The 144,179-nt window shown below is 41.5% G+C and overlaps 2 protein-coding genes and 1 non-coding gene across 4 annotated transcripts; 2 read left to right on the forward strand and 1 right to left on the reverse strand.

The window, feature by feature from the left end:
- The first annotated feature begins 985 nt into the window (after positions 1 to 985).
- On the forward strand, positions 986 to 43,117 carry VAPA (VAMP associated protein A). Of its 2 annotated transcripts, XM_048840252.2 has the most exons (7): positions 986 to 1,297; positions 23,101 to 23,253; positions 31,172 to 31,275; positions 34,823 to 34,903; positions 36,671 to 36,910; positions 38,216 to 38,392; positions 39,774 to 43,117. In XM_048840252.2, exons 1-7 carry the CDS (start codon positions 1,222 to 1,224, stop codon positions 39,930 to 39,932), a joined length of 990 nt encoding a protein of 329 aa, XP_048696209.1. In that variant the 5' UTR covers positions 986 to 1,221; the 3' UTR covers positions 39,933 to 43,117. The 2 variants fall into 2 exon arrangements, with proteins under 2 accessions (XP_048696209.1, XP_048696208.1); XM_048840251.2 differs by lacking the exon at positions 36,671 to 36,910 and having other exon boundaries at positions 994 to 1,297.
- Positions 43,118 to 56,008: 12,891 nt separating this feature from the next.
- TRNAK-UUU (transfer RNA lysine (anticodon UUU)) lies at positions 56,009 to 56,081 on the forward strand. The gene has a single exon. It is a non-coding gene; the product is annotated as a tRNA-Lys (tRNA).
- Positions 56,082 to 58,426: 2,345 nt separating this feature from the next.
- On the reverse strand, positions 58,427 to 98,192 carry APCDD1 (APC down-regulated 1). The gene is made up of 5 exons (XM_048840250.2): positions 97,513 to 98,192; positions 83,048 to 83,231; positions 78,980 to 79,511; positions 63,341 to 63,662; positions 58,427 to 61,640 (listed from the first exon to the last, which is right to left on the reverse strand). The coding sequence occupies exons 1-5, from the start codon at positions 97,835 to 97,837 to the stop codon at positions 61,189 to 61,191; spliced, it is 1,815 nt and encodes a 604-aa protein (XP_048696207.1). The 5' UTR covers positions 97,838 to 98,192; the 3' UTR covers positions 58,427 to 61,188.
- Positions 98,193 to 144,179: the final 45,987 nt, after the last annotated feature.

The raw sequence follows: 144,179 nt of genomic DNA on the forward strand, positions 1-144,179 counted from the left end.
TTTGGGAAGTATTTTGGGGGGAAAGACGCGTCCAAACAGCTCTTCCCCAGTAACCAGTATTAGTTTGGTGGTGGTAGCGGCCAGTCCAAGGACAACGGGGGGAATATTTTGTACCTTGGGGAAGTTTTGACCTAAGCTGGTAAAGATAAGCTTAGGAGGTTTTTTCATGCAGGTCTCCACATGTGTACCCTAGAGTTCAGAGTGGGGGAGGAACCTTGACATGGCACTTTAGAGACTAACAAATTTTTTTGAGCATTTGTTCGTCTCTAAGGTGCCACAAGTACTCCTGTTCTTTTAGCTGAGCTTCAGTCCATTTGAAAATTTGATACCATCAGCTCAGGACTAAACAAAGACTGTGAATGGCTAGCCAACTACAAAGCAATTTCTCCTCCCTTGGTGTTCACACCTCAGCTGCTAGAAGAGGGCTTCACCCTCCCTGATGGAACTAAGCTCGTTATCCCTAGTCTGATTCTTGCTTGCATATTTATACCTGCCTCTAGAAATTTCCACTACATGCATCCGACGAAGTGGATATTCACCCCTGAAAGCTTACGCTCCAGTACATCTGTTAGTGTGTAAGGTGCCACAGGCCTCTACCCTCCCCTTGTGCACTGCTGTGGCCCTTGAAGACTACTATTCCTAGCATGCAATGCTCCCACCGCTTGCAGAGTATTGCATGCTGGGATCTGTAGTCTTCAGGCTGAACTTTGGCCACGTCGACCACCACTTCCTCCGCCGCTATACATTGCGCATGCGCTCTTTTTTCCTTCCCCTCGAACCACTTCCCGTCTGCCTCTTCTAGCTCACGCGCCCCCTGCTGCTTCAGCAGGGGCAGCGCGTGACTGCTGGGCCGCGAAGCCAAGTCCAGCGAGCTGTCAACTGAGGGGGAGCGGAAGGAGAAGAGAGAGGGGAGGAAGCGCGCATGCGCCTGTTGGGTTCTGCCACTGCCGTCGCCGCCCTCGTGCCCGCGGCGAGGTTGGCGTTGGATCGCATTGCGCGCGGCCGCCGCGGGGGGGTTGAGTCAATTCTTAGAGGAAAAGGGGGGAGAGGAGCACGCGCGGGCGTGCCCACGCAGGGGGAACGAGGCGGCGGCCGCTCGGTCCGGACCCCAGCCGAGTTCGGCGAGTCCTGCTCCCCCTCCCCGGCGTGAGCGAGCGGCGCCTCTGCCCGGCTCCTCCTCCCCTCCCCCCGCGGCAGCCCGCGAGCGAGCGAGCGAGCGAGATGGCGGCCGCTGGGACTCTGGCTAAGCACGAGCAGATCCTGGTGCTCGATCCGCCCACCGACCTCAAATTCAAAGGTACGAGGGGTGGGGGCCGAGTCGCCCGGGGCCGACAGGCTGCGGGGTGGCGTGGTGGTGGGGGAGCCGGGCCCGGTCCGCCCCTTCCCCGGGGAGCGACTTCCCCGGGGTCGCGGCGGCAAGGCCCCGTCCCGGTCTCCGTGCGGAGCGGGGAGCCAGAGCCGGTGACCGGGACACGGCGCCGCCGCCGCCGCCGCCATCTTGAGATCCCGCAGGGAATCGTGTGTCTCGGGCCCGGCTCCGACCCAGGCCGCTCCCGGGCAGAGGCGGGCAGGTGCCGCAGCAGCCGCCCCGCGTTGTATGCCTCGCCCCCCCGTGCCTGGAGCGGGGCCTCTCCGCCCGCAGCCTGGGAGCGTCTGCGCCGCAGCCAGGCCCTTAAACCTCCCCAGACTGCCCAGCCGAGGGGACGGGGCAGCCCGGCCTCCATCGCCTGGGAGCTGGCCAGGGACGTGCCGCATCTCTGCCCTGCCCGCTTTCGGGGCGGGTCTCTGGGGATCGGCGGGAGTGACTGCGGGGGCTCAGAGCGGGGATTGCTCCCTCCCCAAACCCTGTGTGGCGCGTCTTCCCCGGGGAGCGGGTAGGAGAGGCCCCGGGGCGGATGGTGCATGTGTGAGGAGAGACGCTCCCCCTTCCCCGGGGTGTCCTCAGCTCTGTTTGTTCCTTGTCTCCTAGTCTCGGTCTGCTTGCGGCTGGGTTAAGTCCAGCTGTTATCAAGGGTTTGTAGCGGGGAGGGAGTGGTGCTATTTTGCACCATTATCTGCTGGTATAACTAGGGGATCTGCAACGGCATGCTCCTTTCCCAGGTGGAGTTTGTCCCCTTTGGGAGGGCAGATGACACGATGCCGGCGTATTTCGGAGCAGTTTTAGGTTAATCCTTTGGAGTGTCTCAGTAGGCAGTTCATTAACTTTTGGTAATGAAGAAAAGGAATGTGAGAATTGCAAGCGCTTCTGTGTGTCAGATATTTATTTGTGGGGAGCTAGCTATGTAGTCTTACTAAGACTGGCTTAAAACCGTTCCCTTACAATAGGCTCTGATTGATTACACTGTTCTCTGATAAACCCCAGCTTGAACAGTGAGGGGGGTTCTGAACAGAGACACACATTCAATTGCTAGGAAGACAGACCCCTTGGAAGGTGAGGACCAAAAGAAAGTTGTGCAATGGTGATCATAATTATGTGGTAATTTTTAGTGCCCACAGATTGGCAATGGGCATTAAGTGAACAATTTATTAAAGCTTTTATTCTGAAACAAAACTGTTACTGTTAATTTTGAGAAAATATAAATAAATCTATTTGCATAAACATAAATTCCTTAATTCTTCAAATAGTATCAGCAGTTCTTGTACTTCTTAGCTAATCCTTTAATCTTTCTTTGTATTTAACTTTTTAGTTTAACAGTGTTAATTCTTCAAGTTCTTTTTCTATTTATAGTATTTTGGGGAGCAGAGCAGTCTATTCTTGCGTTCTTTGGGAAATTTTAGAATCATTTTGGTGGCTTATTTGTAGAACCCTTTAAATGGGCAAGTAGAATAAACTGATGTGATCTTGTCTTACAGAGGACAACTATGTTCCTGAAAAATAGCTTTAGGTAGCCCATGTTTTATCAACAGGGCATAAAGCTTGCTTATTACAGAAAACAGATTTACCACAAACTATAATTTTCATATCAGATTTGAATTATTATCTACCCATTTAGTCAATTAAAATTAAACCTACAGGAATACGCTCACTAATTTTTTTGGTAGAACTTTTAAAATTGCGTATTCTCCGATAACACCCAAAATTAGAGGGTTTTTTTTCTGTTGTACATTGTTAAAATGCTTCCAGGTTTTATGAAGTCTCTCACAGGGTTAGCAGGCCCCAGAATTCTACGTGCTCTTTGAGAATGGCTGCACTGTATTATACATTTCAATACCCTGTTGTCTCCCAAGAAGAGTAGAAAGAGGGTACACACATGCATACTAAACCAAAGCTAGTATGTATAATTGCAAGCATATCAACCTAGAACGTCTCTCTTAGCCAAAAATAAGCAATGTTTACTGGGTATAAACAGAACTGTTGAGATGTAAGAAATGCTGTCCTTGAATCATCATTGGTTTGCAAAGTCTATAGGAAGGATATGAATAAGCAAACAAATAGTCACAGTGTGTACCTTCAGAATGGGAGACATACAAATTGTTTTAAGTGTAAACTTAAACTTTATTTAGACAAGTACAGGTGTTGGGAAGGCTTTTGTGGAAGGGAATTTTTAAGTAGAACATGAAGCAAAATGGGGCCTTTGATGACTATATAGAAGGACCAGACCTATTGGTCAGACACAGCAGGTCAGTTCACTTACTATACATGCCATCCCAGTATGTACCCTTTTATGTTAAAATACGTCAGAACAATGTTCAGTTAACCACCATGCTTAACAGCAAGGTACAATAAAACACTGTTTCTCCAATGAAATAACTTAGAAAGTTGTGGGGGAGGGGGAGGTGTGTGTGAAAGAGATTGTAAGTAATATATTCTCCTTTTATTCAACTTAGACAAGCTGATAATAGGTAGTGTACCTTAAAGGAGGTTCTGTTTCAAATCCAATATGGCAAATTGTCTTGTGTTGGTAAAAAGAATAGTGTTTTACTGTGATTGTCACTGATTTGCTGAAGTTCTTTTGATGGGGCAGAAAAGAAAGTGGTTGACTCATATAGCATTCCTATAATCAAACATTTGATGTGCACACTAGACATCCAGATAGGGATTTTTAGAGTCCAGAACAAAAACAGGCTATTTTTTTGCTCCCAAAGGATTTACTTTCTGACATTTGTGATAGTCGAATGAGGGTATGATATGTGTTAACATGCTTTGGTGTAAGCAGCATGTTGCATTCAAAAATAAGCAAGTACTAGTCTTGTCAGGAAGCTCTGAGCAGCCTCCAGTAAAATGTTCCTGGTTTTTGCTTTCTTTACAGATGAGAAAGATGGTCAGCATCTTTGCTAACTGACTTAATTACTCAGAACCTTAATCAACAATTGCTGCATAAGGTCTGAATGAGAAGGTGTTACCATTTGGAGTTCATATAGGTTTAAGAAAATATCTGATGGTGGCTGATGAAATATGAAATATTTCCACTCCCGCCCTCACAATGAATGGAAGACTAGCATCCAGTATTTGTAGCCCCTAGATCTTTCAGTCTTAATAGCCTCTTGCTTGCTGAGGCAAAACCAGTTTTCTGTTCTGATATAATGGGCAATAGTTGATCCTATGATATTGTGGCAGTCATCAGATTTACTCATTACATGGTTGTTCTCATAAGTAACTCTTAAAACATGTGATGAAAGTAAGTATAATTATAACTTTTTTTTAACAAATGGAGAAACTGAGGCACAGAGTTGAAGTGATTTCCTGAATGAGCCACTGGCAATGCTGAGAATGGAACCCAGGTCTCTTGCCTCTTAGATGCTTTATCCACTGAACCATACTACCTTCCTAAATCAGAGTATTCTTCCATCTCTCAGCCTAAAACATTTTGTCTATAACTTGAGATCTAAAGTTATAGCTATAGTGGCTTGATTTGATTGAATGATTTGAAAATATATTATTTGCTTAAAATTGACTAGTTTGGAAAATGGAACAACTTCACTGTATAGTATAAGGCTCTTTCAAATCAACCATGCAGATACTGATACATTTAGTAATCTTTGGGTGTTCTGATGTTCTCCACAAGTTGAAGCTGCAGTTTTAATCTATCATCAATCTCTTGACTCTAAACAGATTTCTGTCCTGTTTAAAAGTCAGGTACCGTATATACTTGTTCATAAGCCAAATTTTTTAGTAAAAAAGGGAAGCACCAGAGAAGGGGGTTGGCTTATGAACTGGTATAGAGAGGGAGAGATGGGACACAGCCCCTCCCTCCCAACAGAGGGGGCAAGGAGAGGCAGCACAGTCAGCAGAGCCAGAAGGGAGGAGGCGGGACCAGAGTCTCTCCTCTTCTGGCCACACTGCTCTCCCCCCAGTCTCCGAAGGAAGGGCAGCTCCGGGGCTGGCAGGCTGCAGCTGTGCCGCTCAGCCCTGCCCCACAGAGCATGCTATATTGGAGCAGCTCCAGCCAGGTCAGAGACATCCTCTCCTGGCCCTCCCCAGATAAGGTGGGAAGGGATGGGATGCAGAGAGTGTGGGGGTCCCGGGCTAGGGGTGGGGTCATGTGGTGGGTGGTCACAGGGGTTACTTCCCTGATTCCCAGCTCCCTCCCCACCCCAAAAAAAACAATTTCTCCACCAGTTGCTGTCCCAGCCCATCAGGGTAAGCAACTGGTGCGCAGGGACACTTGTTTACTTAGGTTTACCTCCCTGCCTGTGGATGCATGAGGTAAACAAACCATCTCGACCCATCAGCAGCTTATCCTGATGGCCCGGGAGCCAGAGTTTGCTGACCCCTGTATTATAGGGTTGGCTTATGAATGGGTCATAAAATTTTTCCATTTTTACGTATCCGTCTTGGGGGAAGGGGGGGTCGGCTTATAAACGAACCGGCTTATGATAGAGTATATACGGTAGTTTGTTATTGACACTTGAAGCTTTTCAGTTAAAGGTCTGATTGTCATGGGATCTCAGCATGGTCTTCATTAAATTGATAAAGGCTCTTTTTTAACCTTTAAAAGGTATGTATGATTGTGAGAGTTTAATTGGGGTTACTTTCTGCGTGTCAGTCCTTTTTTTTTTCTTATCTAAGAGCTGCTCCAGCCTTTAAAAATATAATTAAGTCAATAATAAATAAGGTATGTGTTTTGCATACACTACCTAAATTTCTTCAAAATATTGTGTCAGAGTTCATCATTAACAAGTACATTTCCCAGACTTGAAGAAGAGCTCAGTGTAAGCTCTAAAGCTTGTCTGTCTCACAATAGAAGTTGGTCCAGTAAAAGATATTACCTAACCCACTTTGTCTCTCTTAATATCCTGGGAGTAACTTGGCTACAACACTACATTAACAAGTCACTCATTTTGCTAGTATTTAATAACCATGCTCCTGGCCATCCTGGTAAAATGTTGCTTCTTGTTCCAAGTCTTTCTAGTAACTATGGAATATTAGACACATTTAATTTGGAGTAGTTTGTAAGTATTTATATCACCAAATATTTTCTCACTCCCTTTAAAGTTTAAAAAAATCCTTTTGTTACTAACATCTCAAATTATTAAAAATGAAAAAAAACTAAAATTCAGATTTTATAATGAAGATTTTTTGCTTTTTCCTCAATTTGGACAATGAAAATAGATTAGTCACCTTCATTTTCTGGCTCTCTTACACTAGCATAATACTTCTCTATTCATTACAAACATAGCAGAGGAGTATTTAAATGTAGTCTCTTCAGTGGAATTTAAAAAAAAGGTATGAACATTTCTATTTACTAAGCCTGAATTTTGGGAGTAATTGACTTAATCCTTTAAAGGATTATCAGCCAGTATCTTATTTAGGGTGCATATTTCAAATAACTTATTGGCATCACATAGGAATATTTTAAGATTTAAAAAAATGCTTTCTTTTAAGTAGGGCTTATTCTTGATTGAGGTTCTTCATTGAAGATCTTGTTACAGGAATGTGAAATCCAGTTGTGTTTCTATTGAAAAGGTCACTTCTTGAAAGTGTAAACAAAGTATCATTACAGATATGAGCAAGAGTACAGTGGTGGTGTTTTTCCATTTTGTTCCTGATTTTGTCATGTTTTGGGCTAGAATAAAAACATAAATAAATAGACTGAAATAACTCAGTTACCAATAATGATCACTATAGCAGATCAGATTTCATTTCTCATTATCAATCTGATTTGTAATCTAAACTCATTAGAAGAGTGTAAAATTGCCTCCTGTTAGAACCAGTATTCATGCAGATTAACGTGTTCAGGCTACATAAAATATTGCAGGGAAACACTTTCTAGTTATATGTCAAGTATAGATGTCCTTCTGGGATTTCTCATGATTATTAAAAGCATATCAAATAAGTATTGGAGTTCAGTAGTATGCTTTGTAATCACTGCCTTGCTATTGGTAATGTTGAAAGCTACGGGATATGCATTACTGCAAATCGAGAAGGTTGAATTTAAGAGTAAAAATAGCTCACTGTTAAATCCATCCCCCTGCTTTCAAGATCTGTTGCCAAAATTGGCCCAGGCTATGCCTTTTTGTGTAGGGAGGATTTGAACTCCTTAAATGTAATCTGCCTGCTTTATTTGAGTGTGCCTGCATTGGGTGGTCTTTTGGTACTGCCCAAAGTGCCAACAGGATTGTGGTAGATTAGTATTGAGTTGTGTTGTCTCAGACTTCACTGTGAAGTAAATGTTCCTGAATAAAAATAACAGAAAATAAAGTCATACTAGTTACATTTAAAAAAATTGAAATATTACATTGCACAGGGAAAATTTGATGAAAATGGTTATGTGCACAATTGTGATTTTACTATTTATAAAATGACTAACTCTTTTATACTTAATGTGTCTGTATGCTAAGTGTTAGTAGTGTGTACTGAGATATATCATTCTGTCTTAAGTTGAATATCTAAGATTCAGTGAATAGTCATTGATTTTTAAGGCCAAAAGTGTGTGACCTCATTCACAGCACAGGCTATAGAATTTAACCAAGTGATTATTGGCCAAAAATAACTTTTAGTAAGATGGACAGACACCCTTTCCTTAACCTGTTCATTATATAATTTTAACATTAGTTTAATAAAATCATATAATTTTTTGTAGTGGCAATGGAATGTAAGATAAAGTAACAATGATATGTATAGATGTGTTAAGAAAAAATAAAATGCAACATTTAAAAAACTTTGACCAATCAGTATTTACGGGCAAGTGTTGAGACCATTGTCATCTCATAATCTCACAGTTAGGACAGAACTCAAAACTGAGTAATAGACGGGTTATTTTGCTTTGCCAAGTTAGGAGTACTGTAGGTGTATTTGATACTGACTGCTGTTAGATTTATTAAAGCTGAAAATAGTGTGACAAGTTATGTTGGTAATAGTGGCATGTCTTGCTATTTATTCAGATAGAAAATTTTATCAATAAATACTTAGAGTATTTGTTGTCAAAGGGCTACCTTCTTCTTTAATTGGAGTTAACAGGAGTTTTGTTGCTCAGTTTATCCCACATCCAGGCGCTGGAGAAATACCAGCTATACATGATCCTAGATCTCTCTCAAGTGCGGCTAATTGTAGTTTGAGAATGAAACTGACAGATCTTTTTTATTGTTTAAGGCCACTATGAAAAACAGAACCTTGAAACGTAGTTCAAAGATAGCACTTTGGTGGGAATCCTAGTTCCTCAGCCAAAGGGGTTGTATATAGTGCATTGGATGTTTCAATACAGCACTGTCCTCTAATGGTTCATTGCTGAATGAGGTGGTTCATATCCTTATAAACTTCTGGCCAGTTTAGTCATTTGATTGATAGCTGTCTTGTAAACTATGCAATCACTAGCCATTTAAAGGATTGCAATATACTTCTCTTGCCAGTTGCAAAATCAAGTTGAAAGAAAAGACCGAGGAGAGCTTAGTTCATACGAAACTAGTAAGGAAAATTAAGAAATATATGAACCGTTAAGGGACTAATTATAGATTGGTATTAACTTTCTCCACCCATACTGGAAGTTCTCAAATGAGACAACTGTGATCTTAATGTAAACCAAACACAGACATATTAATTTGATAGACAAAATCAACCGCAAGTTTGACCAGTAATACGAGTTGTAGCATTCTGCACAATTCTTACTAAAAATAGGAAAGTAGAATCACAAGTATGGTATATTGTAGTTAAGAAATTCCACTTTATTGTTTTTTTGTTTTTTCCTTTAAGTCATAAAACTTAATTTCTGATATAACAAAGATGCAATTTATTCTTGGGGTGCGCGTATTTATAACAATCTTGATTATAACATATTTGATTATAATGTACTTGAGCATTGATTTCTGAGGGGAGAAGAGCTTTCAGTGAAGCTTTCTTGTGCTTTTTAGCTCAAAAGTTAAAGTTTTGATAAAATTTTGTTTTGTAAAATTTGTTTTGGCAATGTTTAGTAGTTTTGAATAATGGGATGTGGGCTTTGGGGGAGGGAGTCCTTCACTTTTGACTTTATTATGCTTTAAATCATTTAATTTAGAAATGAAACTACCAGCATATGATATTCAAGTTGAATACAGTTGGCAGTGAGGTTTGAAGAAATCTTCTGTTTATGCAGCTGTCGTGGCAAAAAAAGCATATTAGGTACTTGAGTGAATTTTTAAAAAGATAAAGAATAACCCAGAAAATATATGTTGGCATAACTGAGTATAATACTTGCTTAGAGTAACGTCTAGTTTGACACTTAAGAGACCAAAAAGGTCTGGAGAAGGTGGCCTGAAGTATGGTGATAGTTAAATATGCCTAGAGATCATAATAAACTAGGGTTTTAACTTTGAAAGAAGTTAGAAAAGATTGTCTGCAATTTTTAAAATTCTAGATTGTATTTCTACATTGTCTTGTAATACAAAGTGTATGTGGGGGGCTCTCAGTAAACTTAGAACAAAACAGAAATACAACGCACATAGCCTATGGAGTTGAATTCATTGCTACAAGAGGTTACAGTCAAATACCGGAGCTAAGTTTAGAAAATAATTAGATAATTATTATTGATTTTTGATGTTGTTCATGCTAACATAGGGGTGATAATTTTTATTGAAAATGGAGGTTCTTTTGTCTTTGCAGTTTTCATGATATCTAGCATATGCCATTTCACTTCCTTGTAGTAACTTTGGTTAGGGTTTTTGGGTGTGGAGATGTGTGTAATACATAAAAATTAAGATACCCAATTTTGAAATAAACTGTGGTACTATTGTGCAGTATAGTCCTGATTTTTCCAAAATCCTGTTATCTGAACCTCTGCATTATTCGAATCCCTTCCTACTCCCTCATGCTGAGAAGGGATTTGCATAACAGAGCAGAGACCCCCCGGCTGCAGGGTACAGTTACCAACTTTCATGCAGTAAATAAGCACCCCTACTTTCACAATAAGCCAAAAATCAAGCTAATCCCATTTCAAAATAAGGCCAAAACAAGCCAATCCCTAAGAACCCCAATAGTCTATGTGACTAGATCCCACGGCGTGCAGTCTGGGACTGTGGTGGGCCTGCTGTGCAGCCCTGACTCCTCCTCCCCCCCCCCCCTTTGCCCCTGCTCGCTGGGAGCCGATTTAAAAAAAAAAAAAAAAAGAAGCTACAAGCTAAAAAATAGCCAACAAGCAACTCAAGCCAATTAAGCCAAAAACAAGCCCAATTTCTGCCTTTTTTTTTTTTGCGGGTTTGGCATGTCTGCTGCAGGGGAGCCTATCTTACTGTGGAGGTGCCGGGAAGGCTGCGGTCCTGATGGGGCAGAGCAGAGTCTGGGCTGAGGGTCTCTGCTCTGCCCTGCCAGGACCTCAGTCTCCCTCCTTCAGCTTGTGCCTGCAATAATGGAGAGTGAGTGAGCAGAGCCGTGATGGTGGGAACTGTAGAGGGCTTCCTATGCTGCTGCTCCTTATTGATTATCCAAACTTCCTATTATCTGAATAAAATCCTGAGTCCCTCCTGGTAGTCGGATAATTGGGAGTATGCTGTATTAGTTTTACTTGATGGAACGTGATTTGAGGTTACTGAGATAAATGTTTTATAGTTCTAAATGAGATGGAGTAGGTTACCAACAAGAATACTATTTTTTTTTTTTAAAGCAGATGATCTAGTAATTTCCTGAGTAACTTAAAGCCAGGTCCCATCAGTGCCCTTAAAACTAACTGTTGAAGACATGAGTATCAGTCTGTTTCTGTACACTTCTAATTAATCTTTGCACCTCTGGGTGAAAACTCATAATGTGTTTGGTTTTTTTGCCCATGAACCTGCAGTGAGATATTTGTACATCTAGAGAGCTTGTATGTCAATGGCCTATTGGATAGAGCACTCAACTGGGAGTCAGGAGACCTGGGTTTTATTCCCAGCTCTTTCACTCTCCTGCCTGGTGACCATGGGCACATCACTTCACCTCCCTGTTTCCCCACTGTAAAATGGGGACAATTATACTGACCTTCTTTGATATCTACTGATTCAACATGCTGTGTAAGGGCTAGGTATTATTATTTAGACCTGCATTTAGAAAATGTAATATATGACACTGAAACCTGTTGAGGTTGGACTTTGTGCTTTGTATCAGGCAGAGGAGGTTGAAGAGCAGCAACAAAAAATGAAACTAATTTGATTTAAAAAAAAACAAAGCAGCAAACTTTCATGGGCTGCTTGCTATTACGGGATGAGAAGAGCAAAAAATACCTCCCTTCCAAAGTCCCCAATAACATAAATGCATACACTTGTCTTTGTTCACAGCAGGAGCAGAATTATGAAACTTGAAAAAAGTTGCTTTCCCTCTGTTGCTGGAACTTTACGCACAAGGGAAGCAGTGGTGACCAGGAAAGTGATTTTTGAGTTTTTGCATTAGGTTCAGTACTTTGAATGTCCCTTGTTTTGAGAGTGGTCTCTTTGATAACAAGTTCTTGTAGCATGCTGGTCCCTGGAATAAGTGTCTTGAGGAAGCTGATTTTGATTAGGCTTTTTGCAGAGAGACTGAGTACCGTATATACTCGTTCATAAACCAAATATTTTTGGTAAAAAAGTGACTCAGAGTGGCTTATAAAAGGGTCTACACCAAAATTTGGAATTATTGAATTGAATATCTAATACATTGTTATTTTGTTTACCTGGAGCGTCTGCAAGCATGGAGCTCCTCAGCACCCTGTGACTGCGGTTGCAGCTCCCATTGGCTGGGAATGGCGAACCGCGGTCACAGGGAGCTGAGGGGTCCATGCCTGCAGACTCTCCAGGTAAACAAAACGTCCCGACCCTCCAGCGGCTTATCCTGACAGGCTGGGAGTCAGAGTTTGCCGATGCATTTATTGATGTCAATATTGCAGCCTTTTAAAGTTGCAAAGGCTTTGTTTAGTGGGCTAGATTGGCTTGAAAGGAATACTTAAAAGAGCAGTGCAGATCTGCATGACACAATTTGACCCATGCATTTCACAAAATGCTATACCTTATAAGCCAGTCAGAAAAATAGAATGAATGATAGTACTATGGCGCTGGTGTCAGTCCGCTACTGTGTAATTTGATCTCTTCATGCATTTCTACCTATGGACCTCATAAGTCTTGAGCCAATATGAAAATATAATGTGCAGAATTGATGGAATATCTATTAAAATTGAAATAGCATGTTATCCCCACAGATATGCCAATCTACAGGGCTGCTTTGAAATAAACAAAGAACAATAATAATTTGACGGTGATAAAGCAGGTGACATTCCTATATAAAGTCCTACAAAATCTATAACTACAATAATAATCAATTTTCATACTGGTATTTAAAATGAACAATGGTGAAATAAAAAGAAAAAGGTGTGCTTTTGGGTACAAAATGGGTACATTGTCACTAGAACTGGAATTTGTCTGCCTACTCTGCAAATGTCAAAAGAAGACAAATGCAAGTCAGTAAAGCCATCAGTGTTTGTCGCATCAGCGAGTTGGTGTACTCGCTTCGTGAACTGTCATAGTCTCTGTCATCATTAGCGAACAAAGATAGCGCAAAAGCTGCTGAGAGATCTGGAAGAAAAATTTGAATGTTTCCGAAGTTTATTACAAAATATCAAAAGGAATATGCATTTGAACTGTCACAAATAGGAAATATGGACGAAACACCGATGACATTCGATCTCCTGAGCAACAGAACGGTAATCGCTGTTGGTGAGTTATAATTGAAACCACTGATCATGAAAAAATCCATTTTATGGTGGTTTTATCATGTTTGGCAAATGGATCAAAGCTCCCTCCTGTTGTTTTTAAAAGAAAAACTTTGCCTAAAAACATGACATTTTCTACTGGTGTCATCATACATGCATACAAAAAGGATGGATGGATGAAAGTGGGACTATTGAATGTCTGGGAAAAGTGTGGAATAAGAGACCAGGAGCACGTTTCAAGAAACCTGCTATGCTCGTTTGGGACGTGTTCAGGGCACAGAAGATGGATGAGGTGAAAAATGAGGCTAAAAATATGAAAACTACTTTGTCTGTAATACCTGGAGGCTTAACTTTTCAGTTCTACAACCGCTTGATGACTGCCTGAACAAACCCTTTAAAGGTAGGCTACGCAAAATGTGGTCTGAATGGATGTGCTCAGGCATGGTGAAGTTGAAAAAAGGCAGGAATCTTATGAAGCCCGAAATCAGTTTGGTCACCCAGTGGATCAAGGATGCGTGGGTGTCCATTCCCTTGGAAATGATAGAAAAATCATTTAGGAAATGCTGTCTCAGCAATGCACTTGACGGGTCAGAAGATGACACAACAGAGACTGATGATGAGAAGGAATCTGAGTCTGAAGATGGCACTGCCGACATCTACAATGACCATGCAGGTGCAGCTGTGACTGAAGCCGAGTTTAATGAACTGTTTGGTGAATCAGAGACTGATTCAGACTTTGAAGGATTTTAAGACTTTTTAAAGTCTCATATTGTTCTAAGTTACTTGTTTTAAATATCCATTTACTGATTTTAAATATTGACTGTAATTTTGAAGGCAAATACATATTTGTTCAATTGTTAGAACAGGTTTTTCATTAGATTACATTAAAATAATTCTAGCAAAACTTTTGAGTGTTTGTTGTGATGCCAGTTTTTAAAATATAGCAGTTGGAAAACCTTGGCTCCCAGTCTGTCAGGGTAAGCCGCTGGCAGTTTGGTAAGTTTTGTTTACTTGGAGCGTTCACAGGCACAGAGCCCCTCAGCTCCCAGTGGCTGTGGTTTGCCGTTCCCAGCCAACGGGAGCTGTGGGAAGTGCCACCACTTCCCGCAGCTCCCATTGGCTGGGAATGACAAACCGCAGCCACTGGGAGCTGAGGGGCTCCGTGCCTGTGAACGCTCCAAGTAAACAAAACTTACCCTAATGGGCCAGGAGCCAGTTTGCCAACCCCTGAAATATAGGGTCGGCTTATGAAAGGTCATACAGTTTTTTTTGCTATTTTTACCTATCCATCTTGGGGGGTCGGCTTATAAACGAACGAGCTAATGAACGAGTATATACAGTAGTTTGGCACCAGGGCCATAATAGTTGGTAGTCTGAGATTAAAATGAATTTTTGATTCCTTATATATCATTTTAAGAATTGCTTTCCTGTTGCAGCAGAGGCTAAAAAGATGTATGAAAACTAGCCTGGAAGCTTCATTTTTTGTGAAGGCACCTATGCCTTATGGTACTGCTTATTGGACATGTTGAATAAACTTGAAACCTTCACTGTGCTTCAGCCCCACCAATGCTGGCTGTTTTGGTAGTATATCAGGTGAAAACCTATCTTTCATTCTCGGTGGTTTATCCAGTTTTGCTGTACTAGTCTGGCATTCTTTGTGTGGTTTCTAGAAAAAGAGTTCTTGTGAGTATCTCTACTTAGTTCATCCATTATTTGGTTTATTTAGATTAGGCAACATGTTGCAGTTCCTGCAGTAAAGGATCATGCCATAGCCAGTACGCTACTGAAATATAATGGTTGATCACCTATACTTAGCAGCCCTGACACATGGCCTTGGACATCGCTTGTTTTATTAAACATTCACATTTAGCTCTTGGAAGAGGAGAATATTTTATCAGTGTAAAGTTTTGAAAGACTTATTTTCTCTGTCCCACTGTATCCCTGGGAAGAATAAGAGTTGTTCAAAATTTTAAAATTTTCTAATTGATATGAAGTCATAATATTCAGTAGGAATAACATTGCCATTAAGTGAAAGTAGGATGTGAGTTTGGAATTAACAAAGAGAGATGTGGACCTTTAATATAAATAATTGAAAATGAGCCTCAAAGAAAACTTGTCACTCTGCTAAATGGATGTGTGAGGAATATCTTTCAATAAAAAAGAACCAGGAAGGTACAGCAATTGAATATAAATCAGGCTTACTGTCTTGTGCTTTTAAATTCTAAAGCTAACTTAAATTAAGACTTAAGTAGTTCTGGCAAAAAGTTACTTATTTTCTCATCAGGTATTGGTTTGTTTGGCTTATAATCACCCTCCCAAATTACAAATTTGAATTTTAATTTCAATTTTAACGCACCATAATATTGTATTTACACAATAAAGTGTAACTGTTGATTGTGAGTACCGAAGCACTTCATTAGAGTTGTGCTGAAGTGTAAGCATGCATAGTTATAGTAATATAAATATTTCATATCAGCTGGGATAAAGTAGTTTTCCCCCATGATGTTTCAAATTACCATCAGCTATACAGCGTTGTTTGAGTACGTATGATCTTTTGTGTATTAAGTGGTTAATGTTGTACTCATTGGATTCATCATGCCACTGACACCATCAACTGAGTGTCAGGTTTTGGACCAACATGAGGTTATAAACTAGGATTCTTTGAGTGGGAGTTTATTGCTCTGTCTGGTTTGAAACTGCTAGGCTTCTTCCCGGCTAAGAAGCTGGCAAAAAGTATCTCTTTAAAGATTTTTTTCCCCACAGTGAGGTCTGTCAGTACCGCCTTCAGGCATGCCTGGCAAACTGCACTGATGTTGCTTCTCAGTGTTCTCCCTCTGTCAGAGGTAGACAGAATCTCTCTACAGGTTAAAAATAGAGCTCTTCCCACTCCTAAGGGAAAATCTTTGGCAGATCCACTAGCAATCTGCATGATGACTGACGGCCTGTCAGGATGGAGAGCTAGATGGAATCTTATATACCACATGGCAAGTGGTGTACTCTTCTGAAGTCCTAGTCTAGAATCAACCTTCCGGAATTGTGAGCATGCAAGTGTCAGCTTGTTTTCAAAGGTGCTCTGAGTCACACATTTATGAGGAGAATGATATAACTACTACCATAGTTTAGCTCATGTCCAAAAAGAACAAACAACAAAAGATTATATTGCAGATCTTGAAATACCTGGATTTGTGACTCAGAGATATCGATAGGCTGAATGGCTCAGTCATAATGAGCTGGAAGTGGGAGAATCAGAGTTAAACCAGCAAGTCTTCAGTCAGATTATATAGAGTTGGTTCCTTCCGCAAGAGACTCATGTTGCAATCCAGTTCATAGGGAAGATAACCAAATTCTGCAAATATTTTCGCTTAGAGACTGCAGTGGATGCACTACCACTTCCCTTATCTGATCTGCAGTGATCCCTTTTTACTGTTACCCTTTGCATCCAGATGGTCAGAGGGTCATCTTGGCTTGAGTTTTGGTTGGTAATCCTGATTTCCTCTTCTGGCCCGCATGCCCTTGCCTTCCCAGATAGTGTGTCCTCCATGAGTTAGTACTAATCTCTTGAGATCTCATCTACCACACGCCTTTGACCTACCCAAACCTGCAGTGTATGAAGCTTGCCTTGTGGAAACTGAAACACCATGCCTCCTAGAGCAAGCTGTGAAATACTGTCAAGTTGCTTGATTTCCTTGTTAGATCCAGAAAATTTTCTACTTTTGGCCATCCATAGTCTTTCAGGAGGAAGACAAATCTCTGGAGATCGTCCATGAAGGGCACATCTCTTTAAATTGTTTACAGAAGAATCTGAGTTCCAGGTTCTTGAAAGTGCAAGTCTAAGCAGCAAATAGTAGGTATCACATTCTTTGCTGTGTCATCAAGCTGTGCTTTGCTGTGTTATGTAAGGCCCTACTTAACTTGTGATATTGCAGAAATTGTGGATTCCCCAATATTAGGTTTTCACTGCAGTTTTGACAGTGGGAGTCCCGCCATTCATGCAGGTGACAGTAGGAACCCTGGCTGCCCTGTGGCGGAGAGCAGTAGTCCCTGCTCTCAGCCCTGGGCCCCCTCTCACATCCCCAGGTGGCCAACAGGAAAAAATCATGGAAAAGTAATTATGGACTTTATTACCACAAAATTGTTTAATGCTATCTCTATTCTCAATGTGATCTGTTATTTTACTTTCACTCCTGGGGGAATTCTGTGGCACTGTATGTGCGTGTGTGTGTGCATATTTCATGTGCTACATATATTTTTAATTTTTTGTGTGCAGAAAATAGCTTCTGCTGAAAAGTTGCTGCAATTCCGCATTTTGCCTGAGGTGCTGTGATGGTAGAACACAGCAGCTGCTTCTAGTCAGTCCCAGGTAAAGTAGGGAAGAGAGAGAGCCTGCCTTCTTCACAGTGCCTATTGGGCCAGGTCAGGAGACAGGCGATATGGGGAGACAGACAGCATGGCGCTGCTGGGCGGTGTGGGGGGTCAGACGGGCTCATAAGGGCTAGTGGGGGAGGACAGAGACTGGGGCATGGGTTGAATGGGAGTGGAGGTGTAGGGCCATGGGCAGAGGGGATTGGTCGAGGGAGGTTCAGGGCCACATGGGGACGGGGTGCAGGGACACATGGAGATGAGGGGAACGGGATAGCTGAGGGACACTTGGGGATTGGGTGGTGCAGGGACATATGGGGATGGGTGAGGGGGTGTAGGGCCACATGGGGATGTGGTTGGCTGAGTGGGGGCACAGAGACACATGGGGACAAGGGAGGAGGGTTCACGGACACATGGGATGGGGGGAGTGGGTGTCTGAGTGGGGGTGCAGGGACACATGGGGACAGGAGCAGACATGCCTGACTGAATGGGAGAGACTAGGGGTCAGCTAGGGTCTGCATTGGGGACGCTCCCTAACAATCCCTACCTGCCCTCCCAAAAAAAAACAACCTGTTTCCCACCTATACCCAGCAGCCCTCCACGTTCACACCCACTTCCCAGCAAGTATTTACCTCCCCATCAGCTCTTCCGTTACCCCTGACTCCCTCAAGCCTTTGCATTGCTTCTGAGGGGTGCGGGAAATATGGTTCTGTACTGTAGGTTAAATGAATTATTACTCAGTTCTGTAACAATGTGCCTAGTAAGGAATCTATTTGTCAAAAACATTTCCTGAATCTTTTTTGTTGTCTGTATTGTTAGACATATTTGCTGACAGGTATTTTGAAATAAATTACCAAAATAATTGAAACTGGTATGATTATATTGTGTTACGTTGAGAAATAAAATGTGCAGAATTTTGCAAAATTTTTAATTTTTTGGTGCAGAATTCCCCCAGGAGTATACTATGTCCTTTATGGTTAATGGCTATTTTATGCAATATTACCTGCCTAGGCATAGTGAAACATATTATGGGGAAAATTACGCAGGTGCATAGTTTCCTGAGGTGTAATTGTTAATGCGTTTTTTTTATAAGTGAGACATCTTCTAATTCATCTTTTGTTTTTCCTCCTGTTGACACTGCTATTGGACATCACATTTTAATGGGTCTGCAAACTTTCCCTGTGAACAATAGGAAAATCTCTTACCTGAAAATTTCTTTTAGTCTAGTAGGAAAGTCTACAGATATAATTTACTCAGGACTAGGATTGTTTTGAGGGAGAATTAAACTGTTGTGCTCATCACCATTTTCTGTGTGTTCACAAATACATATATGTTCCAGAAGTTTGGGTGGAATTTGAAGTTGTTCTGAAATAGCAAGTGTTTATATGATTTCTCCTTTTAATAGCTTCTGAATTAAACTTTAATGAACATAACTCTTTGGAAGTATCTTTAGCTGGCTGGGTCTTCAGCTAAGTTGCCTCTAAGCTGCATGGCCGTGTGGCAGGCTGTAAAGGGCTGCGCAGGCACGCAACCACAAGGGCCTGGAGAGGACAAAAGTAGGGGGTTTGTGGGGAGGGGAGCAAGTTGGCCCTGGCTCTGCTGCTGGCGGGTAGAGGTGCCTCTCCTCCAGAGCTACTGCTGACGGGGAGAGGGCCTGGGGGGAGTCTTCTGGCCCCAGCCCCAGGACAGCCTACACGCCAAACCCCTCATCCCCAGTCCCACTCCAGAGCCTGCACCCCCCTGCAGTCCAAGCCCAATCCTCTGCTCTAGACCTGAGCCCTCTCCTGCACCCCAAGTCCCTCATCCCTGGCCCCACCCCAGAGCCCTCACCCCAACCGTCTGCCCCAGCCGAGTCCCCTCCCACACTCCGAACCTCTCGGCCCCACTCCTGCCACACATGACCTCCATATTGGTGCACGTAACAAAATTCATTCTGCACATGGATATAAAAAATAAGAGGGAACATTAGTCTTCGGGGTGTTGCCTCTCCCAGCCTGCCTTGATTGATCACTCTGGTTTCTGCCTCCTAAGAGTTGTAAGCATTAGAGAGACTAGGGTGACCAGATGTCCCGATTTTGTAGGGGCAGTCCCAATATTTGGGTTTTTTTCTTATATAGGTGCCTATTACCCTCCACCCCCATCCCGATTTTTCACACTTTCTATTTGGTCACCCTAGGAGAGATCAATTTTAATGGTTCTGCAGACTTTTGCTGCCAAAAAGATTTTCCTCCTGTCCTGTTCCTCTTTTCACCAGAATAGAGTGGAACCAGGTCTGCACTAGAAACTTTTGCTGATGTAGTTTTGTGGTTTAGGGGTGTACATTTTATTGTGGGGTGTTATTTCAACACTGGCAAATCCCCTAGTGTAGCTGCAGTTTGTGCTGGCAAATGTACTTTATGCCTATGTAGCTTATTTTACGCGCCAAACCAGGATAAGCGCTTTTTTGTTTGCAGGTTGGATTGACTTAAATCAAAGTGGTTTTAATCACCTAGCAGGAAACCTTGATTTGAATAATCAATTTTAATCGTGTTTTGCATTTGTAATTTTTATTATTTTCCTAAAGAAAAATTGATTCTCATTAGTTGATAACCATTAGAACGTATTGATTTGAAACTAAATATAGCCTTTACACTAAATTTGGTGCTCCTTTTTGCTAGTCAGGATGATACACTGTATGCACATTTACTTCATCAGAATATAACAACTTATATTCATTCAGATTCTTAACTTTTACTTTTTTATTATGTTTAGAAAATGGTGAATGATACATTTCGTATTTATTAGATTAATTTTTTACTTGTTTTGTGTCAAGCTCTGGATGGAAATTCAAATTCAATTAAAATTCACAATTTTTTATTAAATAAAACGACTTTAAAAGTGCTGGATACACAAGAAAAAAGTTATCAAAATGTTTTACATTTAATATTGGCTTATTAAACGATGTATTATCTATAGTTAGTGAATTGAACTGATTGTTTCTGGTCATAGCGTCTTGCAAGGTTTTAGAACTAGAAGATCTAGTTTTTACTAGTCTTCACGCTGGAAGAAAAAAACAAACTTTCCTGCTTTTTCAACTCCCAGTTGGTTTCTTAACTTTGAATGAACTGGTGATTAAACTGAACTAGTTGAATAAATTGAAATGAAGAAAATACTCTCTTTGACCCTGCAGAAGAGGCTACTGGTGTCAAAAGCCGGTTTAGGACTTCAGCAAACTTTGATTCCAGTTGCTTAGTAAATGGCTTCCAACAGTTCAGTGGTTTGATTTGCTTTAAAACTTGGCAGGAAACATTTATTGCTTAATAGTAAAGTTTGTAATTAATTTTAAATGATTTAAATAGATTATAATTTTAGGACTTATGTAGCTTGTCAATTTCAAATTTATTTTTAAGTGGGTCTGTTTTTAAAAAATAAACTTGTATTTAGTTTAAAAAAAATAAAATGTATTTATATTTTTAAAAAAATCATCAATTTTTATTCACCCTGTTTCTGCTATAACCTGCATCTGTGCTAGGATGATATGCTCTTATAACTGTATCCGTATACCTTTTCTAGTAGAGATATTTAGAACTAAGTCTGACCAAAACTTCTCCGCACACCTGTGATAAGTATGCTACAGCCAGAATGGGAAGATCAGGGCAGTCCTGGTCCTACCACTACGCACAGACCTCTTTAACCACCCAAGAGTGCACTTGTCATCATCGATGCACCTGTTGTGGGCCCACTTTCCCTGCCCAGATTTCTCTGTGATGTCAATGTGGTATGAAGAATGATCTTCAGCTGATGACAGAAACCAGTCTCATATAACTGACCCGACCACATGTTTACCTGGCTTTGGTTTGCCAAGCTACTCATGGGCCCTTCTGAATCAATTTTGAACGAGCCAGGGACAATGTGCTGCCAGCCTTCATGCTTGGGGCTGGCCAGCAGGAGGATCCCAGGTGCAGCTGTGGACAAAGACAGAGAATGTCTCACATGACTGACTGCCGTCTTACCAGTTTGGTGGTGGCCTGAGGGTTCTGCCCTTCGCTGATGAAGCTGCTGCAAATTGGCTTTGCAAGCTCTGCATCCAATAAGATGAAATGTAGACATGGTTGAATTGGAAGCCTCTATCCATTCCTCCCTCTCCTGACCCTTGTCGTCAGCCGGTTATCAACTCCTCTCCAGTCACTCCTGTGTAGGGTGGTGCTGATTATTCCCTCTGAACCAAGGGTTCAGATTGAGGGTTCACAGGATCATAGCAATGAAGGACGTGCCATACTGATAGTTTAGTGGGCCATCTAGCCCAGTGTCCTGTCCAGTCGTGGCTAATACCAGTTGCTTCATCTAGAGGTGCTGGGAGATTCCTGTTACAGAATAACCTACCCATTGGGGAAAGTTTCGTCCCTGATCTCAGGGCTGGGTTATATCCTGAAATTTGAGGGGTTATAGCCTTTTACTTTTCGTCTTATGTAATAAAAATGTTGTTCTTTTTGTGTGTGACCGTTTGTTTTAACTATGGTCAGTTACAAAAACTAAAATGGAAGTTGCTTTAATTTCAGCATTTTCACAGTAAATTGCAGTAGGATTTTTAAAATACCATTAAAGAGCCCCAGAGTAGTTTTGATAGCTAAAAACTCTGCATGTGAAATTTGGTAAAGAGCAAATTTCATATACATAAAACCTTTTCAATAAAACTATAAGCAGGCATCCTCCCATTCAGTGCTTTTGCTATCTTGCTTTCCCACAGCTTGGCGCCAGTTAACCTCATTTGTGCTTGGAAAATTACAGCTTCCTCTCCTCTCCTCTCTTCATGCCATTACTACTAGGTGCCATTTGAGGATGGTCTTTGCTTGAAGAGAAGGAGCTTATATTGCTAACACTGAAACTACCTCTTTGCTTGGCCACCTAGTCTAGTCACTTCCCTCATCTAGAACTGTAGGGTTTTTTTTTTTTTTTGGCAAACATAGTGTTAATCTAGAGCTGTGTGGATAAGCATGGAAATTGAATTCTCTTGTCCACATGATAGGTACAGTGTGGGCAACAGCAATTTAAACATTTCTATCTTCTCTGCCAGTTTTTTTTTTCTGCCTGCATCTGGAAAGACCACTTGAGAGTTAAAGGATTAGTGTCTCTGCCCATTTTGTCCTTGGCAACTCTATCGACTGTCAACCAGCGAGCAATTAATGCATCACAGTATCACAGAATTTTACCTATTATGACTTAAACATTTTACTACTCAAGTGTAACAAAGCTATAGAGAGGTTTCTTAAACGTAAATACACATTGCTTCTGTTCCTAAGGAAAAATACTGCCATAGTTACTTTAACACTTTGACTATCATATGGTATTTCAAGGAAATTGTGGGAAAATAGTAAGTTTGCTGAAAATGTTTTCTTTTCTGTATTAGCTGTACTATTTTTAAATAATTTGAATCCAAACTATGACTAGTTTGTACTACAGAGATGTGCACTGACGAGTGTGTGTGTATATAGGTGTATATTGTCTTCATGTAACAGAGTACATGTGGGGTCTGGACATTTAACAGAAAGAGTATGTACCTTGTTGCGTGCTTTGTAATTGTTAATGTTCTTAGAAGATAGTTTTTGCTATCAGAAATTATATTTAAGAGTATTCAGGACTGCATAAGCAAGTGTTTTTCTTAAAAACATACCTTTTTTTTAAAAAAAAAACAAAAAAACAGGTCCCTTTACAGATGTAGTCACTACAAATCTTAAGCTACGAAACCCATCAGATAGAAAAGTATGTTTCAAAGTGAAGACCACAGCACCTCGTCGATACTGTGTGCGGCCAAACAGTGGAATTATTGACCCAGGATCATCTGTAACTGTTTCAGGTAAAAAGAAGTTTGTTGTGCAGCTTTATAGTTCTGATTCTCTTGTTCCAAGATACTACATGAAACACTTTGCCACCTATCCCTTACAGAAACTATTGCATAACATCATTAACTATGTTTTTTTTAAAGGGTTGTTGATAATGAATTGTTAGTACAGTCTCTTCAGTATCGTTAAGCTTGCAGGTGCCACCACAATAACTCGTACACCAGAAGTTAATATATGAAAATCCTGGATACTGAAATATTTAGCTGTCTGTTACAAACTACTGTAAATACTCATTCTTATTCATAAGCTGAATTTTTTAGTGAAAAAGGGAAGCATCAGAGAAGGGGGTTGGCTTACGAACGGGTACAGAGAGTGGGAGAGGCGGGACACAGCCCCCTTCCCCCCCCCCCCCCCCCACACACAGAGGGGGCAAGGAGAGGCAGCAAAGCCAGAAGGGAAGAGGTGGGGCCAGAGTCTCTCCTCTTCTGGCCACGCTGCTCTCTCCCCAACCTCTGAAGCAGCTGCAGCTCCGGGGCTGGCAGGCTGCGACCGTGCCACCTGGCCTGCCAGAGCATCTCCGGCTGGGTCAGAGACATCCTCCTGGCCCTCCCCAGGTAAGGTGGGAAGGGATGAGATGGGGAGGGTGTGGGAGTCCTGGGCTAGGTGTGGGGCGGGGAGGGGTCACACGTAGAGGGGTCATGTGGGGAGGTCCTAGATTAGGAATGGGGTCATATGGGGGGTGGTCACAGGGGTTACTCCCCTGAACCCTAGTTTCCCTCCCCCCCCAAAAAAAATTTCCCCACCAGTTGCTGTCCTGGCCCGTCAGGGTAAGCCGCTGGAGGGCTGGGACATTTTGTTTACTTAGGTTTACCTCCGTGCCTGTGGACGCTTGAGGTAAACAAATGGTCTTGGCCCGCCAGCAGCTTATCCTGATGGGCTGGGATCCAAAGTTTGCCAACCCCTGAATTATAGGGTTGGCCTATGAATGGGTCATAAACATTTGCTATTTTTACTTATTCATCTTGAGGGGGTCGGCTTCTAAACGAACCAGCTTATGATGGAGTATATACGGTACTATGTTTCTGACTTATTTTGGGCAAGTTAACACATTCAAATGACCCTTTCTGTATAGGTGGGTGTGACATGGAAAAAAAAAAAATGTAGATCAAGATCAGATTATGCAGTAAGAAAGGAAATGGAAAGGTGGGATAGTGTGGGAAAGAGATGATGGGGGAGACTGATTTACAATCTGTTATCATCACCCATGATGAGTGTACGGAAGCAAGAGGGGAAGGTGGAAAGGGTCAGAGAAAAATTAATGATGCCCTTGCCCAAGAGAGGCATATTTTTGTTTGTTATGCGCCCTCAGCTTGTAGTGGGACATCACTTTATGGCTGTGAGGTAATTACACTGTATTTGATATCTGACATAGTTAATGGCGCTTTAAAAATTAGGTGAAAACTTAGTTGATTGGATCATATTCCATATTTAAAATGATTTAGTGGACCATATAATCAGCTCAATCACAGCATCACAAATCCACTGTGCAGTAACTATCTTTTCCAAGTTATTTAGGTAGCCTAATGCTTTCCATTTATAAAAGGTTCGTAGTCTTTTCAAACAAGCTCTGACATGTCCATAGTTTTCAGCAGGCCTTTGAAATTCAGCAGAGGGAGAGCCCTGGGGCCAGACAGTGCCTTTTCTTTCTCCCATGAAAATTGGTTTGGGTTGGCTCGGACAGTTGTTTTTTTTTCTTGTTGTTTGAAAAATTACCATTGCCTTTCTGCTACTTGTGTTGTCAGCAAAATTTTGGCAGCCTCCCAAAATAACTGGACGTGTGTATTTTGATCTAAGACTGGGTCCATGTTACCGCCATAGTAGCAGCACACTGTACTGAGAATACTGGGAGCAGGCTGCCTCTCCAGGATCTGGGGAAAGGGGTGGACTCTCCCACGAGTGAGCAAATGGCTCTGGTAGCTCATCCCACTGCCCTGTGGGAAGGACCGCATGGGGAAGGAACTTCCTCATCTCCCATGAGGGAAGGGAGGAAGAGCCAGGTTGGCTCCTGACCACTTCCATGGACCCACCATATGGGTCCAGCTTATCATTCTTTTCCCCCTCTCCTAGACTGACTTGGTTATTTGGAAGGGGTAGGGAAGTAATCCCTTGCTAGGTGGTGTTCTAGGCTTGGGCAGAGCCATTCAGGCTCCTGTCTTGCCCTCCTTGGGGCTTCCAGAATCTGGGCTGGCCTTACCATGAGGCAAACTGAGGCAACTGCCTCAGTGCCAGACTGGGGGAGGGGGGGGCAGTGTGTAGAGTGTAGATTTGTAATGGACCCAGATTTGCAGTGGACCCAGAGTGTAGATTTGTAATGTAAAATTGTCTGCTGCTGGTGTATATGTATTCTCTCTGCTCTAGATGCACAGAGATGGTGGAGTGCTGTGCTGGAGGAAGGAGGGCACAAGAGCTATAACAGGCAGGCAGGAGAAAAGGTGAGAGGGAATAACAGAAAGCAGCAGGAGCTGCAGGGAGAGAGAGGAGGAGGAGCCTCTTGTGTACCTCTCTAGCACTCCCAGGAGCCTGGACTGATTAACACGAGCTTCTCAGGGAGCTTCCTGTTTCCTGCTGCTTCCCTGAACCCACATGAGGAGACCAGGCAGACAGCTGAAGTAGTAGGAGCCAGTTAGTCCCTTAAGACGCTGATATCTTCCTTCACTCAGCCCCTGCTACCAGCCTGCTTATTTGTCCCCTTCAGCTGAGTGTTGAGAGTCACTATAGCTGGCACAGAACAGCAGTCATGAGTGAAAGAAGAAAACGCCCCTCTGGGGCAGCATTCAGAAAAAGAAAGAAAGCAAAGGAAACTTTTCTATCTAAGCAGGAAGGAGCTCTCCTGAGATACAGACACAAATATTCACGGTGAGCCTTCCGGCCCCAGTGAGGATGTGAGTGGTGAGGAGATGCCTGATCTTCCAGTTAGAGTGCAGGTGACCTGGCAGCTACTGCAGCATCCATATCTCCATCTCAAATTGATGTAACCGTGCACATTCCTGAAGAAAAGTGTAGATCAGAGAAGAGTGTGGTGGAGGTGCAAGAAACAGCTGCTGCCGAGATAAGTCTAGGTGATCCAGGACTGTGGACCCACTTGAGCGGTAGCCTGAGGGACTTCCTTGTACTGCATGGGCCACAGCAAGTGAAAAACTCCATGTTCCCCAAAGACAATGAAAATAGAAGTTTCCATCCAACACATTACTGGTGTGAAATCCCCTATGGTGACACAGTGGAGAGGCCATGGCTTATTACTCAAAAACCCAGAATGCTGCATACTGTTTTTGTTGCAAACTGTTCCAGTCTAACCTTCCAGCCACATTGGGTTCTACAGGAACAAAGGACTGGAAAAATTTGGCTAGAAATCTGGCATGCCATGAGAAGGCAGCAAATCACCAGAGAGCATTCCATAGGTGGAAACAGCTTGAGATGAGACTAAGGTTAAAGGCCACCATAGATGATCAGCTTCAAGAGAAGATTGCATCAGAGTCTCTTTACTGGCAAAACGTTCTGAAAAGGCTCATTGCCATGGTGAGAATGTTTACTACCCAAAACCTAGCACTGCGTGGCAGTTCAGATCAGCTGTATGTGCCAAACAATGGAAACTTCCTTAAAATTGTGGAGCTGATGGTTGAGTTTGATGCTGTACTCCAGGAGCATCTAAGAAGAGTCACCACCCAAGAAATGTACACGCACCCCTACCTTGGAAAAACAATTCAAAATGAGATCATACAATTACTGGCAACAAAAGTCAAACAGAAGATTGTGGCAGATCTGAAGTCAGCAAGATGTTACTCTGTTCTTACTGCACACCTGACACCAGCCATATGGAGCAAATGACTTTAATGGTGCCTTTTGTTACAACAACAGAATCTAGTGAAAATGTTCCTGCAGTAGTGACTGTCAGAGAGCATTTTCTAGAATTATTGACATTGATGATACAACAGGAGCTGGTATGACAAATGTGCTTCTTAAAAAGCTGGAAGATACGGGAATTGCGATAGCTGAACTGAGAGGGTCAGGGTTACTATAATGGTGCCAACATGAGAGGAAAGAACAGAGGAGTGCAGACACGGATCCGAGAGTTAAACCCTCAAGTTTTTTTTTTTTGTCCCATGCAGTTCTCATTCATTGAACTTGGTGGTCAGTGATACAGCATCAGCTTCTAGTGAGGCTGCTGAATTTTTTAATGTAATTCAAAGCATCTGTGTATTTTTCTCTATGTCAACTCATCAATGGCAAATTTTGAAGCAACATCTGGGAACATCCTCTCTGACACTGAAACCACTGAATGCCACATGATGGGAAAGTTGAGTGGAGGCGATAAAGCCTATCAAACACCAGATTGGGAAGATAGATGATGCCATAGTTGCCATTATGGAGGGTAATGCTATGACAGGAACTGTTTGTGGGAGAACAGTGGCAGAGGGAAATGGAATCACCAGAAACATACATAACTTCAAATTTCTGTGTGGCTTAGTGTTGTGGCATGATATACTGTTTGAAATAAATGTTGTAAGCTAGAGACTCCAAGGTGTTAACCTTGAAATATCTGGAGCAATGGAACAACTGGACAAAGCAAAGTCATACCTACAGTCTTACCGGTCAGATCAGGGATTTCAAAACGTTCTGAAGAGTTCACAGAAGCTGGCAGAGGAACTTCACACTGAAGCTATTTTCCCACCCATTCAAGAATACAAGAGTCACCGAAGAAGACGACCTTTTGATTACGAGGCACGGGATAATCCCATAAGAGATCCCAAACAACAATTCAATGTTGAATTCTTTAATCAGGTGCTAGATTGTGCAATACAGTCAGTTGAAGAACGTTTCGTGCAGCTCAAGGAACACACGAGTATATTTGGGATGTTGTATGATATTCCAAAACGCCTCACTATACCTGAAGAAGACCTACACCAGGGCACTAGAGACAGTGTTGACACATGATGACATGGGCGATATTGATGCGAGTGATTTAGGTGGATGAACTGAAAGCCCTTTCAAGATACATTTCAGCAGGATCAACTCCAAAGGCTGTTCTGGAATATATGTGCACAAATAAGGTGACCACCCTCTTTCCAAATGCTTTTGTTGCTCTGCGCATACTTCTAACACTTGTTATAACAGTTGCCAGTGGACAATGCAGCTTCTCCAACTGAAGTTAATAAAAACACATCTATGCTCCACAATGACACTATCTCATAGAGCATGAGCTGGCCCAGGCTGTGGACCTTCAGCAGGAAGCAGTTCAAATCTTTGCAACCAAGAAGGCATGGAAAGCACCACTTTGATTATTCAAACAGATAAAAATGCCAGTGTTTACTACGCAGAGAAGAAAAGTTACATTTATTGTTCAGGCATTTGAAAGTTAAGTGTTACTTAAAATTTTTGAACAAGGCATTTTAAGTTGTTAGTTCTCCTTTACTGGGGTAGGTAGCAGAGCAGTACCATGAGAGGAGTAGAAAAGGAAGGAAGGCAGAATTGAGACCTTCCAAAGTTTTGGCCCAAGCGAGGGGGCATGGGGGCGTCATTTTAGCTCCCCGCCTCCGGTGCCAAAATGTTGTGGGCTGGCCCTGTCCACAGTGTAGCAGGGAAGCTGCCAATGGAACAACTAGAGCAGCTATTTTTCTTCCTCCTTGTGGTGTGGCAGGAGCCAGTGGCGGAGCTTCTGAGAAACAGCAACAGGGATGTGGGGAGCAGATGCTCAAAGCACTCCTGATTCACGTTGCTAATTATGTTGGTGCTGCTTGAGAAGTGGCTGAAGGAGAATGGGGAGGCTGATTCAAACAGTGCTGTTTAAAAGTTGCTGAGTACAGTTCATGGGGCAAATTTTTAATTTATAGTCAAATACAAATTTTCTTCTTAACAGTTGTCCTTGAAGAGAAGAAGTTGGGCTGCTGTTATGCAAGAGGTAGCTCACAGCCCATAGAGTTTCTTCAGTGATTCCTACGTCTAGACCAACAATTTATGGTTGAGCTAGAGCATTTCACTGAGACACACCTTGAGTAAAAGACTCCCTAGGTACATCTGCTTTGCCCAAAAAAAGACAAAAACCCAAGACCCCGGGTCAGGAGTCTGAGAGCCCGGGTCAATTGACTGGGGTCATACTACAAGACTAAAAAATAGTTCCAGCCTGAGTGGGAACATCTACCCTGCTATTTTTAGTTCCATATGGTGAACCCAAGTCAGTTGACTCAGGCTCTGAAACTCACTGCTGTGGTTTTGCAGTTTAGACGTATCCGCTAAGAGTAATGGAGAACTTGTCTTATTTCCAGCAGAACTGTGCTAACTTCACCTTTCAGCCATTTTATCTCATTATGCTGTTGTCCTCTAGTATCAGATATCTTTTCCTTGGGCAGTCAGTTTATAGATTTGTCATCAAGATTCCACTTGACCTTTTCTTTAGTAAATTAGGTTGAGCTCCTTTAGAGTCTCATAGTAAGGTGTCTTTTCCAGGCACAAATCATCCTTCTAATTCTCCTCTGAACCTCTCCAATTTTTCAACATCCTTTTTGAAGTGTAAACACCAGTACTGGACATAGTATTCCAGCAGTTGTTTCACCAAATGCCAAACACAGAGGTAATATCACACTTTACTCCTGCTTGATTCCCCCAGTTAATACAGTCAGGTATTTTAATAGCCCTCTTTGCCACAGAATCACACTGGATGGTTGTGTACAGTTGGTTATATACAATGACCCACAAGTCCTTTACGGAGTTGCTGCTTTCCAGAATCTAGTTCCCTATTCTGTAAGTATGGCTTGTGTTCTTTGTCCCTAGATGTATTGTCTAGGATTTGGCTATATTAAAAGGCAGATCTCACACCATGTTGCCAAATGTGTTAAAGCTTGAAAGAGAGCCTTGCACCCAACTCTGTCAGAAATTTTTATTTAAATAGGATTAAAATCCCCAAATATTTTAAACCGTCTGAACAAAAATTTCTTTACTTCTTGGTTGCTCTAATTTCAGTCGCTTATCATTATTCTAGTCCTATTAGGTTCTCAGTCATCCATAGAAAAACAGGGTGGTGAAAACTTTATATTTCTTTATGTAGAAACAAGAAATCTCATCACCATTTTTTGGGTGATAGGAAGGTGGGAAACAATCATTCAGACTTTGTGAGCCAAAGATTTCTATTTTAAAAAGTTACCCCCACTTACAAGACATTGGTGACATAGCCAATGCCAGAGAGTGTCTGCATAGTGTGGATCCTCTTTTTACATAATATATTTTTAAATCAGCATTTTGATTCTAGGTATGGAATATGGTTGAACTTATGGGTAACCAGCATCAAAGGAGAATGGGCCAGTACCTGCTTGTCTGCCATTGTACTGTCCTCTCCAGAGAGGAAGAGGCAAGCTGGCCCAGCTAGCACCCATCTTCAGAAAACTCTTTGGAGTAGATACTGATTGTAACTACCATCATGTATATTTGGGGTCTGTTGTCTTTACATTCACTTAAATCACAATATGTGTTTCTGACTATACAGACGGCAAATTATGATCCCTTAGTTTGTATTGCAGAGGAATTAAAAATGGATTGAAGGAAATTAAACTTTTTTGTTCTTTATCTTAAATATTTTCTGGTACTGGTAGAAATTAAAAAATATTCTGCCTGTTTTTAGTGTTGGATCAAAACAGTTTATTATAAATATGGGCTTTAAGTGTTGTAAATTCTAGGATTTATATAGTTGTAAGACTTGTTTCCAGTTGACAGCTGTTGCTACAGTGTATTCCTCCCCACCCCACTTCCAACACTTCATTTGCGTTGTGGCTTTGTTAATGGCCAGTCAAGTGAGAACTGAATTAAAGCTAAAATCATTTAATGCAAGCATATTAATCATCAGTTGAAGAACCATGAATAATCTTATATTTCGTTTTTGTACAGTAATGTTACAGCCTTTTGACTATGACCCAAATGAGAAAAGTAAACACAAGTTTATGGTACAGACAATCTTTGCACCACCAAGTACTTCAGATATGGAGGCAGTGGTAAGTAAACATATTAACATGAATATGCTGCCTGCTTAAAATTCAGTTTCTGCTGTAATAGATAAACATGTTATGTTCAAATATAAGTAATTCTTACTCTGGAACAAAACTCAGACATGTTCTGAAGAACTCTCTGACTACTGTGAATAAATGATCCAAGGTTTTGAATCATAAATGCATAATCATGTCATTAGTGCTTGTGACTTGCTTAATGAGTTTTGTTTGAAAGTTATTTATGGGGGCTTGGTGAATAGCAGGCAAATTGAATGTGAATGACATGCAGATGAATTAGTTTTGGGTATTACAGCATGGACCTACTGATCCTTGCAGTCAGTTAACAGACAGTAAACAGGGTTAGTGTGAAGGACTTCAAAGAAAGTGTGAGGTGGCAAGTTCTAACATGAGAATGGCATTACTGGATGTAAAAGAAGTTCAGCTGGGACAGTCTAATGGGAATCAAAATAGTCTAGTGGAGAAGATAAAGCCGCCTTCTATAGGAAGACTATGAAGGCAAAAATATGTACAGACTACAAACTCGCTTTCTATTCTTGTAGAACTAAACACATACCTGAGGTTGAGCTGACATACATGATTGGTGGGATATGTACCCTTTAGTCTTTGAAGTACAGGTATTTTCTGGAAAGCAGTGCCCTTACATGACTCCAGGCACTGTCTTCTAGGAAGAAAAGCCACCATGACAGATCCAGGAAGTGGTGGATGGTCCATATTTCTGGAGATATTTGTTCCATTACTGTTAATTCTGAAGGCTCTTCTAACCTCAAGGCCTCAATGTCTCCTTCAGGAGACAGAGAGTCCCCAAGCCCCAGTGATCTGGTAACCATGTGCCTTCAGATTCAGAGGATGAGTCTGAGGCTCTTGCCACTGGTGCTGGTTCCAAGAACTTCCTTGGTCAGCCCTGGTGCACTCCAAGATGATCATCTGGGTAACTCAGAGTACAGAAAAGGGCAAAGGCCAGAAACCAGGTTTCATAAAAAATTAAATTCACTAGGGCTCAGCAGGCTTGTACTGTATCTCCTTTTCATCAGAAACTGAAGAGTTCAGTATGGCATCTTTTCATCAGAAGTAGTCATAATCCACCAGATTTTGTTAAAGCTTCTGGAGAGTTTAGCCAGAATCTGCCTCAGTGGAGCTTCCTGCCTGTTTTTTGTCCCAGCACCATGCTCTGTTGCATCCTGGTTGCATGGATTATTGGCATTATCCAGGAAGGATATAAAAATCCACTTCAGAAACATTATTTTAAATTATCACCCTTGAAAATATAGTAACTCTCAATATCCCTCTGCTCTAAAGCTGCAGAAAATTAATCATTTTGGTTGTAAAATGCTGTACAGCCAAGTTTAAATGCCTCTGGGAAAAAAAGAGGGGGAAGGGATTTTATGGAATATGGCTTATTCAAACTGATTCTGTTTATCTGTAATGCTTTCATCTCTTAAGAACATTTCAGAAGCCCTCTTAGTGCAAGGCAAATCACAAACCTCAGATCTGTTTCCACCTCCATGGAATTAATTACATGCACATACCAAGTACTGTTGCTCAGTTTGGACTCTAGCAGAAGTCAGTATTTGGAATAGCCTAGGGGTGCATGGAGTTTTACAGACATTTAATGTTACAGAACTCTGTCACTCTTTAGGAGCTTTTCAAGATACCTGTTTGTCTTCCCTTTAGCTTTTTTTTGGACAAATTGATTAAAACTTGCACAGTTTTTAATAATATATATGTATTTTAAAGAGTACCTCTCTTATCCACATCACCATTAAATTACCATTTTCAAAGTGTTCACTTTGATTATTAAAAATTGTATGTTGTCTTCATTTTTTCTTTAGGCATCCCTTGAGCATAGTTATCTGTAATGGCTATTTTTTGAAGATGAACACCTCAACAGATTCTTCAACCAATTTCATTTCAACAGAATTGAGTGATTTGTAACTGCTTAATGTTTTACTGTTTTGAATATTGTTCCCTTGGGAATAATTTGATCTCCAATTCAGAGGGAATTGACTTGGCGTATTGGGCCATTATTCGCCGCAAAGTGGCGCAAGATACGCCCATGCTGGAACCAGCAGCTCAAAAATTGATCACAGGGAATTGCTCTGTGTCCCTACACAGCAGCAGGAGACCCAAGGGCAGTTATTTGTTGAGGTGTATATCTTTGTAGTACAATTACAGGTGAGTAATTTTAAGTGTTTCAAGGTGGAGGGACATGAAGTAGCCACCAGAAAGCTAGATTGTTGTCTGAACCGGTTTTCTGTCTGGGCAGGAGTTTATACCAAGCAAATTATAACAACTTTGAAATATTAAATCTGTTTCAAAAAATCAAATGCCTATGAAAGACACACTGTGTATTTAAAGTGGACATCCAAAAAAATTATCTTACATACTATTTTCCTCAACTGATTTATATAAAATTTACACCGTTAACAGACATTGATATAGACAGACATTGTTAACAGACATCTGATAGGAATATCAGATCAGTGCTCAGTAATGCTTAATATTATTAGTGTCCTGAGATGCCTTTATAAATGTTCTTTATATTCTATTTAACAGGTAAGTCAGTATGTAATACCTCTTTGTGTTCATTAGTGTGTCATAGTAACACTTATATCTCTTTGGGAGTGATTTGACTAAGCTCTGCCTCCTAGTGGACATGTACAATTTTTGAAGATGTTCTGAATCTTAAAGCTTGTAGGGGGCCATCTTTGTTTACAGTTCTTAGGAGGAAGTCTTGAGTGTTTTTTAAACTTTAAAGGCTTACTTAGCCATAAAAAGGGTGTTTGGCAGCAGGAGAGGGTTGGGAATAGGTATGGATGCTTTCAAGAATTGCAGCTGACATCTGGAACTCAGTAAGTCTAAGACATATTTTAGGTGGCAGTATTTTAAATGTCAGTTGTCTGGAAGTAGGGGATATTCCAGCCTTTCTTGTAGTTGGGTATATTTGACAGTGTACTAAAATTAAAAATGTTTATCAGCTGCTATGAAATATTTCTATAGGCCCAAACAGTAATGTATTAAAAGCTGCAAAATGGTAATTAGTTCAGAAATTTAGGGTAAGGAGAACTAATTTATTCATAGATTCCAAGACCAGAAGGGACCACTGTGACCATCTAGTCTGACCTCCTGTAGTAATAAAATTACTCTGAAAGGTGTTTTTGAAAATATAGAGTCTTGTTAATGAGATAATACTGCCATTATAAAATACAGTACAGACTTTTTTCTGTATTTTAGCAAAACATCTTTTAGTTCTTTGCTTTTAAAATCAAGTTATTTCATAATGTTGCATTCTGTTCTTCATCTTTATTTCTAGACCTTAGTTTTTGCACATCTCTATCTTCCATTATTCATTATAATTTGTAGAATAATGGTGATGAGAATTGTTTAAAAGCTAGAATCTGAAAATTGTAGCTGAAATAGAAGTAATATTCAGCTTGAGTATTGAGAAGGTATAAAAGCAAATCACTTAAGAAATACTTGCGTTTGGTGTGCATGAACCTTGTACATTAAATAACCATAAAAATTGTCATTTTAGTGGAAAGAGGCAAAACCGGATGACCTAATGGACTCCAAATTGAGATGTGTGTTTGAAATGCCCAACGAAAATGATAAACTGGTAAGTCAGAAACTAAGTGACGTTATATTAGCCTTTTAAGTTCTTGCAGCAATTTCAGTTTATCTTGGATCTGAGTGTTTTTATAGATGCTATGTAAATAAACATTGTGCTGAATGTCCCAGATACCAAAAGTAAGAAAATTAGCAAACAGGTAACTTTAATTTTAAAAAAATAGTGTTTTCTTAACCCCTAAACACATTGCTAGCTGGCTTTTTGCAGTCTTTCACTATGTGATATGGTTTTACAAAATCTGAACATGCTCTTGAGATAAATGGTTAGCTCTGCAATATTGGAGCCATATTTTTTAAAAGCAATTGAGCTTACCCCCATACTATTCTCCATTGGGGTTCCTTGTATTTTTACACCTCCGTATAATACAGGCTATGTTGTCTAATGCAGGAGTGTATTTGTCATCTAACTTGAATAGACCTGGTAATAGGGGAAGGAATGGAAATTTAATATTTATTTGACAAGTGTCCCTCTTTTATCCTATAGCTTTTATTTCGTATTCCCACATATTCCCCTTTTACTTTAATTAACTTTACCATTCTGGTGATGAACTGAATGACTTAGTATACAATTAGAGAGACAAGGTGGGTGAGATAATATCTTCTGTTGGACAAACTGAGTTTGACCAGAAGTAGAGGTTGGTGTAGCTCAAAAGCTTGTATTTCACTAGCAGAAGCTGGTCCAATAAAAAAACACCTACCTTGTGTGTCCAGTATTCCTGGGACCAACATGGCTACAACAACACCACTGCAAACCTGAATGGAAATTGTTATACCATATTAAGTGAACATACTGGTGTACAGTTGGTGAGCTGTGCTAAATAAGCCTTTGCCTCGGTGGAATAACATTCTGTGGATACAGTTAATACAAATTGTGGTGTGACCCTTACAGATGGTACAACAGATGGTACAACATTTAGAACTTGTGAGTTTTCAGAATATTAATAGATAAACATTGCATTAATTTTCAGCCCTGACTTTGATGCTTTAACATTCTTGGCTGTTTCAATAGATTGGATAAAACAAATGAGACTTTTCAGTATTATGTGTAAGACTTTTTTCATACACTCAAACTTAATTTTAATATTTGAATATTAATGAAAGTATTGATGTACATTTAAAAATTAACTTTAATCAGTCATTTCAGACCTGTAATTTTGAATTCATTTTTCCTCCAAAAGAAGGTGTTGTGCTTGGGCTTAGTACAGATACTCTTGGGCCCTGTGCCCATCTTTCAGGTTAGTGGTAAGGAAGGGAGAGAGATGCAACCTTTTACCCGTCTGCACCAAAATCCACTCAAATTGTGTGGCACATGGTCATTTCAAGCTCTTTAAATTGAAGAGGCCCTGTCCTGTTTGCGCTATCGGACATTCAAAATAACATTAATTTGCTGTCAGTTCCTCAGAAATTACAAGGGAGAAGGACTTTGAAGAGTAGAACTCCCAGGCCTGTGTATTGTCAAATCTGATTTGGGAACTGTCTCTGCATTCATAAGCCTAGGCAGGGGTTTTGCAGACAACAGCCTCATTCACTTCAGAGCCCTAAGAGTCATCCATCTTGTCCACGGAGTGAGGCAAAAGTTCATTGGAAAAAATAGTATGTGGTCATATAATTAAAGTCTGTATTATAATGGATACGCACAAATTAAAGTTGCAATTAATTGTATAAAACTAACAGCAGAAGCAAACTTTTTGTACTTTCTGTAACTTGGTACCTTTATATTACTGCTTGTACATAATGTTTATGTTTTTCTGAGTAGCAGCGTGGGGTTGCAGAACCTAATCCTTTAGCCGTTGGTTTAGTCACTCCCTTAAATCTTGCAATGAGAAATCTGCCAAGTACTGAGGGTATGGCTCACCTGCCACCTCAGGATTTACCTACACCAAGACACAAGTATTTCACTCCAGTGAGCAGCAACTTTCTTCAGACACCTATCAGTTATAGCCAGAAGATTGACATGAAGGAACCAGTCAGTGAGGTCAGACAGCAGAAGAAGCAGGTTTGTTCCAAGGAGCTAAAAGCTATAGGGTTCTAAAGGAGTCTGTTTATTGCTGGTTTGTGAGCTAACTAGAATTACTTTAAAACACACTAAGTGCCATATCATGCTCTCCTCACACAAATAATTCTGTTTAATCCAATGGATACAACCTATGGAAGACAGCAGGATTTGGCTCTTAGGCTCTTTATGACCATTCAGTAGAATATATTGTAAAATGTAAGCAGGTGTAATGAGATAACCAGTAGCAGTTTGAGTTGTTACTAATGAAGTTCAGTTAATTATAAAGAACTTTGTTTTTTCTGCATATTGAAATCAAGATATCTTCTGTTTTTACATAATTGCCATATTAAGTTTAAATAGTTATAATCTTTGATTTGGTATTTAACTTTCAGACTGCTTACTTGCTATTTGAAGAGGTGCAATATAGAGTGGTGACCTAAGTAAAAGTGCCTGTATAGTTAATCAGGAAAAAATACAGTAGTGTTAACATAATTTACTATGATATTAATTACTATTATCTCCAGTAGTGTTAGCATGTGGTTGCTTTGTTTTATAAATCCATTTAACTGTATAGTTAATCCAGGTCACCACTGTATGGATTAGGATTTTTAATGTCCACTGGAGATTGTTTAGATTCCCACATCCCTGCTCTAGACATTAGACTCCTGGATTCTATTTCCAGCTTTGTCACAGTCTTGTTGTGTGACCTTGGGCAATCACTTAACCTCTTCACTTCTCTTCACCCGTATTCAAAATGAGTGGAATCCTTCCTCTCAGAGATGCTGTGAGATTTAATCAATATTTGTAAAGTGCTTTGAGCTTCTTGCATGAGAAGCACTCAAAGTGCAAAATATTTTTATTTCTTTATCATACCTCAGTCTTTAACCGAACTTCTGTGTCCTGAATTTCATCTTTCTAATTTTAGCCATTTTTTTTATTGCTTCCTATTACTTAATTTTTTTTCTTTTCCTTTGATATAAAAATGGAAGTTCACATCTTATGTTGTTGTTTTGATGCCTGTTGGGTCAGTGTTAACTCAAGAAGTATAAGGATTGGCTTTTTTCTCAGAGGCACTAGCGCTAAATGCAAACAATGCTATGTTCTTGTGCCTTTTAATGCTCTTACTAATGAGAATTGAAAACTTGAAAGCACAAGCCTTGCTGTGTTTTGGATGACCTCAGATATGAACTTCATTTGAAATACGTTGTAGCAGTAGTTTAATTTTTTTCAATTTTTATATTAAGCTGTAAATATTTCTTTGGATCTAGAAAATTAAAATTCTCAGGTTTTTCTTAATATTTGCAGAATGATGTAGAAGCAAGCAAATCTGCCCCAGTCCTGAATACATCTAAACAGGATGGACCGATGCCAAAACCACATAGTGTCTCTCTTAATGATACTGAAACAAGGAAACTAGTGGAAGAATGCAAAAGACTTCAGGCTGATGTGATGAAACTGTCAGATGAAAATCGGCACCTGAGAGTAAGTTCTATTCTAATGAGTTTCAGATTAAAATTAGTTTCTCTTAAACAGGTGATTAAAAGACATAGATTTGTATAAATGCATGCAGATAAAACTTAACTTTTGAAGTTTTATCTGCATAAAACGTAAAAAGGGGAAATACTTTGGGGAATACTACTTAGAATGAACAAAGTCTGTTCTGGAAGGTAGGTACAATTATCTGCGTAACAAGGATCATCTGCTATATAATTTTCTTGTTCTTCTAAGAAATAGGGATTGATCACACGTAGCTATTCCTTCAGTAGCACTGTTAGCTAAGCTATCACTTCTCTCCTCATCTAAAAACTCCACTTCTGTGTCAATTTCAGAAGTAACTGAGCTTACTTTTAAACCTGTTTATAAATTATCTAGGAATTATTATTCCATGATGCAAGAATGTGTGCAGCACAAGTTAATGTTAAATATAAATGCTCATCAGTTGTTTATGGTCAGTATCTTTTTCTTTCCACTGATGAGAATTTGAAACTATGCCAGTTATATATATATATATATATATATATATATATATATATATATATTTAAAATGTAGTGGAATAAGAAGTACCATTTTCTGAGGTGGCACTCAAACATCCTGAGTGTCTTTATAGTTTCTACTGCATTACAGCTTTTCATAAAAACTCACTATTATCTGTGTTCACAATATTTTGGGTCTATTCATTAGATACTCAAGTGCATATAGCTGAGAACCAATGCAACAGCATTGCAGATCACAGAATTTTAGCTTACAGAATCACTTGATTGTTCACTTACTAGTTGTGTTCAGTGTGGTGTTGCTTTCTGCTGGCTTTGTGTAGTAGTATTACTTCCATAATTATAACTTATCAGTACACAATTATATGTTGTCATTGTAGCTGTTGGGTATATGACAGTTCCTATATTGTCAATAATATTTTAATATATAAAGAAATCTGAAATAAAGCTAATTCCTAAACAGTAGTTGTGATATCCGAGCACACAGGGAAACCACAAAATATAAATATTAGCTATTGGGGTGTTTCCGTTACTAAAAATTTTTGTATAAATTAAAGATGGATTTTTCAGTGTGCAAGGTAAGAGTTTTATTACTTTTACTAATAGTTATACACAAAAACAGGGTGGAATACATGTGGATTAGGTATTGGAAAAGAGAATTTGTAACTTGATAAATGTACACTTATTTGGAATCTTGCAATATCTTGGTTCTTTTCAATTTAAAAAGTAATAGTACAGCTCGTCTTCTAAAATAATTTTGTGTGACCTTGTTTAAATACTTACCGAAGAGATTCAGTCTTCTGGTTAAGTTTTCACCATTAAGACTACTATGATTGCATATTCATGAATTTCTTCCATGTGTCCTTTTCAGGAGGAAGGCTTGAGGCTCAGAAAGGTAACACACTCCGATAAATCTGGATCACCCACAGCCTTGGCCCTCAGAGAGAATGGCTCCAATCCTCTTCCTTCACTTCTCGTTGTAATTGCAGCCATTTTCATTGGATTCTTTCTAGGGAAATTCATCTTGTAGAGGGGGAGAGAGAGAGAGAGAGAGAGAGAGAGAGAAGCATGCAGAGTGCGGCTTCCTTTTTTTTTTCTTGGCCAGAAAAAGATTTGTTTACCTACCACTTCATTGGTAGTATGGCCCAGGTGACCATTTTTGTGTACAGCGTCATACAGGCTTTGCCTTTAACGATCTCGCACGGTTAGAAAACACAATTTAAAAAAAAAGACAAACTGTTCGGCTGCTGGACAAAATTGTACATTAAATCATCAATAGCAGGTGTCAGTTGCACATTCAGTCCTTTATGAAAATTCATAAATAAAGAATTGTTCTTTCTTTCTGTGGTTTTAATAAGAGTTTAAAAATTGTTCAGAGTCTTGTAAATGTTATTTTAATAATCCTTTAAAATTTTATCTGTTGCTGTTACCTCTTGGAAAAATGATTTATTAGATTGCTAATCCCACTTGTTCAGGAATATGACGAGAGGTTTTCTGGGGGGAAATGGTGCCTCTTACTGTGTAAATTTTCTCCTTTACCTTACTTTGCTAATATCATGGCAGAATTTCTTTCTTATCCCTTGTGAGGCAGTTATTGGCAGTTTTTCATCCTTACAATCCTGTCCCATGATATTTAACATTAAAACAGAAATAAAATTAACAAATTTTCTGCTGGGTAGCCTGTTTGTGTGTCATACTTTTAGAGGGATTTCTAACAAATTCATTGTTCATGGTAATTTGCTACTTGTAACAAATGGATATTTTTCAATTTACTTTCAATCTTTGGCTAAGACTGTTGTATTTGAAGCTCGAAAAAAACATTAAGGGTTCCCATTCTATTTATGAAGTTCTGAATGGTTTTTTGGCTGCTTTCAGCTATAGAAAAGATAATTATCTAACTTATTTTGAGACATGGAGATAATGTGGGTATCCAGCAGGTATAAATATTGGGAGACAAATGTTTTCAGTATCTGGTATTTAAATATTTATACTTGGATTGTGTGGGTGTATAACAGTCAACCTTCTGTTGCATCTTTGGGTCTGTTGAGTGTCTTCCAGGGGCTGATTCTCCTTTGGTTTCATAAAGGGTACATCATTCAAGTTTACTAATCTATCAGTTCTCTTTGTAACTCCATTTTAACTGATTTTCTTAAATAAATTTTTGTCTATTCAAATGCCCCTAATGAATTTCCATGATGCAGAGGAGTTGATTGCTGAGCAAGCCTCAATTATTTAACTTCCCAGAAAAACAAACAAACAAAAACTTTCATGCAACTCTTGGTAAATCTGCCTGTTGTTAACCATGTATATCTAAGTTTTAGAGAATGCATTTTTTGGGTCTGAAATGCTTCCCTGCACTTAATCTTATGTCTTGCCTCATTTCTGATATACAGGTCATAAAACCAAGTAGGTGGTAGCATTGGAAAAAAATATATCCATACTTCTGACTAAGCATAATCCAACACAGGGAATTACTTGTAAACTGACAAATTCTGGAAGGGATATACTCCTGTAAGAAAAATTGTGTATGTACTTGGACAGCTTGACTTGATGTGGTGCAGCTAAGTGTGTTAGACCTTGGTGTATACACACATTGTGTAGCTGAGAAAAATGTTCTAGGGAAACATTCATTATCTTGGTTGCCTTTGATTTCTAGTGCTTTTTTAATGAAAAGTATAATTACATCATGTTCTGTCATTGCTATCTGTGGTAAACTTTTATAAAAAACATCTTGCATATGTACAAGGAAGACAACAAAGAAAATACAAATAGTGCTTATCTTTTCACTTAAAAGCATGCAAGTACAGATGTTTCCATTTGTATGTTCCAGTATCTGCATTCAAGTCTCCTCTCACCTTAATGACTGGAAAAGTATTCTAAAGTCTTGATTATTTTGATTCCATTGGTTCAGAAACCAATACAATTCTCCAACTTATGCTCTGTCAAAATGGTGATACATCTGACTGTACAAGCCTGTTCCTTAAAGGAAAGCTGATAACATGTAAAGTAACCAAAAAGGTATAGTGTGCAGGATGTAGTTTGCTTCGGACAAAGCAGTCATAAACGAGTGTATGCAAAGATTTGTAATAATGGCCAGCATTTTCAGGGCTACAGAGCAGAGAGAGTCATTTCTCAGTGCAGCCCATTTATGTTGGATGTCTGGCATCAGTACTTTAGAATGGAAAAGGGCACCTATATTGAGATAAAAATGATTATAAAATCAGCCAATTAATATGAATTTTTATAAATACAAAGCAGGTGGAAATTGTGATGGTTGAAGTAATATGTGCAGACTAAAAGTGCAAACAGGCATCGTAACAATATACGTAACATGAGGTGCTCCTGGTATAAGGAGACTCTTTTTTGGTTTCCAGTAATCCTTCATAGCTGTATATAAAATGTAATGCTAAAACTATTTTGCTCTCAGGAGTGACTTTGGATGAGATCAACTGTATTCAGTGAATTATGTAATATGGATTAAATTGTTTGTCTGTTCCTGAAATGGTTAGAACTTCTTACTTTGTGTGCCTGCTTACTTGTGTATGTCAGCATGGGGAAATATAATCCCCACTGCTAATAGAGTACGGTTAAATGATAAAGGCCATAAAGTCATGTATGAAGTTAAATGTACAAGTTTCCCAACTTCTTTTTTTGTTTAATGGAGAACACAGATTGCATTTTTGCTTGCCCACTCGGGCAAGATGTTAACAAAAACCTCTTGATCCCAAATACGTAGTACAGTATGTTAAATTTTTTATGGATATAGCACTTTAAAAAATGTATAACACTTAAGAAATTCAGCTAAATAGAAAATACTTCATTGTCTTTTAATGCATTTCTGTAGTAATTTAGATCCCAAATTTAAGCTACTTCAGAATTACGCTAGTAAATTAGCCTCCCACCTTATCGAGCACATTTTAAAAAATACTCTGCAACTTGCACCAATGTGCAATCTTTTTGTGCTTTCCTACTGCTTCTCTAAAAGTAGTGGACAAGCACTGTCCGTCAGAGCCTTGCATGTTCCTGCTATGATTGAAGCGGATGTGCATACAGGAAATAAACCAACAAAACATTAGCTTGAGCTCTGTTAGTGTCTCTCAGGGGGCAAAAGGCCTTTGCCAAATGGGAAAGGATAACATCAGTAAGCAAAACTTCTTATAAAGGTTTTAAGGATATTACAAAGCATAAAGTGTTAATAAACTATTAAAAATGTGACAGTGTCTTTTTTTGTTTTGAGACTCACTGATTCGAGTTGATACAGTAGATCTGTGTTTCCATGCCAAATAGGTGTACCTAGTTTGCTGTACAGCTTACCATACTGTCTTGTTTGTTATAGTTAGTGTTGATAAATAATTTAAGCTTAAAGTTAGCAGTAAACTGTTAGTGATCATTTTTCACATGTTGGATAGCCAGATACAGTAAGCAAACTAAAAATATTCTGAGTGTTGTAGTAAAAGTATAATATAACATACCTTCTTTTGTATTTATATTGGAGCCCTCTGGGCTTATCAGTTTCCTTTTATACTCATCCAACAGCCTTCTGACCGATGGAGTGTACTGCTTTAGTAAGTAGCAAAGTCCCCCTGTTGCACTTTCTAGGAGTCTAAATTGCTTCATAAATCCAGACTGCATCTGATTTACTCCAGAATATACCACCTCTCACTGTGAGATATTATCCTCTTATTTCACAGAAAAGATCATCTGCAGCCAGGCTAAAACCCCATATAGACAACCAAGACCAACAAGCAGAATCCATGAACAGAAACACAAAACACTCTTTTCAAGAATTCAATCAGTTCCCACAAGTAGAAATCATGGAGTATTGATGGCAGTTGGCATATAATCTTTTCTAATTGACCCCTGCCTTTCCTGGATATTAAAAAATAGAACCTCCATTTTCTAAGCAAACAGATCAAAAAGATAGCAAATAATCTCTACTGTCACAGGTCAGCTGTCATTCTCTAAGATCTTTCAGAGTAGCAGCCATGTTAGTCTGTATCTGCAAAAAGAAAAGGGTATTTTCCACTGCATGCATCCTATAAAGTGAGCTGTAGTTCACGAAAGCTTATGCTCAAATACATTGGTTAGTCTCTAAGGTGCCACAAGTCCTCCTTTTCTTTTTAAGATCCTTCAGTTACACTTCAGGCTCGGGCATGGTACTGAGACAGCACTTGTTACTTTGGATGACCTATCGATAGACAATGGAATTAACATCCATACTTAACCTGCTGGACCTTTGTGGCATTTGGTTCCATAGGTCACCAAATATAAGTGTCCTGTCTTCAAGAAGCTGTATGGTTGAATGGAAACATCCTGAAATTGCTCGAGTCCCTCCTTTCAAATGGAATCTAGTGAATCATTGTGAACTACTGGTCCTCCATCTCCAAAGTGCTTGCCTATTGAGTCCTACAAAGCAGTTCTCTCCTCATCTTATTCAACATCTGTGTGAAGGCACTGGGAGAGCTGGCCAGACAACACAGGCTGATATGTCGATAGTACACAGGTGCCATCCTGCTCTACACCACTTTTCAGTTAAACATAAACAGCACCATTTCTCAGCTTTTTAAATGCTTTGCTGAATTCTTATCACCTGGATGAAAAGCAGCTGGCTAAAGGTGAACCCATGCAAGACTGAGATGCTGCCAATGGTATTTCTCTCATAATATTGTCCATGACCAAGGGCATTTGCCCTTCTATTGGAAGACCTGTGGTCCACGGTGCTACTGGATGTCTAAATAGCCACTTCTATCTATGGCAAAAGATTTTATCTCATTCTGTCTGAGACAGACCTAGCCATTGTGTTCTGCATTCATGTCCTCCTGGCTTATTTGTTGCAGTTCATATCTAGGAAGGAAGCCATGTGCTCTCATAGTTACAACTACACCTAGTACAGAACACAGCAGCCCATTTAGCAGGGACACTGAACAAATCACTCCATACTTTGCTTTGTGAACTGGTTCCCATTGAACAGAGTGCAAGGTCTGTCCCAGTGTTCATCTCTCTTCATGGGGTTGGTCCCAGCTTCTTGAGAGAAACCACCTCTCCCTCTTTGACTGACTTGCCATGACAGCTATGTTCTACTAGTATAGGTATAATTAAGCTATTGACCAATACAGAAAGGCTGAGTGCAGGTGACCAAACTTCCACAGTTCTGGAGTCCTGAAAGAAATAAGTATGACATGAAAGTATGACCACAAAATTAACCACACAAGTAAATGCAAAACTTTTTTTGTACTGTTTTCCTTCAAATGAGTTCTTTGCACATACACACAACCAACTAATGTAACCACACTATAATCAAGCTATTTCTTACATGAGGTGAGGAAATAAAATTTTCTATTTTTAAATACTTCAAAGTTGTTCATGTTTTGAGGTCTATATAAGAAGTATATAGGTAGAGATAGTGGATGGGTTGTCTTTTGTAAACATGTCTCAAGTGTAGATTTCATCAGAAAAGTGACTGTGAAAATGGCATCTTGCACAAGGAACAGTTCTTAGTCTATTGATTCTTATGTGCTACCTTTGGCAACACAGGGCTTGTCTATGCTGCCCTGTGGTTCAGACTATGGGGCTGTGAATGGCAGAACACACCAAAGTGCTGAGCTTTTAACTCCCCTGTGTGGAAACTGCGGGCATCAACTAAAGGGTGGATCCACACGGAGGCATTACACCCCAGCATTGTAGTCCATATGGCTATTCATGTTCCTATAGTCTGAATTTCAGGGTAGTGTTACACATAGCCTATTTTTCTTCTGTACAGCTAAATGTGAGCTGGATTCTGTTGCTTAGCGTGCATTAACAGAATTTTGTTACAATCAGCTATCCTTGTTGCAAACCTACTAAAAACAGTTGATTTGCACGTAAGTACTACTTTTCCCCTCAGTAGTATAGGTCTTTTTTTGTTTCAGCTGATGGTCATGCACGAGAAAGAACCACTCTTGGATCTTCGATTCTAGGCTGTATTTGCAGAAAATGACAAATTAAGAAAAAAAAGTTATTTCCATTCTTAGCACATTAATTTGGAAATCAATGACCAACTTGGGGAGCCACCAAAGCTATGTTTAGTCACTTTTTCAGAATAGAATGACACTTGTGGTTAATGGTCATTGCTGAATGAGAGGTACTTCCATGGTAATCTAGGAAATGAGACCACTTGCTGTATGACAGGATGCATCCCTGCACTGGTCATAAATTTCAGGTTTTGAGTCTGAGTGAGGTGCACGAGTTCTGAAGTAATGTGGTTCTCACAAATCATACTTTCAGCACTATACTCATTTTCTCTTGTTTGCCTCAGACACCGAATTACTTCTAGATTTTTGCAGTGATCGCTACATATTGTTAGACTAATAACAGCACTACCCCCTCTTGTGATTTTTTTTGAAAGTCTCGAGTTTTAAGAAAAATCTTCAGATGCTAGTCATTTGAGTATGAGAATTTCCGTTTGCATTTTAAAAAAGTTTCTAGCCTTCGTAGTTGCCAAGAAAAACATGTATGTTACCCCCAAAGGCTCAAAAAACAGATGGCAAATAACCATCCCTCCACATGTTTTGACATACAAATTGAGTGTGTGTTTTTTTTTTTTAAATCATGAATTTTTAGGGCCTGACTCATGATTTTTTAAATCTGGGGGTTGGTAATGCTGCATTAGTGCAATTAAATGCTCGCTAATGAATTACAGAACAGAGGTCTGGGCAATTGTTAAAGTGAGTTCTGTTCTCCCTCCCCCAACCCCTCCCTGTTGTTACCATGTTTTCTGATCATTTTCACACCAGCTGCACGGATGTTAGCAAGGGTGAGCATTCTTACCACGAAAACGTCTATATATAAATTAGGCAGCAAGGTCGTTCAAACATGTGAATGGGATACTGTCAACCTGATTAGCTCCTCTCCCATATCTCCTTTTCCTGGCATCATAACTTTAAATGGGGATCAGTGCTTCCAATGTATTTTTAAAATATCTCTCCAAACTATAGCCAGTGTCATCTATGTATGTGAAACATGTTCAGGCTGGTTGCTGCTGCTGATCTCCAAGCCCAGTCTGCTTTCTGGGTAGATAACATCTAGCTCTCATATAGCACATCTTAGTGGTAAATCTCAAAAGTGCTCTACAACTACGTTCAGTGTAATTATCCCCGTTTTACAGATAGGGAAACTGAGACACCTAGGTGAAGTGGTTTGCCTAAAGTTACCCAGCAGACCAGGGGCAAAGCCAGAAATGAACCCAGGTCTCCTGAGTGCTCAGTCCACTGTGCCACATGGCCTCCTCTTCAGACCTCTTTAGGTTCTTGAAGACACTGCTCTATTGGGTCTCCAAGATGCTGCTGTATGTAATTGGGGAAACCTATCTGGTGGGCGCCATGCGAACCTTCTTGAAGAGGAGTGGGCTGATACCTTCTTGTTCCTGAAGTCATGAGGTGAGTGGGTGGAATGGGGATTTGAGGAAGTCTGGGGCTGGGGAGTTGCTTTTATTGTAGAGTGGCTCATCACATCAGTAGATAGGCATACTGTACAGCGGTGATACCACCAAAAGTAGTTGCTAAAGGTCCCAGTACCCTGGTGATGGTGGTAGTATTGGGGCATAATGCTGATCCCGTGTGGGGGAAAGCTTTCGGTGGTGCTGATGGTGTTTTGCATCTATCTGCTCTACAAAGTAAGGACAGGAAAGAGAAGTAGGTTCTGTTCAAAGTCATGTGGGCAAACAGCATAGCTACTGTACTAGTAGTATTGGGAAGTGGGGAATATTTTTTTCAATTGTCATTTTTGTAGTTCAAGTAAAGTTAATATAAAATAAAGCTGTATGCATTACAGACATATTTTCTGAAGACATGAGGGCAGTCCTGCACCAAGCACTTCCTGTAAGGTCTGGAAGAGATTGAATATATAGATTTCCAGGGCAGTTCATGACAATGACTGAAAGGATGTTGAATTCTGCAGTTAAAGTACTTGAGGAACATAAGGCTCTTAGGAAGGTTAATACAACCCATTTTTTAATTTGTAATAAATGGGCAACTTTAAAAATTCATAAACCCATTGCTTTTATCAATGGTTCCCAAGTGGTGGTGGGAGCTGGAAGTGGCTGGCATTTCAACTGGTTTAATATATATCAGAGGAAGAATCTGTTACCACATTGAGTACAATAAGATGGGGGGGGTGCTAGGGCTCAGTGTCTGGGGAGCACTGGCTGGAATAATTCCTTTACAGTACCTTAATGCACTGTATTTACTGGGGGAGTTTAGGGAGCCAAAGTGTGAGACTAATGGTAGTCTCCTTTTTAAAAAAACAAAACCCATCCTCAAACATCAAAACTCAGCCAAACATCAAAATATGCCCAACACGTAACCTGAAATACCTACTAGAAGGTGACTGGGCTAATGAAGAGAAAGGGAGCCTTCGCCGGGAGTAGCAGATCAGATAATAGCACATAATGCTGAGGATGAACAAAACTAATGTATAAGTGAGCAGATAGTCATTATTTAAAATCAAGGCATCTGTCACATGGCCCAGGGGTAGGAGGTGGAGGTGACACCTAACCTGAGATTTCAGAGGAGTTTTGGAAAGGTGGGGGGAGGGCAAGGCAGATGATTGATAGGAATAGAAATGTGGGGTTAGGGGTTTGGGAAGGACTGTGTGGGCAGGTTGCAGTAAGGGAGGCTGGGTAAGTGACACCATGGAAGAAACCTGTTCAGATTAGCTGCTGCTTCATCTAGTAGATGCAGATGTGAATTCCAATTAGGTGTGTGCGTGCCCAGACAGAGACTTTTGCCTAGCAGTACATGTAGAGGGGAGGCACTCATAGTTGGGGCCCCTCCCTTGGCTATATGAGGTGGCACCACCCAGAACCCCCTCAGTTCCTTCTCAGCGCCTGTGGCTGGAGCTGGAGCTCTGTGCGGTTGTCTCACAACCTTGCATTTTGTTTTAGCCTAATTTATTGGATATAGTTAGTGTTGACAGTGAGTATTCCCCAGTGATGCCCTCACTGGAGTTGAAACGCTCTCCTTTGTGTGGAGGGTCAATCCCCAACAGCAACCTTAACATGCGGTCCTTGCTTTGTCTCAGTGAGGCCCACCTTAAAGAGTTCTGTTTTATTTGTGAACCATTTAAGAAGCGCACTCAGGTGGCACAGGATCTTTACCTCAAGCAGCACCTGCTTGAACAGGCAATATAGCCTGATTTGGTACTGAGGCCCTTCTTGGGCTGAAGATCACCCTCTGGCTGGGAGGGCACTGCTGCCTCTCATTCTGAGGCAGGTGCCTTGCTGAAGAGATGGAGGAACTGTTCTCCGTCAGCACCGAGGAAGAGGTGTCATCGGATTGATCGTGACCTCTCCAGGTAATAGGGCGACTTATCTGCCTCATCCAGGACCAGCATATGGGAAGGCGTGAGCACTTCTGAATACTGAATGGGAAGGGCAGAAACTCCGTACCATTGACTCCGGTTCTAGCCTCCAGACATGAGTCTGGTACCACCAAGGGAGATGCTGGTACTGACTGCATCCGTGTCATTGCCATACCAGGCAGCCACAGACCTCCTCTGCCTTTTGGTCCTGATCTCAGGCTTGGTCTAGGACTTTCCTAGGGCTGTGCCACCTATGGCCCCGTCAATGGAGTGAGCCACTGGATCTCCATGTCTGTCAGCACTGCATCTAGCTCCCTTGCCATGGTGGGGATGGAGCTGGTACCAGAATTGGTGCACGGGGACCTCTGCACTGGGGGACCCTCTTCAGCACCACCGCATTTGATGCCGCAAGTGTTTGGATTGTGGCTCTCTCACCTTTTACATCAGTGCATTTGGGTGCTCCAGTACTGCAGTTTCCACTGGGACCAATTCTGCCTGTGGCACTGGCATGCTCAGTACCGATAGTACCGCCTTCATTGGGGGTGCCAATTCCTGCCTCATGCTGGGTGATGGATGAATTGGACCACTTATTGGCTTCCTTGGACATTGCTCTTCCCATGTCACCAAGAACCCGGGGCTCTCATTCAGAGTTGTAATAGTCATCCTCCCACTCTACATCACCTGATGAACTCTGGAGGCTGCTAATGGACCAGTATGGCTCCCAGGGTTGGTGTGTGCCCTGTAGCCAGGATGGAGGACCCTGGCCTGGCCTCACGTGGGCCACCAACGACCAACCCCTATCAATGGCCTTGGAGTCAGTGGGACACTCCTCGTTTGCAGAGATCTTACTCTTCATTCCGCTTGATGCCGAAGTCACCCGCCAGATTGGTGGTGGTTTTGGCTCAACCATGAGCCCAGGCATAGATGGTTTTCCTCTCTGGGGAGCCAATGGAGTCCTCCCTTCCGGGTATGACTTTCTGGGAGCAAGAGCTGGTTTTGGCTCATCTGAGAACTTTGTCTTCATTGCTGAACAATGCTCTGCGGCCTGGTTTGTTCTCCCCTTCTATTCTGGAAGACTTTAGGGCATACCAGGACCTTTTATGCCACATAAGTTGCATAGCTGGGCATCCAGGTGTCGTTCCTCCAAGACAAAATGTACAAACTGGTGGACATTTATAGTCCATTGTCCCAAGAAGAGCAGCCCTCCCAATCAGTGATACGCTCCTTGAGCTGGTGAGTGCCCTGTGGCTTTGGTATCTCCAGTGGCAAAACAATTGGAAAAGTGCTACTTTGTTCCTATGCAGGGATTTGACGGGTTCTATTCCTACCTGGCCCTGAATTCCCTGGTTGTAACAGTGGTAAATGACAGGGCCTGACAGGGTAGATTCAAGTACCCCAAGAGATGGAGACTCCAAGTGGTTGGATTGTCTGGGCAGGAGGATCTATACCTCATCATCTTTACAGATGAGGATTGCAAATCAACAGGCTTTGCTGGCCAAGTAAGATTTCCTCAATTGGTCAACCCTGGCTAAATTTGAGGACCAATTCCCCAAGGCCTCAAGTGAGGCATTCCGGGTGTTCGTTGCAGAAGGCTTCTTGGTGACCAAAACGTCCCTGCAGTCCATCCTTGGCGGACACCTTGGCTAGGATTATGGCCTCTGCAGTAACTACGAGGAGGTCTTCCTGGTTGCAAAACTCTGGTATCTGTCTGGATATCCAGAAGGCCATCCAAGACTTGCCTTTGGATGGCTGAGTCTTTCTGTCAGACAAGACTGATGACATTTTGCACTCTTTCAAGGATTCCGGTGCTATCCACGCAAAGACGCTGCTATGGGGCACAACAGCAGCAACAATATCACCTACAGCATTCCTTTGTGCAACCTTCCCCACCCCCCACAATGGGACTGGCTTAGAAAGAGGGATAAATCCTATAAGAGGAAGTAGTTGGGCTTGGGCTTCGGGCAGTCCACGCACCCTCCCTTGGCGCAGGCCAAATGCCCATTTTGACTTCTTTGATGTGAGTACTAGTCCAGTCATTATTCCATCCCCCTGTCCCTTTGGGGACAGGCTAGCTGGCTTTTACAATGCATGGGACACTATTACCTCCCACAGCTGAGTCCTAGACACTGTCAGATTGGCCTACGCAATCCAGTTCTTCTTTGAGTGCTTGTTCTCGTCAGTTCTAACCGGGTGTGCTCACGCTGCGTGGACGGCTGTGGGAAACTTTCCCCCTTAGCAGCTCCTGTTGGGTCAGCTGGGGAGTCTCCTGGAGTGGCGCCTTCATGGCGCTCAATCTATGACACTGCTGACCCAACCCCCCTTCAGTTCCTTCTTAACTGTCCATGGCGGCAGTTGGAACTGCGTCTCGCTTGCCTCACAAGTGCTCCCTTAGCTTAGTTATCTAGTTCTCTCTTTTGTTTCTTGTACAATAGTTGTTGTTAGTATAGTTAGCATCGAGGTTGGTGAGCGGGATAGTCCCTATCCCTTCACCCCTTCTTGGGCTCCAGGGGATGCTGCGAGCCCAAGGCTTTAAGTCGTGCAGTGTATGCCACAAGCCCATGCCAAATAGCCACCCCCACAACTGTTGCCTGAGGTGTCTGGGGGAGGCACATCAGTCCAAGTGCTGCAAGATCTGTAGGGTTTTGAAGCCCAGGACTAAAAAGGAGCGTGACTTCCATTTAAAACAGCTGCTCATGGAGGCCGGACTCTGTCCAGCAGCACCTACCTGCCAAGGCTCGGGTCCGAGCGCTTCAGTGCGGAGCGCTCCTGCATTGGTCCACAAATCAGTGCCAAGGAAGGACTCTAGCATGAGAGACCCTCAGCACCGGCAATCCCCGGCACCACAACAAGGACCAGCGGCCCAACACTGCTCTACTTCTCCGGTGCCCCACAAGTGCAAAAAGGCTGACGGAGGGCGCTCTCCTCAGAGCGCTGCGGGACTGCCAGGGGATGCTTCACTACACCAGAGGAAGGACCTGGCTCCTAGGCAGCAAGTGTCTGCTGTCAATTCCGGCGCCCCAGAAGGCACCATCGAGTCTGGCTCTCACTGACTCTCCGGCAGGGTCTTGCCAGGTGGAGGTGTTGGAGCCACCCTCCACCGCGGGCACATTTGAGATGATGGCAGCTCAGCCCTGAGCCATTAGAGACAAGCCTCCGGCACTGTTGAGACTGGTACCATCCAGAGGCAAGTCTGCCATGATGCAGCGCTCCCAGTTGCCAGACCGGCACCGCACCTGGCACTGCTCCAGGTCCCCATCACTGCACCACCATTCCCCGGCACCGGCTTCAGTGGGAACACGCATGGCGCTGGGGGCATGGTGATCTATCTCCCCGGCACTGTGGGTCAACACCATTCCATGACGCCATCACAGGACCAGCACCGGCATGTGGGACCAGAGCACAGGAGCCATTCACCAGCGCCGGACCTATGGCACCGGTCTCTGTCACGAGACAGCCGGCACCGATTCTCGGTGAGGTCGTCATGGCACTGGTCCCCTACCTCCACTACACGGCACCGAGCACCGGCACAGGGGTCTTCAGCACCACCGTGGTCATCACCCTCAGGATCCTCAGAGTCTGATGCAGACTCATACTATTCGAGGCACAGTTGGCATAAGTCCTGGTAGGGCTGAAGGGATGTGAAGGCGGCCTGGCAGCCACAGTGGCCATCTCCTGCACAATGGCCCTTTTGGAACCCCCGAGCTTACTATCTGGCCCAGGGTACCCCTTCTAGGGCTTCTAGGTCTGTGATCTCAGGACGCCACCTTTCCCAGTCACCTAAAGATAGATCTGCCCCTTGGGGAGCAGAAGCTGCTCTCTCCAGACCGCCCCCCCAAACTACAGAGGTATTGACAGAACCAGCCTGGGACTTACCGATCGCCCAGGAGACATCTGCCCCTGCTGAGCCAGTAGAGGAGCCTAGCTCAGCACAGGAGCAACCCAGGCACGTAAAGGGCCATGAGGACCTTGTACCTCCACTTGCCACATAATCAACCTTGCCCAATGAGATGGTGGCAGGAGCATCAGTTTCAGGACCCCCGGCCATTGACCACAGGGCGTACCAAGACCTGCTCCACCGCATTGCCCTCAACATGGGCCTGCAGGCAGAGGAAGTGACTGAAACAGAGGACCCAGTGGTAAACATCCTTGCGCCAGAAGGTCCGTCCTGGGTGGTGGTATCATTAATAAAGACCATACAAAATAATAATAAAAGCCTGTGGCAGATTCCAGCCTCCATTCCGCCCACTGCCAGGGACATAGAGAGGAAGTACTTTGTCCCGTCTAAGGAAACCAAGTAGTCATTCTCTCACCCACACCGTTGCTCCCTGGTGGTCTCAGCAGTGAATGAAAAGGAGTGCCGGGGCAACAGGCACTGGCCCCCAAGGCTAAGGAGGCCAAACACATGGACCTCTTTGGCAGGAAAATCTATGCTGAAGGAGGCCTCCAGTTGAGGATAGCCAGCTGCGAGTTCGTCATGGAACCAGTCCCAGTAAGTAGCCTTTTCCTCCTTTGCTCCACTTACCTCCTTGGGAAAGTTCAGCCAATATACCTACTGAGGGTTGAAGCAGCCAATAAAGTTTGGTTGCCTCATCCCTCAATATATGGATAGGTGCCAGAAATCCCCATATTTCTCTCCTGTCCCTCTCCATTAGAGCGGACTTATATACTTGGCTGAGGTGTTGATCTGCCGCACTCCTGTGGTTCAGTTCAGCAAGAGTCTGTACATCCTGTGGGGGAGGGGACTAAACGAAAAGCGGGAAGAACTGGGGTTAGCAAATCCAGTCACGGACAGGCCTGTAAACAAAAAGAATCCCAGAAAACTAGGATGTACGGTCACCCAACTCGCATGACTATCGCAGCCTAACCTCAGGCTTTTGGTCTGACATTCAGCCCCTTGGCACTGCCTCCAAATTCTCAGCCCTTTCTGCTGGACCATAAACTATGGCCCTTATGCCCTTCTCCCGGTGCTCCAGCTTCACTTTAAGATTATTTTCCTGATTAAAATGATTTTTCCCCTCCAAGGAAACCAGATTCATTTCATTTGGAATTACATTGGAAAAGAGTGTCAATGTACTTGTTAAAATATCCCTAATTGTTTCATATCAAAGGCACCAGAATGAAAGGCTGGCCTGTTCTCAAATGCCTTTTCACAACTTGGAACATAGCCGTTTCCATGCAGTTAAGCTGGAACCAGTTAAGTCATAGGGAAGAAATGTTGCAACTCCAGGAAATATCAACCTAGGTACAGTCCTACTTGCTCCCCTCCCCCCTTGACTGCTCCATTGCAGTGCGTCACAAATATTAGCAAATTTTTACTTGTTATCCTTATGACAAAGATAGGGAAACAAAGGCACAGAGAGACTGACTTCTGCTAGGTCCCACAATAATTTGTGGCAGAGCCAGGAACAGAACAGTGTGTCTGGGTCCCAGACATGGTCAAGGCATTTTCTTCTTTAAATGATTTTATAGCTATAAAGTTGTCTTATGTACTCTTTGTATGTCTGTGCATATATGTATTTTTACGTATCTATATAACTGTGGAGCCATGTGATAAATAGAGGAGCTGTGAGTATCTCACTGTTCTGAATTTTATCACACACATCTGATTTCTTCAGTTTTCCTCTGTTCATCTTCTGCCAGAACTGCTGACATTTCAAACTTCTGAGCTGATTCAGGGTCACTCATGTTTCTGGAGCAACCTGCCAGAGAAATGTTTCCTTCTTTCTCACCAAAAGTGGAATTACCTTTCCTGAAATGTCACTTCCCTAAGAGCCTATTCAGTTGTGGAAAGGTTTCAGGTCCAATAGCTTGACCCTGCAGAGATAGGAATAGGAGCCTTAGGGCTCTAGAAAAAGAACATCCATAGCATTCCAATGTGTGACACGGCATCTGCTTTTTCCTGAGAGATCAGACCTTAAAGCCAAGGTAGTTTAGGTACAGAAAATCTAATCAGATGTTATTCATAGCTCGCTCTGAGCCATATGTTTGGATTCATGGCAATTAAGGCACCTGGTTTTATAGGCAGAATGAGACAACAAAATGGTCCTAATAATTTTTTTCTTAAGTAATTGTAAAATAGTTTTCCTGTAACGTGTGGTGCATGCAGACTATATGATGGTCTGATGTAAAAATACTGGCATTGGCTTGGTGTATTACGGTATTAATTGGTCCTCATTTGGGATCACTCGCATAACTTGTGGCTTCAGCATTCACGAGTAACGTTATCATGCCTAATATATGCTGATAAAGCCTTTATACTATGCCATGGCGTGTGTGTGGTGTATGTACATATACCTTTTTTAATGAAATATTGATGTATAGTATATGTGCAGCATTTGACAAGGTAACAACAAAGTGATCCATTTCACGGCTTTTAAAACCCCATAGAAATGGCTGATAAGCTTACAGTCTATGCAGACAAGCCAAGTTTTTCAGTACTTTGGAGAGGGAGTTGGAGAAGGGATTCCTTGTAGGTATTTTATATATATTCGATTTAAGTGACTTGCCTAGCTTCACATAGGAACTCTGTGGTAGAGGCAGGGTTAGAATTCAGTTCTCCAGGGTAGAATTCAACTGCCTTAACCATGAGACCATCCTTTCCCTTCTTAAAGTTCCCTGCCTCATACACATCTTTCAGTTTCTGCAAGAAATGAATCGGGGTCCTAGAGACTGTCGTCTTCACTCTAAAATCCTGATTCATCCCCAGAGCATGCGCCATCATGTGCACTGAATGACACAGGGGTCCTGTGGCGAAAAAATAGTACACGATGAGCCTGGCTAGCTCAGTTGGTAGAACAGCAGACTTTTAATCTGAGGGTCCAGGGTTCAAGTCCCTGGTCAGGCATGCAGAACTTGTCCCCATGTGGCATCCTCCAAGATCTTCAGAAGGCATGTCCTGCTTCATGTTACTCCTTTCTTTAGCGGGGAGGGGTAGCTCGGTGGTTTGAGCATTGGCCTGCTAAACGCAGGGTTGTAAATTCAATCCTTGAGGGGGCCATTAAGGGATCTGGGGCAAAAATGGGGATTGGTCCTGCTTGGAGCAGGGGGTTGGACTAGATGACCTCCTGAGGTCCCTACCAACCCTGATTCTATGATTGCATAATTAAAGACTGTATCATCATGCACGCACACAAAGGCTCCAAATTAAGGATATGCAAGCTTTTCACATAATTAATGGATCATCTTTAAATCTGTAGCTAGATATTTAGCACCTATTTAATTATTTTTAAGGATAAATGTTTGCTTAATACGAAGAGAATAACAATGAGCTCTGGTGTTTCTCTGTGTAGCATGGAGGAATGTTGGGGAAGGTAGGGGGGTCACAGTCGGGCCTGGCCAGACCCCACGAGGAGGCAGGGCGGGAGCACCATTCAGCTTTACTTTGCCCCCCACTCTGCTCTAGCCCTGCCCCCAGCCACATCTGTGGCCCTTGTTCCGCTCCCGTCTCAGGCCTGTCCCTGCGTCTGATTGCAGCTCAGCTGCTGGCCCCTGCTCTTGGCCACTGGCCCCTGGCCCCCTCTCAGCGGCCGGCACCCGGCTTCCAGTCACAGCCCCTAGCCTAGCTGCGACTCTGCTCCTGGCCAGGAGGGAGAGGGGTGCACAGACACATTCTATTACTGGTAAGAGGGGGACACAAGAAGAAAAGTTAGGGGACCACTGGTGTAATGTGTGGTGGTAGGACTTAATTAGTGAATTAATATAAGGCAAGCTGTTACCACTAGATGGCAATATTTTCTTATGCCTATCCACTATTTTGTTTGAGAGAGCTTAATTTCTTCCAGTGAGTTCTAAATTACCTAATGAACTGCTTAAAGATTCTGGTATGGAGATGTCACAAGATCAATTGATTAAGTCTTTAAGATAACTTTAAAGTCACAACACATGTGATAAAACTTTGGGGTCTGTATTTCATTTTGGAGCAAAATATTTGGTATGTGGAGTTTCATGGATCGGAGGTATTATGGTGGCTTATTAACAGATTTACTTACTGGAAGATATGACTGAATCTAGAAATATATATTATTATGCAGTTAATCAAATGAAACTAATGCAAATTTACTGTTTTATTGTTTGCCTCTTATAGTTCTCCAAAATATTAGTGCTTGTGGTTGAGAGGGAAAAAAAATTATTTGGGAATATGGTTAGGATTTAGAGAAATCAGTGAAATGTCTAGAGACATTTAATATATCCATTTTATTCTCTTTCTGGAATTTGTCTAACCTGTGATATATATGGCCTAATGCCATACTGCTTATATAGACAAATCTATTGAATTCCATTCAGTTTGCTTATATAGATTATCTCAGTGTTAGTTTGTGCTGCCATTACTTAGCAAACCCTTCAAGATGAAAGCCTTTAATGTATTGAATGAAGAAACGATTATCCTGTGCAGTTTTTGCTCTCATTTTTCAGTAGAATTTCTTTTAAATTGCAAAGACCTGACTAGAGCTGGGAAAAGTTTTTCCACACACTCTTTTTTTTTTTTGGGGGGGGGGGGGGGAGGGGAGGCGAAGCGAAGCGAAGGGGGATGCAGATTCAGTGACACCAAAATGTTTCAGAAATTGGTTTTGATTTTGCTCACTTGTTTCAACTGGAAAAACATTCTGAAAAAAGCTAAATGTTTTCTTTCAGCATTTTTGCAATGTTTCATTTTTTGTGTTTGAAAGGACTTTTCATTTCAAAACTTGCTTTGATTAAAAAAAAATCAAAAACATTTAAAAGTTGTCGAAATCAAAAGAGCACATTTTGTTTGATCCAAAATGAATTTTTCTACCTTTTAATTTGCCAAAATAATTTGACTTCATAAATAGAGCTCATTTATGAAAATATTTTGTCTCACACCCTTTATTCTGACTGGATGACTGTACAGTCCTCTTAGGCCAACAGTATCATTCCTTGTTGTGTGCTTTCAGCGCATATTTCAGTCCATTTTATCAAAAGAACCTGAAGAGTTTTAGTTTGAAACTTAAATAATGATACCTGTGTTCATTCATCAGAGCTCTTTCTAACCTCAGCTGAGGTGATCTGAAGCAAAATACTCTTTACTAGATAATAAAATCTGTTTTCTGCAGCTAAATTATTAGATAAAGGGGTTCAATCTAGCTTGGGTGTAATTTACCAAGAGGCTTTTTATTCTTTACAGGTGGAAAGGAGACAAAACACAACCATTACAGATAAGATACTGAGGAATTCTTAGTTCTTCACTGAGTCTTTTATTTCAATCAGTATTTTAACAAGTGCTCAAAGTTCCCTGGCAGTTTAATCTGGAATACTAAATTGGGAAGAAAAATATTTTCTATAACTTTACAAAAATAAAATTATAGTTTTTTTTAAAAATCCTGGGCTTTAAGCTAATGCGCTCCAACATTGACAAGGATGACTTTACATCTCAAAATATGGACTCCCGCCATGTTCTGACCTACGACAGCAGGCACAATGTGTAAACTGTAGTAAAACACACAAGGAGTCTTCTTATCACTTTTTTTTGTCTTTGTTCCCTTTTGTGCTTTGAGAGAAGTTAGTTTTTAAAAAAATACGTGTAAAAATGATTTGCACAACGGCTTCTTTCTCTCGTTGGTTATATTCTGGGTTTTTTATTTTGGGTGCAATAACTTCTTCTGGGCCAGAATGTAACAATGTTGCTACAGAACTCCAGTGTCAAGTTGCACGGCTGCGAAAAAACCCTTGTTTTATCCTTTCCCTTTTTAAAAGTATTTGAACCTATATGATATACATTACTCCATTCACAGGTCCTCCATTACTGAGCCTTTACACCTTAGGCTGACAGGCTATGGAGCCACGTGACACAAACTATAGATTGGAATTTATTTGTATTGTGCCATAGGTGTACATGGTGCTATACAACTTAAATGAGTGTGATGAAATTAAAGGATCAATAACTTGTGCAATTCTCAGCTATCTCATTTGCATATGTGACCTAACCGCATACATCTTGTAGAGAACAGAGATGGCATATTTTACTTGTAATTTTAAAGATTTGTTCCTATCTCAGCCATGTAATATTGAAGACAAGCTAATGGGTAACTAATAATAACCATATTTAAAACAATATACATTGTGTATGGACACAGGGAGGCATTTCTTTTTTTCATTTGAAAAAAAAAAAACACAGCTGATGAGGAATATGCAAAGGACCTTGTTCATAACTATATACCTGGACATTATGTTTCACAGGCAATATTAGAAGTGAACTGGAAAAGTCCCAGATTGAATTCCTATACTAATGCAATATAAAAATGTTCATCTAGTGATTCCTTTTTTAACCATATCTATGGTAGTGAAAATATGAATTGTGCATAGATGTGAATTAAACTTTTGTCACATCAGCAAGTGGTCTAATTAAGAAAACTATGCAAATCCAACTCCTCGCAAACTGGTAATTCAAAGTCTGCCATTATTACTATTATTATTTAATTTAACCACTTTGGTTTCTATTAGATAGTCACATGGAAAGAAGGACCAGATCACCTAATGAGTCTTTCCCACAAAATTTGTCTTTAAGTGCTGAGACCATGCCTGGAAAACTCAGGTGAAGAGGGGGCAATTCTACAGAAAACATTCTGGGGCCTGTGAAATAGGAGTCAATGGGGGAGTCTGAGCATAACCATCACCACTGAAATAGGGTTTGTTTCCCTGCTGATACTAGACTCAACTGAATTAGTTCCCCATTTTAAACAAATGCCCTTCACATGATGTTGTGGAGGGGAGCTCTCCCCTGAGTGTGCCCCCTCTCTTCCCAGCCACATCCTCCCAACCCTGTAGAGCCTCAAACTCAATGTGACCCTGTGTAGGGGCTTGTGTACTGAAAGGAAGGGTGGGAGTGCTCTGTATTTGTGAAACCCCATTCCCTCTGGTGAAATTTGCTCCATCTTTTCAAATTTTCTGCTGTTTCTCTGCTCTCTACGTTGAAAGGAGAAAGACATGATTTGGCCCATGGGGGGTATGTTTGCTGCTAGAATCCTTTCTTTACTTCCTACCTACTGCCACTTTACAATTCTTAATGTACTTTAGCAGACGGGTGGTTTTTTTTATGATTTGTGTTATGGTCCCAGCCCCTTCATTATTTTGTCTGCCCCTAACCAAATGAAATTCGAGGCAGGAACATTGCATAGAAAGGGTATAAGGGGTAGCGAGTACAACAACATGGAGCAATCCACTAATACTTCTGCAACTTACATATACTGTGCATATCTGCTGAAATAATGTTTTCTCTATCTGATTTCGTAACTAGTTAGTAAATACAATGGGAGGGATGAATTGCATATCTAATGTAATTGAATGAGAAAAATACTTACATCCCACTAAACCTTTGGTTGTTTTTACAAGTTAAACAACGATATGTAAAAATAGCTTAAATTACTTTGGATGTTACTTAGGAGAATTTTCCATTTAACTTCTGACAGGAGGATAGTTTTATATATTTTTTTTCTTTTGTGTAAAACCTGTAAGATAGATCCTTGTAGGGTTTCTTTATATATACATATCTACAGCAGAGTCCTAAAGAATAAGACTAAAGCCATTATCACAGTATTAACACAATACTATACAGAGTGATTCCTGATAGTTAAATTCTGATGAGAAACTGAGTACTAGGGGGAAATGAACCACAACAGCAAAATGGCAGAGCCAACCGAAGCAGGAGCTTTAGGTTTACCATAGTAGTTAAAAAGCCAAGTACATCTGCAGTCGTAAAGTGCAATTACTGTTGTGCAGTCATGTCAGGCCAGGGATCAGACTGGACGAAGTTCAAAGCAAAAACATCAAACGAGTGCCATTCAGGATTCAAGGAGGGGAAAAAAATAAGGAAAAGAACAACAGTTCTCAGGCATTCCAGTGCATCAAGAAAATAAATGTCCTTTTCTTTCTGAAAAGAAAAACCCTCAGGCATATGGAACCCTAGTTTTATAGTCATGAAAAATAGATTTTTCCTTTCAACTGAGAATGTTCCAATGTGACACAGTACAAATAAACAACATCAGGGTAAGGACAAATACACTGGAGTCCTTTTTTGGTGCCTCACTGCTATAGCGGTCTATTTTGTTCTCCTCTGATGACTCTTCAGGTCTCGGTGCTGATGAAGCACACTGAACTAATGGCATCTGATAAGAAGTGGCTCTCTTCTCTGGTCTGTCTGGACTGGACCCATCACTAGGTCTCTGGCCATTATACAATAAGTAGCTACCCCTGGCATCCTGCTCCATTTTGAAGATTTCATACTCTGTGTGTGGTAGGCGGATCCCCAAAGCAACACAGCCATTGGTATGAGTAACATCCTGTTGTACTCCAACTTGCCATGATCCCTCTGCTCCACACTCATTCCCATTGAAGACATTCAGTAGAGAGGCTGTAGCTATATCCATGGGGGTGACTTTCATGTGATTTACTGTAAAGGAAAAAGAGAAAGCTAAATATCTCTGAGGGACAAAGCAAAAGTCAAGGTGACAGTCTTATTATTAGCCCTGAATTCAGAGATGCAACAAAGGGCTTGAGTCTCTCGATTGGTTGGTTTAGCTATAAAGACAGAGGAAGAAGGATACAATAAAACTTTACTCAGAATTTTAATTAATATTAGTTCCACGGGCAACATGAGAATTTTTAAGATAGTCCACAAAGATAATGACCTAACAAATTCCAAATGGACACCTCAAACCTCAGAAAATGTAACAGTTTCACCATCTCTCATAGGCTATCCATACCATCATATGAATTACATCTTTAGGTCTGAATTATAGAGAGATACCCTGTCCCATGTCTTAAAAATAACCGCAGTTTATAATTTCAAACATAAGTCTTACAACTTTCTGCAATTCTAGCTATACTGACCAGATTTCAGTGGAGTTTGGCACGTAAGCGTTGATTTTCATCAGCTCAATTGCAACAGACCTGAAGAAAAGCTAAACTGAATGGGTTTAGGGGAACTTAAATGGAGTTTGCACTACGGATGAATTTGGCCCAGTATGTTACATAAAAAGAGAACTGGGGTTTTCAGTGGATTAGCATTGACAAACTTCACCAAAAATAAAACAAAATCCTTCACAACCCTCCAGAAATGTAAATTCTGCTGTAGGATATTAGCAACGTATATGTGATTCCAGAATTTTTTTAAAGCAGAACTTCTCAGAATTTTCATGTTGAGATGTTATAACCGTGTATGTGTTTGGGTGGTCTCACGATCCATATTATTTCCCAGGTGCTACACAAAGATCAACTGAAGAAAACTAACAGTTCATCCTCTTGGTTTTCTAGTGCTGGATTCTCATATGTTCAGCAGCAGGTTGAACAATACATTATAAATAAGCAGCATGGGTGAAATGCTGACCTTACTGAAGTTTTCACCCCAAGTAATTATTTCCAGGTAACCAACCACGGCTCTGTGTTGCTTTTGTGAGCAGAACCTCTGCCAGACTCGAGCAACCCTTAGGCTCCTTTGGAAATTCTGTCCTAATCTGTTAGTTCCTCCAGTCAGGCTCTTTCCTAAATTGGAGACATAGGAGAGTCTAAAAGGGCATATGAGGCTTCTCAAATGTCATTTCAAGTTAGACCACAGGGGCCTGTGAATCTTGCCAGATCTCAAGCTAAGCAGAAAGGTATAGTCAGTGCTTGGTGATGATTCCATAGGTGACATTGTCAATGCTGAAGCAATTTTCCAGGGTGATACCAAGGGGGGAGGGACTGTCTTTTGTCTTAAGATGCTAAAGCTACTGCTCTCTTGCTGTGAAAGATTCTACAGTATTCTTTATAAGAGGAGAGTGCTTTCACCACATTTATCTCACCATTTGGATAACTGAATTCTGCCCATATGCTCCTGTAGTTTCAATAGATATTCTTCACTTAGTGACTGAAGCTGTTTTGTAGTTTTGCTGTGCATTTAAAAGTTACTACATTTTGCCTCAGAAGTTGCTGCATTTCTGTGTGTGTGTGTGAGAGAGACGTGACCCCTCTGCATAGTTTGCATATCAGTTTGGGAAGTTCTTGACACTATACAAATTTTGAATCATTATCATTGGCAACTTTCACCCAGCTAGGAACAACCTATCTTCTTTCTCAGTAATGGAACAAAACTGCGCAATGTAGCGGTCGTACCTTTAAACACAAACTCTGTTCCTCCCATCACTTTGGAAGAGTGCACTCCCCTGCTGTAGCGCCCTTTGGCATAGATGGTAAAGGTGGGGTGCTTACAGATGGGATCAGAGTAGTGGTAATAATGACCTTCCCAGGTGTTGTTGTTGTCGTGGAAGATGAAGTGCCTGGTGAGAAAGAGGACTTCAGGACGCACCTCACAGCGCTGGCTCACCCATTCTCCATGCAATCCAATAGTCAAATCGGCCTTTGGAGGTAAGATTGGAGGATGATGCTCATCTGACCGGTAAATGATTCTACATGCTATACAGGTATGATCATGATTCTGAAACAAAGTGGAGAAAAACCCTGTTAGACACTCTCCTCAGTGAAGACCATGACGTTTGTGTCATGTTGAAATCAACCTCACATCTAAGGATTTCAAATGTTTGCCTCATTTTACTGTAGATTCCGTACGTCAGAGTGATGTACCTGAAATATGGTGCACACAGCATATTTTGCAGCAGGGAGAGGGTTAAGATATTAATTTCTTCTCATGGGTTTACCTTGAACAAATATTTTATTTCAGGTATTTATTGTTTCCTTCATTTGGAAGGGAAAAAAAACTTTGAATCTATAATGCTGGCAGAATGGCTAACTCATAAGTAGTTGCCTTAAAAACCTGCTCTTCATTTCATTAAAAAGAAATGTTCAGCTCTGACTTTTTATTAATTACCTCTTTTTAATGATTAACTTTGGATGCGGTGGATATGTACATACATCCTCCTAACTTTAATTTGGTTAGCAGTCTGGAAAATTAATATCCTGCTATTTAAACTTTAGGCTTTCGTGTAAAATATCAACGCAAAAATATTTCATTTCCAGGGTACCTGCGTGAAGGGACTCTGTCAATTCTCCTCTCAATGACATGCATGCAACTCCACTCACTTAAATGTAGTTGCATAGGTGTGTGTAAGCAAAGTTTGGCCCTAAACTTAAAAACAGAACATCAACTTTCTCCTGTGTGCTATTAATAAAACACCATTGATGATTAAACTGTGAGAATGTATTTTTCACAACTGATTTACTTCTTGCTTTTCACTCATTTTGGACAGTCAGTCTCTATGGATAGAAGTTCCATGCTTGAATAGTAAGAGTATAGCTGCAGAAATATACTACCAACCATGTGACCAGGATGGTCATGGTGACTGTGAAATGCTCAGGGAGATTAGAGAGGTTACAAAAACAGAAAACACAATAATACCGGGGGATTTCAACTATTCCCATATTGACTGGGTACATGTCACTTCAGCATCGGATGTGGAGAGAAAAATTTTTGACTCCATTAATGACTGTTTCTTGGAGCAGGTAGTCCTGGAACACTCAAGGGGAGAAGCAATTCTTGATTTAGTCCTAAGCAGAGCACAGGATCTGGTCCAAGAACGGAATAAAGCTGAACCACTCGGTCAGAGCAATCATAATTTAAATTAAATTTAACATCCTTGTAGGGGGAAAAATACCGAAGGAAAACACCACAGTAGCATTTAAGTACAAAAAGGGGAACTACACAAAAATGAGGACACTAGTTACACAGAAATTAAAAGGTACAGTGACAAAAATGAAATGCCTGCAAGCTGCCTGGAAACTATTTAAAAACATCACAAATGAACATAGAAGCTCAAATGATATATATACACCCCAAATACAAAAAAACTGCAAAAGGACCAGAAAATGCCACCAGAAAACAGGAGACTAAAAGAGGCAAAAAGGCATCCTTTAAAAATTGGAAATCAAATTCTGTTCATTCCCTCTGAAGCATCTGGCATTGGCCACTGTCAGAGGACAGGATACTCCTAGATGGAACATTGGTCTGTTCCAATATGGCCATTCTTATGATCTTATGGCCTACTATGCAGTGTCGTTGTTGTCGTGTTGGTCCCAGGCTATTCGAGAGACAAGGTGGGTGAGGTGACATCTATTATTGGACCACCTTCTATTGGTGAGAGAGACAGGCTTCTGAGGTAACACAGAGCTCTTCTTAATTCGTTGGTCCAATAAAAGATATTACCTCACCCACCTTGTCTCCCTTATGGCCTAGTGTCACTTTTTGGTGCTCATATACTAGACAATGATGTGGTATGTGGGTCGCCGTGTTTACATGTGTCTTCACTGTAATAAAAAAAAAATCAAGAAAACATTTCTAATGGATATTTTAACTCCTACATTCTGGCCCAAGACTACCTGACATATTATCCTTATTATAATACAAGCATCTAGTTCAGGATGGGCTATGTTTTAGTGCCATTAAAATCGGTGAGAGGTATACAACTGATTTCAATGGAAACACACTTTGGCTTGTTTATCTAGCACAAATCTTGACATTGCAAGGTGTGAAGCACCTCCATTGACCCCCCCCCCCCATGGAGATGAGGGCACTCAGCAGGATTCAGCCCTGTATGGACATGTGGGTTGTGATTCTGAGCTGTGGCCCCACCAGGAGCAGCACAGAACTCATTCGGGGGGGGGGGGGGAGGGCTAAGGTGAGTTTAAGCTATTGGTGCCCTCCCAATCCTGGCCTGCTCCATGACTCCCAGTGTAATTTTGACAGCTTTGGGGGCCAGTGTAAGTTATGGCAGCTGCTCCATAACTGCTCCAGTTGCAGAATCTCCATTGTGCTGTGGCCCCATCCCCTATGTGAGGACGTATGAAGGCGGGGCCTTGGGAGGGCAACCTTAGGCTGTCATCTTCAGTTCCAGTACTGGAGAATCCCCACTCCCCCCCTTAAGCCAGCCCCCATGCTTTTAGAGCTTTTTTTGCACTGCTCTGGCCCTTTTACCTGACATGAAGGGGAGCTAGAGCTGGGTTGGTTTAGCATTAGAAATATGCTGTCAGAGGCCCTCCACAGAAACTAAAATGAGTGTGTATGTATGTGGGGGGAGGGGGAGTCTCAGTTCTCTTTCTAATGGATAAGTGTTGACACAATGATCAAACGATTACACATCAGGTGCATTTTGGTATGAGATGCAGTTTGTTGGGTGTGCAGTAACTGAACTAACATGCAGAATGAACCTTCTCTCGATGTCCAGTTCAAGGTCCCTAGTAGGGAGGAATTCAATTTCCAAGGCTCCCAGTCCTCTAACATCGGAAGTGAAAACTCTAAAGACTTTTATGTAGTTTCTAGCACCGTTTGTGACTTCACAAAGTTTTAGGGTTTTGGGGTTTTTTTTTTGGCAAGAGAGGGCAGTTTAGCTATTCTGCTTTCAAACTGCAGATTACTCAGCTGCAAGAGAAACTTTTTCTGCTTTTCTAAGCAAACTTTGAACCAGAGTTTCTTGAAGGATAAAGTATTATGAAACAAATTCTTTTAGCTAACATGAATTATGTCTATAAATAATTAAATTATGCAGAATAACTAGAGCGCTGTTAGATAAAAGCAAAATTTTCTGCTCTAGCACCTGTTGTGTATTTGCTATATACTGTTTGTTTACATATCGTCTTTGGATCTGATGGTCGTACTTCTATAAAGGGCTGCTGAAATACAGAATGCAGTGGTTGGTACTTTACACTAGACTGAAAAAACTTCTATAGTTAGAAGGAAACGTACAGAACACACAGTCTTGTGCCTTTCTCCCCTTTCATGGAACACACAGTCTTGTGCCTTTCTCCCCTTCCATATAAAAACAGAAAAATGCCACTGAGTAATTTCACTGATCCAGTGGAGCTACTAGAGATTTGCATGACTGTAACTGAGAACAGAACTTGGTCCTGAATATTTAGCTTACATAAACACTAAAAAAGCACCAATAATATGAGGATTGTGAAAGTGTGGCATTTTCTGAGGCTTGAGGGTTCTATTTGGAGTTTGTTGGTCCAATGGTTAGTCTAGAACTCAGGAGACCCAAGGCCAATTCCTGGCTGTGGCACAGGGTGCCTGTGTGATCTTGAGCTAAAACAAAAAAACCAACCAGACTCCTCTGTTTCCCTATCTACAACTTGTGCATTCTCTGCCAAGCACGGATGAAGTGAGAGTAAATACATCAAAGACACTGCAGTGCTCAGATACTATGGTAATAGAGGCAATGGAAGGCATCTAAGATAGACTGGAAGTTAACTGGCTTTGTGTCATCTAGTCTAAGTTAAAAGAACTTGAAGGGCAGTGAGCAGATCTCCACCTCTCATTCAAAAACCTTGCTAGCAGTTTCAGCAGAGGAGCTCAGGATTGAACAGACATGAAGACTGAACTGCACTCTTCCCCATTCATGGCTGAGGCATATCGGCAAGGGAGAATGGGGGAAACTGCAGAGCAGCTATCTGAGATGTGCAGTGAGTCTCTAAGCTGTCAGTCCAACACCTTTCACAAGCACTCATTCACTTGATATTCATTTTAAAAAAGTATTAGCCCATGAGCAATTCTGAACCATAAATCTTCAGGAGAAAACTTTCTGATTTACTTGAAGACAGAGGAGTTTCATAACTCCCAAGCAAGCCTGGTAAGTTTATGGTAGAACAGAAGAAGGAGGAAACAAGTTTCATCAGATTTTGTTTTAGGGTTTGTTCATGAGCAGGGCTATAATATAAAGTTTCTAACCTTTCTTTTTACTTATGCTGGCTGCCTTCTAGTGGGAGCTCTACTGAAGACACTGCTCCTTTGTGATTCAGATTATTCCCTCCAATCCCATATAAACCCCTTTCAGATTCATTATAGCTTTGACTGAAAATTGTTTTAAGAGAGCTATGAACTTTTTAATAGCAAGTGTATGCTTATACATTGCTCCAAAATCCATGAAAATGTAGCTTTTGTCCAATTAATGGAAGAAAGATCCATTCACTTTATAACAAAAACTAAATGTCTAATTATGGAGTAATTATTTTTGAGGGTGGCTTTTTCTTTTTTCAATGTTGCTTTCATTTGTGAGATCTTTCTTTTCTAGGCCAACTGCTTTTGGCTCTAAATCAGACTGCTTAAGGCCTTGTAAAAATCACTCTTTCCATATGTCTTTAGCAAGGGCAATAGGATCTAGTTTCTAAACACAGACATTTAAAGAAAACCTTAAACAGGCAAAAAGCATTCTCCAAGCACAACTAAAATAATTTCTAATAAAACACTCACTTGAGCATAAAATAAGCTAAAATGCTTTAAAATGAACTGTGGATAAGATGGATAGCTCTTGCTTTACAAAAAAGTAAGGTTGTGTGTGTGAATAAGTATTTCTAACAATGGGATCTATCCAGAAGAAACAGCCTCTACCATAGCTGCTGCCAAATGAAAACTCTACACGCTTGTCAAGCTATGGAGCTCTAGGGGCTTTTTCCTGTTCTGCAGAGGGCTTGTCTTTTGCTAGTAGCTGCATAATGCTGACTCTGTGGTTACCTAAATCTTCTCTGTTCCTGGTGACTTTTCTGAGTCCAATTGTAAAGTCAGTCAGGCAGGCCACATAGACTAAGGCTGGTTCCCTAGCTGACAGCTCTGTTCAGGAGCTCAGGGACAAGAGAGGATCCTAGTGATTTCAAGATTACCACCACTACCACTCTTCATTATTCTCTGCTGCTGCTTCCACTGAAAGGTTGATCGGGAGCCCTTGCCTTCACTTGGGGGAAAACCCCATTGAAACAGCAGTAGGAGTGGGGTTCCTTGGACTTTTTCAAGTTCCCTTGTGATTGCTAGTTCAGAAATAACCTTTCCCAGTACATTTTATTTTTCTTACAAATCCTTTGGCTGCCTTGTTATTCTCGGAGCTGGTCATGGTGGTTATGCCAGTGCCAGGGTTATAGACACTCCATCAGGGAGATGGCTGTTTTCTGCACCCCTGAGCGATGGTAAAATCTTAAAAATAAAGCCTAATGTTTCCTCCTTGGAGGGTATTTGCCTGGTCTGAACTGAACACCTTCATACTTCACTCCTACTTTGCAAATTAAAAGCCCTTTAAGCCCTTTTCAGAAAAGCAGAAAATTTTCTTTAAAGTAGAGAGGCAGCTGGAATTCAAGTGGAATCCAACAGCCCTGCCCTACTTTTTATGTCAATGAGATACATCCTGCAGCTAAGTAGGTTATTACTGATGGTGTTTATTACAGTAGTGTCTAGTGACTAGCCAAGAACAATGACTTGATCCTGAGAACTACATGTCAGACAATGGTGATGGGGGTGCCATAAAAATGTAGTTATTTTTAGGTGCTCAACTAATGCGCTCTCTATTGTGTTAATCATAATGAGCCTATATCTTGAGATAGTATAGAGGGGACAGAACTAAAAACTTCAACTTTTAAAAAAACAAACATTCCTTTTTCAAAACAAAGTTTTTCAAGGAAAATGGGAGCTTCTTTTGAAAAAAATTAAGTGAAAAACAAACATTTTCAGTATTTGTTTTTTCACTGAAAAATTAAAATATTTCCATGAAAAATTCAGGAAAAATTTTTTTTTGTTCCTTTTGAATATTTTGACAGCATATATTTACCATTTCCTGACCTGCTTTACTCATGCTCTTAATAGGAGTTTATACCGCTCAGGCAGGGGCACATTAAGAGGACAGAAGAATGGGTGGTGAGGATAACGGTGGCATGTAGCTCTCAAAGTCCCATTGTGGAGTTTGGAATCTAGCACTTTATTACAGGAGAGTCTGAATCAGGAGCAAGTGTGCGACTCCAGCTGTTTAGGGCTGATGCTAGCTAAGGCAAGGTGAGACGGATGGTAGGTCTACAGTGCAATTAAAAACCTGTGGCTGGCCTGTGCCAGCTGACTCAGGCTGGCAGGGCTCAGGCTCAGGGGCTGTTTAATTGTGGTGTGGAGGTTTAGGCTCAGGCTGGAACCCAGGCTCTAGGATCCTGAGTCACCTGGCACAGGCCAGCCACAGGTGTCTAACTGCAGTGTAGATGTACGCTGAGAATTCTGAGGCAGGGGGATCTGTAGCTGTGAACACTAGTTTTCTGAGTAGCACTTTTTTAGTTAAAGCCATTAAATCCCTTAAATTTATACTACTCCTTAAACTATACTATAAATGAAAATAAAAACAGGAGCCTAGTGAAAAGACAGTCCATTTCCATTAACTTGGAAAGGGGTTTGGGAAGTCATTCCTCCCTTCACACATGCTAAAGCTGCATGCAACTCCCCTGCCCTCTTTCTCTGGAGCCACAGAATGGTGAACATATCCTCTTTAAATGATAAGGCCAGTAAAATATTCACAAGCATATACTCTGCAAAAGTTCTTTCTGATCCTGCTTGCCTGCCTTTGAACTCTTCCTTACCCTACTCTCTTCTTTCCAGCGACACCAATGAAAAACAAAAACCCAACCCAGAAACTCTTGGCAGAGAGATTGCTTCTTTCTATAATGCTCCACTTGGGGCCCTAATGCTTTTAACTTTCATTTTTTATTTAAACTCAGCTCAGGGATAGATTTAATGCTTCTGGTTTAAGTTCCCCCTACTTTACCATTGTGGTTTGAGCCAGCTTACCAGCTCTCCTCCTATGCTGCTGTCACCCCTATCTTGCTCAGTTAGAATAGCTCACATACTTCATGCACTGTGAAGTCACATACTTTAGATCTTTTATAAAAATACTGGGCTTCATAAAATTATATAGAAACAAAACTGATTCCCAAAACATCCTGCTCCTACTGCCTTCCACTCCCTTGTCTACTCCAGCACCTTTCATGCAACAGTTTGCTTCAAAAGGGCCAGATCTTTTGCAGATGTAAATTATCACTCCATTAGTCAATGGAGCAACACCGATTCACAACGCTGTGCCCTAAGAAGCAGGTCCTGTTTAGCTAGTGTCTCAGACAAATTAATAACAGGCAGTTAATTAGTTAGAAATGTCAGAGTTGTGAATCAAGTAACTGAAATCAGCTGGAAGAAAATATTGCCATTGGTGAATGGGTGGGTGCAGGGGGAGGGTGAGATAGGAGAGAAGGGAAAAATAAAATAGGCTCTTACCAATAATCTAGCAAAACTCCACAAAGCTAGTCTGCCAAGGCTAATAGCAGAAAAGGGCATGCCAGGTCACGATTATTACTATAAACACTTCTAAGCAGCTCATCACCTAAGAATCTAGGTGGCAGATCCTAGATCTAGCAACTAAAACGTCCCAAGCTGGAAACACAAATAACCTAAAAAAAAATTCCTTTGGAGCCATTAAATTCACAGGGAGGCTAAAAAGGTCTTAAAATAAAGGCAAAAAGCTGGACTTCATCTTCATGTTGCCAACTAGCTCGGACCACATAAAGGGCACTTTCAAGGCTATGCCATGTTGTTGCACTTGTGTCAGTCCCAGGATATTTTAGTGAGGCAAGGTGGGGGAGGTAATATCTTTTACTGGACCAACTTCTGTGGGTGAGAGAGAAAGCTTACCTCACCCACCTTGTCACTTTCATGGATACTCAGTACAATTTCTCATTCCACTCCTCCACCCTCAAAGATAATTCCAGACCAAGACAACGCTTTAATGAACTCCACCACAAAAGTGGCAACTTGTAGGCTTGCCATGACCTCATATGTGGCCAAGGTGGCTAACATAGAAGGCTGACTGCTGGTCATTGAGAAGTACGGTTGATGCAGTTGTAACTCAGGCTGCCAAATGGGATGAACTTACTCAAAAAGAGAAGATTTAAAAACTTTTTAAAAGTCATGAAATGAATGAAAGATGTTTCATACGGTTGGAAAAAAAAATCAGTAATCCTGCTGCAACATTGCCAGGTTTTTTTTTGGGAATTCAGAGCAGGCAGAAGGGTGGGAAGTGGTGAGATTTGTCTACATATGAATGCCACAAATTTTAGGGCATTGTATGTGTCAAATGCTCCCAGAAGCGGAAGGGCGGGGAAGGAAGCTAAAGGTGCTATAATTGCACCATTGGCGGATATAAATGATTTTAACTGAATTTCACAAGCCCACATAAAATCAAAATAAAGTACGAAAAAGTCTTAAATTGTTGTTCTTCCTGAATTTAAATCCCATCATCTATAGCAGAGATGAGCAAACTATGGCTGTGAGCCACATCCGGTCTGCAGGACCATCCTGCCTGGCCCTTGAGCTCCTGGCTGGGGAAGCTAGCCCCTCCTCTGCTGTTATGCTGCCATGCGGGCAGTGGGGCTGCGAGCTCCTGCCGCTCTGAGGGGCATGGTAAGGGGTGGCAGTGGTGCGCGTGGCAGGGGTTGGGTAGGGGGTCCGGGGGGCAGTCAGGGGACAGGGAGCGGTTGGATGGGGCGCAGGTTCTGGGGCGGTCGTGTGTGTGTGTGTGTGTGTGTGTGTGTGTGTAGGGGCTGGGAGGCAGTCACAGGACAGGGTGGGTTGGATAGGGGGTGTGATCTCAGGAGGGGTGGTTTGGGGCGGGGGGTCCTGGGAGGGGGTGGTCAGGGGACAAAGAGCAGGGGGGGTTGGATGGGTCAGGGGTTCTGAGGGGGGCAGTCAGGGGGCGGGAAGTGGGAGGGGGCCAGGCTGTTTGGGAGGGCACAGCCTTCCCTACCTGGCCCTCCATACAGTTTTGCACGCCAATGTGGCTGGCCCTTGGGCCAAAAAGTTTGCCCACTCCTGATCTACAGCAAAAGATGAAATGAGACCCAAAACAGCTTTTTCCTCAGAGGAACATGCCTGCATCTGTCATCTATCCAGCTAAATTGATGCTAATTTATAGTGACAAATCACATATATTTTCGGAAGTAGAAGCAACAAACCATATATATTTTGGGAAGCAGAAGCAACAAACAAGGTCCTGGAAAAAGTGATGCAAGTGATTGATTGATTGAACTTGACTGAACTTGAAGACTCTGGGCATGAACAACTGCAAGAATAAAGCTGCCTGAAAAATGTTAGTTATGCTTTTACAATTGTAAAATAGAACTAATAATTAAATCCACAAAGACAAAATAAAGCACATTTTAAAAATCTTCAAGGTTTATACAAGAGCAAAAGTCATATTTCACCTTGCCAATTTTAAAGAATGGCTTTTCCTCTGAAGAGTAAATAAAGTGTGTTACTTTAAAAGTAAGAAGAAAAAACTTTTAAAAGTAGCATATTCTTTGCAACATTATACCCAGTAGATTTGTAATGTGAAATAAGCCTCAGATAAATGATTGGTTAATTTATCTCTAAAGACAATCCCATACATTCTATTACTCATAATTGTCTTGAAATCATTGAGTTTTTTTAAAAATAGTTTTCTTCTGCTTTCTCCTTTCCCCCCCACCCTATTTCCTTAAGCAACTGTCTTACACAAATACAAAGATGTGAAACCCCTCCATTTACCACTGTATCTAGAACAGACTTTTGCATGTTTTAGTAGCAGTATTTATGGTTTGGCCAATCAAAAAAACACTGTCCTCAGACAATTACATTTCTTGGCTGAGGTAATATTTTACACATCACCTTCTATCTGAGGTATTCAATACACTTAATAGACGTTTATTAATTCATCCTTGGAATTATCCTGGGTACTAGGCAAATAAGTAGTGGTTTCATTTTACAGATGAAGAAACTCAGATTAAGGACCAAATTTTCAAATGTGTCTACTAATTTTGGACACCTCTGGTTTTGGATGCTCAATTAAAACCTGATTTTCCAGACGTCTCTGAGTACCCAGAACTCCACCCACAGTCAATGGTACTTGCAAGTGCTAAGCACTTCTGAAAATCAGACCCCCTCTCCCAAATATTTGCAAGAGAGAAGACAGACACTTAGTATATGGTTTTGAATGAGAATGTTTCTCATTAAAATTGCATATCTCAAATATTTGAGCTAAAAAAAAAGTGGTAAATAAGGGTATTCAAACACATTTTTCGGTTCTGAAGACATTACAAAAACTTCCGTCCTAACACTCTAATAGCTATCACGATGTCAGTAGAATAACCTGTTAACATAATCCTCACTCTGATCTTTGTAGCCTGACAGAATAAAGAGGCATCTGGAGTTCAATGTTCAGTAAACAATATTTTAGTGCAAATTATGTGTGCAAGCTGGATGCCAGTACGATTTCCATGCATATTACCTCCATTTTTAGACATATGCATCTTTTCTAAATAGCGCTCTTATTTTCACTTACAGCAGGTCGAGCTCCACACCTGTTCTTGATTTCTCAGACCATTAGGGACTTTATATCTCTCACCACCTCTGCAAACCATGTAATTTCTATGGCTAATGAGAAAGAATCCCTGAAGTCACTCTTGACCTTAGATCTTCCATATGACACAGCACAATATATTGCTACCATTACACCACTAAGGTAGCTCCAACCTTCTTTCTGCCTCTCTCCGTTCTCAGATATTATTTAGAAGGCTGAATCTGCAAGATGCAGGGCACCTGATCTGAACTCCCAGTGATTTCAACAAAAGCTGAAGATGCTCAGCAACTTTCAGAGTCAGATCTGAATTGATTATCTTCAGCTCCGTCAGCATATTGACCCATCACTGATGCAAATTGCTGAGCTGAATTTATGTACAATATTTTAAAGTAGGAATTTGTGTAGGCTATGCTCTTATCTAAGAGAACTTGTAAGGCCTTAAGAGATTACAAATTAGATACTTTTTTAAAGCTCCCCAATTTCATATGTACACTTGAGTTAAGATATGGGCATTTGTGAATTTACTTAGATTAGTAGCGTGGCTTAAAGCGGTCTGGTTTTTGGACAGCCCCTTTGATTTACCATCCTGTGGCTAAATCAGTGCAGGAATTTGGAAAAGGCCCAACTCTATTTGTTTAAAGTCTGATCATGTGGCTTTAGCATTTCTAACTGATCCAGCAGCCATTTGCTTTTAATTACCATTTGCTTCAACTGCACAAGTAATGAATGTGGTGGCTATCATAGCCAACTTTTAGGCTATGTAAATTTATAAGCTGGGTGGAGCAATCATCTTCATGGAGGCCTAATTATAAATTTAATTCAGACAGTGAATCTTCTTAAAAACTAATTTTAGCCAAGTCCTTATATATTAAAAAATAATAAGGAAATAAAAACGAAATGAAACAAGTCATATGTGAAAGATTCCATACAACACACCTGATTCAGTTCAATGGCCATTTCCTCACCTCCCCAGTCTTGCTGCATGACTGTAGAAAGCTGTATAAGTTGATTTAATGTTTCTATTTATTTAAGGTGTCCAGTTTCCAGAGGAGTCTGTGACTAGTGGTTTTAAACTCAATTTAGCATTTAAACTCATTTTCAGCTGGGTCCCTGTGGACCAGCAATTAGAAAAGGAAAGGAGTTCAAAGAAGAAGGGCTATAACCTTTCAATGGTATGTTTGTGTGGTCTTTCAAAAACAAACAAACAAACAAAAAACACATCTTCTGTTACCATTCTTCCTACATTCAAAAAAACACTGCAGCCCAGAGCCAGGTTAACAGCCTGCTGGTACAGAGGACTTCATGGGTAGGTACACATCCAAAACCAGCAGCCTTTTATGATGGCTAATGAGAGTATACACTTTTTTCCTACTGCTAACTATCATAGTGAAAGTGTATTGTCTCAATGCCCAAATTTCCTATTTAAAAAAAAAAAGTCACAAGTATCTGAACAAGATGCACAAAACTAAAAATAAAGAATCTTCTTTTTTTGCATATTCAGGAGTTGTATAGGTCCAATTAATTGCTTTGTTACAGTTACTGGGTCCAACTAAGATTGGGACCCCACTGGCTAGGACTGTACAAGCACACAGTGGGAGACAGTTCCTACCCTGAAGAGCTTTCAGTCCAAACAGATTATATAGACAAAGGATGGAGGAGAAGCAGAGGTGAAGTGACTTCGGTTCAACGACAGAACAGAGAATAAAGCCAGATCTCCTGACTCGCTGCTCTATCCACTAAACTACACTGTTTTTTTTATTACCCAGTACTTGCATCTGCTGCACTTTTGGGTACCTTGAGAATACTCTGAATTAGCTTGCCTGCCATGTAGTAATGTCATTCTCTGTTGTCAGTGATACTTATGTGAATGATGTTCCAACGCCATTAATTCAGCCTCAGGACTTGGACTCTGCCTATATGCTGACAGATAAGCCTATGATTGAATGCACTGAGCTCCCCAAATATTGATCTTTCAAGATATTTTTTTTCTTCCACTAGTTCTGGTAAACATATAGGACCAAAATCTGTCTAGAATCCATACAGTAGACTCCTACTGATTTCAATGGGAGTTGTGCACATGCCTCTGAAGGCAGAATCTGGCCCGTCAAAGAGACTATAAGATAGGTATATAAACTTCTTATACATGATGAGGCAGATTGATTACCCCTTTCCTGCCACAACCTGGTCCTAAGCCCAGATGAAAATTGTTGGGTTCTTCAAAAACAAACAAACAAAAAAAACCAGAGTTGTTTGTCCTGGTCTACAATATGTAGGCATGACCCACTCAAAACAAAATAGTGCATTTTGTTTTGCATTGTGGTCTCTGTGAGACAAATCCTGGGAGTGAAGATGATGCGGGTTACATTCTTTTAGCTATTCTCAATATTGGGTGTGGTTTCTGGGCTCCTGGCAAATTTCCAGTGTGGCCTGAAATTAGTTACCCTGCTTTAAATATTTTGGGATATCTATAAAGTCTTTTAGCTTATCCATTATATTTCTTCAGCTTACATTTTACAGAATGATATGTGGAACAGTGTATAAATATTGTTTTCAGCTAAACTTTACTAGACCCAGCTTGTGCTGATGATATGTTAATAGACTTCACATGGCAGGAATATTGGTCTAACAGAGAGACTTGTTTTGCAAGATTTATTCTTTTTAACTAGAGCATTGCATTTTAGATCTCAGCAGTCTAGCAATGCCATTGCAACACAGAGACAAGGCAGCTGAATGGTGACCAGTATGTATCAAGGTGACAGTAGAACTGAAAATCCTGGTTTCTGTATAGCCAGCTGAGCAGTAAAGCCGACCATTCTAACATTAAACCTCTAGTAAAGTTCTCTAAAATGAAGTGCAGACATTTTTACCATGTCATTTAACTGCCAATATCAGGATAACCAAGTTTGGTGGGACTGTCCCAGAGTCTTAGCTGTTGTACTGAAATCAGAGTTGTGTCTCCTTTTCAACGGTTCTGAAAACACCTACAAAATTTACTAGTATAGCTACAACATACATTAGTGTACTTTTGTACTTAAGGATCCCTTTCAAACAAAGGCTCTCACTCCAAAATAAGTAAAGAGAAAAATCTAAAATAGAAAGTTATTTTAGTTAATCAAATGAAATAGACAAACTAAAATTGTTTTGAACTCAGGTGTTTTGATTATGGGGTGTGTGTGTTCCAGCTAGAATCTGTCTATTTTGGGAAGATGTAGGGTTTAAAAAGAAAATGAAAAAAAGTTGTTCCAGGCCCACTTGAGGTGAGCTAAGACGACAAAAATAATGGCCAGGGTTGCATAGCCTCACACAAGATTGTGGCTTTTAACCAACACCACCAATCTAGAAGTGTCTTACTATTGGGATTCCAGTGAGGGAAGAGGACAGAAGCAACCCTGGGAAGGTGGAAGGGTTATGTAAATGAAAGAAGCACCCAAACCCACTCTCCCCAAATTGCTCTCTTCCCCGGTTGTGTCTCCTCTCACACTCGGCATGTTGTGGTCAATTTTTGTAATAGTTATAGTGAAAGTTAAAAATTGTGATAACCCATTAACTGGACATGACTGTCTGGAAGTTATTAATGGCAACTGAAGTCTCAACTGTGGCTCCAATCATAGGTGCTGACTCCATGGGTGCTTAGCATCCACCAGCAACAGCTGTGTGGCAGCACCCCGATTAGCTGATCGGGGCACCACCAAGCAGCTGATTGGAGGTGTTACCAAACAGCTGATTAAAGTCTGGGGGAGAAGTTGGGGGAGGGCGGAGAGCAGTGAGCAGGCAGAGAGGGGACGGGAGAGGTGGAGAAAAGGTGGGGCCTCGAGGGACAGGGTGGAGCACCTCCAGGGAAAAGAAGAAACTCAGTGCTTATGGTTCCAGTTGCTACATTTCTTTGAGATGTCATCAGAAAAGATGTACAGACAGACCCACTGCAAATGTACACCACTGCACACTCTCTTCTCTGATTTTTTTTTTAAACTCACGAGGGTTTGATCAACTCACACTGAAGCTGAGGGCAGACTGAAAATGGAATCCTAAAATGGAATTATAGCCTCAGATTCAAGAGGTTCCTGTTTTTCATTTCAAATAATGTATGCATTGGAGTCTGGACCCATGACCTGCACAGTCTAACAATTGCTCCCTCCTTATATGCGCACACAATTTTATTTCCCTCTTCACTACTGCTGCCTTTGCACCACCTTCCACCCTCTGCTACTACCTTCCCCTTCTCTCTCCCAATTTCTGCCTCAAACCTTGAATTGCCTCTCCTTTTTGATGCTGACTTTCATCAAAGTCCATGGACTTTGTCCATTTCTATAGCGGTTCTCATCTCCCCATTCTGGGAATCGGTTCTATCCCAGAGTGGCGCTCTCTTCGTGCTCAAGCAGCCCAACCACCTGTTGGCCCAAACTTATAATGCATTTAATGCAATTTCATAATCTACAAATGGGATACTACTCCCATGAATTATCACTTAAAAATTGATCGAATTGCATTGTCTGTAACCCTGCAATCCATCTCAGATTCTAGAACAACAGTGGGATTTTAGGTTATTCAGGGATTTTAGGTTCATTCATAAAAGATCCTGAATTTGGTTGGCTTCTTTTGTCAAAATATAAAGTGAATGTACCTTTGCATTTTGAAGAGGAGGCTGGTAACTAGAAGGCCGATAGTACATCCTTTGAGTAGCATCAGTGTGGATGTCTCCAAGAAATAGCTCCTCCACTAGGTGATCTAAATTATGATGTAGATACTGCTTCTCTACTCGGATCAGTTGAAGTTCATGCATGGCAAAATTAAGAGCTCTGGTGCATTCACATCCATTCTCTTCTCTCCATAAATTGTAGCTCACATCCTGCTCCCAGGGATTGTTGTCTGGTACAAATCCAGGACACGTACGGTTCACCAACTCACGTAGTTTTTCGGCTACTGCTTCGCTGTGGCAGATGATCTGAATGTTATGTAACTGGTAATCGGCTTCAGTTCCCCCTCGGATGATCCAGGATGCTTGACGAAGACGAATTTTACCACGGATAACTAAGGTGTAGGTAGGGTTTGTGCAGCGGTTACCTCCGTAATAAAATTGGTAGGCCTTGAATGTGTTGTTGTGGTAGAATCTATAGGATCTTGTGATAAACTCTGGGCCTGATCTAACTTCACAGCTGTAGGAGGATTGAAAATAATATAAAACAAAATTGTAGAGATCTACACCACACTATCATGCTACAATTAATAAGATGGCCAAATTCTTATAGTGTGCACTAGTATATTAGTGCTGCACTAGTACTGTAGAAACCTCTTAAATACATTATCTTTTTATACCACTCAACTACCTATAGTATCTACATAGCAACTATGACTAGTATCTGAGCTCCTCACAGTCTTTAATATAATTTATCCTCACAATGCCCTCATGAGTAGGGCCCTATCTAATTCATGGCCATGAAAAATGAAAACGGTCCTTCCCCTGTGAAATCTGGTCTTGTGTGCTTTTACCCTGTACTATATACAGATTTCATGGGGGAGACCAATGTTTCTCAAATTGGGGGTCCTGACCCAAAAGGGAGATGCAGGGCGGGGGTCACAAGGTTATTTTACAGAGGTTGCGGTATTGCCACCCTTATTTTTGTGCTGCCTTCAGAGCTCGGTGGTTGGGGAGCGGCAGCTGTTGACCAGATGCCCAGCTCTGAAGGCAGTGCCCCGCCAGCAGCAGCGCAGAAGTAAGTGCATACCATACCATGACACCCTTATTTCTGCGCTGCTGCCTTAAAAGCTGGGTGGCCAGAGTGTGTCAGCTGCTGAATGATGGCCCAGCTCTGCAGGCAGCAGCGCAGAAGTAAGGGTGGCAGTACCATATCATGCCATCCTTACTTGTGCACTGCTGCTGGCGGCAACTCTGCCTTCAGAGCTGGGCTCCTGGCCAGCAGCCGCTGCTCTCCAGCTCTGAAGGCAGTGTTGCCATCAGCAGCCGCGCAGAAGTAAGGGTAGCGGTACCGCAACACCCCCTACAATAAACCTTGCAACCCCCCCCCCAAACTCCTTTTTGGATTAGGACCCCTTCAATTACAACACTGTGCAATTGCAGATTTAAATAGCTGAAATAATAAAATTTATGATTTTTAAAATCCTCTGTCCATGAAATTGACCAAAATGGACTGTGAATTTGGTAGGGCCCAACCCATGAGGTAAGGAAGTACTATCACCTTCATTTTACAGATGGAGAACTCAGGCACAGAAGAAATTAAATGAATCGCCCAAAGTAACAAAGAAAGTCTGTGACTGAGGAGGGAACTGAACTTGGGTTTTCCCAAGTCCCAGGTTCCTATGTTAATCTCTGGGCAGCCCTTCCTCTTCCTCCTTTTTTATCACTCGCACAACTGGAATAATGAGCTCTTATGTCCTCTCTTTAGCTAACACTGCTTTAAATTGGAAGGAAAAAAAAAAAAGTGTAGTTTTATGTATAGTTGCTCCTAGGAAAAAATTTACCCCCAATCTGTCATTTTATCAAATATATTTTCTTTCTAGGATTACATGATTATTAAATATGAAGCTTAACTTTGACCATATTAGTTTGAATGTTTAATCTTCTCCTTTTTAAAAAAAAATGTTTATATTTTCAGTTTTGTCTCAGGACTGTCATGTAAAGCAGTTCTTCCTCAGAGGAAGTGGCTACAAAACAAATAAATATTTCCTTTAAAAAAAAAAATAGTGAATTTAGAGAAAAGACAAGAGCACTGAACTATGAAGCACCTTAACTGACCACAGAACAGGTACAGTATTGGTAGCAGCTGTGCAAACTTCCTAAACACTTAGTGTAAATTTATATATTATATATAGAGAGTAATGTGACACCAGCTCAGCAGAGTTTGGACTCAAACTACCAACTCACAGGCTACTGAACAGCCATCAGATGGTAATGCTTTTTTGCCACCTGAATGTGTGACCTAGAGGTGAGAGGCTAAATTGTTAGTCTTGGGGAAGATTTTCAAAGGCACAAAGGGGGCGAGGCTCCCAGCTCACATGCATCTGATGAAGTGAGCTGTAGCTCACGAAAGCTTATGCTCAAATAAATTTGTTCGTCTCTAGGGTGCCACAAGTACTCCTTTTCTTTTTGCGAAGCTCCCCTTTGTGTCTTTGAAAAAACTCTCTTGGGTGTCATCCAGGCTGCTTAACAAATATTTTTCAAAAATAGTAAATTTAATAAGAATTATAAGCTCAGAAGATTATACTTTTCAGGTCAATTTTCAATTCATTTTTCATTTAGTGTGTTGAGAACTTATTCTTTACACAGACATATTGTATGATCATAGAGAAAAAACTATTTTAGAAGAATGTTGTTTAGGTTTCAAAGTCAAGCTGCTGAAAATTAGTAAGTACCAGAATTTAGGTTGCCCATGCAAACCTTGATTCATCACCCTTGCGCGTACGTGTTATGATAAAGGCTTCAGTTGCATGATCACATACTGCCTTCTTTCACAAGACCCCTGAAAAGTGCTAGGTAACCTAAATAGAGGGGTTGCTCCCCTTATAATAAGATAATAGTTTTAGGGTTTCAGGGCCTAGTCTAAAGTCTACTGAAATAAATGGAAAAACTCCCACTGACTTTAATGGGCTTTGGATCAGGACCTCACTTTTTTGGTGTATATCTATACATGTGTGTGGAAAATGTATTCTTTGGTCAGTCATTTAAGTGGTTCCACTCTACTAATAAGAAAGTGTAGGCAAAAAACTATTAAGGAACTCTTGCTACACATTTCACAGGAGAGCATTAAATCCCATCCAAAAAGGGTTTCATTAAACATAAAATAACTTACTGACTTATTTATTAGACTAAAGGTCACATAACTTTTCCATTAAGAAAGTGTATTAGCTACTGTGAACATGCTGTAGCTTTGGGTTTGTTATAAAACAGTGAATATAAAGTACAGTAACTGAAAAAGTTACAATAGTAATAGAAGTAAAGTTTGCAGCTTGTCTGTTTAAACCCTTTGTGGCTTATCTGCTTAGGATAGTCAGAAAAGATTCTATTGTTATCCTGCAATTGCTCCACACGCAGAGCTCCCACTGAAATCTATAGGAGTTTTCAGGAATAATTTCAGGAACAGGCCAAATCCAGCAGTCATTACTCAGGAACCACGTTCATTGAGTTCTGTTGTAGCTTTGTCTGAGTAACGATTACAGGATTGGGCCCCATAAACATCTTAAAACCCCCAAAACAGTCTAAGAAAATCATTTAAAATAAGTTGATGAATATTACAGCTGAGACACTGGAAATGAAATCTCAGTCTGACTGAATGTCATCATGATGTACAGATAAGAAACTTGCACATGCTTGGGCTGATGAAAGAAAGTTTCTTAATTTAATTTGCTAATGAAATTTGTTCATGCAAAAGCTCTTAAAAACAAGGATCCATTCATTAGATATACTGTACAAAGACTTATAATACAGTGCAATATTCAGATAAGCAGGTTTTAACAATACTTTGTTCTTTCTAAATAAAAAAAGGTTTAGAAAACATTGCATTCCTTACTGTTTAAGACGCAGACTGCTAAGTGGTGTATAACAAGGTAGCTTTACAGCATGCTATTCTGTCATACAACTAAAATATCTATCATTCTAAGTATCTATGAAAAATGCTTTTACATTTGTAGATATTTCCCCCCCAAGTCACTCAAGCATTTTTTTTGTTATCCTTACCTAGTAGAGACCCAATGTCCTTCAATGGTGGGAGGCATTTGCACAGTGATTCGGGCTCCATTGTGAAGATGTTTCAGCATGTGAGGACACTGTGATTCCTTGAAAGCCCTCCATGCACTCTTCTCTAAAGATCGAGGGTGGGATCTGCTGTCTGGATGAAGAAGGGCAGAACCCTCTCCCAGCCCTGGGAAATAAAAGTGTAAGTTACCAGGGGATTCTGGCAAGGATGACTGATAGACACACACAGTAAAGCAGGTTGAGTAACAGTGCTAACACATCACTCGCTTAGCAATATTATGTGCTTGGGGAAAGAATCGATTATATTACTTGTTCCATGTGGGGGGAAAAAAGAAAGATATTATTGGAAGATATCCCTTTCTGCCAACAAATTACAAATCCTGATTAAATTTCACTAGTGTTGTAAAATGAGAACAGAACCAGAACCAAAACTCTGGATTCAAATACCTCTGAAGTGTGGATCTGGATTTGAACTTCACAACTGGTTCTTATGTCTGTCTTTCAGACAGAGGACAACCCCAAATCCTGGACCCAAGCACCTCTGTAACTGTGGGAAAGCTGGATCCAGATCCAGATGTGATCTTTGCAGCTTGGGCCCACCTCTAATTTGAATGGTTCTATAATAAACTTGCAAATAAAGGCCACGTTTTAAAGTCAAAGGAAAACAGATATTCAAAAACACAGCCTCTGTACACAGGAAGCCTCTGTGATGATTGAGGTGGTCAATTAAAGGCGGATTCTGCTATTTTCAGGGAAAAAGGAATTTCTAAAGCTAATTTTATCTCTAGCACTCAGTAATTTTGGTTTCTAGTAATACTTACATAGGAAGCTCACCAGCAATCTTTCTACACAAAATTAATCAAACAAAATGAATATGTAGTGTAAGAAAGAATGCTTCTTGCACTCCTTTAGGCTGCATGCTATATAAGGTGTAGGAAAATATGGGTCAAGAGAAAAGCACATCTCGGATTAACAGATGAACAAATATGAATCTTAGATTACTGATTAGAAGACGGCCACTGTTTTATTAAAATGACTACCCATTACTGCTTTAACAGCTATGCAGATGAACCACAGTTGAAAACAACTATGTGAAGATCAGAAATATGTAATTAATAATTCAGAAACACTTGCAATATGTCTAGTGATTTTATAATAAATTCCGCATTGCTCAGCATTGGGTTGGTAGCATTTTATACCTTAACTTTCCCATATTGTGTCAAAACACAGTCTCATCTATTGGTTCTGCATATGGACAAGTTACAAATCTCACTGCTCCACCCATCCCATCTAATCAGCACAATAATAAGGGTCTCAGTGCTTGCACCTTTCTGCATCTTTGTACGTGTCATTGTTCAAAAGTACCCAGATGTGGGATCGTACTTCCTCTTTAGATCACCTTAAGATCAGATACATTTGTCAAACATTGTTCCCTTTTGGCTCTCCATCCCAGCCTTTGACACATCAGTAAATGGCCTGGTAAACAACCATGCCACTGCCTTTACACATCTGTCCTTCCTGGATATAACCTAAGTGTGCTTGTTCCCATTCCTGGATGCTGTCAGAGGCTTGAAAGAGTATGATATAGTATGGACATGGGTAGGATACAAGATCCCCTTTGAGCACCATTTATCTCCTTGTATGCTTTTCTACACACAGAGGGAAGTTTTGCAGCAGTATGTTTTCCTTCTCCTCCTCCTTCTGCAGTGAGAATCCACAGGTTAAGGATACTCTGAAGGTAATGACACATTCTAAATAAACAAAAAATCCGCCTGGTGCATTTTCATTAAGGAAAAAGGGATCCATGATTCAAATTGCATAAAGAGCAAATGTGTTGATGAAATACATTATTCATTTATTTATTCAGCTTTGACATTTTCCTTGGTGCTGTACAGCACACAAAAATATGTTTAGATATTGCTGCTAGATCACAGCAACGTGGCTTAGCATTTGAAGGCTTAATGGAAGGAGTGGGTTTTCATGAGCAATTTAAAAGAAGAGAGTTGGAGCATGGCACACTGGGATAGGCAAGTAATTATTTGCTTTGAAAAATATACCATCCTAATTTACAAGGAAAAAAAACCACATGATTATTGGATTTTAGGATTACTTTGGTGTATTAAGGTATGTTGCAGTACAACATGTAAAATAGTCTTTTAAAATGCTTTTTAGGCAAAGCACTTAAGGATGTGTTCAGCTTTAAGCAGTGAGTAGTCCCATTAACTTCATAGTATTCCTTTGGTTGATATAAAATGGAAAGATGTTGGCAGCCTCATGGTTAACTGTGCTTTTGTGAAATTGAAAAATGTGGAAGTTAATTTAAAAGACCACTTTTAAACAACATTGGAGACCAAAACATAATTTCTGTATACTTAGAGCTTTGGCTTTCATTGAAAGGGATCCAAATGTGCTACTTTCTACAACAGAGGCAAATAAGGGGGTTTCACAATCTATACATATGTCTGTTGCAAGATAGCTAAGGAAATGATAAACAATGAAAGGGGCATGTAAGTAATTTAGACTCTGGATTTGACTTACCTTAAACTTATTATAAATTAGGAATTATCTTCTGGATCTGATATGTCTCTTTTTTTTAAAAAAAAAACCAAAACACAAAAATTACCAATTATCAGAGGGGTAATTACCAATCTATTCCTGAGATATTTGAAAGATTTCAAACAAGATCCACATTTTAAATATGACCCACAAAAATAATGCCATAAAAACTTCTTTTGGCTTTGTAGTTTCAGTTATCTAATGAACACTAGTTACAAAGATGGCATCACTCATCACGTTGGTACGTAAACAAGACAGTAAGTCAAAAAGTAAAATAAGAAACTCCTAATAATTGCAGCTCCATGAGAAACTCAAGTAGAAAAAATAGCCAGTATTTTCTAGATGAAGAAAGGAAAACAAGTTATTTTCAAGTTCTTAAGCAATCAACTGAGAGTAAAATAAATTGTTTACAAGTATTAAGATGTTGGCAGTATATTCAGTTGGATAACAGTATTAGGTCCAAAGGCTGGTAAGAAAAAGTATTCTATGAGCAATTTTGCAGAAAGTCTTCTATTATTACATATTCAATTTCAGTTTTCAGTGAATAAATATTAATATGAGATACATTTGCAACAAAAATAGGGAAGTGGTAGATATGGTGTATCTTGACTTTAGTAAGGCTTTTGATAAGTCTCGCATGACTTTCTCATAAACAAATTAGGGAAATAGGACTTAGATGGAGCTACTATAAGGTGGGTGCATAACTGGTTGGAAAGCCATTCCCAGAGAGTAGTTAGCAGTGGTTCACAGTCAAGCTGGAAGAGGATATCAAGTGGGGTCCTGCAGGGATCAGCTCTGGATTCGGTTCTGTTCAATATCTTCATCAATGATTTAGATAATGGAATAGAAAGTACAATTCTAAAGTTTGCAGATGATACCAAGCCAGGAGGGGTTGTGAGTGCTTTGGAGGATAGGATTAAAATTCAAAATGATCAGAACAAACTGGAGAAATAGTCTGAAGTAAATAGGATGAAATTCAATAAGAAGGACAAATGCAAAGTACTCCACTTAAGAAGGAGCCATCAGTTGCACGCATACAAAACGGGAAATGATTGCCTAGGAAAGGATCTGGGGGTCATAGTGGATCACAAGCTAAATAGGAGTCAAAAGTGTAACACCATTGCAAAAAAAAGCAAACATCATTCTAGGATATATTAGCAGGAGCGTTGTAACCAAGACACAAGTAATTCTTCTGCTCTACTCAGTGCTGGTTAGGCCTTATCAGAGTTCTCTCCCCACTCTGAACTCTAGGGTACAGATCATAGCATCATAGAATATCAGGACTGGAAGGTACCTCAGGAGGTCATCTAGTCCAACCCCTTGCTCAAAGCAGGGCCAATCCCCAACTAAATCATCCCAGCCAGGGCTTTGTCAAGCCTGACCTTCAAAACTTCTAAGGAAGGAGATTCCACCACCTCCCTAGGTAACACATTCCAGTGTTTCACCACCCTCCTAGTGAAAAAGTTTTTCCTAATATCCAACCTAAACCTCCCCCACTGCAACTTGAGACCATTACTCCTCATTCTGTCATCTGCTACCACTGAGAACAGTCTAGATCCATCCTCTTTGGAACCACCTTTCAGGTAGTTGAAAGCAGCTATCAAATCCCCCCTCATTCTTCTCTTCCACAGACTAAACAATCCCAGTTCCCTCAGCCTCTCCTCATAAGTCATGTGTTCCAGTCCCCTAATCATTTTTGTTACCCTCTGCTGGACATTTTCCAATTTTTCCACATCCTTCTTGTGGTGTGGGGCTCAAAACTGGACACAGTACTCCAGATGAGGCCTCACCGATGTCAAATAGAGGGGAACGATCACTGCCCTGGCTGGGATGATTTAGTTGGGGATTGGCCCTGCTTTGAGCAGGGGGTTGGACTAGATGACCTCCTGAGGTACCTTCCAGTCCTGATATTCTATGATGCTATGATCTGTACCCTAGAGTTCAGAGTGGGGAGAGAACTCTGATAAGGCCTAACCAGTCCCTCGATCTGCTGACAATGCCTCTAGTTATACATCCCAAAATGCCATTGGCCTTTTTGGCAACAAGGGCACACTGACTCATATCCAGCTTCTCGTCCACTGTAATCCCTAGGTCCTTTTCTGCAGAACTGCTGCCTAGACATTCGGTCCCTAGTCTGTAGCAGTGCATGAGATTCTTCTGTCCGAAGTGCAGGACTCTGCACTTGGCTTTGTTGAACCTCATCAGATTTCTTTTGGCCCAATCCTCCAATTTGTCTAGGTCCCTCTGTATCCTATCCCTATCCTCCAGCATATCTACCTCTCAGCCCAGTTTAGTGTCATCTGCAAACTTGCTGAGGGTGCAATCCACACCATCCTCCAGATCATTAATGAAGATATTGAACAAAACCGGCCCTAGGACCGACCCTTGGGGCACTCCACTTGATACCGGCTGCCATCTAGCCATGGAGCCATTGATCACTACCCGTTGAGCCCAACAATCTAGCCAGCTTTCTATCCACCTTATAGTCCATTCATCCAGCCCATACTTCTTTAACTTGCTGGCAAGAATACTGTGGGAGACCGTGTCAAAAGCTTTCCTAAAGTCAAGGAACAAACACGTCCACTGCTTTCCCCTCATCCACAGAGCCTGTTACTCGTCACAGAAGGCAATTAGATTAGTCAGGCATGACTTGCCCTTGGTGAATCCATGCTGACTGTTCCCGATCACTTTCCTCTCCTCTAAGTGCTTCAGAAGTGATTCCTTGAGGACCTGCTCCATGATTTTTCTGGGGACTGAGGTGAGGCTGACTGGCCTGTAGTTCCCAGGATCCTCCTCCTTCCCTTTTTTAAAGATTGGCACTACATTAGCCTTTTTCCAGTTGTCCGGGACCTCTTCCGATCGCTATGAGTTTTCAAAGATAATGGCCAATGGCTCTGCAATCACATCCGCCAACTCCGTTAGCACTCTCGGATGCAGCGCATCCGGCCCCATGGACTTGTGCTCGTCCAGCTTTTCTAAATAGTCCCAAACCACTACTTTCTCCACAGAGGGCTGGTCATCTCCTCCCCATGCTGAGCTGCCCAGTGCAGGAGTCTGGGAGCTGACCTTGTTCATGAAGACAGAGGCAAAAAAAGCATTGAGTACATTAGCTTTTTCCACATCCTCGGTCACTAGGTTGCCTCCCTCATTCAGTAAAGGGGCCCACGCTTTCCTTGACTTTCTTCTTGTTGCTCACATACCTGAAGAAACCCTTCTTGTTACTCTTAAGATCTCTTGCTAGCTACAACTCCAGGTGTTATTTGGCCTTCCTGATTTCAGGGCCTTCCTGCATGCCCGAGCAATATTTTTGGTCATTTGTCCAATCTTCCACTTCTTGTAAGCTTCTTTTTTGTGTTTAAGATCAGCAAGGATTTCACTGTGAAGCCAAGCTGGTCGCCTGCCATGTTTACTATTCTTTCTATACATCGGGATGGTTTGTCCCTGTAACCTCAATCAGGATTCTTTAAAATACAGCCAGCTCTCCTGGACTCCTTTCCCCTTCATGTTATTCTCCCAGGGGATCCTGCCCATCAGTTCCCTGAGGTTGTCAAAGTCTGCTTTTCTGAAGTCCAGGGTCCGTATTCTGCTGCTCTCCTTTCTTCCTTGTGTCAGGATCCTGAACTCAACCATCTCATGGTCACTGCCTCCCAGGTTCCCATCCACTTTTGCTTTCCCTACTAATTCTTCCTGGTTTGTGAGCAGGAGGTCAAGAAGAGCTCTGCCCCTAGTTGGTTCTTCCAGCACTTGCACCAGGAAATTGTCCCCTACACTTTCCAAAAACTTCCTGGATTGTCTGTGCACTGCTGTGTTGCTCTCCCAGCAGATATCAGGGTGACTGAAGTCTCCAACGAGAACCAGGGCCTGCGATCTAGTAACTTCCGTTAGTTGCCGGAAGAAAGCCTTGTCCACCTCATCCCCCTGGTTTGGTGGTCTATAGCAGACTCCCACCACGACATCACCCTTGTTGCTCACACTTCTAAACTTAATGCAGAGACTCAGGTTTTTCTGCAGTTTCATACCGGAGCTCTGAGCAGTCATACTGCTCTCTTACATACAAAGCAACTCCCCCACCTTTTCTGCCCTGCCTGTCCTTCCTGAACAGTTTATATCCATCCATGACAGTACTCCAGTCATATGAGTTATCCCACCAAGTCTCTGTTATTCCAATCACATCATAATTCCTTGACTGTGCCAGGACTTCCAGTTCTCCCTGCTTGTTTCCCAGGCTTCTTGCATTTGTGTATAGGCACTTGAGATAACTTGCTGTTTGTCCTGCTTTCTTAGTATGAGGCAGGAGCCCTCCCCTCTCGTGCTCTCCTGCTTGTGCTTCCTCCTGGTATCCCACGTCCCCACTTACCTCAGGGCTTTGGTCTCCTTCCCCCAGTGAACCTAGTTTAAAGCCCTCCTCACTAGGTTAGCCAGCCTGCTTGTGAAGATGCTCTTCCCTCTCTTCGTTAGGTGGAGCCTGTCTCTGCCAAGCACTCTTCCTTTTTGGAACACCATCCCATGGTCAAAGAATCCAAAGCCTTCTCTCCGACACCACCTGCGTAGCCGTTCGTTGACATCCATGATTCGACGGTCTCTACCCAGGCCTTTTCCTTCCAGGGGGAGGATGGACAAGAACACCACTTGTGCCTCAAACTCCTTTATCCTTCTTCCCAGAGCCATGTAGGGGACCTGCATGAAAGACCCTCTAAGCTTATTTCTACCAGCTTAGGGTAAAACTTCCCCACGGCATAAACTTTTTGCCCTTGGAGGGTATGCAGCCACCACCAAGTGATTTAACAAAGAATCAGGGAAAGGACCACTTGGAGTTCCTATTCCCCCAAGCCCTTACACCCCCATTCCTGGGGAGGCCTGAGAATAATATCCTAACCAATTGGTTATAAAGTGATCACAGACCCAAACCCCTGGGTCTTAGGACAATAGAGAAATCAGTCAGGCTCTTAAAAGAAACAGAACTTTATTAGAAAGAAAAAAGGTAAAAGAAGCACCTCTCTAAATTAGAAGGGAAGCTAATCTCACAAGGCAATCAGATTTAAAACACAGAGGATTTCCCCCTGGGCAAAAACTTTAAAGTTACAAAAAGAAAACCAGGAATACACCTTCCTCTCAGCACAGAGAAAATCACAAGCCAAAACAAAAGTAAACTAACGCATTTCCTTGCTAGTACTTACTAATTCAAATGGAGTTGGATTGCTTGCTTTCTTGATCTCTCTCCGGCAAGCACTCAGAACAGACAGACAAAAGCCTTCCACCTACCCCCCCAAGATTTGAAAGTATCTTGTCTCCTTATTGGTCCTTTTGGTCAGGTGCCAGCCAGGTTACTTGAGCTTCTTAACTCTTTACAGGTAAAAGGATATTGTGCCTCTGGCCAGGAGGGATTTTATAGTACTGTATACAGGAAGGTTGTTACCCTTCCTTTCATATTTATGACAGGCCTCAACTGGAGTCTCATGACCTATGAGAGAAGATTTAAAAAACTGGGTTTGTTTAGTCTGGAGAAGAGAAGATTGAGAGGGGACATATAATTGTTTTCAAATACATAAAAGGTTGTTACAAGGAGGAGGGAGAAAAATCATTCTCCTTAACCTCTGAGGATAGGACAAGCTTCAATTTAAGCCCATTGCTTCAAGGACAGTTTAGGTTGGACATTAGGAAAAACTTCCTGTCAGGACGGTTAAGCATTGGAATAAATTGTCTAGGGAGGTGTGGAATGGAGATTTTTATCATTGGATATTTTTAAGAGTTAGACAAACACCTGTCAGGGATGGTCTAGATAACACTTAGTCCTGCCATGAGCACAGGAGACTGGACTAGACGACCTCTTGAGTCCCTTCAAGTCCTACGACTATGATTCTACAACTAGAGTTTTGCTCAAACTCAAAGGATCTAGATCTGAATTCTTAGACCAAATTTTGCTCTCAATTACACCAGATTTACACTAGAGTAACTCTTTCAAAATCCATTAAATAGCTATGGATTTAAACCGGATTTAAGTGTAACTGACAGCAAACTCTGGACCAATATATCTATAATGAGCTGCATCAAAACTTTGGCTTCAAACACTTGAAGTTTCAAAATCGAGACCCTGAATTTCTCATGTTCAGATTTCAAATGTGGCCTATTAGACAGTTAAATTGGAACGGCAAACAAGATTCAAACCTAGATCTGGATTGGCGTGTCTGATAACTGGGAAGTTCCTAATTTATATCAGTTGAGACACATAGGGCCAAACTCTTTCTTCATTCACACCAGTGTAAATCCAGTATAGCTTCCTTTTAGCTCGTTCTCACATAAACAACCTCACGTGGAAGCTGAATTGCTATGATTTCTGAGCATTACATCCTTGGAGGGAATCACATTTAATACTAGTATTTTATTTCTGCAGCAAACTATTTTCAAGTTGGAACTTGTCTGAAATTATAAAAATCTTTCAAACAGATGAAGAATAATTGACTAGTTAACTATCTAGTTTTTACTTTTTTTACTTTTACTTATCTTGTCAATTGCCCTGCATAATTAAATAAATATACATTAGAGAACAAAGAGAAAAGGAGTACTTGTGGCACGTTAGAGACTAACATTAGAGAACAGTTATCTCTTGATGTGGGAAAGTGCTAGATAACCTCTATGACAGCTTTTTAATTACAGTACAAACTTGTGTAATTACAATGGAGAATATAATGTTCCATTGGCAAACAAATTCGTCTGTGTTTACTTTCCATGTTTTTCTCCATTATTGCTTTATACTTCAAAGGACCCTTACAGGATTGGGATTTAAATTAGACATACCATAGCAAGGGATTACAAACAAAGGATTGGGGGCAGAGAAGGTTGAAGTTTACAACTGTAAAAGATAACAAGATGTGCTTTTGTTTCATATGTACCTATTACCTTTCTTGTGTATGTACATAGTTTTTAGATATAGGTCTGCAAACAGACCTGTAGTTTATAGGAGGGAAATGCCAGTTTATAATGGTGAAGTTACTGAATAGAGATACAAAACAAGGATTTTAAGATGTAACAATTAGAAACTCCATCAAAGCTGACTGGCCCAGAATTAGATCTTCTGTTATTTTATGGTGCAAATCCTGAGGTCCTTACTCGACGCCCAGTACCGAAATAGGCTGAGAATCTCTTAGGAGAGGCTGAACAACTTCAAAACCTAGCGAAATCAGTTCACTCAGCACCTGGGAGAGTTAGGCCTTCAGTGCTTACTCTTCCAAAACACCTGTTTCAGTCAACAATTGAGTAATGTCAGTAAGAACTTGAGGCCCCTATAACTTTTCACAGAGGTAATCTACTGAAATTCTTTTACTTTAATTTTTAAGTAGATGCATTTGTGCTCTCTACTTTAAAACAGAATCAGTGTCCTCAGATCTGTATTCCTTATGAGCCACTTCACAACAAAGTAGGTATGCATGGTGGAAGAATGAATGGATTTGGTAAGGAGAAAAGTTTACAACTCTTTAGAGTTATGCTTTCAAGGCATTGTTATAAAATACTGTATAACAAATTAATTTAAATATCATGATAAATTCATTGAGAGTGCCCTTTAATTTCACTTAAGCACCATCTACCAAAAGGCACACAGGTGCTGTACATAAAAAAAAATAAAAAATATAGCAATCAAACCTGAGTCCAATGGCACAACGATAAATTCCCACCAGTGTATGAGAGTAGGATAATTGTGGGTTCATATAGTTTTCACATTCTGTTGTTTCATATAAAACTTTTTAAGCGGTTTTATAAAATAATGAGCTCTGTAATGTTGAATTAAATTTTGTACTAGAATGGACCACCATCACTGAATGAAGAAAAAGCGGTGGTATCTCTAGTGTGTATTTCTGTGAACCGTTAAGGGTTCAAGTCTGCTTCCACTAAGGTCAATGGGAGCTTAGCTATTGACTGCCAGGAGGGAAAATTGGACCCTAAATGCAACACAATACGTAAAGTAGAGTGACTTTGCCCTTTTTCAAGCAAATGTATGTTAATCTATACCACAGATGTCTGCAAAATTCAGATCCACGCACATCTATTCTATACTATAGGTGCTGGAACTAGAGGTACTGCCGCACCCCCTGGCTTGAAGGGGTTTCCTTTATATACAGGATTTACAGTTCGGTTAAATGGCTCTCAGCACCCCCACTATAAAAATTGTTCCTGCACCACTGTTCTATTCTACGTACAAATTTAGTGAAAAACTCAAGCAAAACTACCACTAAACTTATTGGAGTTTGAGTAAATACTATAGGACAGGATCCTATACCAAAGTAATCATGCAATCTATGCTTAGGAAGCATACACTACAAATATAACTACTGTACAAAAGTTGCGTTAATAACAAAGTATTACTCTTGTCTTGAATACCTGAAAATTTTATTTCTGCATCATTCATTGATTTATTTTTAAGTTTACAGACACTCTCTCTATTTCAAAATGTTCTATGTATATACACATAGCACAAAATCCAGCTCTGTTGCACCAATGTAAATTTATTATAAATCCACTGAAAGTCAATAGAGTTACTTTGGATTTACATTTTATTTTAACTGAAAGTGGAGTTCAGACCACAACTACTTATTTTTTTCTTTCTCTCTTCATCTACCTCCATGCTTGATATAGTACGCACTGAACAGAGGGAACTCTCTTTCGGATTTCTCCTCTCCTAAATCCTAACTGAATTCAGTTATTTTACTAAAGGGAACATACATCCCACAGCTCACACCCACGCCTTGCCCATCCCTATGTATATGGGGACATATTTTCTTATAAATTTCATTGTATTTTAATGAATTTGAGGCAAGAAAGGAAACAAAACACTTCTATCCAACCAATTTCAGTGACACTATTGGAGCACTTTTATGTATTAATTTAGTTTTGCATAAACAATGAATTCTGCCATGAAAACTCTAACAGTCCTGACTGAATAAATGTAATTAAAACTGAATATTTTAGTGGGGGATGTTATCATATAAGGAACCAATTATTAAATTTTTTAACATGCTACTTTAACAATCACATATTCAGAAATAATCTATGGTAATTTCCTCACATTTGTAACATAAATTAGTCATTTGCAAAATAAATTAGCCATTTTGTTTTGAATCCACTTTAGTATAGGTCTGATTAATCAATTTTTCTAGAGCTGAATGTTTGCAGCATTTGACATCTGCAACTTTTGTGGCTTTTCATAGAAGCAAAGAAATACTGATAATGGACAACTTCCAGCTGCAAACCTCTTTTGACATTCTACAGGTTTCATTTTGACTAATGAGTACAAGTTTTTCAAAATGTTAACTCAATAATATTAGGAGTTATGTTGCAATGAAAATATGAGCTTGAGTCTTATACTGCATTTACATTGTTAATTTAATGGAAGTAAAACTAACAGCACTTTGATTTAAAAAGGGAAAACAAAAGCTTTAATTCTTATTTCTATACACACACACACTTAATTGACTCTTGGATTTCCAAGCGCAATCCAGTTGACTGGAAGACAGTTATGTGATCTAAAAGACCTTTGGAAAAAAGCCCAGGGTGGTGCAATACATTTAGAATGTTTAGAGATTATTATCAAACATAGAATGGGCAAAGACTAGATTAGGCTAAACTACATCTTTGGGCATTGTATCCCAGTTTGTTTCTATCTCAGCCCAAGGGGGCAATATTTTTCCCACAATAAATCTTCGCTTCAGTCCCTATGTTACTTATATGTATATGTTCACGAACAGGTTTTCAAGTTATTTCTTTCTAAACAGTATTTGACTAAGTATATTTTGTTTTGTGATACATAACTGCAGATGGAAAAAATAGATGATTTTCCTGTTTCATCTTCTTTCGGCAGCTGTTATTTTGATCTGATCATAGGCCCTGATTTGTTTCTCATTTCAGCCAAAGTTTAAAACTGCTCTGTAATTCCAAGCAGATGAGGCTGGTAGTCAACCCTATAATTATAACTTCTCTCTTTACTCTCTAACTTCAAACCTTCCATTTTGACTTTTAGATTCCCAGATCACAGAGTTTTAAGGTACACCTTGGCGTCCAGGCAGGTCTGGCTCAACTAGACTTGTTTACATAGTCTATATATTTTGGAGGTGAGCTGTGAGAAGTGAGCAAATGCTCTCTCTATAAAAATAAAACACACAAACTTATTGAGCACCGTCTGTTTAGCTTAAAACTGTACAAACATAAAGAAAGACAATCCCCACTTCAAAACAGACAATTTTAAGCAGCACTTTAAAGTTCTGACTCCGGTCCCCTATTCTAAGGCTGGATCCAGTGGGATGCACAGTTTTAGTATACTTGAAAGAGGCACCTCCTTTTAAAAGTAGATTTTGGGACCTGAGGAAGTTTATTGAAGAAGGCTGGATGCTGCAGAATACTTCAGTATTAGGTACAGTCCTCAAAATGCTGATGTAACTGAGTAAGTTGAAAGAAAAGGAGTACTTGTGGCACCTTAGAGACTAAAATTTATTTGAGCAAAAGCTTTCATGAGCTACAGCTCGGCTGTAGCTCACAAAAGCTTATGCTCAAATAAATTTGTTAGTCTCTAAGGTGCCACAAGTGCTCCTTTTCTTTTTGCGAATACAGACTAACATGTCTGCTACTCTGAAACCTGAATAAGTTGAGACACTCTTTCAGAGGAATATCTCACCAAAATTTTCAAACATGGGTGCATAAAGGGAGGCCTCTAAATATTTATTTAGGCACCGAATTAAATAGCCTAATTTTCACTGGTGTTGAGCACCCTCAAATGCCTTTAAAAAAACTGAAACTGTGGTGCTCAGCACTTCTGAAAATTGGATGCCTAAATGTGGCTTTATGCACCCAGCCTTGACCATTCTGTCCCATACCACTTAAAATTAACCCTGTTCCCACCACAATGCTGTTTCGGAAGACTTTTACTCTCGTGATATGTTTAGGTAGTGTCAAAGTAGAAGTGGGCATATTTTAAAGTACCAGGTCCAAAGAGCCTTTGCATTCTAAATCAAATTATTATGAGCACTAAACCCAGTACTAACATATTCTGTTATCCAATCTTTCTCAATAAATGTCTCAATAAATACTCCTAAATCCAAAGAACATCTCTTAGGAAAAGCCTGCAGGTGAAATCCTGGCCCTATTGAACTCCATAGCAAAGCTCTGGTTGAATTCATTAGGGGTAGCATTTTACTCAGAGCCTCTTAAAGCGGCATTGGATTGAGCCCCCAGATGGGATGCAGTGCCAGAGCTGGTACAGACATCAATTTTAAATTAACATAATGAACAAGAACTTCATAGGTAACTGGTGGGGCACCTTCCACGTGATCCTGTTTGTAGAATTTGTCGAAATGTTTTATTAAGAAAGATTCTCAGCAATGAGGGTTTAAGCAAAGTAACTGAAATCACTGTATGCTTTGACTTTATAGATCGATATACTTCCCCTCTGACACAACAAGAAAACTTAACCATGTGGACTAACTATCCACTTCCAAGAAAGGCAGGTGTAAACATACACGAAACTTTCCCCCAGATGAGCCTAGCGTAGTCCTTCATAACCTCCTACCATTTTTGGCCGCATCAAGAGTCACCCAACGGGCTCTGGAACGCTCCTGAGACCGACCACAATTTAGGTTTGGGTTTTTTAAAAAGCCTCTCTCAGGATACCGTTTGGAAATCCGACAGGGCGTGGGGGAGGGAGAGAGCTCTTCTCAGGGTTGATCTTGGAAACGAATCACACGACTCCCCGCCCTGGAAAACTCCATCGTATCCAACTCCTGCGTTGACGCCAGCAGCACCCTGCTGCACTGCCTCCCCTCCCTTGCAGCCATCCTGGGAGAAGGGAGCCTCCAACAGTCTCGTAAGAGACATTAACCCCAAGGGCAAATCTCCCCTCGGGCACTCACCGTGCAGGAGCAGGGCTGGGAACAGGTATCTAACCAGGCTGCCACAGGGAAGGGACATTGCCAGCTCTCCACCGCCTCCTCCTCGCCTTCTCGGGCTCCCTCCAGCTCCCAGCAGCCCGGCTGGTGGGTGGCAGGCGAACGGTCCCGTGCTCCGCGCGGAGCTGCCGGCCAGGCGGGCAGGAGAAGCGCCGCGCGGCTCGGAAGGAGGCGAGCCGGGGGCGCCGCCGGCAGGGCCACTGGCCCAGGCAGAAGGTGCGGCCGGATCCTCCGGCCGGGGGAGCGCTCCCGCCACTCCGCCAAGCCCCCGCCGCCCGCCCGCGCTCATGGGGGGACGGTGGGTCCCATCGCTGGGCGCTGCTGGCGGGGCGGCCGTGCTCCCTCCCGGGGAGGTGCCGCGAGCTCCGGCTGTCACGCCTCGGGCAGCCTCCCTTGCCCCGCCGGGCTGCTCCGTCCGCTGGCTCCCGTGCGCCCCTGTCCGTCCCCGGCAACTCGTCTGCTCGCTCGGCAGCGGCAGCCGCGGCGGCTCCTCTTCATATCCCCCTTCCCGCGGCGGGGGCGGGGCCGGGCCGCGGGGGCTCCGCGCCGCCAGAAACCAGACACCCGGGCACGGGAGGAGATCAGAGGCCGCGGGCTCCCGGCCGCGCCCGCTTCTGGCGGCTGCCCCCCGTACCCCAGCTGTGTGGGGGCGGGGGCGCTAGCCAGCCGGCACCGTGAGCCTGGGGGCCACTCTGCCCTCCAGCCCCTTCCCGTGCAGCCATCAGCGTGTGCCCCTCCTGCCTCCCAGCCCCCTCTCACGGCCAGCCGCATCCTGGCAAGGGGGGCGCACAGCTCCCTCCAGGGAGCTAGGGGAGCAGTGGCAGAGGAGAGGGAGTGAGTCTCAGCTGGGGTCCCCCTGCCCCGGCATTCCAGGCCTGGAGCCACCCCCAGGGGCGCTCAGGGTGCTGCCGTTGCCGCCCCCCCCCCCCCCCCGCTTGAAGTGGTTTCCATCATAGACAGGGTTTACAGTTTGGTTCAGTGGCTCTCAGCACCCCCACTATACAAATTGTTCCTGCACCCCTGGAATCACTATGGGAAATAGTAGGGGAAATTATTTGCCAGTACAAATAACATTGTATTTGTAAATAATGTGCCCGGGCAAATGGGATCTAACCATCTGTAAAATTGGAAAAACAACCGGGAATAGTTATTCATCAGTTGGCTGGGAAAATCAAAATCAGCCAGACTATTGGCAAATACTGTTTGACCAGCTGTACTGGAAAGGAATGAGTCTTGCCAGCAGTGTTTCACTCTACTGTATATAAATAACATTTTCAGACAGGTATACAAATACAGATAGGCCTGAACTGCAAGGGTGTCTTAAGACATACATTGATTTAAATAAAAAAACAAACTATGTACTTTTGCCTGAAAGGCCTTAGGCAACATACATGTGAGGGAACTGTTAAAAGAAATCCCAGTGTAAATTAGGCGTGTTTTAACAAAAAAGAAACGTCTATGCTCCCTTCTTTGGAGTTCCATTCTGCTACTTGCATTCCTCCATGTCTGTTGTTGATTAGTTTTGCTTTGAGTCTAGCTTTAGTCCCCAGTCATGCAAACACTTATGCATGTGCTTAACTTTATGCAGGTGAAATCAGTGGAACTGCTCAGGGGCCTAAGGCTAAATACATGCATGTTTTCGGGATCCAGGGCCTTATTTTGTAGTAGCCTCTGGCCAGAAACTTCCCCTTTCCATTTTTCCTTGTGTTCGGTTCCTGGACCTCATTGCCAGAAATGTGTGACAAATTGGAGAGAGTTCCGGGGAGAGCAACATAACTAGTTAGAGTTCTGTATAGATGAACTAAGTAGCAATTAGCACTTTCATAGTACTTGAAATGTTCAAAGGCATGTACAGACATTAATTAGCTAATCCTTCCATGTGAGATATGTATTAATATGCCCATTTTTACCACGGGGGTGGGGAACTGAGACATACCCTAAGAGAGAGTCAAGATTAGAACTCAGGAGTTTCTGATTCTCAACCCTTGCTCATTCCTTTACACAAGTGTTTCCCAAACTGTGGACCATGGTTTGCAGAGCACTTACTGGAGATATGTACTGTATCAGCTGGTGTTGGCTGTCCTCCATATTGCCTGCTAAGTGAGATAAAATGAAGAGCAACTCTTGTTTTTGTTTTTAAACAGGCGAACATGCTTCTCACATTAAAGACAGTTAAAAATATACAAGTATGTACCCAGTGTAACTTTTCCACATTCAACTAATTGTTGTAGTAGCCACAGGGATGCATCACAATCCTGTATGGGAAAGGAGATAATTCTTGGCACGATATCTCATTTACGATGCTGTACACACTATGAATGCGTTTGGAAACCCTGCTTTACAGCATGCTGCCTTATGAGGAAAGACAAAAAGAACTAAATATGTGTAGTTTGTCAAAACAATAAGTGAGGATGGACCGAAGTCTGCAAATACTTAAAGGATGTGAACTAGGAGAGAAACAATTTAGGATAACGGAACGGATCACAGAGTAACTAGAAATATTGGAATTAAATGAAGAAAGAAGAAAATTAGGGATAATATCCAGAAAACTTTTCTGAAGGTGCTATCTGTTTGACTGGGGAAATGGTGGATGTCCGATCAGTAGACTGTACAAAGTACTACTACTGCTACCAACAATCCTGTTTTGGTAGGAAGAGGTACCAGTAGTTCTCTTTTCTCTGTAGATTTGTGATTGAGTTAATGGATAGCTTCAGTGAATGAGGAAGCATCAGATAAACAATGAAAAGGCAATGTTTATTTAAATATGGTAAAAGCATCTGCATTTATGGTTTCTGAGGACCTGACACCCAACAGAGCAGATGTAACCCCAACAATGAGCTATGATATGAGACATCCCTGTCCTTCCGAGCAACGAGGTACTGCACTGCGGGCAAAGAGACAGTATAAGTACAAAAGAAGGATGGTGTGCATAAAACACAATGTGCAACTGTCGAACGTGGGGACAAGATTTTTAAGGACAGGTTACACAGGTTAGGAGTAAGCCATATTGTAAGAGTCACACACCTTTGGCACAGATACAGATTGTGGTAGTATGCAGTGTGTGGGAGAAGGCTCTGCTTGTATCAATTACCTACTCCTGCCACTTAATGAATGCATGTCACTTCAGAGCCCAATGAGGCTTCTTACTGTTGCTACCTTGTCTCATCCAGCATATTACCACACCCCAAAGAAGCAACAAGTCCCAAGACAAAACAGCTTGGGGCTGGAATGTGAAAGATAGACTTGACTCAGTCATTACAACAGAAGTGAAGGACTAGCAATCACTGAGCATAACAGATAAAATTCCTGCAATGACAAGATTCAATCAAGGGTGCAGTGCAACCTTGCTGTACACACTCAAAAATCAAATGCAAACTAGTGAACAGATAAAATCATCAGTAGGTAACCAGTTCATCCAACAAGTTAACAGTGTCTTCTGGGAATTAGTTATTAATGATACTGCCGTGGAGGTAACTATGTACTTATGTAAAAAAATTAAAAGGAACCGCAATGGCTTTATTACTGCATTGAACAACTTTGTAAATTAGGCTCCATTTGTGATTTACTATCAATGTAGTTTCAAATGTGGTCATGAAATAAAATGAAATCAGTACCTAATGCGATTAGACACTACAGAACTTTCCAAAAACAACACAGATTGTATTTTGTCTTTTATGTCTCTTCTTAAATTTGTATGATTTCAAGGATATGTGACTCTGTACATCAGAGGTGGGCAATAATTTTCACAGGGGGGCCACTCCACGAATTTTGGTAAGTCGTCATGGGCCTCACATTTTTCCTATATTAATGGAGTGTGGGGTCTGGGAGAGAGTTTGGGTGCAGAAGGGAGCTCCAGGCTGGTGCAGAGTGTTGGGGTGCAGGAGAGGGTGAGCAGGGTGGGCTCTGGGAGGAAGTTTGGTGCAGGAGGGGGCTCTGGGCTGGGGCAGGGGATTGGGATGCAGGAGGGGGTGCAGGGTCTGGGAGGGAGTTTGGGTGCGGGAGGGGGTGTGAGGTGCAGGCTCTGGCTGGGAGGCGCTTATCACAGGCGGTTTCCGGCCCGTGGCACAGCAGGGCTCAGGCAGGCTGCCTGCATGCCGTGGCCCCACGCCGCTCCCAGAAGTGGCTGTGGCTGGCTGCTGCTGGCAAAGCTCTGCGCGCCCCTTGCGGGTAGGGGGCAGTGAGTCTCCATGCTCTGCCTACACCTGCAAGCACCACCCCTGCAGTTCCCATTGGCCGGTTTCTGGGTCCCCGATGCAGGATATATGCCTAAACACATATATAATGTAATCTTCTTGAAATCCACCCCTTGGTTGTGTTTCTTATAAATAGCATGGGGTCAGAAACATTTAAAGAAGGAAGAAAGTTTGAGTATGCCAGCAGCCATTTTGAATAATAATTTTACAGGGGATGCATCTTAGGGCTGAAGCTATGCATGCAAAAGAATTAAGTTGAGAAAAAAGCTAACTGATTGGACTTGTAGTCTGACTCTTCAAAGCAGGGCTGGATTAAACTTTTGTGGGCTTGGCGCCAAACATATTTGTAGGCCCCCATGAAGGCAATCGAGCATGGTGTGGGGAGGTCAGTCCCCGGAGCGAGGGGCCAGCCAGAGGCAATGGGGCATGGCATGGCAGATGCAGCTCCACTCTGCCCAGCCCAGTGCGAGGGCACTATTTATAAACTGGCAGTTGCCAGAGACACAGTGGTCCGCCCAGCCCTGTGCTACCAGCATGCCCTTCCCCTTGGGGCATGCTGGCAGTACGCAGTTCGGGCCACGCAGCCCCCCTACCCAACCCCCCCCAACTTCCTATGACCAGAGCCCCCCTTGACTATGACCAGCACCCCCCCAGGGCCCTCGCCACAAATGCACAGCACCTTGCACAACACCATCCCTGCCCACAGCCCCAGCACAACTGCCTGGCACCCCACACAGAACCCCCACTCCTAGTGCCCCAACACACACATCTTCCCTGCCCCTTACAGCCCAACACCCCAAGAAACTCCCCCATGCTCTGCCTCCTGGCCGCACTCACTGGCCCTGCTGGGAGGCGACTGTGGCACGATCAGCTAGACCAGGGCCTGCCCTGGCCGAGCTCCCTCAAGACCCACTTGCGTAGAGGGACCCAGTTAAGCCCCCCACACTGTCCTGTTCTTCCCCCCGTCCCCCGGCTAAGACTGGCCAGGCTTCTACACCAGTCCCAGGTGGCTCAGCTCCGGGGAGACAGGCGGGGCCCCACAGGTGGTGGGAAGCAGAGACTTCCTGGAGCTGGATGTGCACTGGGGTCCAGCCAGGGGGCAAAGAGGAGCAGAGGAGTGGGGCCAGGGGGCAGAGAGGAGCCCTTGGCCAGCCAGCGGGCAGGACAAGAGGAGCAATTGGTGGGTGGGGGGGAGTGGGGTCTTGGGGTGCAGTGCAGTGCAGGCTGGGGCCTCTTCAGAGCCTGGGCCTGGCTCCATGGAGCCACTGGCGCCATTGTAAACCTGGCACTGCTTCAAAGAACTAAGCATATCAGCATCACACTTGTCAAGATAAAGTTCAGGCTGGCTGGCTGGCAGCCAATGCCAATCTCACCATGAGGGGTATTTTTTAAAAAAAACATATTGGAAGAGAAAGGAAGGTTGGGACAATATGGACACTGTAGTCTTTTTGGGAAGGATAGGACATTAGTCTTGAGCTCAGTAATGCTCTGCCAATGCTACATACTGTACTATGATTGGCTAATTACATCTTTTTTTAAAAAAATACTGTTTTGAATAACAAATGTAGTTTGAAAAGAGCAGGATGTAAAGATTTATTAGAAGGAGATCCAAAGCTCATTAAAATCAGCATGAGTCTTTTCTTCGACTTCAGTGGGTTTTGGATCAGGCTTTAGCTGAACATTCACCCTTAAATTCACTTTGCACTAGGATTTTTGTGACTCAAGCTTGAGCACTCATATGTTTGCAGAAAGTGAACACAAAAGAGTTGTGAACACAGTCAAATTGAAATTGTTTTGAATTTGAATGAATATTTATTGAAAAGTGTAGTGTGCAGTTACCCCTCTCCTGGGGAAAAAGGTAGGCTAATTGAGGAAGCGGTCACAGCTGTGGCCACACCCAATTAGGCTACAGCTGGCCCTGATATAAGGGCTACGGGAAGAGCTGAGTCAGTCTCACTTCAGCTTTGGAGTAGGAAGGACCTAGCTGCCTAGAGTCCAGCTCCAGCCTTGTTAAGGCCCAAGGAGGTACTGGAGGTGCAGCCTTGGGATAGGCAGAGGCAGCTGGTCCAACCCCCTTGCCAATGAGTAGCCATCACAGACTGCAGTTTGCCCTAGAGAAAGGAGGCTAGATGATGACTGGCAGTAGTCACTGAAGGAAGGCGGGCATAGGGAGAGGGGGTTCCTCTGGGAAGGGAGGCCCAGAGTGTGGGGGTACTGCTGTGGGCAGAACCCCAAGGTAAGGGGCAGTGGGGTCTGGGAGGGATGTGGTGGGGGGGGGCTGAGGCTAATTCCCAATGCAACCAGTAGAAGGCGCTATGGTGGTGAGTGCTCAATCTGCTACAAAAAGTTTTCCTACTATTTGTTCAGCTCTAGTTAGAGTGCTCAAAACAAGTCTAGTTCTGTCTGATACATAGAAAAATACATTGTATTACATCTTGCTTTGGCTATTTGAGGGGGAAATTACACTGTTCTACAGTGTAGAACAAGTTACAATTGCTTTATTTCTCCATACAAATGTGGCTGAAAAGCTTTAGTGCATCTAATGTAGCAGGGTTTCTCAGCCAGGCTCACAGTACTGTTCTTGCTGAATCCATCATTTTGACTTCTGCTATCTTCAGAAAAGAAGTAATCTTCAATTTTTAGAATGACACATAAATTGGTTGGTGTGTGTGGGGTGTTTTTTTTTTTTTTAAATTTCCTTGGCAACAAAAGTGACTGACGAACCGTTGGGTAACGTTCTCTAGGTGTCAGGTGCACAAACCTACACAATATTTCTATTACCACTGATTTCTCTTTCAGCTATTTGCAAACCCACTAGGGACTTGATTTTGCACCCAGTGAATTTAATGGAGTTTCCTGATTATTTTAAACAGGAGCAAAATCTGGCCTTAGCTGAGTTTTAAGTCACTAAAAACATCACACAAGTTAATACTTTCTTTTCCTGCATACGGTTTTACTGATCATGTCCTGGGTCTGTGAGGTGGTACAGGTGACCACATAAGCTATTCTTGCTCCCTCCCCTCTGCTTGTTAACTACTAGTCTGAAAAAGCACAATTTAACATTGAACTTTAAGTTTTGTAAGCCACAGTGAATATTCATGCACACACACATGCTCTGAAACATTGCTACTTTGCAACAATTTTGGTACACAAATCACCAGGTATGGAAAATATAGATTCAACCCAGGTTAGGATGTAAGTCCTGTTTTTTTACCAGTAGGACACTCACATCCCAGCTTCTCCTGCTGGAGGAGAGAGTGAGAAGCAGTGTTGGAAAATAGTTTTTCAGTCCTTGCAGGGGACTCAGCAGTATGAAAATGAGAAGGAAAGACTATAAATCAATGCGAGGAAAAGAGAAGACTCCTGCAGAATTAAACAACCCTGGCCAAAAAACAAAGCCAAAAGCTCCCTCTCCCCCACATCTTCATTTGTTTCTAGTATTTAAAATGTTCCAATGGTTGTTCAGAGTTGAAGTGAAACGGCTTTGTTTGAAATCATCACTTAACCATGGGCCCTGACAATTTGCAGGGTACTGCCACTGCAAGTAAAGCTCTAAGGTGCTGACTCAATGCCCAGTGAACTCAGTGGAGATCTTTCCATTGACTGCATTGACAGCTGGATCAGGCCCTAGTTGAGGTTGTTAGGAATGCCAGGTGGACCAGATATTGCTGTTAGCACACAAAATGCACTAAACTGGAAGCAAGGAAAACTGAGACTAAAGGTATCTTCTAATCCAGTATGTGCAGCAGCCATTTTAACCATCTCCAATGTTACTGTTGGTTTCATATATTCATTCATTTATAGTAGTCAAATATTATGAAGATGAGTGTGGTAAAAATGCCTATAAAGGTATTGAGTCCATCTTCTACTGGTTTTACATTGATTTTCTGATGTTTTGACCAAAAATACAAAGCCACAGTTGAAAATGGGTCTCAGTCTGGGCAAAACTGCTGTGCATATAACTTATATTTCTGCAGAATTATGCAACTGGAGAAATGTCTGTTTCCATTACTGAAGACAAAGAAATGTTCTGGAACAATTTAAACACACATGCAGTGCTTTTCACATTCAAGCTGTTGTCCTAGCCAAGTTCCATTCCAGGACATTCCAGCAGCGTAAATCCCTCTGCAATTTCAACTGGACATAGTATTGTCATCCATCTGGTGAGCAGTAGCAGGCCTTGTAGGTTGTTTTCCTGTTGAAGGAGAAATCAGTGACACAGTGTCTAGGTATTTTTTTTTTAGTGTAACTTGTTTTGTCTACACACACATACAAGTCCATGAACCCAATATCCTATTTCAAGGACTATGGTTCACCCTCCAAGTCACCCTACCATTTCTGAGCACCTCAGTCTTTAACACATTTATCCTCACATCATCTCTGTGAGGTAGGGAAGTACTATTATCCCCATTTTACAGATCTGAGGTACAGAGAGACTAAGGCCAGGTCTACACTACAAACTTAAATTGGTATAATTACATTGCTCATGGGGTATGAAAAATCCACCTACCACCCAATGTAGACACTGCTATGTCAATGGGAGAGCTTCTCCCATCAACATAGCTCCCGCCTCCCAGGGAGGTGGATTAACTGTACTGATGGGAGAGCTTCTCCTGTCAGTGTAGGGTAGCATCTTCACTGAAGTGCTACAGTGGCGTCGCTGCAGTGTTGCATATGAAGATAAACTCTTACAGTGTACGTCTACACTGTAGTCACAGGGTGTGACTGCTGTTGATGTAGACACGCACAAGCTAGCTTTAATCTATCTAGCTCAGTTACTGTGCAGCAGGCAAGCTGACCGAGTAATTACCCAGAGTTCTGGGTGGGTTTGTACAGCCCATGCTATTGCAACTTCACCGCTAGTGAGCGTGAAGCTAGCTTGGGTATGCCTACAAGAGTTTACATACCCCAAGCGATGAACAAAGGAAGTCTTCAGCACAATAGAGAATTGAACAGAAGTCTCCAAAGTCCTAGACTAGTGCCCCTTACTATTGGAACATTGTTCCTACCATCTGTCAGTTACCAAACTTGCGAAGAACGCTGATGTACACTTGTTCACCTGTCCCTAGCAGTGTGTTTGTGGTTGATATTACTTATTTTTATAGCTGGTTGCAAAAATTTGATGAAACCATTTTCCAGCAGAAAATGCGGTTATGTCAAAATTGAAACGCTTTTTGAAATCGTGTCAATTTCACCAAAATGTTTAGGAAAAAAATGAGGGTGAAAAAGTTCTGACTATGTCATAACATTTTTGGAATGAAACATTTAGGTTTTTTGTTTAGAAATGACTGTTTCAAAATCTGTACATTTTCTCTTATATATTCTACATTACACTGCAACATAAAAAGTCAAAATTGAAATGAAACATTTTGATTTTGTTGTAACAAAACGTTTCAATTGACTCAATGATTTACAAACATTCTTTAGTGGAGAACATTTAAATTTTTGGGTGTCATGCTGAAACGGAATGAAAACAATTGTCAAAATACTTCACGAAGCCAAATTTCCATCCTCCGTGCAGCTCTGCTCATTATCTTTCTTCTGCTTGGTCAAATTCTGCAGCACATGGCAAGTTGAACCTCCTTATGCCAGCAAGACTGCTTGTGCTATAGAAAAGAGTGACTCCTTAGAGATGCAAGCAGCGTTACTTCCACCCTCCCCAGGGGTTAGCCAGAAGAGGGCTACATTCCATCAGGGGATCTCTGAAGCAGACCTTGCAGTGGAGTCCGCAGTAAGAAAGTGCAGAATCAGCACATCCCAGCCCAGCTCAAGGGCTGTATTGGCCTCCTGTGGGCCCCTTTTGTAGACAAGAAGCTGTAGGTGTTTTCTGCCATTGCATGTTCATGCACAAATCAGTTTTCTCAAATATTTTTCCATAAGGAAATCAGGGCTAAACACCACATCATCTATTTCAGAAAAATAAAATACCCTTGGCAGCCTGCACATACGCTGCTCAGGGAGTGAGATGCAGGTCTTCACCCAAGAGAGGCAACAGTTGAGGAGCTGGAAGCCTGGGAGTGGGTACCTTTGCTGAACCACTGAGGGGAAATACAGATGCAAATTCCTTGACCTGTAACAGATAGCAAGGCATTACAGTAAAAGCGTTGTTATCTGGCATGTTGTGGGAATGGGGACTGCCAATAAGTAAAAGAATTCCGGTTAACTAAGAGGGAGGGAGTTTAGGTGTGGGAGGGGGCTCAGGGCTGGGGATTGGGGTGCAGAAGGGGGTACATGGCATAGGGTCTGGGAGGGAGTTTGGGGAAGGGGGTTAGGGTATGGGAAGGGGCTTGGGGTGCCGGCTCTGTGCGGCACTCACCTCGGGCAGTTCCCCACAAGCAGCGACATGTCCCTGCTGCTCCTAGCTGGAGGTGCGGCCAGGCATCTCTGCGTGCTGCCCCTGCCCAGCCCAGCCCCAAGAACGTAAATGTAGATACAGAAAAGAAAAATGGCCAGCTAAATCCTAGGGGCCAGGGCTTGCTTATCTCTCTCTCTCTGTTCATGTGCTTGGTACAAGAACAGATGGTTGCAGGAGCAGCAAAGGTGGTTTCAAGATACTTCTATGCTTCCTGAATTCGGGGTGGTCTGGGGAACTGTCAGGTCCCTGACATAAAACTTCAGGTATTGGCTACAACAACACTGCAGACTGTTAGTCCCAGAACAACCTCCCTCAGAACACCCTCCTTCCCCCCCACCTAAATGTTACTTCCTTACACCCAACATCCCTCACAATGATGGCATTGCTGCCTGCCTCAGATATCTACAAGACAATGGACAATCTCCAGAGAGCTAAACCAAACTCATCCATTTCATTCTCACCCATAACAATTTTACATTCAACAACACTCTGTCCAAACCATGGCAACAGCCAGGAGTACTAGGATGGCTCCCCAATATGCCAGTCTCTACATACAACTATATACAAGAAACCCCTGGATCATCACACCTACCTTCACAGATCCAGTAACCACCCCAAATGCACCAAGAAATGTTATCTACAGCCCAACACTCAGATACCATAGAATGTGCTCCGAGGACCAAGTCCAGATACATACCTTATCACACTTAAAACTGCCTTCACCAAGCAAGGACACTCTACAAGAGAAGTAGATTGCATCATGGACTGGGCCACCTGAATACCCCAAGAAAATCTGCTTCAATATGGAAATAAAACCCTTTCTGACTGCACATCCCTAGTTGTCACCACCTATACTGGAACTCATAAGGGGTATCATTAAATAATTACAACCAAGACTTGATAGAGACTATATCCTGAAAGAAATCTTTCCTAAACCCCCTCTTCTGGCCATCAAACAACCCCCCAACCTCTCCAAGCTCATCATCAGAAGCAAGCTCCCGCAGACCAAGACATACCATCTCAAAACTGCACCAGACCCAACAGATGCAAAACCTGCAGACATATTTCCACAGCTACAATGATCAACATTCCCCACAACACACCTTACAAGATTCCTGGGTCCTATATATGTGGTGTACCTCATCCAGTGCACTTAATGCCCCAGTAACCATTTGACTGAAATGATAAAATCACTATGCTCTCAAATGAACTCACACAGAAAAATGATAAAAGACAAAAGTACCCTATCACAAAGCAATCATTTTATAGCTGACCTGTCGGTTCACATCTTCAAAGTAAACCTGCACAGCACCTTCAAAAGGCAAGCCTGGGGGCTTAAAATCATAACTATGTTAGACACTAAACATCATGAACTGAATAGACACATTGGGTGTATGAGTTATTGCAACAATCTATAACCCACTCTGCCCCCACCCCAGCTTTTGTTTTCTCCTCCCCCCCCATGACTAGAGAGGTGTTAATGGGCCACTTCACCTTGAATGTTCCCTTGAAATATGTGTTAACAACTTATGCTAAACAATAAAAAGAAAAGGATTACTTGTGGCACCTAAGAGTCTAACAGAGCTGTAGCTTACGAAAGCTTATGCTCAAATACATTTGTTAGTCTCTAAGATGCCACAAGTACTCCTTTTCTTTTTGTGCATCCAGACTAACACAGCTGCTACTCTGAAACCTATGCTAAACAATGTGTTCCACCTTATATTTAGCTGTGACACACTGAGTACGTTTCCCAGACCTGAGGAAGAACTCTGGGTAAGCTTGAAACCTTGTCTCCTCACCAACAGAAGTTGGTCCAATAAAAGATATTACCTCACACACCCTGACTCTCATAAAGCCTCAGGCTCAGTTTAACTCACACACCCCAGAAAACGTACACTGGCAGTTGAGAATAGCTGGATCGCAACGTGCTCTGGCCATGACTTTTCCCTCCACCTCTTTGCCTGCAATATTTCCCTACAATGGGGGCTTCTCAGCGGTGGCGTAGAGTTGTTTCATGGCCACTGTGCCAAGCAGGGAAACCCCCTAGACCACCAGATATTTCCTGGGACCAAGTTCTGCCTGCTATATGGCCTTTTATGCTGTGTGGCAGGTGCATGGAGAATTAGGCATCATATCTTCCCCTAATGCAAATTTTTGGGTAGAAGGGACATTCTTACATTCACACTTACATTAAAATACATAGAGTACAATATATCAAGAAAGCTGTTCTACTTTTCCCTCTGTTGTGGGAAGGATTAATGGTGAGGTAGAAAGTATAAGGGACGTGACCTGCCAGCTGCATGAAGTTTGAGGATCCATGAGGAATCCCAGATTTTGGGTCATCACCATGAAGAGGGAGTCCCTCTATGTGCCCTCCTGGCCTCCCCACACGCAGCAGCATAGACAGCTGGATGGCTCTACTGCTACTGGTTTCCCGTCTTCAGTGCAGGTTCTGGGACCCCAAGCCATGCAATTACCTTTCCCTCTGGAAGTGGGAGTGGAAACCACCCACTGGAAGCAAAAATATACACGGCATTTTGTTGTGTAGATCAGAGAAAGTTTGCATAGGAGCATGCAGTGCAGAGTGGGTTTTCCACAGTTTACCCTCTTCTGGCTAGCTGCCCTCTAGCCAAAACATGTGTATTCTGAATCATGCGTTGATTCTGTGGTGATGCTGTTGCCCCATGGGGGTTTTTAATGGCCTAACCTCTCCATTCTGCTCCCCAGCTCAATTTCTACCTCTCTTTGTGCCCTTTATGATCTGCAGTGGTGGGGAACATATGACCCTTTATGGTTACCAAAGCATCTAGGCACAAATGATCTATTAGCACTGCCATAGTATTGTGTGGATTCCCTGTGTGTGATACTTAACTCTAGAAAGTTGAACCTCCTTATGCCAGACTATTAGAAAAAAAATAGAGGAAAAAATTGATCAAGGACGTGTATCACACATGGGACCTCAAAGGAATATTGATCTTTGTACCCCTCTTTTCTCTATCAAACACACACACAGAGCCTAGATAAATATTTGTTTGGATAAACTTAGCAGCTATAATTATAGCCATTCTTGTGTGTGGCTTACCACTGGCAGATACATGGGTGATCTGAAAACTAGCATGTTACTAAAAATATCCACTGCAGCCTATTGCGCTGTTAGGAAACCTTTTCTCAATATGTTGGATAAAGAACAAGTACATTTGTAAGTAATTTGCCTCAACTAAGAAGTCTACACAGAAAGTCTTAGAACCACAAGAACATGTGGCTGACTTTGTGTAGTATTTTTATCTACCAAAATAGAGTTCCATATAGGTTTCCACTATTGTCAACTAAAAGAAGACTCAGACTGGTGATTGGTTTCAGAGTACCAGCCGTGTTAGTCTGTATTCGCAAAAAGAAAAGGAGTACTTGTGGCACCTTAGAGACTAACCCATTTATTTGAGACTGGTGATTGTTTTCACATTATGAAATGAGCCATTTGTTTTATTTACTCTTACAGTTTTGGAAGGAGTGGTGCCAGAGTTAACAGTGATAGATTGTTTTTGTAGTTCTGCAGTAACATGAACACTGACCCTCTTACCTAGCTATGCTGTATTCCTAGTATTGTGCAATATGACTGGAGGATATAAAACACTTACATATTTTGACAAAACATGGAATTTATTCTTTCTCTCTTGAAATCAAAAACTCTAAAAAAATGCATTCTAGCAGTTTACATGCTTTTGTGGTCACACATTACCAATATATCATTATTCTTTTTCTGTTTACAGGAACTGAGTTCTGTCTTCAGTGCAGGTTCTGGGTGCCCAAGGAATGTAGGACTGGACTCTTTATAGCCATACAATTCTTATTCATTTATGAAGTATACTCTGTGTAAGTACTGCATATGATTTAGGGTCTGCCATCCATGGTAGCTTATGTCTCAGGAATAGAGGTGCGCAATTCTTAAACAAATGTTCACAATTCTCATGTCAGGTCAGGTACTGATGATAAACTCACTTCTTACTTCCTTTATTCACTTCTTCAGGTTCTATGACATCTCTTTCATTAATTAAATTGATTAAGGTTTCTTCCAGGTTTATGGCCCAAACCTGTTTTATTGCAGTCAATAGGAGTTTTACCATTCCATTGGCTTCAACAGAATCAGAATTGTGTCCATAGCTATTAACAAACCATCTGATGGCTCTTTATGAATATGAGTGCAAACAACTTAAATGGCGAAAAATAGGTAAATTTGCATTTTGAAACTCGCATCGCATGAATATACCTGGACTTCCATTCTTACCAACATATGGGTAATATTTGTGAAGGCAAAATGCAAAGAATATATTATACTCTATTTCTTTGAAGATAAGTTGCCCAATTCACCCCAGCTTCACTTCAGTGGAGTTACACCCCCTTATGCCAGTGATTACTTTGGTCTGGACCACTTTCTTGTGAGAGTCCAAGATGTCGGTCTTTCCCACATCAATACAATCTAATGGTCACATCAAAGAGCTGAGACTCGGGACTCCTAGTTTCCACTACCAGCTTAAGCATCAACTGGTATAACTTTGGGTGAGTCCCTTAATCCCTCTAGGTCTCAGTTTAATCAGTATAATGTAAACATAAAACCTCACAGAGGGGCCTTAACTTTTATAAAACGCTTTCAGAACCTCATCTGAAAGATATTACTTATGTAAGAGTTAAAATTACACCATATGAAAGTAACATTTTGGAGGTAAAATAATGGGACAACAAACACAAAAAAGGGAGATTTATTTTCTGTCTGAAGCTGTTGTGGAAACTTTTGAGCTGGTATAATTTGTTGGAACAGCAAAGAAATATTCTTGATTTTATCTGCAACAAGAAGAGGTTCCAGAAAGATGAATGTAATCTGGAGCAGCTGCAGAGAAGAGCTACTAGGATGATCAGGGGAATGAAGAGTCTATCTTATGAGGGGAGACTATAAGAATGTGGTTTGTTTAGGCTAGCAAAAAGAAGGCCGAGAGAGGATATGATATGATTGCTGTCTATAAATACATTAGGGGATAAACACCAGGAAGGGTGAAGAGCTATTTAAGCTAAAGGTCAATGTTAGCTCAAGAAAAAATGGATATAATCTGGCCACGAACGAATTCAGATTGGAAATTAGAAGAAGGGTTCTAACCATCAGATAGATGAGGTTCTTGAACAACTTCCCAATAGGAGTTGTGGGGGAAAACAACTTAATTCGTTTCATGAGAGAGCTGATTTATGCGTGTGATTGTATGGTGGGGTTGCTTGTGTTAGTGGAGGTTAGGACTTAGTAGACCTGGGTTTCAGTTCCAGTTTACCTCTTGTGTGCCTATGGGCTCATTCTTCAGGGTTTCAGCCAGCCACCAGCAGAGGTATGGAAGGGATTCCAGAGTATTCTGTGTTTTTTTTCTTTTAAATCTTCTTCCTCTGAATCATCAGGGATGAGCATGGCTGGAAACTGGATGGGGTGAGTAAGTGCTCTGAGGTGGCACCGAGCTAGGGTAATCAGGTGTCTGGTTTTTGACCAGAACACCTGGTCAAAAAGGGACCCTGGCAGCTCCGGTCAGCATCGCTGACCGTGCCATTAAAAATGCAGTTGGCGGCGCTGCAGTGCTAAGGCAGGCTAGTACCTACCTGTCCTAGCTCCACGCTGCACCCTGGAAGGTTCAGCTTCTACGTGGGAGGGCCATGGGGCTCTGCGTGCTGCCCCTGCCCCGAGCACTGGCTCTGCACTCCCATTGGCCGGGAACCGTGGCCAATGGGAACTGTGGGGGCAGGGCCTGCGGGCAAGAGTAGCGACATGTGCAGAGCTGCCTGCCACACCCTGAACCCATCTGCTCCGCCCCCCAGCCTGCAGCCCAAACCCCTCATCCCTGTCCCTACCCCAGAGCCTGCACCCCTGGATGGAGCCCTCCCCCTCCCCCTGCACCCAAGCTGGAGCCCCCTCCCGCACCCTGAACCCCTCATTTCTGGCCCCACCGTAGAGCCCGCAGCCCCAGTTAGAGCCTGCACCCCAGTGCAGTGAAAGTGAGGGAGGGTGGGGGAGAGCGAGCCACCGAGGGAGGAGGAATGTAGTGAGCAGAGAGCAGGGCCTTGGGGAAGGGGCAGTGCTCAGGTGTTCTGTTTTGTGCAGTTAGAAAGTTGGCAACCCTACACCAAGCATTCTCTCTCTCAGGTGTTTGGCTGGCTGGTTCTTGCTCACATACTCAGGGTCTAACTGATTGTCATATATGGAGTTGGGAAGGAGTTTTCCCTCATGTCAGATTGGCAGTGACCTTGGGATTTTTCACCTTCCTCTGCAGCATATGGGTGTGGGTCACTTGCCAGGATTATCTGGGTATATCTCACTTAATCATTTCCCTGCCATTTTGGGGTCTTGAGCACTGGTGCTCCTTGATTCCTACTATTCTCTGCCTGTGGCATACAATAGTCGAGTCTCCTGTGGGCTGTAATACTCGGGTCTAATTTTGGTTGTTGGTTTTAGTGTGCAGGTGCTGGGTGATGTTGGTGGCCTGTGATATACAGGAGGTCAGAGTAGATGATCTGGTGAACCCTTCTGGATTTCAAATTTATGACTCTAAGTTCCTTTGTTCAACTTTCTCTATTTTTTTTTGTTTTTTTTTTCAAAATCAACCTACTCTTTGTTTTTTGGTACTCTGGGCCGACTTCAGTTGGAGGAGAAATAGCAACCATTTGGGATGTGAACTAGGCTGCATTTGGTTATTTGTTCCTACGGACCCATGGGTTTCAGTTGAGAAGCATTTGGGAGTGTTTCAAAGGTGGCTTTAGCCAGACCTGGTCAAAAAATAGTAAGTCTTTTTCACAAGAAGTTTTCAATTTTTTTCCCCAAAATTGTCTGCAATTTTTTTTTGAAAACCAAATATTTTTGGGTTTTTGAAAACCGAAAATTTTTCATTTTCCCCCTATTTCTCTCTCTTTTCCCTTTCCCCTCACCCCCTTTGTTCATTTTGCCCCTGGAAAAGGCAGAAACAGGAAGGGGAACCAAAATGTTTTGCTTTTTAAAAGCCGGAAAAATGTAGAAAGCAACAAAAATGTTCTGCACAAAGTTTAGTTTAGAAAAAAGGTCAATTTTTGTTCAAAATATTTTTGATTGACATTTTTTGATGAGTTCTAGCTTTAACCCACCTTTGTACCCCACCTCCCTCGATTCTGGGGCTGATCTTATGTTAGGCTGGACCTCTGGCAAAAATTAGAGCAGCCCTCAGGTGTCCCTGGGAGAAGTCAGGCATCACAGGGCACAGGAATACCTTGGCTATGCCTCCGTTCCCCCATTCATGTACCCTGTACGGGGTAGCCATGAGATGGGCAGCGTTGGAACCACTATGGAAGCTAAAAGAAAAGGAGTACTTGTGGCATCTTAGAGACTAACAAATTTATTTGAGCATAAGCTTTCATGAGCTAAAGCTCACTTCATCGGATGCATTCAGTGGAAAATACAGTGCGGAGATTTATATACACAGAGAACATGAAACAATGGGTGTTACCATACACACTGTAACGAGAGTGATCAGGTAAGGTGAGCTATTACCAGCAGGAGAACAGGAGGGATGGGACCTTTTGTAGTGATAATCAAGGTGGGCCATTTCCAGCAGTTGACAAGAATGTCTGAGGAACAGTGTGGAGTGGGGGGGAGGGGGGGCATAAACACGGGGAAATAGTTTTACTTTGTGTATTGACCCATCCACTCCCAGTCTTTATTCAAGCCTAAATTAATTGTATCCAGTTTGCAAAATAATTCCAATTCAGCAGTCTCTCGTTGGAGTCTGTTTTTGAAGTTTTTTTGGTTGAAGTATTGCCACTTTTAGGTCTGTAATCGAGTGACCAGAGAGACTGAAGTGTTCTCCAACTGGTTTTTGAATGTTATAATTCTTGACGTCTGATTTGTGTCCATTTATTCTTTTATGTAGAGACTGTCCAGTTTGGCCAATGTACATGGCAGAGGGGCATTGCTGACACATGATGGCACATATCACATTGGTAGATGTGCAGGTGAACGAGCCTCTGATAGTGTGGCTGATGTGATTAGGCCCTATGATGGTGTCCCCGAATAGATATGTGGACACAGTTGGCAATGGGCTTTGTTGCAAGGATAGGTTCCTGGGTTAGTGTTTTTGTTGTGTGGTGTGTGGTTGCTTGTGAGTATTTGCTTCAGGTTGGGGGGCTGTCTGTAAGCAAGGACTGGCCTGTCTCCCAAGATCTGTGAGAGTGATGGGTCGTCCTTCAGGATAGGTTGTAGATCCTTGATGATGCGTTGGAGAGGTTTTAGTTGGGGGCTGAAGGTGATGGCTAGTGGCGTTCTGTTATTTTCTTTGTTGGGCCTGTCCTGTAGTAAGTGATTTCTGGGTACTCTTCTGGCTCTGTCAATTTGTTTCTTCACTTCAGCAGGTGGGTACTGTAGTTGTAAGAATGCTTGATAGAGATCCTGTAGGTGTTTGTCTCTGTCTGAGGGGTTGGAGCAAATGCGGTTGTATCGTAGAGCTTGGCTGTAGACAATGGATCGTGTTGTGTGGTCTGGATGTAAGCTGGAGGCATGTAGGTAGGAACAGTGGTCAGTAGGTTTCTGGTATAGGATGGTATTTATGTGACCATTGCTTATTAGCACCGTAGTGTCTAGGAAGTGGATCTCTTGTGTGGACTGGTACAGGCTGAGGTTGATGGTGGGATGGAAATTGTTGAAATCATGGTGGAATTCCTCAAGGGCTTCTTTTCCATGGGTCCAGATGATGAAGATGTCATCAGTGTAGCGCAAGTAGAGTAGGGGCATTAGGGGATGAGAGCTGAGGAAGCGTTGTTCTAAGTCAGCCATAAAAATGTTGGCATACTGTGGGGCCATGCGGGTACCCATAGCAGTGCCGCTGATTTGAAGGTATACATTGTCCCCAAATGTGAAATAGTTATGGGTGAGGACAAAGTCACAAAGTTCAGCCACCAGGTTTGCCGTGACATTATCGGGGATACTGTTGCTGATGGCTTGTAGTCCATCTTTGTGTGGAATGTTGGTGTAGAGGGCTTCTACATCCATAGTGGCCAGGATGGTGTTATCAGGAAGATCACCGATGGATTGTAGTTTCCTCAGGAAGTCAGTGGTGTCTCGAAGATAGCTGGGAGTGCTGGTAGCATAGGGCCTGAGGAGGGAGTCTACATAGCCAGACAATCCTGCTGTCAGGGTGCCAATGCCTGAGATGATGGGGTGTCCAGGATTTCCAGGTTTATGGATCTTGGGTAGCAGATAGAATATCCGAGGTCGGGGTTCCAGGCGTGTGTCTGTGTGGATTTGTTCTTGTGCCTTTTCAGGTTGTTTCTTGAGCAAATGCTGTAGTTTCTTTTGGTAACCCTCTGGGGGATCAGAGGGTAATGGCTTGTAGAAAGTGGTGTTGGAGAGCTGTCTAGCAGCCTCTTGTTCATATTCCGACCTATTCATGATGATGACACACCTCCTTTGTCAGCCTTTTTGATTATGATGTCAGAGTTGTTTCTGAGGCTGTGGATGGCAGTGTGTTCTGCACGGCTGAGGTTATGGGGCAAGTGATGCTGCTTTTACACAATTTCAGCCCGTGCACGTCGGCGGAAGCACTCTATGTAGAAGTCCAGTCTGTTGTTTCGACCTTTAGGAGGAGTCCACCCAGAATCCTTCTTTTTGTACTCTTGGTAGGAAGCTCTCTGTGGGTTAGTATGTTGTTCAGAGGTGTGTTGGAAATATTCCTTGAGTCAGAGGCGTCGAAAATAGGATTCTAGGTCACCACAGAACTGTATCATGGGGTGGAGGGGCAGAAGGAGAGGACCCGAGATAGGACAGATTCTTCTGCTGGGTTAAGAGTATAGTTGGACAGATTAACAATATTGCTGGGTGGGCTAAGGGAACCACTGTTGTGGCCCCTTGTGGCATGTAGTAGTTTAGATAGTTTAGTGTCCTTTTTCTTTTGTAGAGAAGCAAAGTGTGTGTTGTAAATGGCTTGTGTAGTTTTTGTAAAGTCCAGCCACGAGGAAGTTTGTGTGGAAGGTTGGTTTTTATGAGAGTATCCAGTTTTGAGAGCTCATTCTTAATCTTTCCCTGTTTGCTGTAGAGGATGTTGATCAGGTGGTTCTGCAGTTTCTTTGAGAGCGTGTGGCACAAGCTGTCAGCATAGTCTGTGTGGTATGTAGATTGTAATGGATTTTTTACCTTCAGTCCTTTTGGTATGATGTCCATCTGTTTGCATTTGGAAAGGAAGATGATGTATTCCATCTGAGCATTTCCCTGCGTTCAGGTGGCGTATCCTCCGCAGGGATGGAACAGCTCATTGGGGCCTGATCCAAAGCCTATCGAAGTCAGTAGGCATCTTGCCACTGACTTCAGTGGGCTTTGGATGAGATCCTTGGAGCAGTACAGAGAAACTCCATCATACTCAAGGGTTCGAAGCTGCACTTTAAAATACATAGATTGTGATCATCTAGTCTAGTGGTTCTCAATCTTTTTCATACCATCATCCCATGTTACAAAACCAAATTTTTTTTGGAGGGGGAGACCCCTTCTACTGTTCATTCATAAAGAAAGGGAGTGTGGTCATGATTCCAGATTGAAAACCCATGATCTAGCCTGACTTCTTGCATAACCAAGCCATATAATTTTATGCCAGTAATTCCTACATTTGGCCCAGTGACTTGTGGCTGAACTTGCCAAAGCCATGGATTAGTCTAAAGTAGATGGACAGAACAGAGAAAATTAAAAAGAAATAAACATCTAATTAAAAAAGTAGTAAAAAAATGTTTCATCAAATTGACACAATGATGTAATGCTCTTAGAGATATAACAATTAAAACTTTTAGAGATGTGCTGGCAAGTAAAGTTTGATAAGGATTTTTATAGAGGCATATTTATCTGCTGATGAAGGACACTTGGTAAATGGTTACAGCTGAAGAATACCTAGTTTTGTTTGAATTTATAATGCCGTTTAGATTATATTTTCCTGTGAGTGTTTTTACATTGACATGCTATGCACATGAAGAAGAGAAATATTAAATATACTATATCTATATATGTATCAGAGCCAAATTCTTTTATTTCAAACTGTAGATCGTGTCACAAGATTACACAGCATGGTTTTGTAAAAGTAAAATTAAACATCTGTTTGGAAATACCATGCACAGTAAGAAATTGTTAGACTGTATCTGCATTTAATGAACTTTAGATGCACCAGTGTTTTAATTATTTCAACTCACATGATTGCCTCACAAACATTCATAAACCAGAGGCTGAAAGAAATATTGAATTAGTGAGTGTTTGTCATGATCTTCTGTAGTTAAGACTGCATAATGATTTCCATAAGAACCCCCTGTTTTCAGTTGCTTATGACTTTCTGAAATGTTTTGGACTGAAAGTTTTCAGGCTTTGTCCCTGCCTGAATGTGAATTCTGTTTTTGCAAAGTTTGATTTAAAATGGTTGGGCCATTTTTGAATACAAGGAGAGTAGAAAAAGGTTTACTTTTCTTTTAAGACATTAAATTCTTGTGACCCTTTCATCATGTGGCCCTACAGCTGTAGCAACTTGGGGTTGAAAGTTGAAACGTTATGGAAATAGCCCTTACTGAGGAGCAGCATCTTGCCTAGTTCCAGAAGAAATGAGTTTGATTTAATAGTTATGGACCTTTAAAACTCACATATTGAACATGTGGAAGAGATGACTCAGTCATCCAAAATCAGGGGACACTTTTTAAAACCATAGAATAAATGACTTGTCCAAAGTCACATAATCAGCTGGAGACAGATCTGGGAAATGGAACCTAGATTTCTGATGTCAATGTCCGTGAGACTTCATCGCCTCTCAGAAAAATGCATTCAAGACTCTGCTCAGTCGATGCTTTCTGTTAAATGGAAGCTACTCATTTATGTCCACCTTTGTCAAGCGCTTCATGATCTATGAATGAAAAGCACCCAGTAAAAGCAAAGTATTAGGCCCATTTGTAGAAACAAGCTGTCATAAATATAAAGGGAAGGGTAAACCCCTTTGAAATCCCTCCTGGCCAGGGGAAAGCTCCTCTAATCTGTAAAGGGTTAAGAAGCTAAAGGTAACCTCGCTGGCACCTGACCAAAATGACCAATGAGGAGACAAGATACTTTCAAAAGCTGGGAGGAGGGAGAGAAACAAAGGGTCTGGGTCTGTCTGTATGCTGCTCTTGCCAGGGACAGAACAGGAATGGAGTCTTAGAACTTTTAGTAAGTAATCTAGCTAGGTATGTGTTAGATTATGATTTCTTTAAATGGCTGAGAAAAGAATTGTGCTGAATAGAATAACTATTTCTGTCTGTGTATCTTTTTTGTAACTTAAGGTTTTGCCTAGAGGGGTTCTCTATGTTTTTGAATCTAATTACCCTGTAAGATATCTACCATCCTGATTTTACAGGGGGGATTTCTTTATTTCTATTTACTTCTATTTTTTATTAAAAGTCTTCTTGTAAAAAACTGAATGCTTTTTCATTGTTCTCAGATCCAAGGGTTTGGGTCTGTGGTCACCTATGCAAATTGGTGAGGCTTTTTATCCAACATTTCCCAGGAAAGGGGGGGTGCAAGTGTTGGGAGGATTGTTCATTGTTCTTAAGATCCAAGGGTCTGGGTCTGTAGTCACCTAGGCAAATTGGTGAGGCTTTTTACCAAACCTTGTCCAGGAAGTGGGGTGCAAGGTTTTGGGAAGTATTTTGGGGGGAAAGACGCATCCAAACAGCTCTTCCCCAGTAACCAGTATTAGTTTGGTGGTGGTAGCGGCCAGTCCAAGGATAACGGGTGTAATATTTTGTACCTTGGGGAAGTTTTGACCTAAGCTGGTAAAGATAAGCTTAGGAGGTTTTTCATGCAGGTCCCCACATCTGTACCCTAGAGTTCAGAGTGGGGGAGGAACCTTGACACAAGCTTTAATGACTTGCCTGGTCAGCACTAATGAGTAGTGGGTGAAGCCTACCCCTGTGAGTGCTGAATTACTCCACACCAGTCTCCAACCACAGCACACGAAGTGGCCTGGACTTGTCACTGTCCCAGTGAAAAAGTAGGGAAAGAGTTTTTAAAAAAGTTTAAAACATGAGAAAATGTTTTCCCCCCTCACATTTGCTCACTTTAAAAACTTTTTCCCAATGTTTCCCAGTGGAAAAAAGGAGGAGAAAATAAAAAGTACCATTTCAAATAAAAAAAAATTAAAAAGAAATAAACTTTCATTTAAATTTTTTCAAAAATCTAAACATTTAATTCAATACTTATTTTGGGTAAAACAATGAAACTTCATTTTTCAATAAAAAATTTGTTGCTGAAAATATTTCAACCAGCCCTATAGCCTATGTTACACAGTGATAGCGCCAGGAATTAAACCCAGCAGTCCTGCTTCTTAGTACCAACAGCTAAGTGACATTTCTCTTTCCTTCTCTCCCAAGAAACCTGGTTCTGTGACAGAATTCTCCATAGCAAGGACGTCCTATTTCAAAACCTACCTTAAAGCTGAAAATTTGGACTTTGGGACAACTGCAGAACATGTATGATTCTTTTAGGCTGAGAACATATCAAACAATTTTCAGAGGATTTTTTGATCTGATTGTAGCACAGCTTTAGAAATCCAGGATTACGGTTGGATTTTTATTTTGCTGCCATATTAGTATTTTATATTCTCAAGGTATCATCTGTTTTTTGTTTTTTAAACAACTTCAGATTCAACTTCTGTTTTTAACAAGCAGGGAAAATGTTTACATGTAAATAAACCAGACAAAATGTTCAGTGCATAGGCTTTGAAGTTTGAAGTACATTCAGGTGAGTTTTAAAATATAGTTCACATCAGTCTAATATATTTGCCTCTTTCCCCCAGAAAGTCTAATGTATTGGCCCATAGAGGATGATTCTTTTTGGGAATGATTAAACTCTAATGTAGACATGAATGGCTCCAGTGCAGTTCTTGAAATATAGAGTAGATAGGCACTTAAAATTACCACTACACTTGTCAAGGCTGATTCCTCACTCTGGCACTTCAAGTGCAGAAGGTGGGGCCCACAAGGACTCTAAAAATTTATACTGGCCACTCCAGGCTTGTATTAAACTCCCACGGTTAGAGCTTTTCTCTGACCTTGGATGGGTAGATGCTACCACCACCCAAGTGCAGAACCCCTTTGAGAGACCAGGAAGGCACACTTGGGAATGCCTTCCAGGGGGGTACCCTAAAGCCCTTTCATTCCCCCCACCGGGGAAGAGCTGTGAAAGGGAAAGAAAAGAAAAGAAATCAGCTGTTGCTACCAGCTAATAAAAAAACCAGGTGCACAAACCTCTTAAGACACTCCAATCTGTTTTTTAAAAAGGTAAATTTCATTTAAAAAAAGAAAATGCATCTGGAAACTCAGGCAACTGCTAGATTTTAAAAGAACAAATACAAGGATTAAGCATCAAGAATAGTTTTCTTGAAGTCTTGCTTAAAGGTTACAAACAAAACAAAAGCACCTGGGGTTAGCACAGAGGAATCCACAAGCCATAAAGAAATAAAAGAGATAAACCTAATTGCATCTTCCTAGACATTTCCTGGTCTACTTACATATCTGGGGTTTCCAATGCATAGTTTCTAGGTATGATCTGATGATTTTTCATACCTGGCCCAAGCTTTTTACAGCATAACTGCTGCCCTATCCGCCTCTCCCCCAGAGAACAACCACAGACAGACAAAGGCAAGTAGAGAACAGCTACTAAGAGGGATTTTATAGCTAACTGGGTGTCCATAAAAGGGGAGCTCCCCCTCCCTTCGTTTATCACAACACCACTGCCAACAAAACAGATTTTCTTTCTGGCTAATTTTGTAACAAATGCATTTCAGTTTAACTTTAAACTTAAAGCTGGAGGCCAGCCTTTTCCTGTGCACTCCCCTGTCCGGATCCTGCATTCTGTCTGGACTAAAAACTCCCACTGATTTCAAGCATGCAAGGAATGGAGAACTGGACCATTTGTAGATTATTTTATCTATCTGTTTTGTGATAAACCTCCTATCAGCTACAGGATAAGGACCAAATTCTGCTTGTAGACATGCACATATAATTCTCAATGGCTTCAGTGGGAGTTGGCTGCCATAACAATTGGTAGAAATTCACCTTAAATATATTTAGGTAATATTATTTACCTACTTCCCCAGAGAGGGCCTGATCTCAGACATGATCCTTTCTGATAATAATGATAAAGTACTATCAAAAATTCATGTGTCAGAAGAAGTGCTGAAACTAACTGACAATTTAAAAAGCAATAAATCTCCAGGCCCAGATGCTAAACATCCAGGAGTTCTGAAGGTTGTTAAGTATAAAGAGGCGGAGATGCTAGCAAAATAAGCAAGCTCTCACTGAAAATAGCTACTATATTGGAAGACTGGATGGTAATAAATGTTTTACCTATTTTTTAAAAAATGCTGCAGAGGTGATTCAGGGAATTACGGACCAATAAGCCTTATTTCTGTACCTTGTTAACTGGCTGAAACAATAATTAAAATTAATAAAACACTTGGAAGATCATGATATGCTAGGGTCTAACCAGCATGGTTTTTGCAAAGGAAAAATGTGTCTTGCTAAACTCTTAGGATTCTTTCGAATGTGTCAAAGTAATGGATAAAGGAGAACCAGTTGCCATAATTTATTTAGACTTTCAACAGGCCTTTGACAAAGTCCTTCACAAGAGGTTATTAAAGAAACTAAGTAATCGTTCGGTGAGAGGCTTTGTCATGGATCAAAAGCTGGCTAAGAGACAGGAAACAAAGACTATGTCTACCAGTGTCAGCAGTGCATTGGGTATGCAGCTAAAGTCGCATTGAAAAGTAAGCTGAGTTCACATTGCAGTACGTAGCTACATGTGTCAGTGAAAGTCTCTGGCGGGGATGCAGTGGGAAAAGGCTCCAGCAGCTCCTCTGCCAGAGCCTTTCCCCACCGCCAAAGTCTTGCCTCATGGTGGGGAGCGTCCAGCAGCAGGGAGGCAGTGGGATACTACTACTCTGTGAAAAATAGCAATGTAGACAGAGTGGGCACTGCTTGGGTGAGTAGCAAGGCCTGGAGGGTACAGGTCCATGGGCTTTAGGCATGTCTTTACTTGCCTAAGCCATGCTTCACTGTCTAAACTGCAGTTTATACCCATGCTAGGGGAGCTACCCGTGTATGTACTCTACACGCTGCCAAAAGAAGTGTGCAGGGTAGACATCCCTAAAGAGTAGGAATAAATGGTCAATTTTCATTATGGCAAAAGATTAACAGTAGTGTGTTATCTAGGTTCCGTATTAGGTCCAGTGTTGTTTCTCTCACACACACATGCACACACATATATAAATGGTCTGGAAACGGGTGAGCAGTGAGGTAGCAAATTTGCAGATGACACAAAGTAATTTAGGTTAGTTAAGTAAGACAAGACTGTGAGGAACTTCAGAGGGACTTAACCAAACTAGATCAATGAGCAACAAGATAGCAAACGAAGTTCAATGTTGCTAGGTGGAAAGTATGGAAATTGAAGGGGAAACGTTTATACTATTCATATATATTAGATAGTCCTAAATTAACTGTGTCAATTCAGGAAAGGGACCAGGGGTATCATTGTGGACAGCTCAGAGCTCAATGAAAACCTCTGCTCAATGTGCAGCTGTGGTCAGAAAAGCAAATAAGATGTTCGGATGCATAAAGAACAGGATGAAGAATAACATGGAAACAATTTAAATGTGATTATATAAATCAATGGTATGGTCTCATCTGTAATACTGTGTTCAGTACTGGTGCAGTGATGCTAAAGTATGCCATTAACCCTGGGATATGGTTTTTCTGCATGAGTACAGTGTGGATCAAAGCTTCCAACCAACCTCCAACTTGTCCTTCTGTAAATCCGTCCACAACACTCCTCTGTTGTAATACACATAGAAATCTGATAAGGTCTAGGTTGGTGGTGAGTTGTAATTACTTCTTCATTTCACTTTGCTGCAGTATTCCTGTATCCAGTTCTACGACAGGTAGTTTATGAACTGGGCTATGGTTTATCCAGGCAAGGCGTGGAAATTTCTCCAGCAGGTCAGATCACTGCTTCCATCAACATCATTTTACAAATAGAACACTCATAAGCAGTGAATTCTGCAGGATGTGGTATGTTTACAACTGACAGAATAGTGTTCTGATTGGCCAATAACCTCAACTGCTAAATTATGTTAAATGTGAGTAGCTTTAGCTACACATCAAACATCATAAAGGCAGTTGTATCTTTTGCTGTACTTACACAAATATTGATCATTTATAAAATCATATGAAAGTTACAAATGAAGTCCTCCTTGCACTATTCATCTACATGGAGAAGTTCTCACATCACTGGCTCTGCTCAGTTAAGTCACATGGTTTTGTTCTGTTTCTTGATTGTATGAGTGAAGTTCTCATCATATTTCTTGTGCAAAATCTGAGTAACAAATTTAAAAGTCAGTTGCCATGTTTATATAAACTTGTGTTGTAATTTACTTTCTACAAATACTTGAGCTAGTAAAACTTTATAGCATAAATATTCAACAAAAAGCAAATATAAAACATGGCTGAAGAACATTTGTTTAAAGATGTGAATGAATATTTGCAAATCAGTTTTTGCAGTACTCACTCAACTCTTAGGTATAGAGACAGATCTATCTATCTCTATCTATAATTTTCACCCCAAAAATTCCAGAGCCCTTTCTACGGATGTAAAAAGCTGATATACAAACCTTTCACAGAGGTTACTGAAACACAGACACGTGTGGAGTGAAATAGCAACTGTGGAACAATGTAGAGCAGCACTTCCCTAGAGTTTTGACAGCAAATGAATACCACATCAGGCTGAAAATGGAGGGTTAACATAGATAGGCAGAAACAAACTACCAGAAGTGGACTCTGGTCAGCATACTTGAATTAACCACTCCACTTTAATGAAGAGCAGCATTGGATCTATAGGGTATGTCTACACAGCATTTTGGAGTAAGTGGTAGTGAGCCCCCCAGCCTGGACCAAAAAGATTTGGGCTAATGGGGTTTGCAGCGAGCACTCTAAAAATAGCTGCATAGACAGTACTTTGAAGATGCTGCTTGGACTGGAGTTCAGGCACTGACAACGTTTCCCCCTTCCCAGGCTTCAGAGCCTGAGCTGCAACTTCAAAGTGCTGTCTTTCCAGCTATTTTTAGAGCACTAGTGTGAGCCCTGTTAGCCTGAGTCAGTTGACCCCAGCTGAGATGCTCACTCCCACTCGTACCAAAATTCGATGTCGACAAACCCTTAGTGACCCCAAGTTGCTAGGAATTTGGTATTACATCTCATCCCCAGACTGGCAACTCCAGAAGAACAGCGCTCCCACCAGGCTTGAGGGTTGGTTCGTTACCCATCCAGAGAGAAGAGTGCCATCTCCTAAATCCATATTATGCAGGACCTGGGTGTTCCTGAAAGTCTTGCATCCAAGTACAGACCTGACACAGCCCTGCTTAGTTTATGAGATCCAAGGGAAGCATGGTGCACACACAAGGGAATAATCCCAGTAGATCATATATGAAAAGATCAGTACGTGTTGTCTGTCTTATCATTTCTTATATTCAGGTAGATTTATCACAGCTAGAGCCTAAATCAATGGATTCCATCTGTCAGTTTTCAGGGTTTGTACAGTATCTTATTTTACATCTTGATTGACTTTACATTTGGTGCCTTTCACTTAACAGCTGCTCACAATTTCTTACTGTAAGTTGTCACAGATGTAGACTTTGACTCACATGCTTGCAAAGTGAATCAGTGGCAACATCTGTTTCCCCAGAGGCATGGGTGCACTGGTCCCCAACCACCCACATAGTCAATGCCTATGAAAGTTGGTATTTCCTGGTCTGCACTCTTGAACGTACATTCATTAGGGAAAAAAGAAATAAAAAAAAATTATCAGTCCTTTGTGTGTGTGTCAATATCCTCCTTTTATTTGTAAGGACAATTAAGAGAGTCGTGTGGCATTAGAGTAAATGCTAAGTTGGAAGTTCAAATTTAGGCTTCGGATTCCCTATATTGTTATCACTGCTATGGATAAAATTTCTCTCAGGCAGCAGGCTGTTTAATATCATGTCAATAGTTTTGTTGATGAATTAGGCAAAATTCTATCTTCTTTGTCTTCATGGGTGTTGGATGGATATGCCTGAGAGCAGAACCATGTGCATGTGTGTTCAGTGCCTAGCTGAAAGCAGATTTTTCCAGTATTGTCATCAACTTGGAATGGCATCCGTAGTCTGGCAAATAAAACTTAGTATTTTAGGAGCTGAAAGGGACAAAACCAACCAAACAAACAAAAAAACAATCCAAGAGATGTGCCAAAGAGAGAGAATCAGATGTGAGATGTGGACTGAGTACAGCTTTCAGTGTGATAATCAGGAGAAAAGCATACAGCTCTTCTTTCATTTACTATATATTCTCCTTTAGTGACAGTTCTGAAGGTTGCATAGTTGAAACCTATCAAACTGCAATGACAAAACGAAGGGAGTCTAAAGAAGAAGAAGAAGAACAGGGGATTGGATGAATTGATTTATGAGGAAAGATTAAAAACCTGACCCAATGCCAATTGAAGTCAATGGAAGGTTTCCACCATTTTCTATGCACATGGACCAGTCCCCAAAAAATGCAAAAGGTTGTAGATTGGCCAAGTGGGATGTGATAATTACCTACAAGCATTTGAAGGTGTAAACACCAAAGGTAGAGAGGAATTACCTAGGGCAGCACCCACGTATACAAATAGGGACGATGGGATGAAATTAAGAAGAGGAAAATTTAGACTGGAGATAAGGAATAACTTCCTGACAGCGAGATAAATCAGGCTGTGGAATAGTCCCCTAATAGAAGTTGTGGAAGGCCTATCACAGGGGGCTTTTAAAAGCAAGACTTGGCAAAACACTAGAAAATATACAATGAAGGAACAATTCAGCATTGGAAGGGAAATGGACTGGATGGTCTAACAGATCTTTTCTATCTCTAATGTTTACAGTTCTATAATTCTGTTAATATAAAAATAACTCTTTAATTCCATCTTTTTCATATGATTCCATGCTTTAATCATTTCTGGTGGTGGCAATTAAATCTATAGAATACGAATCTGTAGAATATGAACAGACTGTATAGGACCATAGCCTCAGCTGGTGTAAAGCAGTGTAGCTCAGTTGACTTTGGATACTCAATTTAGAATCTAAATTTAGTCATTAAAGAGTGCATGAAAAAGATTTTAATCTGCTTTGAGGATCACATGTATTGCTTTGAAGTAACTGGAACTACGTTGATTTACATCAGTTGAGAACCTGACTTGTAACTTTTTACTTAGCTTGATGAATGATGATGATGGTTGCTTTCTTGTTTCCGTTTTTGTTGGTTTCTTCCACAGAAAGAAATATGAAGCACTCTACCCTTGCAAGCTCCAAGTGACAGGGAGCAAATGCTTCTGACATTGGAACTATAGCAAACAGAATTACAAGGATACTTAATGCTGGAAGGATACGGCATAAGCATGCTGTACTTGCATGATTTATAAATTAGTGAATGGTGCAGATTGCTAGCTGGAATCGCAGGGGGACTCTGTAAATTACTCAGAGATCTTTGGATAGATGATGCTACAGAAGGGCCAAGTATTTCAAATATTATGGAGGCATTAGTAGTGTCCCATAATCAAGGCTGTGTTGAGATTTGCATGTAAAGTAGGATTAAAATCTCTCTCACAATACTTTAATGACTTTAGAAAACTCAAACACAATAACTCTATAGCAGGCAAATGAATTGTATATACTTTGGGGGGTTAAACATTTGCAGGTGATCTTTTTTTTTTTAAGTCCCGACAGTCTGACTTTTTTTTTGGTTCCCTATAAGTAAAGAACCAGAAGGAGGAGAAACTGTATTTCACTCCCACAACGTCCATCCCCATAACATTTCAAGGACAAGCCACTTTTATACTTAATATTTAAAAATGAATGGAGATATTCCCTTTATCTGTTATAGACTCTAGACTTTAAGGTCTAATATGTCATTGACCTCATACTTATTCACGTGCAAATTACATACTATATACACTTCAGTGAGGAATGTATCTTTACATAGTTGATGTTGGAGTTAAGGTTGTGCATTTGAGTGCAGTTCTGAGGAACTGGATATGTACATTGTGGTTGATTATATGGTGAATGTGAAAGGGAGTTGTGAAGCTGGTGGGACTGTGTGGGTGTCTGGGTATTATATAGCTGAGCGGGAATGCATGTGAGTGAAGGCTGCGGTGGATGTCACTGTTGGTTTAGTTGATATTTTCTTCAGTTTTAGCGATTATATTTATAGGAAATACACATGAGCAATCTAAATTAATGGCATTTAATATCTTAATGGCAGAGATTAAGGCTAATTTATCTGTTCACCTGTGTTGCCCACAGTTGATCACTTTCCCAGATTCTGATCTTAATTACATCAGTGAAATGCCAGGTTTGAACTAAAATCTTTTGTTTGTATGGGAATGTTGGTTGGGCTGTGATTTTTTTGTGACATTTTTATATGAGCTAAAGCCTTACTGTAGACTCAGTTATACCAGCATAAAAGTGCTTTTGTCAGTATAGCTCATTTCATTCATGGAACTGGTATGAGCTATACCAGTAAAAGTACTTTCTGCAAATATAAGATGCATCTATACTTGGAGGGTTGGCCATTATAGCTATACTCATATAGCTATATCAGAAAACCTTTTCTAGTCTAGACTAGGCCTAAATCATGAGTAACTCCACCAAGTCAATGAAGTTACTCTGGATCAAAACTGGTGTAAATGAAAACAGAATCTAACCCAGTCCCTGTCATCATTGAAAATGATGGTAGTTGACAGTCAAACTGAGACTCTGTCACAGGTGCTGACTTTTGTTTTTGTCAGTGCGCCTCTCCACCCACTCCCCCCTGTGCGAGAGGTGGGCGGGGCCTCAGGGGAAGAGGCCAAGCAGGGGCGGGGCCTTAGGGCACAGCATGGGTGGGGCCTCGGTGGTAGGGTGACCAGATAGCAAGTGTGAAAAATCGGGACGGGGGTGGGGAGTAATAGGTGCCTATATAAGACAAAGCCCTGAATATTGAGACTGTCCATATAAAAATCAGGATATCTGGTCACTCTACGCAGTGGGAAGAAGCTGAGCCGGGGCGGGGCCTCTGGGCAGAGCGCTGGTGGAGCGGGCTGGGGCAGGGCCACAGTCCAGGTGCCGGGACCCACGAAACATTAATCCAGCCCTGCTTGTGCTGAGCACCCCTATTTTTTTTGGTGGGTGCTTGAGCCTCAGAGCACCCATGGAATTGGTGCCTATGGATTCGGTGGCTTGTTGGCAACCCGTTGTACCAAGAGGAACAAAAAAAGGAAAGGGAGTTTCCCTCTGGCCAAGTGAGTAGGAGCTGTGCTTAGCTGATAGTTGCCCTCCGCTTACCTTACATCCTCTCGTCCATTTGTCCGAATGCTTCTCGAGATACGTAGTAAAATATTCTTTTAATCTTTAAGAATAATCATTCTTTTCCAGTGCAATTCCAAACACTTGCTAGCAGGCTAAAAACCTTCTCAGGGAACATGAGGGAAAACCTGGAAACTTTGTGCACATGAGCTATTTCTCATTTCCATGAAAGAAACAGGAAAGGGTTGCGCCACAGGGGAGATATTCAGAGTCAAGTCAAAGAATAGAACTGCCTCAGAAAAACGATCTCACACACACACACAAAACAGTACAGAATTCTCATTGTCTCTATATACATGATTATTGTCATGCCCACTTATAATGAGGTCATCATTATCGGGCCTGTGTGTCTTGCACCATGCAGAAAGCTGCATTTTGTTGATCTAAATAAATGAATAGTCAAATAATCTACTGTACCTCCCTATGGGCACTATGTCGATAGTAATACTTACCTATTTCATATCAAAGGGATGGAGTGGATTTTAATTGGTTAATGTTAGGGCATTAGAAGGAGAGATTGGTTATGTACCCAAGTAAGTTATATAAAAAGTTAACAGAATCAACTTTATTGCGCAGTATTTTCATTCCTACAATTTATACTGGATTGTGAATATTTTCCTGCAAGTGCGGCAGAAATTCTTTTTATTAGGTATTAACAATGTTCCCCTATATGTAGGCTTTAGAAAAGGTTTCTTAGTCTTTTATGTTTGTTCTAGCATATTAAGAAAGGCAAGTTAGACACAGGATTTCCTTAAAGCAGCGTTTGATCTAAGGGATATTGAGAGGAACTTTGCTTATAAAGTTTTTAATTCCACCTTTGAAGTTAATTTCAGAAACAATTGTGGCAGAAAGCTACTAGTTATGAATACTTACTTTTAATTGAGAGCATTAGGTTCAGCGAACCTGCCTTCACACTGCAGTGTCTCACAGGCATGAAGAAGAGGAATTATTTGTGGAATGCAGTATTAGCCAAGTCTCAACACACACGCTAGGTGAAATTGGCACAGACTCATTCAGTCATGATTTCAGTGGAGAGTTGAACTGGAGGATTTTGGACTGACTTCTTTGATTTCTTTTCATTAGTGTTAAAAAGGGCAGGTCTACCCTTGCAGCTCCCTGCTGGCTTTTGCTTTTATTACTTTGAATCTTTAACTTTCTTTATGTTAGATATGCTGGGGCTGCCAATGGAATCTGATTGCAGGCAATACCAGACAATTCTTCCTTTCTTTTCTTCTTCACTTGTCTTACAGTAATCATATTGTCTTTTACTTGAACTTGCTCTGTACAATTTTTCCTGCTGTGGCTTTTAATTTTTGTAGGCTGGAATTCTCACTACAGCAGAGCTAATCAGATTTTAGTTCATCATTGCAATCTGTGGAAGTTCCCACCTCACTCCTGTTGGCTCCTGACTTGATCTTGGAAAGTGTATAGGTTTGGATAAAATATAATCTATTTGCTAAGGATGTTTATCGATGGAACTTCAATGGAAGTTATTGAAGCTGTAACAGGGAGTAGGAGAACACAAGTTTAAAAAAGCTATTAGGCTTTGCTGTTATAGAAATGTGAGTGAATTAAGCCTTACACCACCCCTAAATTATTAAATCAGTTTTACAAACAGGGAAAGTGAGGTAGGTTTCAGGAAGTCAGTGGCGGAACTGGGAAAAGAACCTAGATTTTGAGACTCCCAGTCCTGTGTTTTAACTACAAATCCACTTGCTTTCTTTTATGTCTGAGGGTAGTAGTTCTGCTGTAGCAGCTTTAAATGGCAGGTATTCCACAAGGTGCAAAATGTCCTTGAACTTCTGTGGGCATCCACAGTAAAGAATGAGGAAATGAGGTTTTTAAGATGAAATTCACCATTTTCTGCACAAAGCCATAGAAATCAGGGAACTCACCACACAACCAGCAGGCAAGCAGTTAGGCAAGCAGCACAATCCTTCTGAGGGTAAGCTTTACATTGTACGTTTTTCGGGGCAAAATAACTCCACTAATGTGTCTGAAGTTGGATGGGTCCCACATAGGGATGAGGGCATGGTTCATTTTCTATGTTCATACAGTCCTATTGCAGAAATTGCTAACAAAGATACCAATTAGAGCCACTTGGTTTTTTTGCAATGGACATCTGTCCACTAGGAACTCATCTGAGCTCAGTCTAAGGCTGTTTAGAGTTCTTTATATATATATTTTTAAGTGTGAATAATTCTTGGTTAGTTTTTAAATGTGGTTTCTGTTTTGCAACTTTATATGCAACCACTCGTACAAATTTTAGCACATGAGCTCTTGTGTGTGCAGATGATAGCATTTGCATGGGCAAACCCTACTTGTACTTGCAAATCAAAGTGTAGGTTGAGCAAATCTGTCTGAAAATAACAGTTAGTATTAGCCCTGTTTTACAGATGAGGAAATTGAGGTAGAGAGATGAAGTGATTTCCCCCAAGGTTCAGTTAGAACTAAACAAAGAAGAGACATAATTTTTTATGATTTTCCCCCTTTCCCCCCGTTTTTCCATCATAATTTGGAAAACTTGACCGGGTCTAGCTACAGTGGCTGAGACAGGATGAGCTCTTGGGCCCTCCAGATGCCTAATGCTGTACTCATTCCTTTAGGCCATGCTGTAGCACACGCTGTTCTTTGCACGTGTATATGCTACCATTTGTGTGCTCAAATAATAGTGCACTGAAATTCATACAAACCCTATACATGCAAGGCATAAACTATGCCTTTTATACAGAAAAATAATAGCAAGATGGATTCTTGAAGAATCCAAGTGATTCTTTTGTTTTCAAAATAGCTGTAGCCTTCCCACTGGGCAAAGCTAGTCACTAGCCATGGCACAGTATCCTGCTACCACACGACCTTCCTACAAAGCAGGTCTTTACTGAGGATCTTTTCTTTTATGTCACTATCTGAACTGCCCAGCTGCTTCTGCTGAACTTCAAGAGTCACATCCTGTTTGCTGGGAAAACTAAGCGGTTTTTTTTGGTTTGTTTGTTTAAAAGACATTTTTCACCTGAGAAAGGAGTTAAGGGAAATATGCTAGCTGCTCTTGAAATGTCAACCACAGCAGCTCATCACTCAGTGAAAAGCCCTCTTGTTTCCTTGCTTTATTCCTCCTGCACTTCAAACAGTCCTATAATCCCTTTGACCTGAGAAGGTCAAAGATATATAAAAAGTATCTTTCTTTGTGTAAGAGCACATTAATCATCCTTCCATAGCCCTTTATTCTGTGTGCACCCTTCTGAGGGACCTGTGAGATTGTAATTCAAGGACTTTTTTGTAGCATTAACGTATCATTATCTTTTCTATGTTTTTTTTTAAATTCAGGTAATAGGAAAACCCCATGTGTCCATAGTTCACTGTTGTGGATTATTGTGTAAGTACAGATTTACGTAAAATTGTTTTTATGATTGATTTAATTGTGTATATTTAATAAAAATATTAGCATTGACTCTAAAACCTATGCAAGCATATCAAATATATTATATAAGTATTTATTTAAAATACTTTAATGATTAATTTTATATTTATTATGAGTGGAGAGACCTTTTTAAGCAAGCTGCAACACGTTTCTGTAAATCTGACAGGACTTTAAAGGCATGGGGCCACAAAGCCATGGGACCACATTTTGATCTCAATTATATCTGTGCAAAACTGGATTTTAATTTAAGCAGTGAGTGATTCTGGATTTGCACCAGTGTCAATGAGAACAGAATTCAGCCCACACTAAGGATTCTGGAAGAGTTTCATTCAGAATGGTGAATGTGTACTGAGGAAAGGGAGTAAAAAAGTTAAAAACCTAATTAGATGTATTGGAACTCTGAAGAAAATTGCTGCTAAACTTAATTAACTGTGTGGAGCCTGTAAAGGTCAACCTAAGATCAGCACAGGAAATACAAGTGCAGGATTGAAACAACATGTGGCTTGGGAGTGACTGCATAGGGAGAATAAGGGGAGAACTGGCATGCCAGTCCTTCACGAATCCTGATTCTTCAAGAGAGCTGTGCCAGGCTATTAAAGGACAGGCACCTTTGCAACTGAAGACAGGGGAGTTATTACATTCTGAGGCCCTGATTCAGCAAAACATTTAAACATGTGTTGATTTGTCCCATGACTTCAATGAGACTTAACTAGGTGCTTTTAGTTAAGCACATGCTGAAGGGTTTTGCTGAATCAGGGCCTAAGTAAAGTGCAGGAGGCAGAAAGGCGTTTATGTGGTTTGAAGGCAACAGTTGTACCAAGTCAGCCAAACCTGGCCAAGTCAGCAGGAGCTGTGCTTAGCTAGAAGTTGCCCTGACCCTAATTTACACCCTCTCAACTAGCTGTACATAATATTTCTACAGGTACGTAGGAATAATGTCTTATAATTTGCAGACGTGCACTTGAATCCTGGCTCTTCCAGTATGATTCAAATCACCTGCCAACAGGCTGACAGCATGCATAGTGGCTGCAAATGCATGCATAATTTGGCTTATCTGATTATTTGCTTTGAGGACTATTGGGGGAAGAGAGTTTGGAAGGGGAGAAATGAGACTTTTTTGAACAGTTTGGTTCAAAGGGAAAACCACAGACTGGCAGAACTACAGCTATGGCTACATTAGAGAGCGTACAGTGGTGCAGCTGTAACCTCTCTAGTGGAGATGATCTAAGCCAGTGGGAGACAGCTCTCCTGTCGACTTAATTAATCCACTCCCAATAAGCAGTGGCAGCTATGTCAGTGGGAGAAGCTCTCCTGCCAACAGAGTGCTGTCCATAGTGGTGCTTAGGGCGGTGTAATGTATGTTGCTCAGTGGGGTGGCTGATTCACACCCCTAAGCAACATAAGTGGTAGTGTAGACATAACTGCAGGTGTGCTGGAACTAGACTCGGATGTGTAAAGCTGAAGAGGAGACCCCAGAAAGACTTTGCTTATGGGAAAGTGAAGTTGACCAACATTATATTATTTTGTACAGACTGGCTTTAGTAAAGATTTTCTGAATTTTTACTTTTGAATACAAACACCACACTACAAAAAGAAAACAAAAATTGAAACGTATAAACTCAAAATTACCATCTGTAGCATACATAGCATTAACATATACAAAACCAATTTTCAACAACCTTAAGATTTGATTTATTTGATTTGATAGTCTATACCAGTGGTTCCCAAACTTGTTCTGTTGCTTGTGCAGGGAAAGCCCTTGGCGGGCCGGGCCGGTTTGTTTACCTGCCGTGTCTGCAGGTTCGGCCAATCGCGGCTCCCGGGGTCATGGTTCGCTGCTCCAGGCCAATGGGAGCTGCTGGAAGCGGTGGCCAGTATGTCCCTCAGCCCGCACCACTTCCAGCAGCTCCCATTGGCCTGGAGCAGCAAACCGTGGCCACTGGGAGCCGCGATCGTCCGAACCTGAGGACGCGGCAGGTAAACAAACCGGCCCAGCCCGCCAGGGGCTTTCCCTGCACAAGCGACAGAACAAGTTTGGGAACCACTGGTGTATACTTTAAAAGTAACTCGGGAAGGGGGGAACAACAGACAAGGCAAACCTCTCCTTTGCTGGGATGCCTATGTAGCCTTTGATCAATTTGGAGTGCAAAATACACAAGTCACTGACACAGGTTCTTGACTCAGGCAGCTGTGTACAATTTATATGAAATGAGATTGGCGGATCACACAAATAGAGAAAGGAAGATTTTACTGAGCTACCAAATAAATCATAAGGATAATTGCCACTCCAGAAAAGCAAGACATGTAAAGCTGAACGGTACCATACTTTGCATACTCACAATATCATGAAACCATCAGTGGGAAAGACAAAAAGGATAGAGCAGTAAGTGGAGATTACCAAAAGTGAGCATGACGTTCAAGTTTCCACTGGGCTGTCATCCTGATGAATTTGACTATGTGCTCGTCAGGTCACTCCTGATCCCCACATCCGGGACCCTATTCGATTAGGCTTCAGCCCCTTTTGCCCATGTTTGTTATTTCAGGGGACCATAATTAGGGTTCTGGCTGTTATTTACGTCACTGGTTTCGATATGTCAGCACAGTTTCATGACATGGTTACACGTACCAAAAATCCCCCAAGACTGTTATTTTAAGACTGTTTTGTTCTTTTGCAGTTTACATACTTATCACAATGTGCATATTGCAAAAGCACCCAGAAACCTTAGAATCCTTGGTCAAACACTTAGGCTAACTATGGGAGCCTTGCCTGATTTCATGGGTTTCAGGGCATTAGCAAACTCTCCTTCTGGGCCACAGAATGTTGAGGCATTTGTATTTTAGCAAAGAACATTTACAGAGGCCTCATGTGTAGAGGTAGAATTGGAATTGTATAGACTTTTAAAGAACTGTTTGTTTATAGCTCTAGGTGTGGTGCATAATTTATTATGCTTATCTCAAATTGCAGTAATAGTTCCCCCAGCTGTTATTTGCTTGAGAAGGTATGCTCACAGTCTTCCTGCCTTCTCCCCCAAACTGTCAGAAATCTTGCCTTAATTGAAAAAGTGCAGACTTAATTATTGAGCTTGTACCTGTTTCTGGTCAGTTTGCGCAGGAGTTCTAGGGAAGGATTTTAAAGGTATTTCTGGTCTATATCCTTGACTTTCCTTTCAAAGAGCACAGTGTTTTCCCTACACTCCCTTTTATTATCCACAGCAAAGCTAATAAATCTATCTCTAAGGAAGGCTTTAAAAGTTTCCCAAAGAAGCTGGCTAGAGGGAGTTGATGGCCATTTTCCCTTGTCCTTAACAGGATACAGACCCACCCTACCCACTGCAGTAAAAGAATACTGGAAAGGAATCTAACATTTTGGTGCAGTGCCGGTAAATGAGCTTCAAACTCTCATACATTCCGAGTGAAAGTTCAACAGTGTTTTGGTTGGAAAATGCTGATACTGTTCTGAATGGCTGCTGCCATTATGAGTTGGTTACGATGGGGCAAAAATCTTCTCTCGTCCTCATTTTACACTGGAGTAACTGTGTGGAGTTATACCTGATTTAAACTGAAGTAACTGAGAATCGTGCCCCGAAATATCCTAGCTTAACTCTTCCAGTCAGGAAGGAAATTTTGGTTTGCATCCCTTCAGGTTAAAAGAAAGAAGAAAAATGATTTGAAAACCTCAAAAAACAAACAATCTTTCTTTCCCTGCAGCAGCAGGTTTTGCTTATGAAGTGATAGCATATGATTCTATTTACTGTAGTGGAGTTGCCCCACAGAGCAGGTTTTATATTTTCCTTCTCGGAACGAGTCAGCTCACCAGCACTGATGCGTAGACATAGTTTGGTTTGTTGCTGAATCCAGAAAAAGGGGGTTTGCAAATCAAGTAGACTTTGACTCATTTTGGCTACATCTGCCATCCTCCATCATTTGATTGCATGGACAAAACTGAATAAGGCAGATATGCCAGAAAAGGATGAACTCTTCCATTTTCTTGATTCATTCCACAATTAAATAGCTGTTTCTGGGAGCTCAGGTGGTGTTGGTGGCAAAAAGAACCCTTTCTCATGATACTTATGACTTTCTCTTAGATCTGACTCTTGCCACAGTTTTTCTTGCCTTGGTTATTATATATATTATGAGAGTGCCTAGGGATGGTACAAACATAAGAAATTATCGCTGCCTCAAATAGCTTACCATTCAAATAGACAAAGGATGGGAGAGAAAACACAGGCACAGAGATGTGAAATGACATGCTCGAGGTCACAAAGCAGCTCAGTAGCAGAGCTGGGAAGAGAAATCCAGGTCTACTGAATCATAAGACCACTCCACTGGACCATGCTGCCTCTTGTTGTTTTAGCCTCCATATGGGATTCCTGCAATGCACTCTGTCTGATGTCACTCAGACACTTTAGATGGTGTAATATATAGTTGCCTATTTTTGGCAGTGGAAGTTGCAGAGAAGATATTACACCAGTTTTTCCATCATCTTCACTGACTTGCTGTTTGCTTGTGTGTACAACTGAAGTGGTTAGCTTTGGTTTCTATAGACCTGTAGGCCTGATCCAAAGCTCGTTGTAGTCAATGGGAATCCTTACATTGACATAATTTGGCTTTGGATTAGCCCCTGCATAGATTGCGTCATTATTATGTGAGAGGCACTACTGGTGAGACAGCCAAGGTCAATGGGTGGTGCTTAATATTAACAGGTCCCATATTTAAGTGTCACAGGGCTCCAGACTGGGTGTTCTCAGATGCTAGTCAAGGAAAGCTCTTGACTCTGGAATTTGTTTTCTCCATTGGTCCAGGAGAATTTGAGTCTGACAACTTTTAGGACATGGTACAAGACTCACCCTCTTTCCCAGGCTTTTGTTTGAAGGATGAAGGAGCCTAGGGGGGTTGGTTGTGTAGCTGTAATGGGGAATACTTCTGTTTTTATTGAGCTGTTTGGTTTAAACACTCTGTTACATTTTGTACATGCACCCAGCAGCTTTCGTAGTGGCTACATTTATATATCAGTCAGTATATTACTTTATGTTACAATTCATGCAAGCCAGTGCTATACCATGCAATACAGTGGGCTAGATTCATAAAAGCGATAGCAGGGTCAAAAGGGATGGAGTTGGCCGGCACCAAATGAACATGACATGACTTGCTGGAGTTTACAGGCAATTTTAGTTTTATTTCCTTTTTTGTTTAATGTTTAAACTTTGATTTAAAGTTTCCAGTTGAGAACAATAGATCTAAGGGTTATTTGAGTCCAAACTGATAATGCCAAAGCCTTGAAAAAATTAGAAAAATAAAATAAATGAAAACAAGAAAAATAAAGCTCACAGCAGGACTTTTTCCAAGCAAAGGCCTTGATGTTAAAATTGTACAGGCTGTTCCCCTTCCATTTGTCTCTCTGCAATGTTTGCTGTAGGCAAGATTGTAAAATGCTGGCTATCTGGCATAGTCTCTCTAAATAAAACTGATATTTATGCCCATCTACAAGACACAGCTACAGGAAATTCACAGACAATACCACTGGGACTGCTAAAGATATAATCTAATATAATAAACAATTTAAGTTATTTTCACAGTTCAGATCAAAGGGTTTCGGGATATCAGACCCCATCTGCTTCTGGAGAATTGTTTTCTCAAAATAGATATAATAACAAAGGATGTGTCTTAGTGAATTGAGACTCTCATATGTCCTGGTGAATCCTTGTGCATGAAGATGGGACTATACCCCTTAGTGTCTCTTTCATTTCTTCTGAATAATAAGTTAAAACAACCTATACAAAGCTTGGTGGTTCAAGAAAAATGGGAGTTCGAGCTAAACCATACATTGACAATATATGGAAAACCAAACCTGCTTCCTTTTTGTCCATCTCTAGTCCCTTATTGATTTCTCACTAGCCATGTATTTGTCATACTAGATAGACCCTGCTGCTTTTTCAAAAGGACACTTCAAACTAGTAGATATCCCTTTTCAACACAAAAACAGTTATGTTGGGCCAAGCAAGGGAGAAGATGTTAATGGAACCCTTGTTCACTGTTGCAACATTAAACAGTTAAGCGTGATTTAGGGTTATATGTCAACTGGAAACTCTTTGTAACAATCACCATTAAACATCTTTTTTTAATAGCTATTTGTTTAGGAAATGTCAACAGGCTCACATATCATGGCCAAGTAAATATCAGAAACAAAATGAAATTCATTACAACAGTAAGTTTATTTTGTTTACAGGAACATTATGCAGTAATATAGTAATTATCTCTCCCTAGTTAAGACATGCTACTGTATTACAGAGCAGTGGTTCCCAAACTGGGGTTTGCAAAATGTTACAGAGGGTTCTTGGGAAAAAATTCCCTAATGGCAGACAGAGCTGTCCCTAGTCACTCCAGGCAGCATGGGGCCAGCGGCGCTCTTGGACTTCCAAGAGCTAAGCAGATCAAAGCAAGCATATCTATCACACTGAGGAGATTTAAACTTCAAGACTCCTTATAAGAAATGGAAAGGAAGCTGGATATTTTTTGCTGTTTTTAAAATTAAATAGGCAGCTAGCATTGTTTTTAAAATTATTCTGAAGAACAAGTTTAAGCTTTGTTGTAATGTGCGTTGTTTGCCTGGACTGCTCAAGACCTGAATGTTTGTGTAGGAGGAACTCTCTGAGTTGGCTTCTTAAATACCTTCATGCTGTTTCACATCTGATACTCCTTGATGAAACACAGGAGCCTTGTCTTATAACAGGCTTATTCAAAGTGATACAAGCTACGAAATTGAGGACTTGGAAGAGTGTTGCCGTTTTCATAATGTAATAAAAATACTGTAATGATAATTAATAATCAATAGTGTGTAATAAGCATGTCATAAAAACAAGTTTTATATTTCCACTGCTTTTATAATTTATACTTACGTAAAGGAGAAAATCCCAGGAAATATTCATTTTTAGGAGGGGGTTCACGAGACTTGACATTTTAGTGAAACAGGTTCACAGGTTGTTAAAGTTTGGGAACCACTGTTATAGAGTGAGCCTCTTTAAACCATCCAGGGCAAATTGTGGGTGATTTTAGTAACCTGAGTGAAACTACTGACTCTGACACTACTCATGTTTATGAAACCAGGCATGTCAATGAAACATCAATAGTAGAAAATATTGTGCACTTGTGCTGGCTTTTTTTTTCTTTAAAAAGGTGAATGTACTTTGTCTAACTATTGAATAAAAGGCAACCAAAAATCTTTTAAACCATGTATTAAGACAAAGAAAAAAATAGTTAAAGCATTTAAAATGTAAAGTATGTAGAAAAGCTTTCATTTTAATAATATACCTTATTCCCATTCCCTTTAGCTGTACAGAGATTTATAGAGGGAAATCTTGTTTGTTTGTCTTTTTGATGGCATTAACTATTCCTTTGGGGAGAAGAAAAGATTAGTTTAGCTGGTCTGAAACTGTTGTTTTTTGAAGTCTGGTCCTAGTTTCTTTAAGCCAAAGAAGACAAACATATGCAGGAGGGTGAGAAAAGAATAGCAAAATCAAAAACGTAGCTTCTGTCTCAGGTTCTTTCACTTGCAGGCTCACTGCTGGAGACACAAAAGCCGAACATGTGGTTTTACCAGCCACTCCAAAATATGGCAAATGTTAATCACGATCAGCTGTGTAAGGCATTATTCTTTGCTGCCTTTCTGTTGACACTCTCACAGCACTGTTGCAAAGGTGGAGTTGTCTTGGAAGCTAAGTCAGACTCTTATTTGACAGAGGCAAAAAGAGAATGATAGGACAGGAAAGAAATAAGGTGGGGAAGGAGAATGACAAACAAGGGAGGAGGCAAAAGCAGGAGCCCAAATCTCATATCCCAGATGTTGTACATACCTGTCTGAGATGGTAGACACGCATGTGGGACAGCTGGCCACTCCCTCCATTTGCCTGGCCATAGCGCTTTAGCTCAATCAGAGCTAGTGTGGGTATGTCTCCTTGAGCTGGAATGTACACCTCCAGCTCGAATTGTAGACATATACTGAGGGTACAGTTTCCTGCACAACACTATGCCCCTGTGATGCAATCTTCTTGCATGTTCTCTAGAATTTCAAAGGAGAAAAACACTAATGTCGATACAGCAGCCATTATTAAAACACAACAGTTTCTGGATGGGCTCTGAACACTTCTCAGAATAATCCATTAGCAAGCTGACTAACTCGGATAAATGCTAAATTGAGGCTTAGTCCTAGACAGCTCTGAACACAGTGTGTTGAGAGGTTTGAAGTATCAGAAGGGTAGCTATGTTAGTCTGTATCCACAAAAACAATGAGCAGTCTTGTGGCACCTTACAGACTAACAGATTTATTTGGGCATAAGCTTTCGTGGGTAAAAAAAACACTTCTTCTCCACACTTCTGAAGAAGTGGGTTTTTTACCCATGAAAGCTTATGCCCAAATAAATCTGTTAGTCTTTAAGGTGCCACCGGACTCCTTGTTGTTTGAGAGATTTGGAGATGCTGGGCCTTGTTGCTCAATGCTCATTAGAGTCAGCACTCAAAAGAGTCTTAGCAGCTGGCCAAAGTTCATGAGTATGGCATTGTGGGGAACTGGGGCAGGATTAGAACCCTAGTAATTAAGTGTGGCCTTTGCATTTATTTAGGTGGCTACTAGCCATATGGCTCCTTACCACAAATCTCAAGTTAACATAGTGGTACTACACAATAGCAACTTTTTATTTCATGGTTACATGGTCACTACTGATTTTCACCCGGTATAGGGTAGGCCTCTTAGTGGAATTTTTTTCCACTAGTGGATGCCTTTCAGGGGGCTGGTCCTTTAAATTTGGCAGAGTAAAGTAGCTAAGGCTCTACCATGGCCATTTTGCAGTTAGCTGCTGCTTGCTGCCCCTCCCTCTCCACCAGCTGGTAAGCATTTTGAATTCTTGTTGTGTTTTTCTCTTTCTTACTGTATTTCTGAGGCAATGGCACATTTTCCACCTGCATGCTGCAATAATGCTCCGTAAGAATGTTCTCAACACCAAGTCTTAGCATTCTCGAAAGAAGGGTGCAAACCCCGACACAGTCTGCCTGGGGAGCTCTGGAGATAAAAGCATAGCCACAGCCTGAAACCTATTGATAAAGCCATCCATCTTGACTGCAGCTTGTTAGGGGGAAGCACTACACCACACATTTTGGCTGGCACCTGCTTACCTTTCCCTATCTGTGGCCACCTGTACATCCCTGCAGAATTTAGGATGAGATTCGGTGCACTGAAAACAAATGTTTCCTGTTCAGTCAGCTAAGGCAGCATGTGTAAAGAGCTGCAAGAGGAAGCCATTTACAGTCGCACAGTAACCAGTTTTATTGGTCTTGAAAAAGCCAGAAACTATACTATACATTCTTCAGTGCCTTCTACTAGCACCTTACCAACTAACTAATAGGTACTAATTATGTATGTACATACAGAAATAGAGCGGTCTTATAACAGAATGTGCTAAGATCCTTAACTAAGGCTCAAATGGTTATAATTCCATGAAGCATCCGTCATCAATTGTCAACCTCCTGACAAAAACCTGCATTCTGTCATTGAAAATCGGTGCTATACCAGAGGACTGGTGAATGGCAAACCTGTATTTCAAAAAGGTGCTGCATGTAATCTGGGTAATCACAGACCAGTGAATCTTACTTCTCTACTTAGGAATTTGGTTGAAGAGATAACTAACTAAAAATAGAATTGTAAAACGTCTAGAAGATCACAATATCTTAGGATCCAAGCAGCATAGCTTTGATAAGGGAATATTTTGTTTCTGTAATGTATTAGAATTCTCAGAATGGGCCAATAAAATAGTGGATAAAGGAGAGCCAGTTGCTGTAATTTATTTAGTCTGTTTCAAAAGGCTTTTGACAAAGTCCTTCACAACAGACTACTAAACAAACTGAGTATTCATGGCATGAGACAAAATATTGTTATGAATCAGAAACTGGCTAAGATACAGAAAATGAAGAATAGTAATTTTCATCCTGGCAAAAGGTTAACAGAGGGGTACCACAGGTTTCATACTGGGACCAGTGTTGTTTAATATATTTGTGAATGATCTACAAAGAGGTGAGCAGTGAGGTGGAAAAATTGGCAGATGACAAAATTATTTAGGGTAGACAAGACTGAAGAACTTCAGAGGGGCTTAACCATGTGAGGTGGATGGGGAACAGAATGGCAGATAAAATTACATGTTGAGAACTGCAAAATAATACACATTTGAAGGGAATAATTT

The sequence above is a fragment of the Caretta caretta genome, chromosome 2 (assembly GCF_965140235.1).
Source record: "Caretta caretta isolate rCarCar2 chromosome 2, rCarCar1.hap1, whole genome shotgun sequence".
In the NCBI taxonomy this organism is placed as follows: Eukaryota; Metazoa; Chordata; order Testudines; family Cheloniidae; genus Caretta; species Caretta caretta.

Excerpts from the sequence above, each read along its gene's own strand:
- APCDD1 (XM_048840250.2), bottom strand. The coding sequence starts at position 97,837 with ATGAGCGCGGGCGGGCGGCGGGGGCTTGGCGGAGTGGCGGGAGCGCTC. Across the intron at positions 63,663-78,979 it reads CTCCTCTTCAAAATGCAAAG|AATCATGATCATACCTGTAT; the intron begins GTACATTCACTT and ends ACTTTGTTTCAG. Across the intron at positions 61,641-63,340 it reads AACAGAGTTTGTGTTTAAAG|TAAATCACATGAAAGTCACC; the intron begins GTACGACCGCTA and ends TTTCCTTTACAG.
- VAPA (XM_048840252.2), top strand. The coding sequence starts at position 1,222 with ATGGCGGCCGCTGGGACTCTGGCTAAGCACGAGCAGATCCTGGTGCTC. Across the intron at positions 36,911-38,215 it reads TCAGACAGCAGAAGAAGCAG|AATGATGTAGAAGCAAGCAA; the intron begins GTTTGTTCCAAG and ends TAATATTTGCAG. Across the intron at positions 38,393-39,773 it reads ATGAAAATCGGCACCTGAGA|GAGGAAGGCTTGAGGCTCAG; the intron begins GTAAGTTCTATT and ends TGTCCTTTTCAG.